General features: G+C 53.6%; 1 protein-coding gene across 2 annotated transcripts; it reads left to right on the top strand.

The window, feature by feature from the left end:
* The first annotated feature begins 42,851 nt into the window (after positions 1–42,851).
* bcl3 (BCL3 transcription coactivator) lies at positions 42,852–101,298 on the top strand. 2 transcript variants are annotated; one of them, XM_063055222.1, is made up of 9 exons: positions 42,855–43,664; positions 46,661–46,835; positions 59,512–59,620; positions 72,887–73,100; positions 75,202–75,290; positions 94,763–94,840; positions 95,469–95,636; positions 96,799–96,922; positions 99,713–101,298. In XM_063055222.1, the coding sequence occupies exons 1-9, from the start codon at positions 43,358–43,360 to the stop codon at positions 100,060–100,062; spliced, it is 1,614 nt and encodes a 537-aa protein (XP_062911292.1). In that variant the 5' UTR covers positions 42,855–43,357; the 3' UTR covers positions 100,063–101,298. The 2 variants fall into 2 exon arrangements, with proteins under 2 accessions (XP_062911293.1, XP_062911292.1); XM_063055223.1 differs by lacking the exon at positions 96,799–96,922 and having other exon boundaries at positions 42,852–43,664; positions 99,713–100,009.
* Positions 101,299–104,241: the final 2,943 nt, after the last annotated feature.

Raw genomic sequence — 104,241 nt, forward strand, 5'->3', positions numbered from 1 at the left:
GGGTAGGGGACTGTGAGGAGGGGTAGGAGGGGAGAGTGGAACATGTGTTGATTGGGGGCCGACAACAGATGAATCATGTGGGGGATGGGCAGGGCCACAATGTCAAATCTGTTAAAGAACAGGTTAAGTTCATTGGCCCTGTCACACTGCCTTCAGCTCCTCTGTTGCTAGTTTGCCGGAACCCAGTGATGGTCCTCATCCCTCTCCAGACCTCTCTCATGTTGTTCTGCCGGAGTTTCCACTCCAGCTTCCTCCTGTACCTGTCTTTAGCCTCCCTGATCCTGGCTTTCAGGTCCCTCTGTATTGCCCTCATCTCCTCCCTATTTCCATCTCTAAACGCCCTCTTTTTAGCGTTCAGGATGTCTTTAATGTCCTTTGTCACCCATGGCTTGTTTTTTGAATAACAAAGACAGTTCGGAACGTTGCAGTCCACACAGAAGTTGATGTAATCAGTGATGCACGCTGTGAGCCCATCAATATCCTCTCCATGTGGCTCACAGAACAAAGTCAGAGCGAGTGGAGTGGAGAAAAGGTAGAAAGGCTGATTCAGGACCCATCCACCTAATCCAAGAGCGAGGTTTGATCGATGAGTGCTAGGCCGTTGTGGAAAGATCAGGTACAGGCCGGAACGCAGTGGCGGTGTCCAGGCCCAGAGCATATTGATGCAACAAGGCCCAGGTCGGTTTAAACTCCGGGCCAGATGGATTGAAAAAGCAGGGTGGTGACCAAAGGCGAGGGTCGAGCTGGTTCTGTTCACTACTCCGCGATGTTTACTCAACTCTGAGGCTGAGGCTGTGAGGCCTGCTCTGGGTTTCGTGTCTGAGGACTCGCTTTAGTCCACATGCAAGATTTGTTGTTTTTTCTCTCTCTCTACACATTGGATGTGGCATGTGGCCAAGTGGTCAGGGCATTGGACTAGCGATCTGAAGGTCGTGGGTTCGAGCCTCTGCCGAGGCAGCGTATGTGTCCTTGAGCAAGGCACCTAACCACGCAATGCTCCAGTCTACCCAGCTGAGAATAGGTACCGGAAAAAATGTTGGGGGTTAACCTCGCGATAGACTGGCATCCTATCCAGGGGGGAGTCTCGTACTCTCAGTCGCTTCACGCCACGAAAACCGGCATAAGCACTGGCCTAAAGGGCCACATTGCTCATGACAGACTTTAATCTAGTCTGCACATTGGGTGTTTCTCGGCCTTTCTTTTGCAATAGGTTCTCTTGACCTTCTTGTTTTGTATCTGTCTGTAAGGAGATGTATCTCAAGGTTGTATCATATATGCATATTTTGATAATAAATGTACTTTGAACTTTGAGGAGAACACCACTGCCCGTAAGTTCCCCCTCTGCCATCCCCCTTAGAAATCTATTGGCGGTTTCTTTACCGACTCTGGTTGTGAACTCCAGGTCAAACGCCCCACCATCGAGGAGTCAGGGAGGGAGGAGGCGATATGTACTGATCTGGGCCAGGTCCCGGGAATGACTGAAACCAGGAAAAGGGAGTGTGGAAGGTTGTAGGGCTGAAGGGATTTCTCCTCTCTCACCTTTCCCACTCCATTAGTTTTCTGGGGTAAGTTGTGGGGAGGTGAACAGATGGCGTGATGGTGGTGGTGTCACTGCCTAATGGCTCCCCGTATGGGAGATGTGTGTGTCCTGTCCCCACTCTCCCTGCTGTGTTTACACGGATGTGTGTGGGTGTGTATGTGTGAATGAGTGAGTGTGAGTCCTTTTCAGCATGAAAGTGTGTGCGGACATGGTTGACAGTGAGTGGTAGCAGGCACGTGTGCAAGGACTGTGCGTACAAGCCAGTGTGAATTGAGAGTTACTGTGTGGTGGGTGTGTAGACATGAAATCAATGGTGAAACAGCCTGGTGCTTGGATGAGGAGGGGGAAGGGAATTACAGGGTGGGTGGCGTATGGATCTGGTGATCATATTTGAGACTCACCACAATTATACTGAGAGAAAGAAATGCTGACATTTCATAAAGTGGACGCTCAATGCACCAATGATTGTGACACCAGTCAGTTAACCCAAAGCAATTCCCGGCGACATTGCGACACTCAGACCACCATCTGGATAGAGGAAGGGAAGATCAGTTCCATTGGGAGTTTTGACAGAGCATAGCAGAACCTGGGAGCGGCTAACAGGTTGGGATCTAATCCAGGGGTTCGGAAGGGTTTGTATATAGATTAACAGATCCCAGGAGTGTGTGTTACAGCCTCAGAACTATTCCCGGTTTTTGGGGTTTATATACTATAAAATAGATCCCCGAGTATGGATGACAGGTTAAGGTCTATCCGGGGTGTCACGAGGATTTACAGATCTTGGGTGTGGTTTACAGGCTGGTATCTAATCCAGGGATTCTGGAGGTTTATATATACAGTAGAATAACTACTCCTAGAATACAGATTCCCAAATGTGGGTTACAGGCTGGAGACTAATTCATGGGTTCGGAGGGTTTATATATAGAATAATATTTTGCATGCAACAATCCTGAGGTGATAGGGGATTGCATAGAGGGAGAGAGAGTTTAAAAGAAGGGAGCTCAGGCAGTGGGCACTTTTTGCACACCACAGTTCATGATTCGATTGTACATAATTAAGGACTTGACAAGGATGAAGTTAGGTTTAAGTGGGGTGGCCATAGTGTGAGTGGGCCATTGTTGGAGGCTTTAGCTCATCAAGAATTCAGGGAGGAGAGGCAGAGGCTGTTGTAGTTATTTTCATTATTTATTCTTTTTTTTTTACGCACATTTAGAGCAATGCTATAGCCAAGCAGGAGAGTTGAATGCTCCTCTTGCAAGATGTGGGAAGGCAGGGAAACCTCCTGCGTCCCTGACAACTACACCTGCAAAAAGTGCATTCAGCTGCAGTACGAACTGGATCAACTCTGGATTATTCAGGAGGCTGAGGGGTTGATAGACGACATACAAGGAGGTAGTTACACCCAAGATGCAGGACACAGGTAACTTGGAGACTGTCAGGAGGGGGAAAGGGGAAAGTCGAAGAGTGCAAAGTACTCAGGTCGCCATTGCCCTCAATAAGAGGTATATCACTTTGGATACTGTTGGGGAGGGATGGCCGAACAGAGGAAAGTCACAATGGTGAGCTCTCTGGCACTGAGTCCAGCTCTGTGGTTCATAGGGAAGCGGAAGAAGAGGTAAGGTGTAGTGATAGGGTACTGTTGGCTGGGGGAACAGAAAGGAGGTTCTACAGGATTCCGCTCCGAGACATGGTCAGGGTCACCGGCCCTGTGGGAGAGACAGACAGTTGGTCTCATTGGAGGAGAGGAGGAGGGACAGGGGACGGAGTGTGTCACCTCCATCACCTGCTCTGTGAGACACAGTTAGTGGACCTCATTGGTGGGGATGGGGCCAAGGAAGAGGAGGGAGGGTGGGTGTTGTGGGAGGGGAGAGGGAGGAGAAGGGGGTCACTGCAATATTGGGAGGGTCGTGAGGGAAAGGAGTGAGGATGAGGGAAGGGAGAGAACAGAGGGAAGTGTACTTGGGTGGGGAGGGCAGTGGTGATGAGGAGGAAAATGTGGGGCAAAGGCAGAGGAGGAAAGGAGGAGCAGTCAGTTAGAACCTCCTTCCTCACTGGTCCAAGGGGAACTTTCAGTCATTGAGGTCTCATCAGCAGTGGGGAATATGGAGGAGGGTCAATGAGAGTGGTTTGAGAGGGGGAGAGGGGTCGGTGGAAGGTGCAGAGGAAGTGATGGTCAGATTGTTGGTGGTGACTCCCTGCCTATTGGGTAGTTCCACCTTGACTGAGCAGTTGTCATTGTCGGCCAGGGTGGTGGAGCTGATGGTGAGGGAGCCATTGGGCAGCAGACCCACTCTGTCGGTGTACCGAGCCCCAGCCTTGATGAAGAGCTGCCTGTTGATCAGGGTGAGGATGGTGCCGCCCGTGGGATCCTGCCATTCCACGATGAAAAGCTGGGAGGTGGTGGAGGGTGTGGTATTGCAGCTGACTCCCGTCTGCACCGGATTTTCCCCCATCGTCACCTCGACTGGAATCACCATCACACCAGGGAACTGTAGACACAAGAGCCTCCGCACTGTCTGGAATGCACTAACCCCTCAGTCTCCCACTGACCAACTGACCCACCATGCCGGCTACAGTCTCACCCAGATCATAGACAACTGGTGACAGGGATCCCAGCACCAACTCCTGCGGCACACCACCGTTCAAAGGCCTCCAGTACAAAATACAACACTCTCCCTGACCCCCATTCCCATACGGCCTTCATAACCAGAGTGGAGAGAGGGGTGGGGGTGGCATAGGGTGGGTGATAGAGAGGGTGATGAGCTGGGGAGGTCATTGCAGGGAAGGGGGTGATAAGATGGGGAGGGGAGGGGAAAGAGGTGAAGAGAGAGATGGACGGTCAGTGACCATGGTGGGGATGATGCAGTGCTCTTGCAGAGGAGGAGGTTTTGAGTTGGGGAGGGTGAGCAGTTGAGTTGGGGAGAAGGAGGGCAGGGGAGGGTAGGGAAAAGGGGTGAGGTGTTGTAGTTGAGGACTCACCATAGACCAAGAGGGTGATGGCAGGGTGTTGGTGGTGACTTCCTGCCCACGGTGGTCCCACCTGGGCCAAGTATTTGGCCTCATAGGACACGGTGGTGGAGCCGATGTTGAGGGAGCCATTGGGGAATAGACTCACCCTGTTCCTGCCTTTATGAAGAGTTGCTCATCGATCAGGGTGAGGGTGGTGCTGCCTGTGGGATCTTACCACTCTACCACATTCAGCCCATAGCTGGTGAAGATGGAGAGTGTGGTCCCAGACAACACCCAACTGCACACTTCTCTGTCCATTCCAGTGCTGGTCCAGATGTGGTATGAATCTCTGCCTCCTCCACCCTCTCAGACAGTGAATTCTAGATCCTGAGCAATTGTATTCATTCAGGTCCCTCAGAACAACTGCCCCTTTACTCTGAGCCCTCTCCATCCAGACTAAAACCTTCCTGAATAAATGTAGGCACACTGTAATAGATGGACAATGGTGCCCATTCAGATCATCTACTAACCTCTGGTTTTTCCCAGAACATCTAGCCACAAACATCTAGATGGACAAACATATTTCTCTGGGATGTGCAAGTGAGGTCCCTCGGAACCAGTCCCAGTCCCTGAGTCCTCTGCAACAGAGGAGTATAAGCATCCCAACCCTTGGAGAGGAGAGACCCCTCCTCATCTCCTTCCACAGTAGGTGATCCCTCATTCTGAAGTCGACCCCAGCCCAAGATGTGGACCCGCACCCCCCTTATCATTTTTAAAATTTTTTTATTGATATATAATCTTCTACAGCTATAAAATACAAAAGTTCAACAAACTAGTATATATATAATTAATAAAGCTGAAAAAAAGCTTATATATGCTAATGAAAAAACAAAATTTTATATAAGAAAAAGAAGGAAAAAAGAGAACCCCAACTAAAAAAAAAACCCACTAACTACAAAAGAAAAAACAAACCATTAGGAACCAACTCCCAGAGGAATATGTCTTACAACCATCTATATATATAAAAGAAGGAAAAACAACAACCGCCAAATCACATTTATATAACATAAAATTGGAAGGAAACCAGGACCCGCACCTCCCCACGCCAACTTACTGATCAAGGTCAACAGCACACCAAGTTGTGCCAAGCAATTTGTTCCATGGTCAATCCCAACCCTTCCGCTTTGCTTAGGGACCTCTGTAGAAAAAGTCAAAATCAAGATTATTGTCATCTGCACAAATCCCAGGAGCAATGAGAAACTGACCAGCAGCAGCACAGGCCCACAACATTCACAACAAAATATACATTCGACATCAATTGTACACCATTTGTACAAGAAGGAACATAATTAAACAAACATTGCAAAGTCTAGTTTATTACAAAATGATCAAAGCAGTCACAGTGTTGTTATGGTGAGGCAGTGGGGTTGTGCCATTTGGTTCGAGAACAGAATGGTTGAAAGGTCCTTTGAGACCTCCTGTCCAGTGGGAACTATCAGAGGTTGGCATGGCTTGGATCAAGGCAATTTTTGATGATGGATGTAGCCTTCTTGAGGCAGTGACTCCTATGATGGTGGGAAAGTTTGTTAGTGTTCGACGAATAAACAAATCTCCTCAATCACCTAAGAAACTCAAGACCAAATGTGCAAACCCGCTCCGGTAAGCAGACTCATTGCCAACTCTGATGTGTACAACAATGAGGGGATGCCTGTGAATTTCAAGATGGCTTTGGATCTGAGCTTAGCCACGTAGTCAGGTATGTATAAAGTGTAGAGCAGGGTCCTCAGCATACGGACCTGCGATAGCTCAGGAAAAGAGGAATTTGTCCCATTGTATCTACCCTGGCCAGCAGGGGCCCCTCCTGATAATCCCAGCACTTGGCCCATAACCATTACCTTTCACGCACACCTACACTCTCAACATAGTGACCATCCAATTTCCCAGTTTAATTTCAATTCCCCATCCCATTCCCATCCCAACCTGTCTGTCCTCGACCTTCCCCCTACTGCCAGGCTGAGGCACAACCCACACTGGAGGAACACCACCTCATGTTCCCTCCTGGGTGGCCTACAGAGCAATGGGGTGAGTATCGAGTTCCCCATTGTAGGTAAACCTTCCCCTGGTGGGACACATCCCTCTCACAATCACCTTTTCTTTTGATCCTCCCCCATCCTCCCAACTTTTCCTCTCTCCCCCTCTTTGATCCACCCTTCTAGCACATATATAGGTTACCCTCAGTCCCCTCCCCTCTCCTCTCAGGTTCCTGTTCCTTCTATCTTTTACCTGTTATGGTGCACCCCAGAATTAATCAGATTCCAACACTGATAGCACTTCTCGCCTCCAGCAGCTATCTCCTCCCTTCACACTCCCCACTCCATCTTCAATACATCCAACTGTCAGTTTTAGAACTCGCTCTCCGTCTCCCTCCATCTATATCATCGAAGAGACTCTTACATGGGCACATAGCTCATGGATGAATGGAGAGTTATGTGGACTGGAAGGGTTAGATTGATCTTAGAGAAGATTAAAAGGTTGGCACAATATCGTACTGGACCTGTACTGTGAGAGATGATCAATGTTCTACATTCTCCATCTAACTCTGTCCCCCACTTCCATCCCTTTCCTAATGGGGAAAATTAGCCAAATACTCTTCATCCCCTCATCATCACCTCTGACAACTTTCTTCTCACTCCATCCGCACTGCTACACTGACATTTCCTTCCCCACTCTCTGCCCTGATGCAGGATCTTGCCTTGAAATACTGATAATCACTTCTGCACCACACACCATACACTACACCACTCCTCTTGCCTCCCTCCATCTTCTGTGAAACACAAGACATCAGGGTCATCTCGGTAATTATACCTCAGCCCCTCCCAAAGGGTTATATGAATATACAGTGCCTGTGGCTTATTGGCTGATGTAGCGCAAAACAATTCAATCAGAAATGCTTCATTAGCCCTGCCCTAACAGGTCAACAAACTTTCAAATATCCAACACTCTTAGCTGTTGGAACTGAAAATAGTTGGACTGGAGTCACATAGAGACCAAACTGTAAGGATGGACTGAAATCACAAATAGACACAGACTGGGTAAGGGCAGATGAGTTACTTGCAGACCCAATACTGGGGAAGGACAGACTGGAGTCATATATAAAACTCAGACTAGGTAAGGACAGATTGGAGTCACATGCAGACCCAGGGTAATTAAAGACAGATGTACACACATATAGGCTCAGACAGGGGAAGAAAAATCTGGGGTCACATACAGACCCAGAATGAGTAAATACATAATGGAGTCTCTATAGACCCAGACTGGATAAGGACAGATTGGAGTCACATTTAGACCAGATAGGGTAAGGATGGTTTGGATCCAGACTTGGTAAGGACAGATTGGAGTCACAGACAGACTCAGACTGGGTAAGGATGGATTGGAGTCAAATGTAGACCAGATAGGGTAAGAATGGTTTGGAGTCACATATAGACCCAGACTTGGAAAGGACAGACTGGAGTCACAGATAGATTCATACTAGGTAAGGACGGATTGGAATTACATATAGACGAGGACTGGGTAAGAATGGACTGGAGACACATATGGGCCCAGATTGGGTAAGGACAGACTGAAGCCACACTTAGACCATGGTTTCATGAGGAAACCTTCCTCCTGTGTTGTTGGACTGAACGCAGACTGGGAGATTGTTTCATATACACCAACAATGTGTCCACGGTGATAATCCCCATCTCCCAGTTACATTTCAATTATCCATCCCATTCCCTCCCCAACCTGTCTGTCCCCGATAATCTCCACCAACAGGCAGAGGCACAACCCAGAGTGGAGGAACACCATCTCATGTTCCCACTGGGAGATCTATAGACGAATGGGGTAAGCACTGATTTCTCCAGTCTTAGTAACCCTCCTCCCAGAAAGAACTGTCCTTGCCACGATGACCTCTTCTTCAGATCCTCCTTCTGTCCACAACTTTCCCCACTCCCTCTCCTTGTCCCACCTCCCTACCACACACACAGCTCACCCACAGCCTCGCAAACCCTCCCCTGTTCAGTTACTGTTCCTTCAAGCCCTCACCCCTCTCCTCCTGGTTCCCATTATCACCCGTGATCCTTATCAAATTACGGCACTGATATCCCTTTGTGTTTCCACTTCAGTAGGTTTCAGTAGGTACATTTAACGTCAGGGAAATGTATACAACATGCAGACCAAAATTCTTTTTCTTTCTACGCGTCCGTGAAAAACAGAGGAGTGCCCCAAAGAATGAATAACAGTTAAATGTTAGAACTCCAAAGTCCCTCCAACTCCCCCCTCCCATGTATAAGCAGCAGCAAAGCAACAAACCCCCTCCCCCACCAGCAAAAGCATCAGCACCCCCACGAGTACTCAGACGTGCAGCAAAGCATCAATAAAGACACAAACATGTAGTACCCAAAAGACTACTCGTTCACCCAGTAATTCGACATACCACAGGCTCTCTCCCTCTCCCTAATAAGGGAATAAAAGGTGGCCCCATTTCACAGTGAGAGAGGAGATATAACAAAACAACTTGCTGATTCATGGTGTTAAAAGACTGCTGCATTGGTTTTTCCGAGCTCTGTGCCCAAAGAACTTGGGTCTCTGGGCACACAGCCAGCTCGTTGCTTTCGATCTTCTGTGTACTCCCATGATGCATCAGGCAGCGGCACCCGCATTAAATCCGCCCGCTTCCAGAGTCATGAAAATCCGGCACCCTGATGGCACACTGGTCTTCCACGCCATGTCCTTGGCATATTCAGACCCTCAGCATTCCTGTTTATCTCCCTCCAGCAGCCATCTCCACCCCACACACTCACCCCTCCATCCTCACTACCTCTGGTTCTCAGTTTGTAATATAGAACATTGAGGGATTGAGAAATACAGCATAGTATAGGCCATTCAGCCCACAATGTTATGCCCATATTTTAACTGGGTAAGGGCATACCGAGGCCACATAGAAACCCAGGCAGGAATCACATATAGACCCATACAGGGTAAGGACAGTCTGGGGTCATATATCGACCTAGACTGGATAAGTACAATCTGGAATCGCATATAGACCCATACAGGGCAAGGACGGTCTGAAATTACATTATAGACCCAGACTGGGTAGGGATGGAATGGAGTTACATACAGACCCAGACTCAGTAAGGACAGATGGGAGTCAAATATAGACCATGGTAACACAAGGAAACCTTCCTGCGAGGTGGTAGGACTGAGCACAGGTTGGGAAACCATTTCACACACACCTGTTCTGTCTATAGTGACCATCCCCGCTTCCTAATTGCATTTCAATTCCCTGTCCCATTCCCTACCCAACCTGTCTATCCCCGACTTCCTCCACTTCCAGGCAGAGGCACAAACCACACTGGAGGAGCACCACCTAATGTTCCCACTGGTTGGTCTATAGACCAACAGGTGAGTTCTCCAATTTCAGTAGCCCTCCTCCCAATGGGAGCTACCCCTCCCACAATCACCACTTCTTCCGATCCTCCTCCAGTCCCAAACTTCCCCCAACTTCCACTCCCTACCACACACACACACACACACACACACACACAGCCTCCCAAACCCTCCCCTGTCTGGTTACTGTTCCTTCATCCCCTCACCCCTCTCCTCCTGGTTCTTATTATCACCCGTGGTCAGATTCCAGCACTGACATCCCTTAGTGTTTCCACTTCACACCCTCAGAATTCCCACTTATCTCCCTCCAGCAGCCATCTCCACCCCACACGTTGCCCCCCCCCACCCCTGTCTTCAATACCTCTGACTCTCGTTTTTTCATAGGCATCCGTTAGTCTCATGAGACCATGGATTTGTGCCTTGGAAGGTTTCCAGGGCGCAGGCCTGGGCAAGGTTGTATGCAAGACCAGCAGTTGCCCATGCTGCAAGTCTCCCCTCTCCACGACACTGATATTGTCCAAGGGAAGGGTTTTAGGATCCATACAGCTTGGCACCGGTGTCATCGCAGAGCTATGCATGGTTTTTCTCTCTGTAATATAGAACACTGAGCAATACAGCATAGTACAGACCATTCGGCCTGCAATGTTGTGCCTACATTTTAATCTACTCCAAGATCAACCCTGCTTTTCCCTCTCGCAGTGCTCTGCAACTTCTGATAATCAATTTGCCTTTCCAGAAGTCATGTAGTTGTCCCGAATGTATCCACCTCTACCAGACCCATGGCAGTATGTTCTATGTACTTATCACTCTCTGTCTGAAAACACTTTCTCTAACATCCCCTATACTTCCCTCCAGTGACCATAAAAGCATATCTTCTTGTATTGGCCATTGTTGACTTGGGAAATAGGTTCCGTCTGTCCACTTTATCAATGACTATCATATTATACATCTCTATCAAGCCACATCTCAAGCTTTGTCATCGAAAGGGAAAAGATCCAGCCCACATAACCTTTCGTCATAGGCCATGCTCCCTGATCCAGGAAACATCCTGGTAAATATCCCCTGCACCCTTTCTAAATCTTCTACATCCTTCCTGTAATGAGGTAACCGAAACTGAACACAATACTTTGTTTCATCTAACAAAATTTTTATACAGCCACAACAATACCACACTCTTGAACTCAATGCACCAACTAATGAAGGCCAACACGCCTTCTTATTCACCTTGTCAACTTACTCAGTAACTTTAAGAGATCAGAATCAGAATCAGGTTATTATCATCAGCATGTAACAAGAAATTTGTTAACTTAGCAGCAGCAGTCAATGCAATACATAATCTGGAAGAAAAATTAAAATAAATAAAATAAAAATAATAATAATAAATAAACAAGTAAATCAACCACAATATATGTACATAGAATAGATTCAAAAAAAACGTGCAAAAAACAGAAACACTGTATATGCTTTTTAAAAAAACCTCAGGATCCCTCTGCTCCTCCATACTACAGATAATCTTTTCATTAACATCGTACTCTGCCCTCAAGGTCAACCTTCCAAAGTTTATCACCGCACTTTTCCGGATTCAATTCCACCTCCCACTACGCAACCCACCTCTGCATTGTGTCAATACCTTATTTTAATTCATCAGAATTTATGAACCCACCCTTTCACTTCCTCATCCAAATTATTTATATTTTAAAAAATCACAAACAGCAGGGTTCCTAGAACAGATCCCTGCAGAACACCGCTGATCACCAAGCTCAAGGCAGAATATGTTCCATTTATAACCTCTCCCTGCCTTCATTGGGTAAGCCATTTCCAAAACTATGAAGCCATGGTTCCCTGGATCCTACATCCCCTGACCTTCTGAATGAGCCTACCATGGACAACCATGTCAAACACCTTACTATAATTCATGTACACAGAACTTCTCTGCCACCCTCCGTCTCCTTACAAAACATCCATACCTGCCTCAGTCACCTCCCTCCCCTCCTTTGCATTCCCCATTCTCATGTCACTTACAGGCTTGTGCTGGGTAAGGACAGACTGAGGTCACCTAGACATCCAGACTGGAGTCACATATAGACCCTGCTAACATGAGGAAACCTTCCTGTTGGGTGATAGGACTGAGCATGGATTGGGAGACCATTTCACACACACCAGCACTCTGAACATGGTGACCTTCTCTTGTTCCAATTACATTTCAATTCCCCATCCCGTTCCCTCCCCAACCTATCTGTCCCCAACCCTCTCCACTGCCAGGCCAAGGCACAACTCACACTGGAGGAACACCACCTCATGTCCCCCCTGGGAGGTCTATAGATTAACAGGGTGAGCACTGATTTCTCCAATTTCAGTAACTCTCCTCCCAGAAGGAACTGTCCCTGCTACAATCAGCTTGTCTTCAGATCCTTCTCTAGACCCCAACTTTCCTGACTCCCACTCCTTTTCCCACCTCCCTACCACACACACAGCTCACTCACTGCCTCCCAAAACTTCCCCTGTTTGGTTCCTGTTGCTTCAACCCCTAAACTTTCTCCTCCTGGTTCCTGTTGTCGCTCATGGTCCTTACCAGATTCCGGCACTGACATCCCTTTGTGTTCCCACTTCACACCATCAATATTCCAGCTTCTCTCCCTCCCACAGCCATCTCCACCACACACACTCCCCCCTCCATCCTCAATACCTCTGGCTCTTGGTTTTACTGTTTGTAATGTAGAACACTAAGCAGTACAGCACAGTACAGACCATTTGGCCCACAATGTTAAGTCTACATTTTAACTGGGTAAAGGCAAACTGAAGTCACACGGAAACCCAGACTGTGTCAGAACGGACTGAAGTCACATATCGACCTAGACTGGGTAAGGATGGTTTGGAATCACATCTCAACACAGACTGGGTAAGGATGGACTTGGGTCACATCTGGACCCAGACTGGGTAAGGATGGTCTGGGGTCACATATAGACCCAGACTATGTAAGGACAGACTTGGTTCTCATATAGACATAGACTGCGTAAGGATGGAGTCACATCTAGACCCAGACAGGGTGAGGTTGGTCTGGGATCACATCTAGACCCAGACTGGGTAAGGTTGGTCTGAGATCACATATAGACCCAGACTGGGTAAGGACAGACTTGAGTCACATCTAGACTCAGAATGGGTAAGGACGGACTGGAGTAACATATAAAGTCAGATTGGGTGGATGGACTCTATCACAGATGCCAAAGTTCTATGGGTGGACTCTATACTTCCCCAAACTGACACTCCCTTTGTTACTGCATTCCATCCATACATCCCCACCAAGAAGTTGCTTCCTAAACACTGCTGTTGTGACCTTCCTCACTGAAGAGGGCATTACTCCTCCTCCCTTACCCGTATCTCTGTCATACCTGTGTCATCTGTAACTGGAACACTGAGCCACCAGTCCAGTCTTTCTCTCAACCACATTTCTGATATGGCAATGTGTCCCAGGCATGAGAGATAACCCACGTGTGCACTCATTCCCCTTATCACCTGTTTCGCCGTGTGCACCGGAATGCGTCCCAGGCGAGAGAGACAACCCACATATGCCTTCGCGCCCCCCCCCACACACACCTGTTTCACCACATGCACTAGACTAACATCAAAGTAGCAGTCCTTCCTCTCTGTCTGCTGTCCTCTACCACCTGACTGTCCTGGCGACTGAATCTGAATGTGGTAATGCAGTATTTGTCCACACCTTCTCAGCTTCCTCACTATAACTCATGGACGCATCGTTACCCCAACAACCAGCTAACCCAGTTTAATCCCTCCCTGGTAACATGAGAAAACCATCCCTCTGAGCACATACTGTCCACAGTGACCATCCCCAACTCCCAGTTCCTTGTTCCATTTCCACCCTGACTTCCTCCACTGCCAGGCTGAGGCACAACTCTCATGCAATCCTCCTCCAGCCCCCATCACTACCCCTCCAGTTCCCACACATAGATCATCCACATCCACCCTCCCATGCCAGGTTTCTGTTCCTCCCTCCCCCCATGTTCCTGTTATTGCCCATGGTACTTATCAGATTCCAGCACTGATATCCCATTTATCTCCCTTTAGCAGTTGTCTCCACCATCCACCCCGACATCGTCAATACATCCACTTCCCAGTTTTACAAGCTCTCTCGCTCGGTCTCCCTCAGTAACCAAAAGCTTGGAAGCACGTACCACCAGGCTCATGGGCAGCCTCTATCCTACTGTTTGCAGACCCTTCAATGGACCTCCTGAATGCTAAAATGGACTCACAATCGACTTTGTGACACTCCCGTTTGTTACTTTCACGGTAACTTTGTTGTCTCGCCCTACTCTGCCCAAATACAGCGTGTATCGAGTATCCAGGGAAGCAATTCTGCAAAGCTCGGTGGAGAGCGAAGGACACGACAATTCGCAGAAGTCATGGTCATCCAATAGAACCAAGAAAGACCCCAGCTTGTGCCCTTGTACCGCTGGACCCTGACTTCAAAAGTCAAGAGAATGGAACTATAAGATAGAGGAGCAGAATTAGGCCATATGGCTCATCGGGTCTACTCGTCATTTCATTATGGCAGATCCATTTTCCTTCTCAGCCTAAATCTCCTGCCTTCTCCCAATACTCCTTCATGCCCCGACCAATCAAGAATCTACCGAACTCTGCCTTAAATATTCCCACTGACTGGGCCTCGATCTGATTCAAATTTGTTGTTGTCAAAGCCACCTTTATTACCACAAGCACATGTTCAAAATTCAAAGTACACTCAAAATACATTTATTATCAAACTATGTGTGCAGTGTACAACCTTTAGACTCATCGTCTTGCAGGAAGCCACAAAAAAAACAGAACTCATTTAAAGAAAAAACACTCAGACAACAAAGACCATCCAATGACGCGCGGGGGGGGGGGGGGGATCGTGCAAACAACAAAAAGTAAACAAGTAACACGGAGAACATTAAACGTCAAACCGCAGAGTCCGAGGTGAGTGAAGCCGGTCCAGTTATCGGCCACAGCTGCAGAGTCAGTTGACCGCTGAAGCGCCTCGACCAAACTACAGAATGAGTAGAAAAGAGTAAACAAGACATGGAATATGAATTGCAGTCTGCAGAGTCCCCGAAAGTGAACCAACAACAGCAGAGCGCGTTCGGCGCTTAGCGAATGAAGCCCGTCCAGTTGCCCGATGATAGCTTCTGGACCCTACAGCGTGGAAGCCAAGACTCCTGCACCTTTCTCCGCAGCAGCGAGAGGAAGATCTGTCAAATGCAGGCAGACGGCACTGAGCTCTTGTCCCTTTCCCGTTCTCCTCAACACTTTTAATATTGCTCTATGCTTTAATCAGCGCAGAATAATGGAGCCTGCCACGGGAGAACACAAAAGCGCCAGATCGTTTAGTTGGCTCAAAAATACATCCTCAAAATGGAAATTACAATCTGCAATCTATCACAGTTCAAAAGTACGTTTACAAAATGATCTGGTTTGTGAGCCGTCTGCAAGATGTCAACTCTGGTCGCTGGTGCCATCTTGCGGAAAGTGTGAACAATTGCAATGAACAACTTGCCCCAGCATCACAGACACAATCAGCATTCACAATTAAAGTACAAAAATACAACATGAATCATATACTACTTTTCAAGAAAAAAAAAGCACAAGAGCACAAAAGAAAAGTCCGTTTTAGTTTAAAAGTCATCAAAGTGGTCACAGTGTTGCTGTACCGAGGTAGCAATTAGGCCGTTTCAAAGATCAAATGGCTGAAGGGAAGTAGCTGTTCCCGAAGCTGGTAGTGTGGGACCGGATGGTGAGTGTTGCTCAGTGCCTCCTGCTGGTATGACCAAGAGTGGGGCGGGATAAGTATGAGAAAAATGTGCTTTCTGTAGCAGCAGCCCAGTACATTACAGAAGGGGACAGAGTTACAGACATCCCAGCCTGCAAAAACTCATTTCAAGGAGGTCTCAACCAAATAGCAGTCTGTGTCAGTGAATTTGTTAATTTTGCGAGACATCAGATTCACAAGTGTTTTGTGAGACAGCTGACTTCTGAATTCTGTCTTAATGGAATGGTACCGGAGGATTGGAGGGAGGCGAATGCTGACCCTTGTTCAAAAAAGGTAGTAGGGATAGTCCGGGTAATTACAGACCAGTGAGCCTTACATCTGTGGTGGTAAAGCTGTTGGAAAAGATTCTTAGAGACAGCTTCTCTGGGCATTTAGAGAATCATGCTCTGATCAGGGACAGTCAGCATGGCTTTGTGAAGGGCAGATCATGTCTAACAAGCCTGATAGAGTTCTTTGAGGAGGTGACCAGGCATATAGATGAGGGTAGTGCAGTGGATGTGATCTATATGGGTTTTGGTAAGGCATTTGACAAGGTTCCACATGGTAGGCTTATTCAGAAAGTCAAAAGGCATGGGATTCAGGGAAGTTTGGCCAGGTGGGTTCAGAATTGGTTTGCCTGCAGAAGGCAGAGGGTCATGGTGGAGGGAGTACATTCAGATTGGAGGATTGTGACTAGTGGTGTCCCACGAGGATGTGTTCTGGGACCTCTACTTTTTGTGATTTTTATTAACGACCTGGATGTGGGGGTAGAAGGGTGGGTTGGCAAGTTTGCAGATGACACAAAGGTCGGTGGTGTTGTCGATAGTGTAGAGGATTGTCAAAGAGAGACATTGATAGGATGCAGAAGTGGGCTGAGAAGTGGCAGATGGAGTTCAACCCGGAGAAGTGTGAGGTGGTACACTTTGGCAGGACAAACTCCAAGGCAGAGTACAAAGTAAATGGCAGGATACTTGGTAGTGTGGAGGAGCAGAGGGATCTGGGGGTACATGTCCACAGATTCCTGAAAGTTGCCTCACGGTGGATAGGGTAGTTAAGAAAGCTTATGGAGTGTTAGCTTTCATAAGTCGAGGGATAGAGTTTAAGAGTCGCGATGTAATGATACAGCTCTATAAAACTCTGGTTAGGCCACACTTGGAGTACTATGTCCAGTTCTGGTCACCTCACTATAGGAAGGATGTGGAAGCATTGGAAAGGGTACAGAGGAGATTTACCAGGATGCTGCCTGGTTTAGAGAGTATGCATTATGATCAGAGATTAAGGGAGCTAGGGCTTTACTCTTTGGAGAGAAGGAGGACGAGAGCAGACATGATAGAGGTGTACAAGATACTAAGAGGAATAGATAAAAACAAACAACAGGAATTCTGCAGATGCTGGAAATTCAAGCAACACACATCAAAGTTGCTGGTGAACGCAGCAGGCCAGGCAGCATCTGTAGGAAGAGGTGCAGTCGACGTTTCAGGCCGAGACCCTTCATCAGGACGAAGAGGAATAGATAGAGTGGATAGCCAGCGCCTCTTCCCCAGGGCACCACTGCTCAATACAAGAGGACATGGCTTTAAGGTAAGAGGTGGGAAGTTCAAGGGGGATATTAGAGGAAGGTTTTTTTTACTCAGAGAGTGGTTGGTGCGTGGAATGCACTGCCTGAGTCAGTGGTGGAGGCAGATACACTAGTGAAGTTTAAGAGACTACTAGACAGGTATATGGAGGAATTTAAGGTGGGGTCTTATATGGGAGGCAGGGTTTGAGGGTCGGCACAACATTGTGGGCCGAAGGGCCTGTACTGTGCTGTACTATTCTATGTTCTATGTTAATGTGCCATGTTCACAATAACTGCTGTCTTGGTTGATGAGCAGGCATAGTTTTTTGCTATTTCTGAATCAGGAAACATTTTCCTGAATAGCTTACCTGTGTGCTTACACACCTGGAATGGCAGGTTATGCTCAACGATGAAAGATGTAAAGTACACCTCAGCTCCAGTGACCTTCTCTGTCAGACTTTGGTTTTCAGCTGAAAAGAACTGTGAAATACTTGAGCAGCCTTCCCTGCGCTCAGTCTCCCTAATATGTTGTGGCCCCTAAAGGAAATAAAAGCATAAGGTGTATCCTTATTACAGGTGTGTGTTGTTTAACATCCATTCAGACAACAACCAATCGCGTATACATCCGTAGTCACACACACACACACACTGCCTGCAATAGTCGGGATCAGAACTTACTTTTTTACATCGAAATGGGGGAATATAAATGAGTGATTTAGAAGTTCTGTATCTTCAAGTTCAAGTTTATTGTCATCTGGCTGATTGTCCACAAACGAAACAACCTCTGTCCGGACCATGGTGTAGTCACAATACGTATATCACACACACTACATAAAACAATATATTACTTTATTATTTAATAAAGTGCAATTCAAAATGCATATAAAGTGCGCAGCACAGGTAAACAGTTCGCTGTCCTAATGACGAGACCTCGGTGGGGGCCGGGTACTTACTAAAATCATTTTTTCTTCTGAAAACGGCTGTGCTTAAACCCAGCCCATCGCGGGCTTCAATGTACCTGTAAGTGGAAGTGTTTCAGGAAAAAAAAACCCGAAGATTTGCTTGCTGCGAGCGCGTTTTTAAAGATGTGTCAGCGGACGATCTTGGAATTTCACTCCAATTTAAAACCCGCTCTAATCCCCTTCAAGACGCCAACGCGCCCCGCCCTTATCGGACAGCCTCGCGTAGTCAGGTTGTCACCGCCAGCCTTGGGAATTCCTTCGCCAGGCTTTTGTACTTCATCACCGACAGTTGCCCGGATAATTTCAGCGTCATTACAGACGGCAGTAACTGAACTGATGGAATATGGAAGAGAGAGAGAGAGAGAGGTCATCTGTAAAGCCCACCCACAGAGAAAACTGATAGGTCTACTTAGCACAAAGAGAGATCAAGCAGGATTCATTCATTTTCTTTCTTTCTTTTTTTTCCCTTTCCCTCTCCCTCTCCCTCTCTAAAAAATCGATTTCCAGGATATTGTATATAATTTGCGGGCATCAGGGAGCTGCTATCAATATGCGGGAGACTCCCGGAACTCCCAGGAGAGGTGGGACGTCTGGAGTTAACATCAACTAATATTAGAAAAAATTATACATAGCTTACACAGGTACAAATAGAATATACATAATACTGTTGCAGCACAGTCCAGGCCCTTCAGCCCACCAGTGCGAACTTTCCTGTCAAGTTATTTGAATCTTAATATATAGATTTGGGATTTTCCACTGTCTTGTCCCATGGGGATATTTTGAGGCTCCTGCCAGTTTGTGTGTTGGGCACCCGCGGTACCCTCAATACTCCTGATGGACCCTGCCTGTTCCCAGACTTCTGCACATCAGTATGACTTTTTATCACTTATCAAATCTTTGCATACTGAGGGTGCCCTCAGCGTCTCCTCCCCCCCCCCATGGGAAATGTTGGTCCTCAACTACCTGAGATTCATTCTGAAAGGACAACATTTGTAGCTACAGACTGACCTTTGGGAAGCTGCTCCCACTGTACTGTTACACCGTCCCCTCCAGTCAAATAGAGGTCGGCAACAGAAGAATTGATTCGCTCCGTGTGGATGGAGGAGGGCAGTAGGGGAATTTGGAAGCTTCTGAATGGGGGGTGGGGTCACTCTAGGGGGGAGGGAAACCAATTAGTTACCGTGTGAGTAGTCAGTGAGAGGGTTAAACATTATCCCTGGAGATAGTCATTTTGGGGAATGTCTGTGAAAGGGTTATATCCATGCTCTAGATACGGTCAGTGTGCAAAGTATCAATGAACGTGTTAATTTATGGGTATAGTTTGTCAGTGAAGGGGTTATGCTCCTCCTGGTACGGTCATTAGGTGGTGTCAGTAAATGTGTTATTATCTCTCCTGTGTACAAGACAGTGAGGAGTGTCAGTGAAAGTTAGTGTGTGGCATGTTATGGAAAGGGTTAAACCCCTTGTTAAGGTACTAACTGTGGAGAATGTCAGTGAAAGGGTTAAACACCTCCCCTGGGTACAGTTCATCAGGAGTGTGTCATTGGAAGGGTTAAATGCCTCCATGGTGCATTCAATGTGCTGCGGTGACAGTAAAAGCATTAAAAGCCTCCCTTGGGAGCCTCACAATATGGGAAGTATCAACTAAGTAGTTAACAGGCTAGTACAAAGTGTGGGGACAGCCAGTGAAAGGTTTAAACCATACCCCGAATGCAGTAAATGTGTACAGTGTCACTGAAAGGGTTAAGACCTCATGTTATAGTCAATGTGATGAGTGTCAGTGCAAAAATTAAACCCCACCCTGGGTAGAGTCATTGTAAGAGAGGGATGTTACTGAACGGGCTAACCCCCTCGTCTAGGTACAGGCACTGAGGGGAGAATCAGGTTAACAATAAAACATGTCATCTGGCAATAATCACTGTGGGGAGTGCTTATTAAAGGGTTAAACTAGTTCCCTGGGTACAGTCACTGAGGGGTGTGTCAGTGAAACGGTTGATCACCTTGCCTGGGTATGGACACTGTTGGGTATGTTACAGAGAGTGTTATATCCCTCAATTCAAGATCAAGTTCAAGACTAGTTGTCATTCAACCATACACATGGAGAGCCAAGTGAACCATCTTTCTTCTGGTCCAACGTGCAAAACACAGAATGTACAGTCACACACAGCACAAATTGTCACAGAAGCATATACATTCACACACAGCACAAATAGTTACAAAAGTACATACAGTCACAGACAGCACAAATAGTTACAATAGTACATACAGTCACAAAATTACATCAGCACAAGTCCCTGAGTGTCATGGCCTGAAGACTGATGGTGCATGGGATGTTATCCTGGAGCCATGTTTCTGCAAGAACAAGCCCACAACAGTTCCTCATCTTGTACTGGGTCAGCTGCAGATGAAGGCAATCCAACTTGTTGTCGAGGGAGTAAACACTAGAGAGCAGCACTGAAGCTAGAGCCAACCCCCAACCCATCATGGATTCCAGCATGCCCACCATGCATCTGATCTCTTCCACAGTGCCTCCAGTTCCTCCTCCCCTGCATGACTGTAACAGACAATAAGGGACAATGTTCATGTGACCATGGAGGACGTACAGCTCCCTTGTTGTCAGTCTCACCAACTCATTCAGCTGTGGGCAGTGTTCATGTCATTGGACTCAGGCATGGTTCTGGACAACTGGAAAATTGTAAATGCCACTCCACTCCTTCAGAAAGGAGCATAATAGAGATTATAGACCATCTAGCCTGGCCTCAGTTGTTGGAAGGATGTTGGAGTCAATTGTTAAGGATGAGGTTATAGAGTACTTGGTGAAACAGGACAAGACAGGACAAAGTCAGAATTGTTTCCTTGAGGAAAATACTGCCTGACATACCTGTTGGAATTCCATGAGGAGATTGCAAGTAGGATAGATAAAGGGGATGCAGTGGATGTTGTATATTTGGATTTTCAGAAGGGCTTGGACAAGGTGCCACACGTGAGGCTGCTTACCAAGTTAAGAGCCCATGGAATTACAGGAAAGTTACTGGCATGGTTAGAGCATTGGCTGATCAGTAGGAGGCAGTAAGTGGCAATAAAAGGATCCTTTTCTGGTTGGCTGCCAGTTACTAGTAGTGTTCCACAGGGGTCAGTGTTGGGACCACTTCTGCTTATGTAGTATATCAATGAGTTAGATGATGGAATAGATGGCTCTGTTACCAAGTTTGTAGATGATACGAATATTGGTGGAGGGGCAGGAAGTGTTGAGGAAACAGGAAGGCAGCAGAAGGAGTTAGGCATATTAGAAGAATGGGCAAGGAAGTGGCAAATGAAATACAATGTTGGAAGTTGCATGGTCATGCACTTTGGTAGTAGAAGTAAATGTGCAGACTTTCTTCTAAACAGGGAGAAAATCAAAAAGTTCTGAGATGCAAAGGGACTCAGGAGACCTTGTGCAGAACACCCTAATGGTTAACTTGCAGGTTGAGTCGCTGATGAGGAAGGCAAATACAATGTTATCATTCATTTCTAAAGGTCCAGAGTATAAGATCAGAGATGTGATGCTGAAGCTTTATAAGGGACTGGTGAGGCCTCACCTTGAGTATTGTGAACAGTTTTGGGCTCCTCATCCAAGAAAAGATGTGCTGGCATTGCAGAGGGCTTCAGAGGAGGTTCACAAGGATGATTTGGGGAATGAAAGGGTTAATATTTGATGGGTCTGGACCTGTACTCACTGGAATTTAGAAGGATGAGGGCAGATCTCATTGAAACCTTTTGAATGTTCAAAGGCCTGGACAGAGTAGATGTGGAAAGGATTTTTCCCATGGTGGAGGAGTCTAGGACAAGAGGGCAGATCCTCAGGCTAGAGGGGCATCCACTTAAAACAGAAATGCAGAGAAATTTCTTTCGCCAGAGGGTGGTGAATTTGTGGAATTTGTTACCACGGGCAGCTGTGAAGACCAGGTCGTTTGGTGTATTTAAGGCAGAGATTGATAGGTTCTTGATTGGACACAGCATCAAAGGTTATGGGGAGAAGGCTGGGGAGTGGGGCTGAGGAGGGGGGAAAAGGATCAGCCATGAATGAATGATGGAGCAGACTCGATGGGCCAAATGGACTAATTCTCCTCCTATCTCTTGTGGTCATGTCTTATGAGAGGGTTAAACTCCTCCACTGGGTACTATGGGTGTGCAAATGTCAGTGAAATCGTTCAAAGCTTCGGTGCAGTCAAAGATTTAAAATCATCCCCTGGGTGCAGTCGGCATGAAGAGTCAGTGAAAGGGTTAAATCTCTCAACTGGGAAGTATGTGGGTTTGTCAGTGAGAGTGTTAAACCCTTTCCTATGATACTCCGTGGAGTTTATGAAAGGGTTAAGCCCACTGGGTGGAGTAATTTCCACAAAAGAGTTAAAACTGTTCTCTGTGCAGAATGTTAGTGAAAGGTTTTCAGAGAAAGGTTTAAACCTCTGGCCTGGGTACAGTTAGTGAAAGGGTTAAACACCTAGACACAGCATTGTAATACAAAGGGTGCAATCCCCTCCTGTGTACTGTCAGCTTGTGTATCAGTGAAAGGGTTAACCCATCCCCCGGGTATAGTCAGTGTCAGGTGTCAGTGTACCCCACATATTTTGGGTGTCAATTAAAGAGTTAAAACCCTGTGCTGGGTATAATCATTGTGGAGAGATTGTGAAAGGTTTAATCCACTCCCCTAAGTGCAGTTACCATGGAGAGTGTCAGTGAAAAGGTTAAACCCTGCCTCTTGGTACAGGTGCTGAATATCCGTGAAGGAGTTAAACCCCTGGTAGTGCAGGTACTGTGCAGAGTGTCAGCAAAAAGCTTAAACCACCCCCCTGAGTACAGAAAGCATATGCAATGTCAGTGAATGGGTTAAAACCCTCACTCGAGTACCCATGTGGTATCAGTGAAAAGTTTAAATCTTTTCCAAGTTCCCAGTCACTGTGGGGAGCATCAGGGAATGGGATAACCCTTGCCTGAGTATGTTGTCTTGAATGTCAGTGAAAGGGTTAAATCCGTTCACTGTGTGCACATTCTGTGGGGACTGTCAGGGAAAGGGTTAAATCTGTCATCTGGTACAGTCAGAGACGGGGTTAAGCCCCTCAGGGTGATCTCTTTGGACCTCCCATGACTGGGACTATGCGGTGGGATCGGGGATGTGAGCCCGTGCCCGGCTCTGGGAATCTGCAGCCTCTCTCTCCGGGCCCCTGTCTTCTCCCAACACCCCACCACCAGCTGCTAATCCCTTTGCCAGACTTCTGTGGAAACAGCTAGGTGTGACAACATGCCAGCCTTGGTCCACGGGCAAATTTCACAGCTCCGATCCTATGATCCCTGAGGAACGGTTCTGGCTGTCAGGATCCAGTCCTGAGGGTGTGTGGGGTGTTGGAATGAGTGGGAGTTGTTCCCTCAGCCCAGTGATTCCAGAACGAAGAATCACTCCCTCCCAGTAACTCACTTGGAAAAGGGTCCAACTGTGAGAAAGGTTTTCTGTGTATAACACTCCCGTCAGTAGGAGTCGCCTACGGCTTTCTGTAGTCAACAGCGGGACATCCCCACAGGAGGAAATGCCTCAGATTCAGAATCAGGTTTATTATCACTGACTTACTCTCTGTCATGAAACTTGCTGTTTTGTGACAGTGCTGGACATGAAATTACGATGAAGTACAAAATAAATAGTGCAATGAACAAAAATCGTGGCTGATAGTGTTCATTGATTGATGGACCATTCAGAAATCTGACTGCAGAGGGGAAGAAACTGTTCCTAAAACATTGAATGTGGGTCTTCATGTATCTTGCCCCTGATGGTAGTAACGAGAAGAGGACATGTCCTGGATGGTAAGGGCGATGGATGCTGCCTTTTCGAGACACTCCATCTTGGAGATGTCCTCGACATCGGGGACTGTTAAACGGTGAGGAAGCAGGCTGTGTCCACAACCAACAGGAATTCTGCAGATGCTGGAAATTCAAGCAACACACATAAAAGTTGCTGGTGAATGCAGCAGGCCAGGCAGCAGCTCTAGGAAGAGGTGCAGTCGACGTTTCAGGCCGAGACCTTTCGTCAGGACTAACTGAAGGAAGAGTGAGTAAGCGTGTCCACAACCCATTGCTTCCTCTTTTGTGACCTTGTGTGTTGGAACCTCCATACCAGATGTGATGCAGCCAGTCAGAATGGTTAAAATCAGGAAGGCAACCTTCGTGAGCATTGACCCCCACCATCTGCTATTCTCAATTCCACCATCAGGAAGGAGATACAGGAGCCTGAAGACCCACAGCTCAGGGTTCAACAATCGCTTCTTCCCCACTGCCATCACGTTGATGAGCCCAACTGAAGCAGCCTTATACTAGTTCAGACGATACTTCTTTTTCCGTTTCTCAATCTTGCACTGGTCGTAGAGCACTACAGCGCAGAAACAGGCCCTTTGTCCCGTTTAGTCTGTGCCTACCTGATGGACTATCTGGTGCCATGTACCATGTCCTTCCAAGCCCCTCTCATTCACGTACTTCTCTCCAGTGTTCCAATTTAACCCACTTCTTCTGACAGCTTGTTCCACACTCTCACCATCCTCTGAGAGTAGATGTTCCCCTTGAGATTCCCCTTAAATAGTTCACCCTTTAACCCTTAACCTATGACCTGTAGTTCATCTCACCCAAGGTGTATTTACTCTATCTATACCCCTCATAATTTGTGTACCTCTATCAAATCTCCCTTCATTCTCCTGTGTTCCAGGAATAAAGTCCTAACTTATTCAACCTATCCTTACAACTCAGGTCTTCAAGTTGCGGCAACACCCTGTACTTGCAAATTTTCCCTGCACTTTCTCAAGTTTATTGACATCTTTCTTCCAAGTAGGTGACAAGTACTGCATACAATACTCCAACTTAGGCCTCACCAATCTTTTAGACATGTTCAACACAACCTCCGATCTCCTGTGTTCAATCCTCAGATTTATGAAGGATAATATGCCAAAAATTTTCTTTACAATCCTATTTACCTGAGATGCCACTTTCAATGAATTATGGATCTGTATTCCCCAGACACTCTGAGATAGTGACTGACCATCCTCCATCAAGAGGTCTACCGTGGAGTCATTCACTGACCATCCTTCATCAGGGAGTTCATCATAGGGCTGCTCACTGGACGTCCAATGTGTGGCTGCTCACTAACCAAGGTCCATTTGGTGGTCCACTGTGGGACTATTCACTGACTGCCCTTTACCAGGAAATCCACTTTGGAACTGTTCACTGACCATCCTCCATCAAGAGGTCCATCATGTGTCCTTTAGGATCAGTCCTATCCAGGGCTGCTCAACCAGTGACACATCCCATGTCAGTGTGTGGGAGGGCTTGAACCACAGTAAACCACAGGTTACAAACAAGAGAAAACCTGCAGAAGCTGGAAATCTGAGAAACACACACACAATACTGGAGGAACTCAGCAGGCCACATCTGCTCTCAGGATGAGGCTTTTCATTCTAGAACAAAGGAGATATCCTCCTTTTTCAAAGAAAGAGGCTTTCTTTCCTCCACCAACAATGCTGCTGTCAACCATATCTCTTCCATTTCACGCATGTCTGCTCTTACCCCATCCTCATGCCACGCCACCAGGGATAGGGTTCCTCTTGTTCTCACCTAGCACCCCAGCAGCCTCCGCGTCCAGCACATAATTCTTGAAAACTTCCACCACATCCAACTGGATCCCACCACCAAACGTATCTTTTCCTCCTCCCCACACCCACCTCCCACTTTCTGCTTTCCGCAGTGATCACTCCCTATGCAACTTCCTTGTCCATTTATGTCCCCCCCCCCACCCCCACTGATCTCCCTCCTGGCACTTAACCTTGCAAGCAGAAAAATGCTACATCTGCCCCTGCACTTCCTCCCTCACTGCCATTCAGGGCCCCAAACATTTCTTCCAGGTGACACGACACTTCACCTGTGAGTCTGTTGGGGTCATACACTGTGCTCGGTGCTCCCAGTGTGGCTTTTTGTATATCGGCAAGACCTGACATAGAATGGGAGACCGCTTCACCGAGCATCTACGCTCCATCCACCAGAACAAGCAGGATCTCCCATTGGCCACCCATTTTAATTCCACTTCCCATTCCTATTCCAAGCTGTCCATCCACGAGCTCCTCCACTGTTGGGATAAGGCCACACTTAGGTTGGAGGAACAACACTTCATATTCCGTTTGGGTAGCCTCCAACCTGATGGTAGGAACATCAATTTCTCAATCTTAATGCCTCCAATCCCCTTCCCCTTCACCATTTCCCATCCCCTTTTCCCTCTCTCATGTTATCTCCTTGCCTGCCTATCGCCTCCCTCTGGTGCTGCTCCACCCCCTCATTTTATTCTTCCTTTCATGGCCTTCTCTCTTTCACCACTCAACTTCCTAGCTCTTTGTTTCATCCCTCCCCCTCCAAGTTTCACCTAACGCCTGCTGTGACTCACTCCCCTCTCCCATCTTTCAAATCTACTCCTCAGCTTTCTTGCTCGAGGTTCTTGGCCCAAAATGTCGATTCTACTTTTCTCCATAGATGCTGCCTGGCCTGCTGAGTTCCTCCAACATTTTGTGTCTCAAACATAGATTGATCAATGAGCAGCAACCCTCCCAACCACACAGTGATAGGAAGTGTCCATCCCCCACATGAGGGAGTTGACCTCCACCCCTGGACATCCCATTGTGTTCCCACCTTCCACACCCTGGAACTCACCATATAACCTTATAACCATATAACAATTACAGCACAGAAACAGGCCATCTCGGCCCTACTAGTCCATGCCGAACTCTTACCCTATCCTATTCCCACCAACCTGCACTCAGCCCATAACCCTCCATTCCTTTCCTGTCCATATATCTATCCAATTTAACTTTAAACGACAACATCGAACCTGCCTCAACCACTTCTGCTGGAAGCTCATTCCACACAGCTACCACTCTCTGAGTAAAGAAGTTCCCCCTCATGTTACCCCTAAACTTTTGCCCTTTAACTCTCAACCCATGCCCTCTTGTTTGAATCTTCCCCACTCTCAATGGAAAAAGTCTAACCACGTCAACTCTATCAATCCCCCTCATAATTTTAAACACCTCTATCAAGTCTCCCCTCAACCTTCTACGCTCCAAAGAATAAAGACCTAACTTGTTCAACCTTTCTCTGTAACTTAGGAGATAAAACCCAGGCAACATTTTAGTAAACCTCCTCTGTACTCTCTCAATTTTATTGACATCCTTCGTATAATTCGGTGACCAGAACAGTACACAATGGGAATGGTGCCGGAGGATTGGCATATTGCTCATGTGGTTCCATTGTTTAAAAAGGGTTCTAAGAGTAAACCTGGCAATTATTGGCATGTGAGTTTGACGTCAGAGGTGGGTAAATTGATGGAAAGTATTCTTAAAGATGGTATATATAATTTTCTGGATAGACAGGGTCTGATTAGGAACAGTCAACATGGATTTGTGCGTGGAAGGTCATGTTTGACAAATCTTATTGAATTTTTTGATGAGGTTACTAAGAAAGTTGATGAGGGTAAAATGGTGGATATTGTCTATCTGGACTTCAGTAAGGACTTTGACAAGGTTCCACACAGAAGGTTAGTTAGGAAGGCTCAATCGTTAGGCATTAATATGGAAGTAGTAAAATGGATTCAGCAGTGGCTAGATGGGAGACGCGAGAGACCAGTGGTGGATAACTGTCTGTCCGATTGGAGGACGGTGTGTAGCGGTGTGCCTCAAGGATCTGTACTGGGTCCAATATTGTTTGTAACATTTTCACCCAGAGGGCAATAGGTATATAGGGGGTTCCCAAACTGAGGTCTACGAACCCCTTGGTTAATGGTGGGGGCCCCTGGCATAAAAAAAGGCTGAGAGCCTCTGGAAGCAGTCGAGGCAGGTACAATAACAATGCTTGGAAGACATTTGGAAAGGAATGTCTTCCTATGTAGGCTTCTCTGTCAGAATGGACCAGAAGGGCCGAAGGAACTCTCTGCCCGCAGCAGGATTCTGTGACTTTGTCTTGTTGTGATACACTGTGCGGTCAAACACTTCTCAAGACAGTTTGAAGGGATTTGGAAGCGAGGGGGAACAGCACGTCTAAGACCAGACTGGGGAGACGGTGCCCCCTCCCCCCCCCCCCACACCCTTAGAGAGCCGAATGCTGGATGTAAATAGGGTTCACACGCTTCTGCGTTGCCAGCGGTGCTCTCAGGGCGGTTTTGAAACCCAAGCTCTTGCTGTTATTTCTGTGTGCTTCCTCTCGGGCAGGGTGCTGTTAAACCAGAACCTTCCTCAGCAGGGGAAGCCCCGTCGGCAGCCGCCGAAAAGCCCCGGAGCTTCCTGGAGTGTTAGAAAGCCCCGGTCTCCTGCTGGGATGGGCTGGCAGCAGCCGTGACCTCGGGATCTCAGTTCCTCCTGCTTTCTGGTAACACACTGGGCAGGCAGCCAAGAACCGCCGACTGGTTAACCCTTACCCGGTCTGTCACTGCAAAGGCAGCCGGCAGCCGGCAGCCGGCAGCCGAGAGGGGGGAGGGGCACCAGGGAACAGGCGGTGCGGGATGGGGCGAGCGGCGGCAATTCTCTCCACGGGTGATCCGGAGGATTTCACAGATGTAGCGAGGAGGGAGTGCAGTGGGGAGAGAGGGATATTGAGGAAGGAGGAGTGAGAGAGCGGGAGGGGAGGTTTCAAAAAGGAGGAGGATTGAGGAGGGAGCGCTGTGGGAGGGAGGTTTGAAGAGGGATGGGATTGAGGAGGGAGTTCTATGGGAGGGAGGTTTGAAGAGGGTGTAGGATTGAAGAGGGAGTGCTATGCAAGGGAGGTTTGAAGAGGGATGGGATTGAGGAGGGAGTTCTGTGGGAGGGAGGTTTGAAGAGGGATGGGATTGAGGAGGGAGTTCTGTGGGAGGGAGGTTTAAAGAGGGTGTAGGATTGAAGAAGGAGTGCTATGGAAGGGAGGGTTGAAGAGAGATGGGATTGGTATAACAGAGCTGTAGGAGGGGTAGTTTGAAGAGGGAGGTGGCTTGAGGAGGAAGTGGTGTGGGAGAGGGAGTGAAGGGAGGGTTTGGAGCTGGATGCACTGTCGGGCGGGAGGGAATAGGGAGAGAGGTTGAGGGAGCACTCTGGGCAGGGGTTTGAAGAGGAACGGAGATTGAGGAGGGGGTCACTGTGGGAGGTGGGTGAAGAAGGGGAGTTGAGAAGGGAATGGTGTGGGAAGGGGAGTGAAGATAGAGGAGGGATCACTGTGGGAAGGGGGGCTGAAACCTGGAGTGAAATCCATATAAACTGTCCACTTCATGGCTAACCCTGCAGCTGGACATGGGAATAAGGAGGGAAGTGTCCTGAGCTTTTGCATGGCCCCTTGGGTGAGGGATCAGGTCCTAGGGAGTGTGGGGAAGAGATGGTCATACCCCTCAGAGCACAACATGTTGAGGGGCAGGTGGAGATCTTGGGGGGGTGAGTATGTGGCTTAAGCAAAACTGATCCAGACTCTTTGGGCACAACAAGATCCCACGGAGGACTACCACTTTACCCGGAGGCTGTCCCCGAAGAGGGAGGGCCCACTGACTCCCACGCTGGTCCTGAGGCCAATAGGCCTGTTCCTGATGTCTCTCCTCGGGATGATATGGGCTTCCTCCGGGTGCTCCAAGGACATACAGATGTGTTGGTGAGTTAATGCTCACATGGAGGTAATCGGTTACCGTGGCCTTGATGGGCCAGAAGGGCCTGTTACCCTTCAATAAACTGGACTGGACTAGAAATACTGGGGCTCTGTACAAGAAGGAACAGAGCTGACTGTACTTCCTGAGGAGGCTCTGGTTATTCAACATCTGCAGTACTGTGTTACAGATACTCCACGCTGTAGGGTGAGAGCAGCTGACACCAAGAAAATCATAAACTCATTAGGAAGGCTGGTTCTGTTCTGGGGGTGGATCTGGATTCCCTGATGGTTGTGTCTGAGAGAAGCATGGTGTAGAAGTTATGGAGCATTATAGACAATTCTTCTCAACCCCTCCATGACATACTGGACAAACAGAGAGGCATCTTTACTAGCAGCCTGATTCAACTGAGGTGCACCATGGAACACCACAGGAGATCCTTTCTCCCTGTGGCTATAAGACTCTGCAACTCCTCCTCCTTAAATAAATGGTTTCATTGCTCATCTGTATCTTGGACTATTACTTTTTAATTCACATTTTGTATTGTTTTTGTACCTTAACACCTACGTTTTGGACTTTGAAGTATATATTTCTGACTGAACAACCTTGCAACAGTAATTTCATTTGGGATAAATAAAGTTTTGTCTTATCTTATTTTACCTTACTCCAAAAGCAACCTGTGGGAAGACTTATACAGTGGCGCTGTGGGAGAGGGTTTGAAGAGGGACGATGATTGAGGAGGGAGCACTCTGATAGGGGGCATGAAGAGGGATGAGGGAATGCTGTAGAATGGAGGTTTGAAAAGAGAGAGGGGTCACGGAGGGAGCGCTGTGGGAGGGCTTTTTAAAGAGGGAGAGGGTAGTGGAGGGAGTGCTGTGGGAAGGGGGTTTCACTAGAGAGGGCAATTGAGGTGGGAGTGCTGTGGAAGGGGAGTGAAGTGAAGTGCTGTGGGAGGGGGAGTTTGAAGAGGGAGGGGAATCGAGGAGGGAATGCTGTGGGATGGGGAGTGAAGAGGGGGTCAAGGAGGGAGCACTTGAGTGGTGGGGGAGATTGAGGAGAGAGCACTGTGGAGGAGGGAGGGGTGAAAACTGGATTGACTTCCATATCACCACTGTCCTCACCTTGCAGCTGGACATGGGGATAAGGAGGGAAGTGTCCTGGGCTTTCACGTGGTCCTTCAGGTGAGGGACCAGATCCTGGAGAGTGCAGAGAAGAGATGGTCATGCCCCTCGGAGCACAGCATGTTGAGGGGCAGATGGAGATCATGGGGGGAGTATGCGGCCGAAGGAAAACTGTTGAGAGGGAGTTGCTCCAGACTCTTTAGGTACAGCAAGATCCCACGGAGGACTACCACTTTTCCCGGAGGCCGTCCCCGAAGAGGGAGGGCCCACTCACTCCCACTCTGGTCCTGAGGCCAATGGGCCTGTTCCTGATGTCTCTCCTCAGGATGATATGGGCTTCCTCCGGGTGCTCCAAGGACATGCAGATGTGTTGGTGGGTTAATGCTCACATGGGGGTAATTGGTTACCGTGGCCTTGATGGGCCTGTTACCTTGCTGTCTCTCTAAATTAAACAATTTAAACAATATTCCTACCCTAGGGTAAATACTACTGGCTGTCTACCCTATCTCTAATTCTCACAATCTTATAAACCTTGATCAGATCTCCCCTCAACCTCTGCTGTTCCAGAGAAAACAACCCCAATTTGTCCAACCTCTCATTATAGCACATACCCTTTCATCAAGGCAGCACCCTGCACCCTCCCCGAAGTCCCCCCCACCCTTCCTGTAATAGGGTGACCAGAACTCCACCGGGTACTCCAGAAGCAACCTGCAGAAAGGCTTATACAGTCATAGTGAATGGATAGGTTAAAGGCGCCAGGTTGTCAGTTTCTGCTCCTGTTCCCTTGTGTCCCTGTCCTACCTGGAACAATGTCAAATCACAGCCCCCTCCGCCCCCCTCCGTCCCCCTCCGCCCCCTCCGCCCCAGGATGCGGGAAGTGAAACGGAATTGACAGCCAAGCTGATCCTGCCTGCACTGGGAATTTCCAGAGCGTGGGTGGTGAGCTGGGATCACCAGGAACAATAGTCGTCCCACTGCCAGCTCCCAGCTCAGATATCAGGACGCTGGGAACAGACTGGGGAGCTGTTGGGACAGGTTGTCGTGCTGACAGGGCCTGACTGCATCTGGGTAGAGCAGGCAGAGGGAACTGACAACAGCGAGCTGGTGGGACACTGAATGGATGTGGAGAAAAGCATTCACACCCTCTCAGCATATTCCCACCACCGCAGGAGAGGGGCTGTCCAATGTTTCGGCAAGAGCGAGAGATGCAGTGGACCTGTAGACCACAGAATCAGCTTCAGTATCACTGCCAAGTGCCATGAAATTGGTTGTTTTGCTGCAGCAATACATTATAAAAACTATAATAAATCAACATTTGTGTATACTTAAATTAAATAAGCAGTGAAAAAAGAAAGCAGCATACAGAGGTATTGTACATGGGTTCATTGTCCATTCAGAAATCTGATGGCAGACTGGAAGAAGTTGTTGAGTGTGTGTCTTCAGACTCCTCTACCAGCTCCTCAATGGTAGCAATGAGAAGAGGGCATGTCTTTAATGATGAATACTGCCTTTTTGAAGCCTCGCCTTTGAAGGTGTCTTTGATGCTGGGGAGGCTAGTGCCTATGATGAAATCGGCTGAGTTTACAACTTTCTGTAGCTTTTTCTTGTCCAGTACAAAGGCCCCTCTGTACCAGATGTTGACGCAACTAGTTAGACTGCATCAACACGGTACATCTGTCAAAACTTGCGAGTGTCTTTGGTGACGCACCAAACCTCCTCAAATTCCTTATGAGGTATAGCTGCTGTTGTGCCTTCATTGAACCTGCATCAAAATGTTGGGCCAAGGATAGATCCTCAGAGACGTTGACACCCAGGAACTTGAAACTAGTCACTCTTTCCAATGCTGACCGCTTGATGAAGACTAGTTCCCTCAATTTCCCCTTCCTGAAGTCCACAATCAATTCCTTGGTCTTACTGAGTTGAGTGCAAGATTGTTGCTGTGACCTCACTCAACCAGCTGATCTATCTCACTCCTGTACATCTCCTCGTCATCATCTGAGATTCTGCCAACAATAGTTGTGTCATTGGCAAATTTCTAGATGGCGTTTGAGCTGTGCCGAGCCACACAGTCATGGGTGTAGAGAGAGTAGAGCAGTGGGCTCAGCACACACCCCTGAGATGCACAGGCATTGAGAGGGGATGTTACTTCTGAGTCATAAAGGCTGTTGCCTCCCGATCAGGAAATCATGGATCCAGTTGCAGAGGGAAGTACAGAGACACAGGTTTTGGAGCTTGTTGATTAGAACTGAGGGTATGATGGTGTTGTCCCTCAGTGAAGAGGACAAAATGAGACAGATTAGGACAAGGCCACTTGAGTCCTTCCCACTGCTCTCCCACTCAACTGGATCTCAGCTGATCGGCTCCCTCAGCCCCACTTCCTTGCACCAATTTCACTTCCCTCAGTATCCATAAATGACCTAAACATTGAACAGCCTCTGAGATTCCACACACTCCAGGTGAAGAGATCTCCCCCAGTCCCTGTCTCTGCACATTCTGAGACTGGGACTCCTGGTCCTAGACTCGCCAGGGAGGGGGAGCACTCTCCACACACCCCACACTGCCCATCAAGGTAAGTGAAATCCCCATTAAATTCTCCCAAACTCCAGAGAATTCTGGCCCAGCCTGCTTAACTCCTCCCACCTGCGACAATATCAGGAAGCAACCTGGTGAACCTTCTCCACTCTCTGCCTGGTTGGTCCGTCCTTCCTCAGGTATGGACACTGGACCAGGTCACAGGATTCCAGTGACAGTCCCAGAAGAGCAGGGGTAATTTCAGAAAGTCTCTCAGTCCAGGACACAGCCACTATTGGAACACAGGGTGACGCACCTCCGGAACCACTCCCTGATCCTTCCCAGTGACTCGCAGTGACACCTGAGCACAGGAATTTGGACGTCAGTGGAGAGATCACACTGAGAGTTTAGTTCAATGGGTTCAATAGTTCAAATTAGTACCAGAGAAATGTGTGAATTGAATTGACTTTATTTCTTACATCCAGCAATATATGCAATACACTTCCTGAAATTCTTGTTCCACGCAAACAAAAGAGTGCCCAAAAGATGAGTTGGAATGTTAGAACCCCAAAGGTTCCCCCAATCACCCCCCCATGCACAAGCAGCTGCAAAGCAATGACTCCCCCACATCCACCCATCTCCGCAAAAAAGCATCAGCACCTTCCACCCACCAAGCCAGCAACAGCAAGGCCCCCAGTGAAGACCACGATCCACAGGACAACAAAAACTAATCATTCACCCATCAATTCGACATACCACAGTCTCTCCCTAATAAGGGGGACAAGAGGTGAACTCTTTCACAGCCAGAGGGGAGACATAACAAAACAACTTGCTGATTTACGGTGTTAAAAGTCTGTCGTGCTGCTTTTTTTCGAGTTCTCTGCCCTAGGAATCAGCAACAATCTATCCCCCACCTATGAGAAAGAGAGAAAGGGAGGGAGGGAGAGAAAGGAAGACAGAGAGGGGAGGAAGAGGGAGAGAGAGAGGCTGAGAGAGGAAGAGAGAGAGGGATATAGAGGGGGAGAGAGAGTGAGGGAGAGGGAGAGGAACAGAGAGAGGAAGGCGGGGGAGAGGGAGGGAAGAGGGAAGGGGAGAGAGGAAGATGGGGAAAGTGGGGGCCAGGGAGGGCGAAAGAGAGCGCGAGTAAGGGGAAGAGAGGGGGAGAGCGCGGAAAGGGGAAGAAAGGGAGTGAGATTGAGAGAGGGGTGAGAAAGGGAGAGAGCAAGGAAGAGGGAGAGAGAGAGGGAGAGGGGGCAGGGGAGAGGGAGGGAGAGAGGAGGTCAGAGAGAGAGGGAGAGCAGAGGAAAGGGGGAGAGTGGTGGAGAGAGAGTGAGAGGAAAAGAGAGTGAGGGAGAGAGGGAGGGTAGAGAGGGAGAGAGGGGGATGAGAAAAGGAGAGCAAGGGAGAGGAAGAGAGAGGGAGAGAGAGGGAGAGGGAGGGAGAGAGGGAGACAAGAAGAGTGATGGAGGAAGCGAGAGAGGAGGACAGAGAGAGGGAGGGCTAGATGGGGAAAGCGGAGAGGGAGACAGAGAGGGAGAGGAGGGGGATGGAGAGAGAGGGAGGGAGAGGGAGAGGGTGTGTGAGAGAGAGGAAGACAGAGAGATAGAGAGGGAGGGAGAAAGGGGAGAGGGAGGGGGGAGTAAGAAATAGAGGAGGAGAGAGGGGAGGGAGGGGGAGAGGGGAAGAAAGAGAGGGAGGGAGAGGGGGAGGAAGGGGTGAGAGGGAGGAAAGAGAGGGATGGGGAGAGAGGGAGGGAGAGAGAGAGATGGAGGGCGAGGGTGGGAGAGAGAGTGGGAGACAGGGTGGCAGGGGTTGGGTAGAGAGGGGAAGTGGAGTGAGGGAAGAGGAGGGGAGGGGAGAGGGAGTATCAGAGGCAGGGAGAGAGGGGGAGAGGGAGAGGGAGAGGGAGAGAGGAAAGGGGAGACAGAGTGAGAGAATGGAAAGAGGGAGAGTGGCGGGGAGTTAGGGGGAGTGGGAGGGAGGGAGGGGGAGAAGTTGGGAGAGAGGCGATATGAAGGGAGAGAGAGGAGGGAGAGGGAAAAGGGGTTCAGGAGGGAGAGAGGGAGGGAGGGTGGGGGAGTGGTTGAGGTAGAGGGAAGGGGGAATAGGAGTGGGGGAGGGGAAGTGGAGTTAGAGACTGAGGGAGGGAGAGGTGGAGAGAGAGACAGAGAGAGAGAGAGGGGGAGGATGTGGGAGGCAGGAAGAAAAAGAGAGAAAGAGTGGGGGAAGAGAGAGAGGGAGGCAGGGGAGAGAGGGGGTAGGGACTGGGACAGGAAGGGTGTGAGAGAGAGTGAGGCAAAGTGAGGAGAGGGAGGAGAGAGAGGGGTAGAGGGGGAGAGAGAAGGAGGGAGGATGGCGCAGGGGTGAGGTTAGAGAGAAGGGGAAGGTGGTTAAGGACTGGGAGGGAGATGGAGGAGTGGGGTGAGGGGGAGAGACAGGGAGAGAAGGAGGGAGAGGAAGGGAAAGGGGAGATAGAGTGAAGGTGAGAGGGGTATGGGTAAAAGGGGAAGGGGAGTGGGTGGGGAGGGGGAGAGGAAGAGGGAGATGGCGCAGGAAATATGGAGGGGGAAGAGAGGGAGGGGAGAGGGAAGGATAGGGGAGAGGGAGAGAGTGGGAGGGAGAGGGGAGGGAGAGGGAGATAAGGAGGGTGAGAGTGTGGGACAGAGCAAGAGAGGAAGAAAGAGAGAGGAGGGAGAGAGAGGGAGAAAGAAAAGAGGAGGGAGAGAGAGGGAGAAAGAAGAGAGGGAGGGAGAGAGGAGGAGAGGGAGGGGTGGGGAGCAGGAGAGGGAGGGAGAGGGAAAGGAAAAGACAGAGCTAGAGAGAGAGGAAGATAGAGAGAGAGGGAGAGGGAGGGGTTGAGATGAAGAGAGGGGGGAGAGAGAAGGGGAGGGAGATGCAGGGGTGGAGCAAGAGCAGGTGAGGAAAGGGGGGAGAGATGGTGGTGGAGTGGTAGGGTTAGCAGGAAGGGGAAGGGGAGTGGGGGAGGGACAGGGGAAGAAGGGGAGGGGAGACAGAGAGAGGGAGGGAGAGGGGGCGAGAGGGAGGGAGATGGAGGGAGAGTGGGAAGAGGGAATGGGAAAGAGAGAGTGACTGCATGAGGGAGAGAGCAAGAGAGGGAGGGAGAGGGAGGAGGAGAGAGAGGTAGAGGGGAAGGGAATGAGGGAGGGTGGGAAAGGGAGGGTAAAGGGAGGGAGAGTGAGAGGGGAGGGTGGTGGGGAGTATGGGTAGAGGGAAGGAGTAGGGAACTGATGAAGGGGAGGGGTTGGGGAGGGGGAGAGAGAGAGTGTGGGAGGGAGAGAGAGAGGGAAGAGAGAGAGGGAGAAAGGAATGGAGGGAGAGGGAGTGGAAGAGGATGTGGGAGAGGGGTAGAGAGAGAGGGAGAGAGAGGGAAAGGAAAAGAGAGCGCGAGAGATAAAAAAGTAAGGAGGTTGGGAGACAGGGGGAGAAGGTGGGGAAAGTGAGGGCGAAGGGGGTAGAGAGGAAGAGAGAGGGGGGAGAGAGAGAGAAGGGGAGGCAGAGTGGGGGAGAGGGGTGGAGAGAGGAAGAGAGAGAGGGATGTAGAAAGAAAGGGAAGGAGGGTGGTGGAGTGGTAGGGGTAGAGGGAAGGGGAGTGGGAGACTGAGAGGGAGGGAGGGGGGAGAGAGGGAGGGAGTGTGAGAGGAAGAGGAAGTGCATGAAGGAGGGAGAGGGAGAAGTGAGAGAAGGGGGGTGAGAGAGGCATAGAGGGAGGGAGCTAGGGAGGGAGGGTGGGAGAGGGCAGGTAAAGGGAGGGAGAGAGGGGTAGAGAAGGGTGGTGGGGAGAAGGGGTAGAGAGGAGTAGAGAAGTGGGAGGGGTTGGGGAAGGGGAGAGGGAGATGGAGGGAGGGAGAGAGGGGGAAGAGAGGGAGAGAGTGAGTGAGAGAGAAGAAGAGAGAGGGAGTGAGAGGGGAGAGGGAGAAGAAGGGCGTGAGGGAGGGAGAGGGAGGAGGAAAGGAAGTGGGAGAGGGAGGGAGAGAGAGAAGGAAGGAGTGGGAGGGGAAAGGTAGAGAGAGGGAGAAGGACGGAGGGAGGGAGTGTGGTAGGGGTAGAGGGGAGAGAAAGAGAGAGAGAGAGTGTCACCAGGTATAGAGCGTCTGACCGCTGATCCTCTCTCCCCGATACTCCGTGCTCGACTGTGCCTCTTCAGTTGGTGACACCAGTGTAGAATCAGTCTGTCCACTGGGTCACAAAACCTCAGAACCCTAGAGGCATGCTCATCTTCTGGGCCGCGTCCTTGGGATATCGAAAAGCGGCCCCTGGGGCGGGTCCCACCACTGCAAAGAACCAAAATCTGAGTGTAACCCCTGTCAGGAACCTTATCCACGCTGAAAAGAGAAAGGGGAGATTCAAAGATAGAAATTAAGCTGTTTTTGTAACTCCGCCTTGCCTGCGGCTTGTGTTCAGTCTAGGCACCCAGCTACAGAGGGTATGATTAAGCTGGAGAAGGGGCAGAAAATGTTCATGAGGATGTTACTGGGACTGGAGAGCTTGAGTTATAAGGAGCCATTGGACACCCGGACTGTTTTCCTTGAAGTGAAAGAGACTGAGGGGTGACCTTAAAAAGGTTATAAACCAGGACTCTGGTCATACCCCAGTTGGAGTACTGTGCTCAGTTCTGGTGGCCTCACTACAGGGAGGATGTGGAAACCATAGCAAGGGTGCAGAGGAGATTTACAAGGATGTTGCCTGGATTGGGGAGCATGCCTTATGAAAACAGGTTGAGTGAACTCAGCCTTTTCTCCTTGGAGCGATGGAGGATGAGAGGTGACGTGATAGAGGTGTATAAGATGATGAGAGGCATTGATTGTGTGGATAGTCAGAGGCTTTTTCCCAGGGTTGAAATGGCTGCCACAAGAGGGCACAGGTTTAAGGTGCTGGGGAGTAGGTACAGAGATGTCAGAGGTAAGTTTTTTACGCAGAGAATAGTGAGTGCGTGGAATGTGCTGCCGGCAACAGTGGTGGAGGCAGATATGATAGGGTCTTTTAAGAGACTTTTGGATAGGAACATGGAGCTTAGCAAAATAGAGGGCTATAGGTAAGCCTAGTAATTTCTAAGGAAGGGACATGTTCGGCACAACTTGTGGGCTGAAGGGCCTGTATTGTGATGTAGGTTTTCTATGTTTGTATGAGTCTAAAACAGGAGCTCACAGGTTTAAGTGAGCAAGGAAAGATTTAAAAGAGACCTGAGAGGCAAATTTTTCACACAGAAGGTGATGGCTTTGTGGGACGAGATGTCAGAAGAAGTGGTAGACCAGTGTCCACTGCAACGCTTTAAGGACATTCAGGCAGGTACATGGATAGAAATGGTTCAGAGGCACCTGTTTATAAAGTTGCCCCTCATGCCCTTACTAAATCTCTCCCATTACTTTTTACCCTTTGTCCTCTAGTTCTTGATTTCTCAGCACCGGGAAAATGTTCAAAGTTCTAAGTAAATTTATTATCAGAGTACCATACACTAGCTTGCAGAGATTTACAGGAAAAAGAAATACAATAAAATGTTTTGAAAAACTATACCAAACCACATGAAGACTAAGAAACCATGTACAGAATAGGGCAAACTGTGCATTCGCCTTGTCTGTGTCCCTCATGATGTTATGTGCATCTATAAGTATATAGAACCATGAGGCACGTAGACGGTGATTCTTGTTTTACTTCAGGGAGTAAAGTCCGAGCCAGTCCAACCTCTCCCTACAACCCAGCCCCTCGAGTCTCGGCAGCATTCTCATAAACCTCTTCTGTTCTCTTTCTGCTATAATGACACCTTTCTCATTTAAGGGTTACCAAAGTTGAAGACAATTGATGTGGCCTCACTGAGATAATCCCCTGTCCCCATACGGAAGAGGGCGGGTCACGAGGAGGATATACTGGTGGGCTTGCTTCTGGACCTGGTCAAGATGGCCATTCACGGATCCAGGTGGCGGAAAGTTGAAGGCCCCTCTTCCGAGGATATATTCGTGCCCGGCTGTCCTTGGAGAGAGAACATTGGGTCGCAATGGGTACAGGAGGGGATTTCTGGGAGTGGAGAGCCTCCCAGGGAATTGACTGTTTTATAGATGGTGGTGATCATATTTTAATTTGAATTATTCACTGTCTTGTAAATGCTGAATGTTTGCACTTTGTGTATTTGTTGTGTAAGTAAACTTTTATAGCTCTGTTTAAAAAATCTCCTGTCTGTGTGTGTGTGTGTGTGTGTGTATAAGGGACCCAGCTGCCATGCACCTTATTGAACACAGAACCATCACCTTTGATGGTTCTCAGCAGTCATACCTCATATCCCATCTCCCTTTCTTTCATTAACACTGGGCTGTGTTGAACTGTGAAAATTTCACAGGCTGCTGATGTTTCTTTGGAAATTGTTGATCCTTTTGCCTAACACTGTTGGTAATCTCTCCAGATAAGCAGGGTTGGTCTGACCTCCCACCATTAGCTTAATGGCACATACATAAAAAACCCTGTACTGATTCTTTTTAAGTATTTGCATTTAATGGTGTAACTGCTGTGTCTTTCAGTGGTAGCTTCTCAGTCTGTCAGAGGAACCTCAAAGCTTCACAAGTTTCCATTCCAGGTTTATTGTCATACACATGCATGTCCATGTTTGCACAGTGCAATGAAAAACTTACTTGTAGCAGCATCACACATCAAAGTTGCTGGTGAACGCAGCAGGCCAGGCAGCATCTATAGGAAGAGGCGTCCTGACGAAGGGTCTCGGCCTGAAACGTCGACTGCGCCTCTTCCTATAGATGCTGCCTGGCCTGCTGCGTTCACCAGCAACTTTGATGTGTGTTGCTTGAATTTCCAGCACCTGCAGAATTCCTGTTGTTTGTAGCAGCATCATCTATTTAGCATTTACAGGAAAGAAAACAATAATTGTGCACAGCTTTTACAGGGAAGAGCACAGAGTAAAAGATCAAGATGTATTCTACTGCAAAATAGTCACTGTTTTGCTGTTCTGAGGTAGTGACTGGGGTTGTGCCGGATGGTTCAGGAACTGAATGGTTGAAGGGAAGCTGCTGTTCCTGAACCTGGTGATGTGGGAATTCAGGCTTCTGTACCTCCTGCCTGATGGGAGCTGTGAGAAGGTGGCACGGCCCGGATGGTGGGAATCTTTGATCAATAAGAATCAGGTTAGGTATCACTGATAGCCGCTTACACTACGTAACCGCTTTGTTGAGCGCCTTCCTCCGTCTGCAACAGGGAGGATTCCCTAGTGGTTAACCATCTTAATCCCTATCCCTATTCCCATTCTGACATGTTGGTACCTGGCCTCCTCTACGTCCATGATAAGGGCACTCAGGTTGGAGGAGCAACGCCTCATATCCCGTCTGATGGCAGGAACATCAATATCTCTGACTTTTACCCTGCCCTTCTCTCCTTTTTCCATTTCCCATTCTGGCTCCCTTCAAACCCCTTCTCTTCCCCTCACCTCCCTCCAGTTCCCCTCCTCCTTCCCTTTCTCCTATGATCCACGTTGCTCTCCTATCAGATTCCTTCTTCTTCAGCCCGTTACCTTTTCCACCTAACATCTCTCAGCTTCTTACTTCACCTCACCCACCTTCCTGTCACCTGCCAGCTTCTCATTGCTACCATGAGGGAGGAAGTACAGGAGCCTGAAGACACACACTCAGCTTCTTCCTCTCTACCATCAGATTTCAGATCAGACAATGAATCCATGAACACTACCTCACTGTTTCTACTTGTTTCTTTAGCAGCTAGCAGTAATTTTATGTCCCGCACTGTACTGCTGCCACAAAACGACAAACGTCATGACATCAGTGGCAGTAAACCTGATTCTGATTCATGCCCCTCAGTCTCCACTGCTGTGGGAAAACAGGCCCAGTCGGGCTCAGTTTCCCCGTAACAGAAGGCCACATTTTGGAAATGTCCTCTGCAACCACATCCTTCCTATAGTGAGGTGACCAGGAGTCCGGCTGCAGGGCGACCATTGTGCTGTAACTTTGAAATGGAGGGTGGGGGTGGGGGTGCAGCAGTGAGAGCGAAAGGGTGATTGAAAGAGAGAGAGAAAAAATTAGGTAAGAGTGGAAGAGAGAAAGAAGAGAAGGAGAGGTAGACAGACGGTAGAGCCGAAGACAGGGGTTAATTCCCGGTGCAGACAGAGATGATGGGGTTGGAACAGAATCATTCCCGAAGCAGACTGATTGTTGTGTCGTCTGGCCAGTAGGGGGCGAGAGTCACCATCTGCAGGAGCTACATTAACCCCGTGTATACCGGCTCACTACCGCACTGACGTTCCGCACTCATTTCTCACCACCCCATCGCCTATCCCGTCTCTCTGCTTAACCCTCTCTACCCTGCGTTATTTTCTTTCCCCATCTTCCACTCTCCGTTTCCTCACTTCCCCTCTTCTCCCTTTCCCACTGTCACCCACTCCCCAACTACCTCTCTCCTCCCTTTCCCACATTCCGCTTCTCTCCCCAACCCTTCTTCTCCATCTCCCACTATCCCCCTCTCTCCCCACTTCCCCTCTCCCCTCTCTACCCCTCCGCACTCTCCGTTGGCTACGTTCTGTCAGTGGGGGAGGACAGAGGAAGCGATGCTGCACAGCCTGAAATGACACCCCCCACCTCAAAAACAACACGCCACACAAGATGCGTGCATCACCCTGGGGTAACCCCCTCTCTGGTGAACAGGTGGCCCTCTGCTTCTTAACAGTGAAAGCGGGGAAGGGTTTCACTGGATCAGTTTAATTGCGAGCATGGAGCTTTGAGATTGCCTAGAACACAGAGAGGGGCCGAACGGTTATTCCTCCCTCCCTCCCACCTACCCTCATGTCTCCCTTTCTCCGTGTCTCCCTTTCTCCATCCCACCCTCCCTTCCTCACTCCCCTCCCTCACCTCTTCTCTCTCTCTCTCACTTCCTCCTTCATTCTCACTCCCTCGCCTCGCTCCCTCTCCCCCCTCCAGCACCTCTTCCCTCCCTCCCTCCCTCCCTCCCTTTAACCCTTCTCCCTTCCTCCCTCCCTTTATCCCTTCTCCCTTCCCACCCTTTTTCCAAACCCCTCATACCCGTCCCTTCCCACCACTCTCCCTCCTTCTCCTTCGCCTCCATCCCCATCTCCTCCCTCTCCTACTTCCCTTCCCCCTCCTCCCTCTCTGCTCCCCTTCACTCCCCCTCCTCCGCTCCCCGCCTGCTTCCATTCCTTTCCCTCCCTTCCCTTCCTTTACCCCTCCCTTTCCTCTCCGCTCCCTCCTGTCTTCTCTCCTCTCCCCTTCCTCACCCCCGACTCCACCTCCCTCCCCGAAGTTTCGGACGAGATCCGCCCGACTCAGCTCTTGCAGCCAATGATTAGTCGGATCTTGCGGGGAAGTCCCGATCTGCCGACCCGGCCTCTCCCGCTCACAGCGGCTTCCGATTCACACTCCGCCCCTCTGTGTGTGTGTGTGTGTGTGTGTGTGTGTGTGTGTGTGTATGTATGTGTGTGTGTAAGAGAGAGAGAACGAAAGAGAGATAGAGAGAAATAGTGATAGAGATAGAGTGCATATATGCGATAGAGGAGTGTGTATGTGTAGCGACAGTTGAGTGTGTGTACGTGCGACAAGAGTGTGCCCCGAACTCTCTCGTACGTGTGAGTGTGAGAACCGGTCCCACAGCGAGTGTGCAACTCTCTCGTCTCAGCTCCAGTGAGGGATCGCTCCTGTGCTGCTGCAGAGACAGGGAGGGAGCGAGAACCGAGTCCGACCCTCCCATCGCTCCTGTCCCACCACAGCTGACCACAGCTGGGGGAGCCTCCCCGCCCCGGAGCCAGTGATGTTGGTCGTGCGTTGAGGGATCGCTCCCTCCCGGGGACGGGACCCCTCCCCATGAAGCTGGAAGAGCCGGGGATGGAGGAGCGGACCCACACCGCCCCTCTGGACCTCAGGACGCAGCGGGGGGTCTGGGGGTGCGGACCCCCTCCCGAGGGGAGACCCCCTCCAGCCAAGAAGGAGCGCTCCAGTCTCTCCCTGCCCCCCCGCAAGAGGCCCTACCCGCGGGAGGGGGGTCGCTCGGAGATTCTCCCAGGGGGATCGTGCAGAGGGGAGGAGGTGTCCAGCTGCCCCCTCCCTACATCCCCCTACCTGGAGCGCCTGTACCTGCCCTTCGGACTGACACACCCGCCCTACATTCCAGGTGAGTCCTCGCCTGAAAACCCCCAACCATGGGGTGAGGAAGAGGAAGGGGTGTGGATCGAGATGGAGTAGGGTTTGTGGGGAGTGTAACAAGACGGTGGGTACAGTGCATGAGGAATGAAGTCCATGGCAAATGGGGGAGAAGGTGGTGCAGGATATGTGGAGAGAGGCTTTGGGGAGTGGGACAAAGGGCAAGGGTCAGTGGGGAAATGGGAAGGGGGTGGAGATTCCATGGGGAATGGGGAAAGCAGGGAGCCGAGCGAGCGTGGGAGAGTACAACGTAGGGGTGCGTTGGGAACGGGGCGTCCAGATTCCACACCACCCAAATAGTTAGATGTGAGCTCCCAACAGCTGGAGGGTAAGGGGAGTGGAGGGGGTGGGCGATTCACTGTGTATCTGTGTGGGTCAATTTCTGTGTATGAATATCTGTGTGTCCATGTGCATCTGTTTTGTGTGTTATTGTGTTCTTACTGACACACACAGACAGACACACACACACACACAAACACCCCACCACACACACAGAGTCACACAAACACCCCACATACATGCAGACACATAAACACGCACCACACACACAAACACTCAGCCCCACACACCCACACTCACATAAACACCCCACCACACATGCACAAACATACAAATGCCCCCCACACACTCACACAAACACCCCACACACACTCACACAAACATATTCCCACACACGTGCACACACATACAAACACAGCACACACACTCAAACAGCCTCCCACACAGATCCGCACAAACACCCACGCACACTCACACAAGCATACCCCCACACACACACGCACACAAATACCCACCACACACACAAAATCTCATACTCACAGACACATACACCATATTTACATGCACACCACCGTAAAATCTCACACGTGCACGCGCGCGCACACACACACGTAGACATGAATGCACACACACACAATCTCACACGCTAAGTTTCACCGTTACACAAACATATACACACGCATACACATACTTAGAATCTCACACACACTTGCTCTCACAGATGTGAGGGAGAGAGCTGGAGCAAACGTGAGGGTGAGGAGTGACCCAAGGAGAGAGTGGCAAGGAGAGGGTGAAGAGTGACCCAGCGGGAGGGTGATTTGACAAGCCTGCCTCAACAAGGATAGCAAAAGGTCATCAGGTTGGACAGGGCATCTTGTTGAGGGACAGACTGGATTCCACTGGGTCGCACTGCATGCCCTATGTATGCCAAAGGAAGCAGGAACACCATCCACAAACCTGTAGAGTGTTGGGAGTGGGTCAGAGGGGGAGGAATGAGGGCAAATGGGGGTTTGACTCCTGGGGAAACTCGACCCCAGAGCAGCAGCATTACTGCGGGAATGTGGGAATCACAACCATGATCTGAACCACAAACCCCTCAGGCATCTGCCTGGGAATTCTGTCAGAGGTGGGTGTCCAACACCAGAAACAGAGGGATGTCAGTGTAATGTCAAAAACATTTCCCTCCCTCCTGACCGCCGTCCTACAATGCGGCGCTCCCTCCTGACCGTCCCTCTCTCGGTGCAGCCTCCCTCCTCAAGGCCCCTCCCATGGTGCTGTGCTCCCTCCTCACCACCCCTCCCACTGAATCGCCACTCCTCCCAAAGGTTGCTTGTGTGTGCTGAAGGGGGATTTTCCACCACTGAATGATACCCACCACCTGTGACCAGGAGTGGCTGGAGGTGAACCATCCCCACAGGGGCTCACAAATTCCCCTAATGTTCCCTGCCTGCAGATACTGTCTGGCCCATGGAGACCAGCATCGACCTCATCACACAGGGCTCTTAGACCAGAAAATCACTCTCAGCAACTCCTGCACAGCCTGCTTCAGAGCGAAGCTCCCTCTACTCCGTCCTGTCACACACTCCCAGGCTCAGGTACAGAGTGAGACTCCACCTGCACCATCCCATCACAGACTCCCGGGCTCAGACTGAAGGTCTCTCCAGTCACACGCTCCAGGTTCAGACACTGAGTAAAGCTCCCTCCACATGGTCCTCACTAGATTGGTTCCAGAGGACTGGAATATTGCGAATGTCTCTCTACTCTTTAAGAAGTGAGAGACTGGAATATAAGAGCAAAGAAGTCAGATTGGTGCTTTATAAAGCATTGGTCACACCACACTTGGTGTACTGTGAGCAGTTTTGGGCCCCTTATCTAAAAAAAGATGCGCCGTTATTGGAGAAAGCCCAGAGGAGGTTCACGAGAATGATTCTAGGAAGGAAAGGGTTAACATACAAGGATCTGCACCTGTACCCACTGGAATTTAGAAGAATGAGACCTATCTGATATTGAATGGCCTAGGAGGTAGAGAGGGGATGTTTCCTATAGTGGGAGAGTCTTGGGTCAGAGGGCACAGCTTCAAAATAAAGGGACATCCATTTAGAATGGGGATAAGTAGGAATTTCTTTAGCCACAGGGTATTGATTCTGTGGAATTCACTGCTCTGGATGAATGTTGAGGACATTAAGTATATTTCAAGCAGAGGTTCATTGGTTCTTGGTTAGTCAGAGCATCAAACGCTACCAGGAGAAGACAGGAGAATGGGGTTGACTGGGATAGAGCAGAGCAGACTCGAAAGGCCAAGTGGCCTATTTCTGCTCATGTATCTTGTGGTTTTATGGTAACACACTCCCAGGGTCTACACAGAGAGAAGCTCACTCCACACCCTTCCATCACACATTCGTGGGGTCAGATACAGGGTGAAACTCCCAACACTCCATCCCATCACTCACTCCCAGCAATCTTCACTGGAACAGGAGATTGCACAGTTAGAACTGAACGGACAGGATTATGCTGTGGATTGGTATCATATAGTGCCTTTATTGGAGCTGACGTGCATGAGGTGGGTGCTGTGTCAGTACACAGGAGGATCCTCGTTTCAGTAGGTGTGAGGGTGAGGGTTTACAACAGGGTGTGACTGATCTCTCTCTCTCTCTCCTATCATTCTCTTCCCCCTCACCCTCGACCCAGCTGCCTACTACCCCGCACAGTTACCCATCTGCCCCCTACCCACACACCCACCCCTCACCGTCAGTGGCCTGGCTGGTCTCCACCCTCCCACCTGTTCCCTCCTCCTCCACCCGCAGGGCGACCCCCTGGCTTCGGACATCGCCGTGGCAACACGCCAGGACGAGGACGGTGATACGTAAGTCAGTGTGAGCGCCGTTGGTGGGGGGAGGTAGCAGAGGGAGAGAGTGGTGTGAGGGGAGTGAGGTAAAGAGGAGAGAGGAGGGAGGGTGAGGGGAATGAGGTGGAGAGGGAGTGAGGGGTGAGGGGAGGGTGAATGAGAGGTAGGGAGGGAGGGGAGGGAAGAGGAGTGGAGATGGGAAGGTTGTGTTTTGAGAAGTAAGCTCATGTGTCTAGGGGGAGAGTTTGGGGGTGGGAAGAGGATGGAGGTAGAACTATCTGCCTCAATCACTCCCCACCCCTGTGTACCTAACCCAAACAGGGTCTGTGTAGTTTGCCTGTACTAGTGGGGAGGGACCAAGAGGGTGGTGTGACAGAGGACCGAGGGGAGGGGTATGAGGGATGCATTCTGCCCTGCTATTCCCCACAGCTCAGGGGGTGTGTAGTTTGTCAGAAGTCAGTGGAAGACAGTGAGGGTGCTGGTAGGGGGAGATGGGGTGGGTAATGTAGAGGTAAGTACACCCTCCCCATTTGCCTACTGTTTAGGGGGTGTCATTTGCCTGCTTTCTTGCTCAAACCCTGTCCCCTGCCCTGCTCTGCCCCTCGTTTGAGGGGAAGCACCGTCTCCTTCCTGTCCCACACCGCAGCGACACACAGCCCTACCACACCGGGCCCTCTCAGCATCCCTGACATCAAACCTTTTGCAGATTAACCATTTCCTGACTGTCTGTGGTCTGCTCTTACCCGAAATGGTGAGGTTTCGTTCACCCTGTGAGAGCTCACTCCACAACGTCGCTTCCTGCCACTCTCTCTCTTTCTCCTCCACCCTTCTCTCTGTTTATCTCCTCTTTTTCTCATCTTTCTCTCCTACCTACACTACTCTCTCTCAACTAAAATCACCGCTCTATGTCCCCCCTCTGTGTTCCCTATCTGTTTGCCCCCCTCTGCGAGCCCCATTTCCTCCCTCTTTCTCCCACTTTTATCCCCCCCAGGCCCCCGTCTGTGCCCCCTGTCACCCCCCCTTTATGTCCCCCTCTGTGCCCCCCTGTGTTTCCCACCTCTGTCCCCTGTCTGCCCCCATTTGAGTCCCCCATCAATGTCACCCCCCAGTGTTCCCTCCTCTTTGTTCTCCCCCTCTATGTCCCCACTCTCCCCCCTTTGTGTTCCCCTCCCCATGTCCCCACTCTGTCTCCCCCCCCCCGCAACAATCTGCTAGAGGAATTCAGTGGCTCAAGCAGCACTGGGGATGGTGGGGGGGCGGGGGAAGAATCTGGAATTGCCAATATTTTGGATTTGTTGTGTTTGATGTTGAGGGATAATGCAGAGAGACACCCAGACACCAGCCTTGCAGGATATTCAACCAAGCTTTATTGGCATACCTGCTTGTACAGCATGTGAACTCCTCCAATGTGGGAGCAGTTAACTGAATGGCATAGGGATAACACTATTAGCTAATACAACAATTCCCCTTCTTGGAAAAAAAAAGGAAAAATTGGGTAGCTACTTCTTGTTCATAGAACTGTATTGAAATTATAGTGACTGAAATTGAGCGATTCAGTTCACATTACCCAAAAACGCAAAAAGGAATTGCCAACATTATAACTGTGGGTACTGTGGACTGCTTGTCTGAAGTCTGAAGTCGTAGTCTTTAGCAAAGGCTTTGAATTCTGAGCAGCTGAAGGGTGGACCGTTATCTGTCACCAGTGTCTCAAGTATTCTATGATGAGTGAACGCAGTTTTCAGGTGCTGTGTAACTGCTGCTGAGAATGTAGAGGACAGCTTGGACATCTCAGTATTCTGTGAGCAGTAATCCACAGTGAGAAGACATTTGTCTTTTTCAGCTCGAAAATGGCTTTGTTTTCTCTGCCAAATGTGGAAAGAATTTTCCCAGCTGGCTTACTATCACAAGGAAACTGTGGATCTGTGATACATTCGTAGGTTGTTCCACATGGACACACCTCACAGTAGAGGGCTGTCCTTTTAGAATGGACATGAGGAAGGATTTCTTTAGCCAGAGGGTGTTGAATCTGTGGAATTCTTTACCACAGGCCGCTAGCGGTGAAAGCCAAGTCTTTATGTATATTTAAGGCAGAGGTTGATAGAGTTGTCCAACTTCCGGTAATTCCCTCCCCCTCCCTTCCCCTATCCCTATTTCACTCTGCCCCCTCCCCCAGCTGCTTATCACCTCCCTCATGGTTCCGCCTCCTTCTACTACCCATTGTGTTTTCCCCTATTCCTTCTTCACCTTTCCTGCCTATCCCCTCCCTGCTTCCACTCCCCCACCCCTTGATCTTTCCCCTTACTGGTTTTTCACCTGGAACCTACCAGCCTTCTCCTTCCCACCCTCCACTCAACCTTCTTTATAGGGCCTCTGCCCCCTCCCTCTACAGTCCTGACAAAGGATTCCGGCCTGAAACATTGACTGATCGTTTCCACGGATGCTGCCCAACCTGCTGAGTTCTTCCAGCGTGTTGTGAGTGTTGCTTTGACCCCAGTATCTGAAGAGTATTTTGTGTTGTTGATAGATTCTTGATTGGTCAGGGATGCAGGAGATTGAGGCTGAGAGGAAAATTGGATCAGCCATGATGAAATGACGGAGCAGACTCGATGGACAAAATGGCCTAATTCTGCTTCCATATCTTACGTTCTGAACTCCTGTCAGTTTGTCTGAATCTAGTTGCACTCTGAGGACAGTTGGTGGCCTAAGAGCTTCACTTCCAGCTTTGCAAATTCTCATTTCATTTTGTTCAGGGTGATCTCAGTCAGTTTCATTTTCTCAAAGGCCGCTTCCACTCTTTTGTCATGGTCCTCACTTGAGCCTCTGAAGATGAGTAGATTGTCCAGACCCTCCTAAATTTGGTCATACTCATCGGAAAGAGTTCAAGGGCTGGTGAGATGCCAAAAGGGAGTTTCTTGAAGGCATAGCATCCATATGGTGTGATAATGGTTGTGGGCTTCTGTGACTCAGGGGCTAAATGGATCTGCCAGAACCCTGAGTTTGTATCTAGTTTGGTGAAGAACTTTGCTCCATCCAGCGTACCAAATATGTGCTTAACAGAGGGCAGAATAACCTTCTCCTGCATCACCACATTATTCAGTTTTGTCAGATCAACACAGATCCTAACCATGCCATTTGCTTGGGAACAGGAAAAATGCCCGCACACCAGTCAGTAAGTTCATTCACTCTAGTTATGATGTCAAGCACCTCCATTCTCTGTAGTTCAGCTTTGACTTTGTTCATGAATTGGATCGGTTTATGCCTCACTGTGGTCACAGAGTAGGCCTCAGTTGCATAATGTATTCTTCTTTCAGTACCCTCAGGCCTGTGAAAAACTCCGGGTACTTCTTCTGCCACTGAGCATTGTTCAGCAAATCTAACCTTGTAATGAGGTTCAGCTTCTCGACGGCATGTTGTCCCATTAGTGGTGAGAAGATAGATATCCTCTTTTAACCGGTTCTCATTTTTACAGATGGAAGTATTGAATATACCTTTCACATTGAGTTTATTTTTCCCTGGCCTCATGGGCATTTTCTTTGTTGGGTTTCATCAGTTTTGTGAACAGATATTTGGGATGGCTGTGACATCTGCCCCAGTGTCCATTTTGAACACCACTGCTCATTTTGCAACTGAACTATAGTTGTCTATATAGTTGCCTTGTCTATTTGAATCTGGATCCCCAAGGAAAGCTCTCTCTTTGTCTGAATCTTCTTTGGTCTCCTGAAGATCTGTTTTTGAGTGACATTTGCTTTTATGATCGCCAACTCAATTGCATTGCTGGCATTTTACTTCTTTTGCTGGACAGAGCTCTTTGACATGGAATGGGGACTTGTTGCATCTCCTGCAGTTGGACATTTTACCTGCTCTTTGTTTTGCTTGACTGTTCTGTTTGAACTGAGGTCTATTGTACCTCTTTTTCTCATCTTTCTGATTGCACCTTGTTTCCCCTGATCTACCAGCTTTGGCTTTCTTGTGAACTATTCTTTGATTTTGATTTTGTTCTACACCTTTTCCTGAGCACGTCGGACCTAATCCACCCATAATGCCATCTGTTTTGTCACCCGTGCAGTATATCAGTGTGTTTACTTGATGCTCTTCTGAAGCCTGAGTGAGATTGCTTGCAACCCTAAATCTCTCAAAGTGTCTGAGTCATCCCTCAAAGTATCTGAGTCATCCCTCAAAGTCCCCTGGTTTAGAGAAATCAGCTGTCTCAGGGGGCTTTATTAGGTGAGTAGCTGCAGGTACTGCTGTCATTTACTCCATTTTCCTGTTTGTCTGTCTATTCATTATTTTATTTTTTTGGACTACAAAAGATTTCTTTTCTCCCCCTGAGAGACTTGACTAATTTCTCTGACTTCTCTGCTATATCTGTGCCTTTGTGCACTTCCCAGACGGGGAAGTTTCATCTTTTCATCTTTTGGATGTAGCTCAAAGGCATTGCCCAACAACCCTGGCTATTTCTTAGATCAGCCTTAACAAAATAAGTCTCTGCCTATTTTTCACAGATGAACAAGAACAGTCTTACTGTAGATTATTTCTTGTTGGGGATCTTACTTGGTCTGTAGCCCCAATTCATCAACGATCAACCACTTCTGACACCATGTTGTATTTGATACTGAGGCATAGTGCAGAGCACACCAGGAGACCAGTATGCAGGATACGCTACTGAACTTTACTGACAATTCTGGTTCTACAGTGTGAACTCCTCCCATATGGGAGTGGCTAACTGATTGGCATTGGAATAACAGTGCTGACTACCACAACAAATTCCCGCTGCAGAACAATTGATTCTCCATACTCTCCTTCCCTTTCTCCCGTGGTCCACTGTCTTTTCCTATCAGTATTCTCCTTCTTCAGCCCTTCACCTTTTCCACTTGTCACCTCCCAGTTTCTTAATTTATCCCCTTTCACCCGCTCACCAATCTTCCACCTCACCTGTTCACACCGATCACATGCTAAGTTGTACTCTGCCCCTTCACCTCAAATTCTTATTCTGGCTTCTGCCCCCTTCCTTTCCAGTCCTGATAAAGGCTCTCGACAAGAAGCATAAACTGCTTCTCCTCCTCCATAGATGCTGCCTGACTTGCTTTCTCCAGCATTTTGTGTGTGTTGCTCTGTATTTCCAGCATCTGCAGGATCTCTTGTCTCTCTCGCTCTCTCTCTCTCTCTCTCTATCACACTTTCTCGCTGAGACACCCTCAGTATCTCACCGCGCACTCACCTGTCCCCGCCTTCCCCCAACTCCCGGCAATTCTGTCCCCTCTATGCATCTTTCTCTGTCTCCCCTTTCCCTCTCTCCTCTTCTTTCCCTTTTCATTCTCTCTGTTCTTCACTGCTCAATCCCACTCTACACTAATGTTCCCCATAAGCCCTTACCCCCACCTTCCACATTCACACTGATTCTCCCCACATTCTACGACCACTGAGGAGTCATTTCACTGAGGCCAATTAATCCACCCTCCCCACATGTTTTTGAGATGTCGGGTGGAGAAAGAACTGAAGCCCATGGGCAAAACTCACAGGGAGATCATGCAAACTCCACACAGAGAGTGCCGGAGGTGATCATATCCTATTCTCTGGGGCTGTGAGCCTGCTACACTACCCACTATGCACTAGGGCACCTCAGGTTTTTAAATGTATCATTAATGTCACTCTGGTGAACTCTCCCCTCTCTCTACCCCATCATATCCACTTCCCATTTAACTCCACCGATCTCTCGTCTCTCCTCCTCATTTCCCTCCCCCCTTCTCAGCTCATTCCCAAATCTCCCCTGTCTCCATCCTATCTCACCCCTCTTATCTCACTCCCCATCCTTCCTCCCTCTTCCCATCTCACTTCTACAATCACCTTCTGTCCACCCATCTCACTCTCCAATCTCTCCTGTCTCCAACCCATCTCATTCCCCCAGTCTCCCAACTCTCAACTCCATCTCACTCTCCCAATCTCCCCTCTTTAGAACCCCATTTCACCCCTTTCCATCTCACTTGCCCAATCTCTTCTCGCTCCACTGCATTTCTCCGCTTCCTATCTCACTTCCACAATCTCCCCTCTCTCCACCCCATCTCTCTCCCCATCACTCCCCCTTCCCATCCCTCCCCCTCCAATCTATTTGCTTCCCCATTCTCCCTCAGTCCCCATGCACCTGCCTCTCCTCCTCCCACCTGTACGTCTCCCTGTCTGATCCTTGCCCTACGCCCCCCACCCCCACGCCACCATTGCTGGGCATGTGCAGCCTGTCCCGGAGGGTAGATGTATCAGAGCGTGGTGAGTCAGTATCTCTACTGTTCTGTACAGCCAACATGCTGGTGCACAGCCAGGGTTGGAAGGAGGAGAGGATGGCCCCAGCCAAGCAGAATTGAACCATACAGTACCAGGAGGGGCTCGTCAGTCCATCGGGTCTGTACCAGCCATTGCACCTACCTCTCCCAGCTCTGTGTTCCTCTTGGCCCTGCTGCGCCTGATACCTGTCCTCTATAATATCACTGCACCACCTCATTAGGCATCTCCTTCCATGCACACAACACCTTTTCCTCAGCTCCCCTTTTAACCTTTCCCTCAAATCTCTGCCTTCTGGTTCTTGATTCCCCTGCCTGGGGACAAGATTGTGACCTCCCACCTTATCTCTGCCCCTCAGGGTTATATAAATTTCTATAAGGTCACGCCTCTGCCTCCTTCACTCCAGGGAAAAACAGTCCCAATCTGTCCAGCCTCTCCTTATAACTCAAGCCTTCCAGTCCTGGTAATAGCCTCGTGATTTTTTTTCTGAACCCTTTCCAACTTAACGACAGTCTTCCAGGTATCTTTGAAATGTGCCTGCTCCACCTCTTGGAGTATTGCATTCAATTCTGGTCTGCTCATTATAGGAAGGGTGTGGAATCTTTAGAGAGGGCGCAGAGGAGATTCACCAGGATGCTGCCTAGATTAGAGAACATGTCTTATGAGAAAATGTTGAGCAAGTCAGGGCTTTTCTCTTTGGAGTGGAGTCGGATCAGAGGTGGTGCGGGGTGACGTGTACAAGATGATAAGAGGCTAGGCAGAGTGGATAGCCAGGGACTTTTTCCCTCGAGAAGCAGTGGCTGATAACAGAAGGTACCATTTTAAAGTGATTGGAGGAAAGTTTAGTGGGAGATGTGCGAGGTAAGTTTTTACACAGAGAGTGGTTTGTGTGTGGAACATTCTGCCAGGGTTAGTGGTGGAAGAAGATACTTTGGGAATATTGGGACTCGGCACATGGATGAAAAAAATGGAGAGCCATGTGGGAAGGATTAGATTGATCTTAGAGTAACATAAAAAGCTGGCACAACATTGTGGCCTGAAGGGCTTATATTTTGCTGTAATATTTGCTGGTCTACTGCAATTTGACTGATAGCTGGCTCTAGGTTATCATCTCTGTCTGCGTGGAAAAATTTGCCCCATAGGCTCCTATTAAATCTCCCCCTTCTCACCTTAAAGCCGTGCCCTCTGGTTCTTAGTTCGCTGACCCTGGGGACAAAACTGTGACCACCCACCTTATCAACACCCCTCATGGCTTTGTAAACCTTTATAAGGGCACCTATTTGTCTCCTTCACTCAGGGAAAAGAGTCCCAGCCTGTCCAGTCTCTCCTTATAACTCAAGCCCTCCAGTTGGAGGAGAGAGTACCGGCCCAGCCCCCGTCGTCACTGGAGTGTACTGCGGATCCTGACCCAAAATGACCCCAGCCCTGACCCAACTTGACCCCAGCCCTGACCCAACTTGACCCCAACCCTGACCCTAACCCTTGATCGAGCCCCGATCCCACCTTCATACTAACCCTAACCTCTGACCCCAGCAGTCAGTGAGCAAATTACTTCCTTGCCTTCCCCTTTGTCCCAACGTTAAAGCATTGACCCTTGATCTCTGCACCAGTCGGATCAGTGATATTTCCTACAGTCCCATCCAGAGCAGCCTGGGTGCTCAGACCCCAGCAACTCCCTCCTCACCTCCACACCCTGGCTCCGGTACCTTCCCAGGATGTAAGCACAGAACTGGAAACCATCCTGTAGCCATGACAGTGGTCAGCCATGCCACTGGTCAAGCATTCTTATTGCCCAGCAGATGTGCTGAATGTCTAGCTGTGACCCACTCAAACTTCCCAGCAGGGTCATCACACCCCCTGTTACAGAGTACAGAGAAAGGTCCTTCAGGGCATTTGTGTCCATGCTCAACAAGATGCATATTCCAGCTAATGCCATTCCCCACCACTTGACCCACAGCTCACCAGATTTTACCATGCAGCTATCCACATACTCCATGAATCAGGTGACATGGTAGCATAGCGATTTGCACAGTACTTTTACAGCCCCACCGATCACCGATCAGAGTTCAATTCCAGCTGAGCATGTAAGGAGTTGGCACGTTCTATTCTCACCGCTGTCTTTGAGGCGTTTGTACATTCTATCCTCAATGCTGTTCATAAAGTGTTGCTACGTTCTCCCCCATTCGCTGTCTGTGAGGAATTTGTATTAGGAACCCAAACTGCTGTCTGTAATGAGTCTGTAAATTCTCCCCAAGTTGCTGTCTGTAAGGAGTTTGTATGTTCTCCCCCAACCTCCGTGTATAAGGATTTTCCAGCCCTAATCGTTGTCTGTGAGGAAATTGTATGTTCTCCCATAAATGCTGTCCTTAAGGAAATTGTATTTAGTCCCCTTAAGCACTTTTGTGAGGAGATTGTTTATTCTCCCCCAACCACTGTCTGGAGAGAGTTTTTACATTCTCCCCTAACCGTTGTCTGTAAGAATTCTGTCCGATCTCCCCTAACCCCTGTCCATAAGGTTCCTCTGTGTTCACCCCTAACCGCTGTCTGTCAGGAGTTTGTATGTTCACCCCTAACGGCAGTCCTTAAGGAGTCTGTAAATTCTCCCATAACCAAAGTCCTTAAGGAGTTTTTGTGGTCAGCCCTAACCACAGTCCTTAAGGTGTTTATACATTCTCCCCTAATCTCTCTACGTAAGGAATTTCTAAGTTCTCCCCCTGACCACAGAGTTTCCTTCAGGTGCTCTCGTTTCTTTCCACGCTCCCAGGGCATGCGAGTTCGGGTTACTGAGTTGTGGGCATGCCGTGTGGGTCCCAGAAGCCTGGCAACACTCGTGGGCTGCCCCCAGCACATCCTCAGACTTTTTTGGATCGTTTACACAAATGACAAATTTTACCTTATTTTTCAAATTTTTGACATCTACATGTGACAAACAAAGTTAATCTTTATCATTATTGAACATACCTGTCTGAACCACTGCCTCTGATAGCTGGCTCTATACATGCACCACCCACTGTGTAAGACATGACTCTTCAGCTGGTAATGGTATCTTTTACCTGTAAACTTAAACCATGCTTCTAGTTTTCAGTTGAACCATCCCTGGATGAAAGAGAGCTCACCCTACGTGTTTCCCTCACGGGCTTACATAGCTCAATGAGATCATCCCTCAGCCTCTGACTCTTCAAGGAATACAGAGTCAACATGTCTAACGTTTCCCTGTAGCCCCATCCCCCGAGTTCTGGCAGCATCTTTGTAGTCCTTCTCCACTCCCTAGCCAATTCAACCTCATCCCTCCTACAACAGGGTGACCAAATCCAAACACGATCACCTCACCAATGTCTCATCTAACTGACCGTGTCCTCCCAAGTCCAATACTCAGTGCCCTGACAATGGAAGACCTGCAAGCCATGAGCCTTTTTCACCTCCCTGTCCACCTGAAACTCCACATGTATCTGTATTTGACGGTCCCGTCGTTCTACAGCACTCCCCGGTGCCCCACTGTTCAACTAAAGACCTGCCTTGATTTGTGCGTCCAATGTGGAACACCTCTCACTTATCAGAATTAATTTTCATTTCCCAGTCAGCCCAACTACTCTGCCAACCGAGATCCCACAGCTATTCTCAATCCTCCTCATCGCCACCTATTAACACCACCTGTGCACGTGTTGGCTGCAGGCTCATTAAATATTCCTCGTGCTGTGCATTCTCATCCAAGTCGGTTATATCAAAGACAGACAACACTGGGCCCAAGCCGATCCCTGAGGAAGACCACCAGTCACAGACATCCAATCCAGAAATGACTTTCCACCAGGAGCCTCTACATCTGACCATAGCCGTGGGCTCAGCTCACTAACGCTCTTGTTGCTGAAGGTTGGGCAGAGATTGGCCAAGCACAGGTCCCGTGTGGTCTCCCAGCAGAACTGCCTTCTAACTTGCCAGCCTCACTCATTGCACATACGCACTCAGGTGCGGGGGATCCTATTCCCACCACCCACCCCGGTACGTGAGCGGACCCGTGTCAACACGCTGTTAGATGGGAACTGGAGTGACAGTTATAGGTATCAGTGTATATTAGGAAGCAGCTTGAGGGGGGAGAGAGAGCTCAGGCAGTCGAAGGGGATTCCAGAGTTCACACATAACACAGATCAGGGCACAGCCTTCTGATGACACATCACTACTTCCCGAATATTGCTCAGCCCAGGCAGTGTTCCTGGAATCCCTCAGTCCCGGGAGTGTGTGGTGGGATGGTCCAGAGAGAGCTTCACTCTGTGTCTGGCTCTGGAAGTGTGTGATGCGATGGTATGGATGGAGTTTCAGTTCGTGCCTGCCCCCAGGAGTGTGGAGGGAGAGGGGGCTGTAACCATGGTCAGACTGGGGTGTAGTGGTGGTCACAGGGTTACACAGCAGATGAACAGCCTCTTTGACAACCTCATCTGTGCTGACTCACATTCCCATTGAAAATAGTCCCATCTGCTTTAGGTTTGTTCGTAACACTCTAAATCCTTCCCATCTATGTACCTGTTCTAGTGTCTTTTAATTATGTTTCCATTAGTGTGAGAATCTGGGACCAGCTAGAAGGACGTCCCTTTCAAACAATGATTTCTTTAGCTAGACCGAATTTCTTTAGCTAGTAGGAATATCTTTAGCTATTAGTGTATCTTTTGAATTCATTCCCACAGACGGCTGTGGAGGTTAAGTCATTGGGTATCCTTACAGCGGAGGTTGATTGGTTCTTGATTAGTCAGTGTGTCTAAGGTCAGGAAAGGTTGAGAAGAAAAATAAATCAGTCATGATTGAATGGCAGAGCGGACTCGATGGGTCATTCTGCTCTCATGTCTTATAGTCTTATGTGTTCATGTACCTGCCTCAATTACTTCTGCCTGCTCATCCCGTATATTGACCATCATCTGGGTGAAGATCCTCAGTAAATCTCTCCTCTCACATTAAACCTTTGCCCTGTAGTTGATGATTCTCCAGCGCTGGGGATAAAGATTCCGTATATTCACCCTAGCTAACCACCTTCTGTCAATAACTCAGTCCTTCCCGATAATGTCCTACTAGACTTGTACGTCTCCATCAGCACGTAGTTCTCTAATCCTGCCAACCCACGTAGAGTACAAAAAGGGGTAACAGTCTTTAAACATTCAGGCTTCACGCCGCTATGCCATTCCACATCTCCTCAACTGTTATTGGAATTGGTTTATTTTTGTCAAATGTACCGAGATATGGTGAAACGCTTGTCTTGCTTACTGCTCATACAGGTCAGATCATTACACAGTGCATTAAGGCAGAACAAGGTAAAACAATAACAATGCAGAATAAAGTGTAACAGCTACAGAGAAAGTGCAGTGCAGGTAAACTGTAAAGTGCAAGACCATAACGAGGTAGATTGTGAGGCCAAGAGTCCAACTTATCGTACATGAGATCTGTTTGAGTAATTGATAATAATGAGATAGCTATCCTTGAGCCAAGTGGTACGTGCTTTTGTATCTTCTGTCCGATTTGGAGAGAGTGTCCAGGGTGTGTATTGCCTTTTCTGATGTTAGCTGCTTTACCAGGTCGAGGGAGCGTAGACAGAGTCTTTGGAGGGGAGGCTGACTCCCATGAGCTGCTGATGTTCCACATTAGGACCTCATCCCAATCTATCTCTGTGTCCCTCATGTCCAGGACAGGAGTATGGATAGGAAGATGGTTATCAGGAATAATTGAGTGATATTGTGGGGGAGTGGGTGGGGGAAAGGATCAGTAGGAGTGAATATGGGAGGGTGTAAGGAGGAGCTGGGTGAGGGGACGTGACAGGGAGGACTCGGACATAGATCCTATCAATGTCCCATTGTAAACTACGACAACCCTTCACACTATCCACAACACCAACAACGTTCATGCCATTTGCAAATTTACCAACTCACCCTTCACTTTCATGTAAGAATCATTTATAATACCCTTCTAATACCCCTGCATCACAAAGAGCAGCCACATTTCCCTCAATCCCATGCTCCTGACTTTCTCAATGAGCCTACCCTGGTGTACTTTACTGAAATCCACAGACACCACATTCACTGCTCTACTTTCAGCAATGTGCTTTGTCACATTCTCAATGAATTCAGCCAGGCCCATGAGGAATGACCTGTACCTCACTGTCCCTCATCAGAGGATGCTTCTCCAGTAGAGAGGGGTTGGGGTGATGGAGGAGTAAGGAAGGTCGATGGGGAGGGCAGTGAGTGGGGGCAGAAGTGACGGTCAATGGTGATGGGGGGGTAGTGAGTGGAGGGAAGCAGTCATGAGGGTTGATAGTGATGGGGAGGGGCAGTGATGGAGGGTGAGGTGAGGAATGACAGGGAGAGCAGCAGAGAGTGGGCGTGGGTACACAGTTGTTCCAATATTGAGTGACACACCCCCCCCCCCCGGCTCTCCCCATCCACAGACCCCTCCACATTGCGGTGGCCCAGGGGGACGTTCACATGGTGCAGAGGCTCGTCCACCTCCTTCTCCTCGGCAAGAAGAGCTTGGACATCTACAACAACCTCCGGCAGGTAAGAAACAGGGGTGGAGGGAAGGTAACTGGAAGGGTAAGAGGGTGGGGATAAACCAGGAAACAGGTGTATAGGGGCCTGAACAGAGGGATATCACAGAGACCCGTGAGTTTTGCAGGGGCTGGACAGGGTTACAGAGAAGGAGAGGGGTGTAGGAGCCAGAGGAGGTTACAGTCGAGGAGGGGTGTAGGAGCCAGAGGGGTTTAGAGAGATGGGGAGAGGTGTATGGGCTAGAGGGGGTTTACAGAATTGGGGAAGGGTGTAGGGGCTAGAGGGGGTTTACAAAGATGGGGAGGGGTGTAGGGGCTAGAGGGGTTTATAGAGATGGGGAGGGGTGTAGGGGGTCGGAGGAGTTTACAGAGATGGAGAGGGGTGTAGGGGGTCGGAGGGGTTTACAGAGATGGGGAGGGGTGTAGGAGGCCGGAGGGGTTTACAGAGATGGGGAGGGGTGTAGAGGGCCGGAGGGGTTTACAGAGATGGGGAGGGGTGTTGGGGTTGGAGGGGTTTACAGAGATGGGGAGGGGTGTAGAGGGCCAGAGGGGTTTAAAGAGATGGGGAGGGGTGTAGAGGGCCGGAGGGGTTTACAGAGATGGGGAGGGGTGTAGAGGGCCGGAGGGGTTTACAGAGATGGGGAGAGGTGTAGAGGGCCGGAGGGGTTTACAGAGATGGAAGAGGGGTGATGGGGCCGGAGGGGTTTACAGAGATGGGGAGGGGTGTAGAGGGCCAGAGGGGTTTAAAGAGATGGGGAGGGGTGTAGAGGGCCGGAGGGGTTTACAGAGATGGGGAGGGGTGTAGGGGGCCAGAGGGGTTTACAGAGATGGGGAGAGGTGTAGGGGGACAGAGGGGTTTACAGAGATGGGGAGGGGTGTAGAGGGCCAGAGGGGTTTACAGAGGTGGGGAGAGATGTAGAGGGCCGGAGGGGTTTACAGAGTTGGGGGAGGGGTGATGGGGCTGGAGGGGTTTACAGAGATGGGGAGGGGTGTAGAGGGCTGGAGGGGTTTACAGAGATGGGGAGGGGAGTAGGGGGCCAGAGGGGTTAACAGAGATGGGGAGGGGTGTCGAGGGCTGGAGGGGTTTACAAAGATGGGGAGGGGTGTGGGGGCCCGGAGGGGTTTACAGAGATGGGGAGGGGTGTAGAGGGCCGGAGGGGTTTACAGAGATGGGGAGGGGTGTAGAGGGCTGGAGGGGTTTACAGAGATGGGGAGGGGTGTAGGGGGTCGGAGGGGTTTACAGCGATGGGGAGGGGTGTAGAGGGCCGGAGGGGTTTACAGAGATGGGGAGGGGTGTAGAGGGCCGGAGAGGTTTACAGAGATGGAGGAGGGGTGATGGGGCCGGAGGGGTTTACAGAGATGGGGAGGGGTGTAGAGGGCTGGAGGGGTTTACAGAGATGGGGAGGGGAGTAGGGGGCCAGAGGGGTTAACAGAGATGGGGAGGGGTGTCGAGGGCTGGAGGGGTTTACAAAGATGGGGAGGGGTGTGGGGGCCCGGAGGGGTTTACAGAGATGGGGAGGGGTGTAGAGGGCCGGAGGGGTTTACAGAGATGGGGAGGGGTGTAGAGGGCTGGAGGGGTTTACAGAGATGGGGAGGGGTGTAGGGGGTCGGAGGGGTTTACAGCGATGGGGAGGGGTGTAGAGGGCCGGAGGGGTTTACAGAGATGGGGAGGGGTGTAGAGGGCCGGAGAGGTTTACAGAGATGGAGGAGGGGTGATGGGGCCGGAGGGGTTTACAGAGATGGGGAGGGGTGTAGAGGGCCAGAGGGGTTTAAAGAGATGGGGAGGGGTGTAGAGGGCCGGAGGGGTTTACAGAGATGGGGAGGGGTGTAGGGGGCCAGAGGGGTTTACAGAGATGGGGAGAGGTGTAGGGGGACAGAGGGGTTTACAGAGATGGGGAGGGGTGTAGAGGGCCAGAGGGGTTTACAGAGGTGGGGAGAGATGTAGAGGGCCGGAGGGGTTTACAGAGTTGGGGGAGGGGTGATGGGGCTGGAGGGGTTTACAGAGATGGGGAGGGGTGTAGAGGGCTGGAGGGGTTTACAGAGATGGGGAGGGGAGTAGGGGGCCAGAGGGGTTAACAGAGATGGGGAGGGGTGTCGAGGGCTGGAGGGGTTTACAAAGATGGGGAGGGGTGTGGGGGCCCGGAGGGGTTTACAGAGATGGGGAGGGGTGTAGAGGGCCGGAGGGGTTTACAGAGATGGGGAGGGGTGTAGAGGGCTGGAGGGGTTTACAGAGATGGGGAGGGGTGTAGGGGGTCGGAGGGGTTTACAGCGATGGGGAGGGGTGTAGAGGGCCGGAGGGGTTTACAGAGATGGGGAGGGGTGTAGAGGGCCGGAGAGGTTTACAGAGATGGAGGAGGGGTGATGGGGCCGGAGGGGTTTACAGAGATGGGGAGGGGTGTAGAGGGCTGGAGGGGTTTACAGAGATGGGGAGGGGAGTAGGGGGCCAGAGGGGTTAACAGAGATGGGGAGGGGTGTCGAGGGCTGGAGGGGTTTACAAAGATGGGGAGGGGTGTGGGGGCCCGGAGGGGTTTACAGAGATGGGGAGGGGTGTAGAGGGCCGGAGGGGTTTACAGAGATGGGGAGGGGTGTAGAGGGCTGGAGGGGTTTACAGAGATGGGGAGGGGTGTAGGGGGTCGGAGGGGTTTACAGCGATGGGGAGGGGTGTAGAGGGCCGGAGGGGTTTACAGAGGTGGGGAGGGGTGTAGAGGGCCGGAGAGGTTTACAGAGATGGAGGAGGGGTGATGGGGCCGGAGGGGTTTACAGAGATGGAAGAGGGGTGATGGGGCCGGAGGGGTTTACAGAGATGGGGAGGGGTGTAGAGGGCCAGAGGGGTTTAAAGAGATGGGGAGGGGTGTAGAGGGCCGGAGGGGTTTACAGAGATGGGGAGGGGTGTAGGGGGCCAGAGGGGTTTACAGAGATGGGGAGAGGTGTAGGGGGACAGAGGGGTTTACAGAGATGGGGAGGGGTGTAGAGGGCCAGAGGGGTTTACAGAGGTGGGGAGAGATGTAGAGGGCCGGAGGGGTTTACAGAGTTGGGGGAGGGGTGATGGGGCTGGAGGGGTTTACAGAGATGGGGAGGGGTGTAGAGGGCTGGAGGGGTTTACAGAGATGGGGAGGGGAGTAGGGGGCCAGAGGGGTTAACAGAGATGGGGAGGGGTGTCGAGGGCTGGAGGGGTTTACAAAGATGGGGAGGGGTGTGGGGGCCCGGAGGGGTTTACAGAGATGGGGAGGGGTGTAGAGGGCCGGAGGGGTTTACAGAGATGGGGAGGGGTGTAGAGGGCTGGAGGGGTTTACAGAGATGGGGAGGGGTGTAGGGGGTCGGAGGGGTTTACAGCGATGGGGAGGGGTGTAGAGGGCCGGAGGGGTTTACAGAGATGGGGAGGGGTGTAGAGGGCCGGAGAGGTTTACAGAGATGGAGGAGGGGTGATGGGGCCGGAGGGGTTTACAGAGATGGGGAGGGGTGTAGAGGGCTGGAGGGGTTTACAGAGATGGGGAGGGGAGTAGGGGGCCAGAGGGGTTAACAGAGATGGGGAGGGGTGTCGAGGGCTGGAGGGGTTTACAAAGATGGGGAGGGGTGTGGGGGCCCGGAGGGGTTTACAGAGATGGGGAGGGGTGTAGAGGGCCGGAGGGGTTTACAGAGATGGGGAGGGGTGTAGAGGGCTGGAGGGGTTTACAGAGATGGGGAGGGGTGTAGGGGGTCGGAGGGGTTTACAGCGATGGGGAGGGGTGTAGAGGGCCGGAGGGGTTTACAGAGATGGGGAGGGGTGTAGAGGGCCGGAGAGGTTTACAGAGATGGAGGAGGGGTGATGGGGCCGGAGGGGTTTACAGAGATGGGGAGGGGTGTAGAGGGCCAGAGGGGTTTAAAGAGATGGGGAGGGGTGTAGAGGGCCGGAGAGGTTTACAGAGATGGAGGAGGGGTGATGGGGCCGGAGGGGTTTACAGAGATGGAAGAGGGGTGATGGGGCCGGAGGGGTTTACAGAGATGGGGAGGGGTGTAGAGGGCCAGAGGGGTTTAAAGAGATGGGGAGGGGTGTAGAGGGCCGGAGGGGTTTACAGAGATGGGGAGGGGTGTAGGGGGCCAGAGGGGTTTACAGAGATGGGGAGAGGTGTAGGGGGACAGAGGGGTTTACAGAGATGGGGAGGGGTGTAGAGGGCCAGAGGGGTTTACAGAGGTGGGGAGAGATGTAGAGGGCCGGAGGGGTTTACAGAGTTGGGGGAGGGGTGATGGGGCTGGAGGGGTTTACAGAGATGGGGAGGGGTGTAGAGGGCTGGAGGGGTTTACAGAGATGGGGAGGGGAGTAGGGGGCCAGAGGGGTTAACAGAGATGGGGAGGGGTGTCGAGGGCTGGAGGGGTTTACAAAGATGGGGAGGGGTGTGGGGGCCCGGAGGGGTTTACAGAGATGGGGAGGGGTGTAGAGGGCCGGAGGGGTTTACAGAGATGGGGAGGGGTGTAGAGGGCTGGAGGGGTTTACAGAGATGGGGAGGGGTGTAGGGGGTCGGAGGGGTTTACAGCGATGGGGAGGGGTGTAGAGGGCCGGAGGGGTTTACAGAGATGGGGAGGGGTGTAGAGGGCCGGAGAGGTTTACAGAGATGGAGGAGGGGTGATGGGGCCGGAGGGGTTTACAGAGATGGGGAGGGGTGTAGAGGGCTGGAGGGGTTTACAGAGATGGGGAGGGGAGTAGGGGGCCAGAGGGGTTAACAGAGATGGGGAGGGGTGTCGAGGGCTGGAGGGGTTTACAAAGATGGGGAGGGGTGTGGGGGCCCGGAGGGGTTTACAGAGATGGGGAGGGGTGTAGAGGGCCGGAGGGGTTTACAGAGATGGGGAGGGGTGTAGAGGGCTGGAGGGGTTTACAGAGATGGGGAGGGGTGTAGGGGGTCGGAGGGGTTTACAGCGATGGGGAGGGGTGTAGAGGGCCGGAGGGGTTTACAGAGATGGGGAGGGGTGTAGAGGGCCGGAGAGGTTTACAGAGATGGAGGAGGGGTGATGGGGCCGGAGGGGTTTACAGAGATGGGGAGGGGTGTAGAGGGCCAGAGGGGTTTAAAGAGATGGGGAGGGGTGTAGAGGGCCGGAGGGGTTTACAGAGATGGGGAGGGGTGTAGGGGGCCAGAGGGGTTTACAGAGATGGGGAGAGGTGTAGGGGGACAGAGGGGTTTACAGAGATGGGGAGGGGTGTAGAGGGCCAGAGGGGTTTACAGAGGTGGGGAGAGATGTAGAGGGCCGGAGGGGTTTACAGAGTTGGGGGAGGGGTGATGGGGCTGGAGGGGTTTACAGAGATGGGGAGGGGTGTAGAGGGCTGGAGGGGTTTACAGAGATGGGGAGGGGAGTAGGGGGCCAGAGGGGTTAACAGAGATGGGGAGGGGTGTCGAGGGCTGGAGGGGTTTACAAAGATGGGGAGGGGTGTGGGGGCCCGGAGGGGTTTACAGAGATGGGGAGGGGTGTAGAGGGCCGGAGGGGTTTACAGAGATGGGGAGGGGTGTAGAGGGCTGGAGGGGTTTACAGAGATGGGGAGGGGTGTAGGGGGTCGGAGGGGTTTACAGCGATGGGGAGGGGTGTAGAGGGCCGGAGGGGTTTACAGAGATGGGGAGGGGTGTAGAGGGCCGGAGAGGTTTACAGAGATGGAGGAGGGGTGATGGGGCCGGAGGGGTTTACAGAGATGGGGAGGGGTGTAGAGGGCTGGAGGGGTTTACAGAGATGGGGAGGGGAGTAGGGGGCCAGAGGGGTTAACAGAGATGGGGAGGGGTGTCGAGGGCTGGAGGGGTTTACAAAGATGGGGAGGGGTGTGGGGGCCCGGAGGGGTTTACAGAGATGGGGAGGGGTGTAGAGGGCCGGAGGGGTTTACAGAGATGGGGAGGGGTGTAGAGGGCTGGAGGGGTTTACAGAGATGGGGAGGGGTGTAGGGGGTCGGAGGGGTTTACAGCGATGGGGAGGGGTGTAGAGGGCCGGAGGGGTTTACAGAGGTGGGGAGGGGTGTAGAGGGCCGGAGAGGTTTACAGAGATGGAGGAGGGGTGATGGGGCCGGAGGGGTTTACAGAGATGGGGAGGGGTGTAGAGGGCTGGAGGGGTTTACAGAGATGGGGAGGGGTGTAGGGGGTCGGAGGGGTTTACAGAGATGGAGAGGGGTGTAGGGGGTCGGAGGGGTTTACAGAGATGGGGAGGGGTGTAGAGGGCCGGAGGGGTTTACAGAGATGAGGAGCGGTGTAGAGGGCCGGAGGGGTTTACAGAGATGGGGAGGGGTGTTGGGGTTGGAGGGGTTTACAGAGATGGGGAGGGGTGTTGGGGTTGGAGGGGTTTACAGAGACGGGGAGGGGTGTAGAGGGCCAGAGGGGTTTAAAGAGATGAGGAGGGGTGTAGAGGGCCGGAGGGGTTTACAGAGATGGGGAGGGGTGTAGAGGGCCGGAGGGGTTTACAGAGATGGGGAGGGGTGTAGGGGGCCAGAGGGGTTTACAGAGATGGGGAGAGGTGTAGGGGGCCAGAGGGGTTTACAGAGATGGGGAGGGGTGTAGAGGGCCGGAGGGGTTTACAGAGATGAGGAGCGGTGTAGAGGGCCGGAGGGGTTTACAGAGATGGGGAGGGGTGTTGGGGTTGGAGGGGTTTACAGAGAAGGGGAGGGGTGTTGGGGTTGGAGGGGTTTACAGAGACGGGGAGGGGTGTAGAGGGCCAGAGGGGTTTAAAGAGATGAGGAGGGGTGTAGAGGGCCGGAGGGGTTTACAGAGATGGGGAGGGGTGTAGAGGGCCGGAGGGGTTTACAGAGATGGGGAGGGGTGTAGGGGGCCAGAGGGGTTTACAGAGATGGGGAGAGGTGTAGGGGGCCAGAGGGGTTTACAGAGATGGGGAGGGGTGTAGAGGGCCGGAGGGGTTTACAGAGATGGGGAGGGGTGTCGAGGGCTGGAGGGGTTTACAGAGATGGGGAGGGGTGTAGGGGGCCGGAGGGGTTTACAGAGATGGGGAGGGGTGTAGAGGGCCAGAGGGGTTTACAGAGATGGGGAGGGATGTAGGGGGTCGGAGGGGTTTACAGAGATGGGGAGGGGTGTAGGGGGCCAGAGGGGTTTACAGCAATGGGGAGGGGTGTAGAGGGCCGGAGGGGTTTACAGAGATGGGGAGGGGTTTACAGAGATGGGGAGGGGTGTAGAGGGCCAGATGGGTTTACAGAGATGGGGATGGGTGTAGAGGGCCGGAGGGGTTTACAGAGTTGGGGGAGGGGTGATGGGGCTGGAGGGGTTTACAGAGATGCAGAGAGGAGTAGAGGGCTGGAGGGGTTTACAGAGATGGGGAGGGGTGTAGGGGGCCAGAGGGGTTAACAGAGATGGGGAGGGGTGTCGAGGGCTGGAGGGGTTTACAGAGATGGGGAGGGGTGTAGGGGGCCGGAGGGGTTTACAGAGATGGGGAGGGGTGTAGAGGACCAGAGGGGTTTACAGAGATGGGGAGGGGTGTAGGGGGTCGGAGGGGTTTACAGAGATGGGGAGGGGTGTAGGGGGCCAGAGGGGTTTACAGCAATGGGGAGGGGTGTAGAGGGCCGGAGGGGTTTACAGAGATGGGGAGGGGTGTAGAGGGCCAGAGGGGTTTACAGAGATGGGGAGGGGTGTAGGGGGCTGGAGGGGTTTACAGAGATGGGAAGGGGTGTAGGGGGCTGGAGGGGTTTACAGAGATGGGGAGGGGTGAAGGGGGCTTGAGGGGTTTACAGATATGGGGAGGGGTGTAGGGGGCCAGAGGGGTTTACAGAGATTGGGAGGGGTGTAGAGGGCCATAGGGGTTTACAGAGACAGGTGTGATTTGGGGGCCGGTGACAGTCACTGAGATAGGTATAACAGAGAACAGAAAAGATTCTGCAGGTGCTGGAAATCCAAAGTAACTGCTGCGGAGTGAAATGCTGGAGGAACTCAGCAGGTGTGGGAGCATCTATGCAGGGGAATGAATGGTCCTGGTGAACAATCTGGGTCAGACACTCTGGCCCTTTATTGCCCTCCATAGATTCTGCCTGACCTGCTGAGTGCCTCCAGTGTGCGTGTGTTACTCGAGCTAACACAGACGTTGATTGAGCTGTTGTTTTGCAATGAGCCCTCAGTGTGTGACTGTAAGTTGCAGTGACTGCTATCATGTAATTGCCTAATTTCCCAGAAGAGCAGTGTATACAAGCACATCAATGTCAGATCTGCTTTCCTCGAACACTCTCAGACCCACAGTTCACCGTCAACTCGTGAAACCACAGAGAATAAATACAAAGTGATTCACAAACTGCACAAAACGATTTGCCAACAGCCAGTGTTTTGGAACCCCTTTCCCAGTTGAGATATCGAGGCAGAGTGAGAAATTCCACCACACGATGAGTGGACAGTGAGAGCAGTGCACTGTCCAGACACCCAAGACAACACCACAGCTGGGCTTCAATGCCATCCAACCCTGGCACAGGTCTCCCTCCCTTCTCCCCCTGCCCTCTCCCCTCCCCCTCTGCTCTCCTCTTCCCCTCTCCCCCTCCACTCTCCCCTTCCACTCTCCTCCTCCTCCTGCCCTCTCCCCCTCTGCTCTCCTCTTCCCCTCTCCCCTTCCACTCTCCCCCTCCACTCTCCCCTTCCATGCTCCCCTTCCTCTCTCCCCTCCACTCTCCCCCTCCACTCTCTCCTTCCACTCCCCCCTCCTCTCTCCCCTCCACTCTCCCTTTCCTCTCTCCCTTTCCACTCTCCTCCTCCACTCTCCCCCTCCCCTTTCCTGTCCCCCACCCCCTCTGCTCCCTCCCCCTCCCTCCCACTCTCCCTCTCCCCCACCCCTTCCCCTCTCCTCTCCCCCCACCTCTCTCCCTCCCCACTCGGCCACCCCTCCTATTGACAAAATGCTCCCTCCTCCTGCTCGCTCCTTCCTGCATGCCTCCAGGACTGTGCACACCACCCTCCTCTCAAATCCCAGCGCGGCTTCTCTCCACCCAGTGCCTAACGGGTGGAGCGCCTTGGGTGGTGGGGGTCTCGGGGTGAGGGACACACCTCCCCTGAAGCCAGTAACCGACGGCACCAGAGTGCAGCCACACTTCCTGCAAGCAGATTCCACCGGCAAACTTCCAGGGAATTGGGGAATTCCCCTCTGGAGTTGAACCAGCCAGACCAGATCCTTCAAACACAGCAACCTAATCAGCCTGACCTGGAGCCAGCTCAGACACAGAGACTCTCTGCGCACCGTTCAGACACACACCCAGGATCAGACACAGACAGAGACTTTGTACTGTTCAAACACACACTCCCGGGGTCAGACACGGTGAAGCTCCCTCCACACTCTCCAATCACACACTCTCGGGGTCAGACACAGTGAAGCTCCCTCCACACTCTCCAATCACACACTCCCGGGGTCAGACACGGTGAAGCTCCCTCCGCACTCTCCAATCACACACTCCCGGGGTCAGACACAGTGAAGCTCCCTCCACACTCTCCAATCACACACTCCCGGGGTCAGACACAGTGAAGCTCCCTCCACACTCTCCAATCACACACTCCCGGGGTCAGACACAGTGGTGTGTAGGGAAGGGCTGGACAGTGTTACAGGTTGAGGGAGGAGTGTAGGATTCGGGGTGGCTTACAGAGTGGGAGGAGAGAAGAATGCACTAGTGCATGAAAGCATTGTTCCTGTGTTAGGGCAGGGATGGGTTAACTGAATTGTTTACTACTAGTGCTGGTGCGTGTGTTCTTTTACAAGAAGTCATGTGTGTGTGCGCCGCCTTGCTCGCTTGGAGAGGCACCCGTTGTGCTGGCCCAAACTGTGGCAACGGGACTTTCCCGCAACCCTAATCAGACACACACACACCGCCCGCCACTTCCTTTTCTCTCGCTCTCTCTCTCTCTCTCACACACACACACACAGATACACATACACACAAACCACAGACACAGACAAACACGCACACATACATACAGACACACACACAGACACACACAAAGCACAGACACAAACACACACACAGACACACACAAGACTGGGTCTCACTGCTGTTCCCGAGGTGTTACCTCAGATGGTGGGGTTATGGGTGTCAATAATAGCACAATAAGTGGGGTTTGGAGGAATGGGAGGTTAGTGATCCACCCCATGGGTCCTAGTTCCTGCTCAAAGCATGGTCCATTCCCAGGAAAAGTCTGACCCCAACCACAGTCTCATCCCAACCCCAGTCTGTTCCCAACCACAGTCTGATCCCAGGTACAGTCTGGTCCTGGGCACAGTCTGATTCCAACCACAGTCTGATCCCGGGCACAGTCTAATCCTGGGCACAGTCTGATCCCAACCACAGTCCAATCCCAGGCACAGTCTGATCCAGGGCACAGTCTGATCACAATCACTGTCTTATCCTCTGTACAGTCTCATCACGGTCACAGTCTGATCCCAACCACACTCTGATCCAGCAAACCAGCATTCTGTCATCATTGCCACTCTGATCAAGCAAGTCAGGAACTGGTGGGAGGGAAGAGCATGAATCAGTGTGTGAGGGGGAGAGAGTGAGTGTGGGAAAACAGGGATGGAGGTTGTAAAGGAGGGAGGATGTGTGAGCATGGAGGGAGGAAAGTTGGGAGAGAGGCAGGTCAGTGATACCTTGTAGATGTACCATCCCAGTGAGAATACAGACACAGTGGGGTTGACTTCAAGAGGCTGTACTAGACAAACAGAAGATCCTGCACTCTCCCTTGTTCTCCACCCTCTCCCTCTCTCTCCCCTCCCCTCTCTCTTTCCCATCTCCTTTTGTCCCCACTCTCCCCTCCCTCTCTCTTCTCCCTCTCCCTCTCTCTCCCCCTCCCTCTTTCTTTCCCCCTCTCTCCTCTTCTCACTCTCTCTTCCCTGTCTCCCTCTTCCCTCTCTGTTCCCTCCGCCCTGTTACTTCCCCCCCCTTCCAGTGAAATGTACTGTGTAGCGGGGGACTGAGTCCAGTCAGTGTGACCTCTCCCTCACCCACTCCGTGGCCATGCCGGGACAAGCTGGGGAATTGGTATGGGATCCGCTCCCTCACCCACTCCGTGGCCATGCCGGGACAAGCTGGGGAATTGGTATGGGATCCGCTCCCTCACCCACTCCGTGGCCATGCCGGGACAAGCTGGGGAATTGGTATGGGATCCGCTCCCTCACCCACTCCGTGGCCATGCCAGGACAAGCTGGGGAATTGGTATGGGATCCTCTTCCTCACCCCCTCCACAGCTGCGCTGGGGTAATCCCGGGAACGGGTGTTGAATTCTTTCCCTGATCCCATTCCTGGCTGTGCTGGGTTAATCCTGGGAATGGGTGTGGGATTGATTCTCGAAATGGCCAAGGTGATGCCCGGTTGTAAGGCCCCTTCCTGGGAAGAGCCAGTATTTCAATGTCTGCGGAGGGGGTGTGAAGGGAGGAAAGAGGGAGGGAGACAGATGGAGGGGAGAGGTGGAGACTGGGTCTAGGGAGGGACAGGGGGAGATGGATGGGAATTGGGAGGGAGAAAGTGAGGCAGAGAGGGGCGGGAGAGAGAGGGAGAAGAAGAGAGAAGGGGGGAAGAGGAAGGGAGGGGGTGAGTGATGGATGAAGAGAGAGAGAGGGATGTAGGGGAGAAGGATAAAGAAGGAAGGGAGAGGGAGGGAGGAGTGAAAGAGGAAGGTAGAGAGTTGGGTTGAAAGAAATTGGGAGGAAGAGAGAGGGAGGGTGAGGGAGAGTGGAAGGGAAGCATTGAGTGAGAAAGTTGTGGAGGAGAGAGGGAGACTGAAGGAGTGTTTGAGGGAGAGAGGGTGTAGGAGAGAAAGGGAGGAAGAGTGGGAAAGGAAAGCAAGATGGAGGGGGAGAAGAGCAGAGGAGGGGGGAGACTGAGGGAGAAAATGGGAAAGGAGGGAGGTAGGGGTAGAGAGGGTGGAGGGAAAAAATGGAAGGTGAGTGAGAAGAGTTGTTGGAGAAGATGGTGTGAGGAGGGGTGAGAGGGTGTGGGGATGAGAGGAAGTGAAGCAGTGAGAAGAGAGGTGAGAGAGAGGAGGGTGAAGGTGAGGGAGGGAGAGATAAAGAGAGAGAGGGAACGGAGTGCTTTTCCTGGAGTGAAGGGGCTGTGGGGTGACCTTACAGAGGTTTATAATTCCTTGAGGGGCAGAGATAAGAAATACACTTACCTTATCCCCAGGGTTGGGGAGTCTGAAGCCAGAGGCCTGAGGTTTAAATTGGGGTTGTGGAGAGATTTAAAGGGAACCCCTCATTCAACCAGCAGCTGGTCCGTATATGGAACGAAAGACCAGAGAAAGTGGTCGAGGCAGGTGCATTCAAAAGGCACTTGGACAGGTCAGTGGATAAGAAGCGTTTAGAGGGATATGGGCAGACGATTCCATCAAAATGGCTGGGATGACTGTCATTGTTGTGTGAATTGTGAAACGCTTGACATGAACCCCTCACACACACATGCACAGACACAAAGACAGACACACACACACACATAGACAGACACACACAGGCATTGTGACCCTCTGGGGCAAGATGGAGGTCAGTAGCTCTGTCTGTGACCCTCTCTGTCCCATTGTGTCCTGTCCCCACCCTTCACAATCCTTTCCCTCCCATCTCTTCCCTACCCTCCCTCTGCCCCTCCCCCTCCCCCTCCCTCATCACTCCTCACTCCTTCTCTCCTCCCCATCTCGGCAGAGGAGGGGGAGGGGTGGGGTTCTCACTCACTGCCCTGTCTTCCCGTAACAGCTCAGTTGTCAGTGAGAGCGGTTCCCTCACCTGCGTCAGCCGAGCTGAGGTGCGGAGATAGGATGTGCTGTGGTTACCGCATCTGCGTCCTTGGCTTCCTGGGTCGGCTTCAGCTTTTCTCACAACTGTCAGCCGCTGTCGTACAGTCAAAGAGACAGCTAAAACTGCCTCAGCTGTAACCCTCACTGATCCGAGCACCCCTCATCTCTGTGACCCTTCAAGCCCCTACAACCCTCTGTGACCCCCCTGTGGTCCAAACCACACACCCCCCATCTCTGTGACCCCTCCAGTTCTTACACCCCCTCCCCAGCTTTGTAACCCCCGCTGGCCCCAATATTTCTCCCTGTCTGTGTGACACATTACTTTGGACCTTGATTTGGTGGGATGGGAGTGGGGAAAGGATGCAGGGGGATTTACCCCCTTCCTGAGGTTTACCCTTGCTCTGCATCAGCATGTGTGGTATCACAATGTCCTGTGTGTTCAATATGTCAATGATAGTTCTGACCTCTAACACACTCTCTCTACCTCACTCTCCCGTTGCCCTCCTCCTTCCCTTCCACCCCCTCATTCTCTTACCCTCCCCTCCCCCCTCCCCACGTCTCCTGCTCTCCCCCCCCCCCAGACGCCACTGCACCTGGCTGTGATTACTCGACACGCGGATCTGACCGCGGTGCTGGTGACGGGCGGTGCCTCTCCAGTGCTATTGGACCGTAATGGGCAGTCGGCCATCCACCTCGCCTGTGAGCATCGCTGCCTCAGCTGTCTGCGCAGCCTCCTGGGCCTGGCCCACGGCAAGGGCCGGGGGGCTGCTGACCTTGACATCCGCAACTATGAGGGTGAGTCCTCTTACCCATCGGTCCTTCCTCGGATTCCTTCCCCACGCCCTATAGCTCTGTGCCCTCTTGCTACATGCTCCGTGGGGAGATATTTCCAGCTACCTTACCCCATCCACACTCCTCATGAAGTTGTTTCAGGTGCCCCCTCTGAGCCAGGGAGAAGTGATTTCTCCCCCACCAACCCTCAACCTACATCCCTGGGAATTCCCTCTGCAGCCTCTCCTGTGCCACCTCTTGTCGTGTGGCGACACCAGGGCAGGAAGGAGCTGGGACTTGGGGAGGATGGGGCACAAGCGGAGGTCAGGATGCGGGTGGTCAAGAAGCGTGTTTGGGGGGGGTGGAATGGGCTACCGGTGTCAGGAGGGTCTGTAGGGTTTTGACCCAAATCTTTGAAGATTCAAAATCATTTAATGTCATTTCCTGTGCACGTGTAAAAGATAACGTGATAATTGTTACTCCACTTCAGACGCATCACAAAAAGAAAAATAAGGTAAAGAAAACAATAATTTAAAATACACCACAAATACAGTACTGTGCTGAAATGTCTTAGGCACATGCAAAAAAATTCTGTAAAATGAAGAAGCTTTCAAAAGTAATGAAATGTGATGTTTCTAAATATCAAAAAAACTATCAAGAGCAGTATCTCATTGGGTAGCCCCACATTCCAAAGCCCCATTATCTCTAGTCATAACCCAAATATTGCTGCTACAGAGAAACCATTACATTAGCAGTGAAACTTTACAGCGGGTTACACAGTGAAACACAAAATCAAATCAGTATTTAGTGTGACCACCCTTTGCCTTTAAAACTGCATCAATTCTCTTTGGTATACGGTCATGCAGTTTTATAAGAAAATCGGCTGGTAGGTTCCAAGCATCTTGGAGAACTTGCCACAGTTCTTCAGCAGACTCTGGCTCCCTCACTTGCATCTGTCTGACGTTGAGATCAGGATTCTGTGGAAGCTATACAATCTGATGGGGAAAGTAGCCGGTTTTGAGTCTGGTGGTTGAGAAGGGAATGGCTCCCCAGAATGCCAGAGGCCAAGGGGAGGTGTGGTAGAGGCCGGAAACATATGGCAGACATAGTGGACAGTGCAAGCGTCTTCCCGGAGGTAGAAATGTCAAACACCAGAGAACATGAGAGCGGTGCCTCAGAAAGGTGGCATCCACCATTAAGGACCTTCGTCTGCAGGACATGCCCTTTTTCCGTTGTTACTGTATAGATATATTTACTGTAATAGATTTACTTTTTTTTCTATATTATCATGTATTACATTCTACTGCTGCTGCTACATTAACAAATTTCATGACATAGGCCGGCGATAGTAAACCTGATGCTGATTCTGATGTGCTTTAAAGGTTAGCGGGGACAAGTTTAAAGGTGACATTCAGGGCAAGTTTTTTTATAGACAGAGATCACTGCCTGGAGTCAGTTACCAGGGTCAGGCGTGGAAGCAGGCAGTTTGCTGGAGTTTAACTCATGCAGTCTGCTGGGAGAATTTCAGCAAGTACTTTGGTCTCAGCCGGCAGCATCCACTGCTTATTCCTCTCCATTGCTGCTGCCTGACCTGCTGAGATCTGCCAGCATTTTGTGGATGTTATTCAATGCAGAATCTGTTGTGTTGGTGGAGTATGAAGGTGCAATTTAATGTCAGAGCAATGTATACAATATACATCCTGAAATGGCTTTTCTTTGCAAGGAAAGGCTTTTGGATAGAGGCAGGAATGTGAAGAGAATGGAGGGACACGGGTGTTTGGTGTAGATTGGCATCAAGATGGGCACAGGACGATGGGCCAAATGGCCTATCCCGTGTGTTCCATCAGCCGTTGAGTTCGTCCGGCAGATGAAGTGTTGTACTGGTGTCTCGTAAGGTTGTGCAGAGACCTGTCTGTAACTTGTACCCTGTAGCCCTCCTGCACGTCGGCCACTCCTGGAGCTGTGGATTTTGACCCCTGGGACCCACTCCACCCCCAGCTCTAGGTGTTCCCTGACCCTGGTGGAAGAATGCCACTCATCCCCGGCGGGGCTGCGGTTCAGACACACACTCCGACTCTGAGCAGAGTCTAATGACAGTAGTCACGTTGTCCTCTCCCTCGCCCAGGTTACACACCGCTTCACATTGCCGTCAACAACCAGGACAGCAACATTCTCACCTTCCTGCTGGACCAGGGGGCGGACATTGACGCCGTGGTGAGTGTGGAGTAGGGGTGAAGAGGGAAGAGGCTTCTGTCTAGGGGGACGGGAGGGGTGAGCAATGGGGCGGGAGGAGGGTGGTGAGCAAGGAATGAGGGGCAAGGACTGTCTGTGGGGAGTGAGAAGGGAGAAAGGGAGAAAGGCAGTAGGAGTCTGTCTTACCGGACTGAGGAGGGAGAATGGAGAGGGGAGAGGGATCTGTCTGTGGGGAGTGAGGACAGAGAGAGAGAGGGAGAGGGGGAGAGGGATCTGTCTGTGGGGAGTGAGGAGAGAGAATGGAGAGGGGGAAGGGGGTCTGTCTGTGGGAGTGAGGAGAGAGAATGGAGAGGGGGGAGGGGGTCTGTCTGTGGGAGTGAGGAGAGAGAATGGAGAGGGGGGAGGGGGTCTGTCTGTGGGAGTGAGGAGAGAGAATGCAGAGGGGAGAGGGGGCCTGTGTGTGGGGAGTGAGGACAGAGAGGGGGGAGAGGGGGAGAGGGGGTCTGTCTGTGGGGAGTGAGGACAGAGAGGGGGAGAGGGGGAGAGGGGGTCTGTCTGTGGGGAGTGAGGACAGAGAGGGGGAGAGGGGGTCTGTCTGTGGGGAGTGAGGACAGAGAGGGGGAGAGGGGGTCTGTCTGTGGGGAGTGAGGACAGAGAGGGGGAGAGGGGGAGAGGGGGACTGTCTGTGGGGAGTGAGGACAGAGAGGGGGAGAGGGGGAGAGGGGGTCTGTCTGTGGGGAGTGAGGACAGAGAGGGGGAGAGGGGGAGAGGGGGTCTGTCTGTGGGAGTGAGGAGAGAGAATGGAGAGGGGAGAGGGGGCCTGTGTGTGGGGAGTGAGGACAGAGAGGGGGAGAGGGGGTCTGTCTGTGGGGAGTGAGGAGAGAGAATGGAGAGGGGAGAGGGGGTCTGTCTGTGGGGAGTGAGGACAGAGAGGGGGAGAGGGGGTCTGTCTGTGGGGAGTGAGGACAGAGAGGGGGAGAGGGAGAGAGGGGGTCTGTCTGTGGGAGTGAGGAGAGAGAATTGAGAGGGGAGAGGGGGCCTGTGTGTGGGGAGTGAGGACAGAGAGGGGGAGAGGGGGAGAGGGGGTCTGTCTGTGGGGAGTGAGGACAGAGAGGGGGAGAGGGGGCCTGTCTGTGGGGAGTGAGGACAGAGAGGGGGAGAGGGGGAGAGGGGGTCTGTCTGTGGGGAGTGAGGACAGAGAGGGGTAGAGGTGGAGAGGGGGTCTGTCTGTGGGGAGTGAGGACAGAGAGGGGGAGAGGGGGAGAGGGGGTCTGTCTGTGGGGAGTGAGGACAGAGAGGGGGAGAGGGGGTCTGTCTGTGGGGAGTGAGGACAGAGAGGGGGAGAGGGGGAGAGGGGGTCTGTCTGTGGGAGTGAGGAGAGAGAATGGAGAGGGGAGAGGCGGCCTGTGTGTGGGGAGTGAGGACAGAGAGGGGGAGAGGGGGAGAGGGGGTCTGTCTGTGGGGAATGAGGACAGAGAGGGGGAGAGGGGGTCGGTCTGTGGGGAGTGAGGACAGAGAGGAGGAGAGGGGGAGAGGGGGTCTGTCTGTGGGGAGTGAGGACAGAGGGGGGAGAGGAGGAGAGGGGGTCTGTCTGTGGGGAGTGAGGACAGAGAGGGGGAGAGGGCGTCTGTCTGTGGGGAGTGAGGACAGGGAGGGGGAGAGGGGGAGAGGGAGTCTGTCTGTGGGGAGAGAGGACAGAGAGGGGGAGAGGGGGAGAGGGGGTCTGTCTGTGGGGAGTGAGGAGGGAGGATGGAGAGGGCAGAGGGGGTCTGTCTGTGGGGAGTGAGGACAGAGAAGGGGAGAGGGGGAGATTGGGTCTGTCTGTGGGGAGCGAGGACAGAGAGGGGGAGAGGGGGAGAGGGGGCCTGTCTGTAGGGAGTGAGGACAGAGAGGGGAGGGGGAGAGGGGGTCTGTCTGTGGGGAGTGAGGACAGAGAAGGGAGGGGGAGAGGAGTGGTCTGTCTGTGGGGAGTGAGGACAGAGAGAGGGGAGGGGGAGTGGGGGCCTGTGTGTGGGGAGTGAGGAAAGAGAGGGGGAGAGGGGGTCTGTCTGTGGGGAGTGAGGACAGAGAGCGGGAGAGGGGCAGAGGGGGTCTGTCTGTGGGGAGTGAGGACAGAGAGGGGAGGGGGAGAGGGGGTCTGTCTGTGGGGAGTGAGGACAGAGAAGGGAGGGGGAGAGGAGTGGTCTGTCTGTGGGGAGTGAGGACAGAGAGGGGAGGGGGAGAGGGGGTCTGTCTGTGGGGAGTGAGGACAGAGAAGGGAGGGGGAGAGGAGTGGTCTGTCTGTGGGGAGTGAGGACGGAGAGAGGGGAGGGGGAGAGGGGGCCTGTGTGTGGGGAGTGAGGACAGAGAGGGGGAGAGGGGGTCTGTGTGTGGGGAGTGAGGACAGAGAGGGGGAGAGGGGGAGAGGGAGTCTGTCTGTGGGGAGTGAGGACAGAGAGGGGGAGAGGGGGAGAGGGGGCCTGTGTGTGGGGAGTGAGGAAAGAGAGGGGGAGAGGGGGTGTGTCTGTGGGGAGTGAGGACAGAGAGGGGGAGAGGGGGAGAGGGTGTCTGTCTGTGGGGAGTGAGGACAGACAGGGGGACAGGGAGAGAGGGGGTCTGTCTGTGGGGAGTGAGAACAGAGAGGGGGAGAGGGGGTCTCTGTGTGGGGAGTGAGGACAGAGAGGGGGAGAGGGGGTCTGTCTGTGGGGAGTGAGGACAGAGAGGGGGAGAGGGGGAGAGGGGGCCTGTGTGTGGGGAGTGAGGACAGAGAGGGGGAGAGGGGGTCTGTCTGTGGGGAGTGAGGACAGAGAAGGGGAGAGGGGGAGAGGGGGAGAGGGGGTCTGTCTGTGGGGAGTGAGGACAGAGAGGGGAGGGGAAGAGGGGGTCTGTCTGTGGGGAGTGAGGACAGAGAGGGGAGGGGGAGAGGAGTGGTCTGTCTGTGGGGAGTGAGGACAGAGAGAGGGGAGGGGGAGAGGGGGCCTGTGTGTGGGGAGTGAGGACAGAGAAGGGGAGAGCGGGTCTGTCTGTGGGGAGTGAGGACAGAGAGGGGGAGAGGGGGTCTGTGTGTGGGGAGTGAGGACAGAGAGGGGGAGAGGGGGAGAGTGGGTCTGTCTGTGGGGAGTGAGGACAGAGAGGGGGAGAGGGGGAGAGGGGGCCTGTGTGTGGGGAGTGAGGACAGAGAGGGGGAGAGGGGGTCTGTCTGTGGGGAGAGAGGACAGAGAGGGGAGGGGGAGAGGAGGTCTGTCTGTGGGGAGTGAGGACAGAGAGCGGGAGTGGGGGAGAGGGGGTCTGTCTGTGGGGAGTGAGGACAGAGAGGGGGAGAGGGGGAGAGTGGGCCTGTGTGTGGGGAGTGAGGACGGAGAGGGGGAGAGGGGGTCTGTCTGTGGGGAGTGAGGACAGAGAGGGGGAGAGGGGGTCTGTCTGTGGGGAGTGAGGACAGAGAGGGGGAGAGGGGGTCTGTCTGTGGGGAGTGAGGACAGAGAGGGGGAGAGGGGGAGAGGGGGTCTGTCTGTGGGGAGTGAGGACAGAGAGGGGGAGAGGGGGTCTGTCTGTGGGGAGTGAAGACAGAGAGGGGGAGAGGGGGATAGGGGGTCTGTCTGTGGGGAGTGAGGACAGAGAGGGGGAGAGGGGGTCTGTCTGTGGGGAGTGAGGACAGAGAGGGGGAGAGTGGGTCTGTCTGTGGGGAGTGAGGACAGAGAGGGGGAGAGGGGGAGAGGAGGTCTGTCTGTGGGGAGTGAGGACAGAGAGGGGGAGAGGAGGAGAGGGGGTCTGTCTGTGGGGAGTGAGGACAGAGAGGGGGAGAGGGGGAGAGGGGGTCTGTCTGTTGGGAGTGAGGAGGGAGGATGGAGAGGGGAGAGGGGGTCTGTCTGTGGGGAGTGAGGAGGGAGGATGGAGTGGGGAGAGGGGGTCTGTCTGTGGGGAGTGAGGAGAGAGAAGGGGAGAGGGGGAGAGGGGGTCTGTCTGTGGGGAGTGAGGACAGAGAGGGAGAGAGGGGGAGAGGGGGTCTGTCTGTGGGGAGTGAGGACAGAGAGAGGGGAGGGGGAGAGGGGGCCTGTGTGTGGGGAGTGAGGACAGAGAGGGGGAGAGGGGGAGAGGGGGTCTGTCTGTGGGGAGTGAGGACAGAGAGGGGAGGGGGAGAGTGGGTCTGTCTGTGGGGAGTGAGGACAGAGAGGGGAGGGGGAGAGGGGGTCTGTCTGTGGGGAGTGAGGACAGAGAAGGGAGGGGGATAGGAGTGGTCTGTCTGTGGGGAGTGAGGACAGAGAGAGGGGAGGGGGAGAGGGGGCCTGTGTGTGGGGAGTGAGGACAGAGAGGGGGAGAGGGAGAGAGGGGGTCTGTCTGTGGGGAGTGAGGACAGAGACGGGGAGAGGGGGAGAGGGGTCTGTGTGTGGGGAGTGAGGACAGAGGGGCGACAGGGGGAGAGTGGGTCTGTGTGTGGGGAGTGAGGACAGAGAGGGGGAGAGAGGGAGAGGGGGTCTGTCTGTGGGGAGTGAGGACAGAGAGGGGGAGAGGGGGACAGTGGGTCTCTCTGTGGGGAGTGAGGACAGAGAGGGGGAGAGGGGGTCTGTCTGTGGGGAGTGAGGACAGAGAGGGGGAGAGGGGGAGACGGGGTCTGTCCGAGGGGAGTGAGGACAGAGAGGGGGAGAGGGGGAGATGGGGTGAGGGGGAGTGAGGACAGAGAGGGGGAGAGGGGGCCTGTGTGTGGGTAGTGAGGACAGAGAGGGGGAGAGGGGGAGAGGGTGTCTGTCTGTGGGGAGTGAGGACAGAGAGGGGGAGAGGGGGAGGGGGGTCTGTCTGTGGGGAGTGAGGACAGAAAGGGGGAGAGGGGGCCTGTGTGTGGGTAGTGAGGACAGAGAGGGGGAGAGGGGAAGAGGGTGTCTGTCTGTGGGGAGTGAGGACAGAGAGGGGGAGAGGGGGAGTGAGGACAGAGAGGGGGAGAGGGGGCCTGTGTGTGGGTAGTGAGGACAGAGAGGGGGAGAGGGGGAGAGGGTGTCTGTCTGTGGGGAGTGAGGACAGAGAGGGGGAGAGGGGGAGGGGGGTCTGTCTGTGGGGAGTGAGGACAGAGAGGGGGAGAGGGGGAGAGGGTGTCTGTGTGTGGGGAGTGAGGACAGAGACGGGGAGAGGGGGAGAGGGGGTCTGTCTTTGGGGAGTGAGGACAGAGAGGGGGAGAGGGGGAGAGGGGGCCTGTGTGTGGGGAGTGAGGACAGAGAGGGGGAGAGGGGGAGAGGGGGTCTGTCTGTGGGGAGTGAGGACAGAGAGGGGGAGAGGGGGTCTGTCTGTGTGGAGAGAGGACAGAGAGGGGGAGAGGGGGAGAGGGGGTCTGTCTTTGGGGAGTGAGGACAGAGAGGGGGAGAGGGGGAGAGGGGGCCTGTGTGTGGGGAGTGAGGACAGAGAGGGGGAGAGGGGGAGAGGGGGTCTGTCTGTGGGGAGTGAGGACAGAGAGGGGGAGAGGGGGTCTGTCTGTGTGGAGAGAGGACAGAGAGGGGGAGAGGGGGAGTGGGGGTCTGTCTGTGGGGAGTGAGGACAGAGAGGGGGAGAGAGGGAGAGGGGGTCTGTCTGTGGGGAGTGAGGACAGAGAGGGGAGGGGGAGAGGAGGTCTGTCTGTGGGGAGTGAGGACAGAGAGGGGGAGAGGGGGAGAGTGGGTCTGTGTGTGGGGAGTGAGGACAGAGAGGGGGAGAGGGGGAGAGGGGGCCTGTGTGTGGGGAGTGAGGACAGAGAGGGGGAGAGGGTGAGAGGGGGTCTGTCTGTGGGGAGTGAGGACAGAGAGGGGGAGAGGGGGAGAGGGGGTCTGTCTGTGGGGAGTGAGGACAGAGAGGGTGAGAAGGGGTCTGTCTGTTTGGAGAGAGGACAGACGGGGAGGGGGAGAGGAGGTCTGTCTGTGGGGAGTGAGGACAGAGAGGGGGAGAGGGGGAGAGGGGGTCTGTCTGTGGGGAGTGAGGACAGAGAGGGGGAGAGGGGGAGACGGGGTCTGTCCGAGGGGAGTGAGGACAGAGAGGGGGAGAGGGGGAGATGGGGAGAGGGGGAGTGAGGACAGAGAGGGGGAGAGGGGGCCTGTGTGTGGGTAGTGAGGACAGAGAGGGGGAGAGGGGGAGAGGGTGTCTGTCTGTGGGGAGTGAGGACAGAGAGGGGGAGAGGGGGAGGGGGGTCTGTCTGTGGGGAGTGAGGACAGAAAGGGGGAGAGGGGGCCTGTGTGTGGGTAGTGAGGACAGAGAGGGGGAGAGGGGGAGAGGGTGTCTGTCTGTGGGGAGTGAGGACAGAGAGGGGGAGAGGGGGAGTGAGGACAGAGAGGGGGAGAGGGGGAGAGGGTGTCTGTCTGTGGGGAGTGAGGACAGAGAGGGGGAGAGGGGGAGGGGGGTCTGTCTGTGGGGAGTGAGGACAGAGAGGGGGAGAGGGGGAGAGGGTGTCTGTGTGTGGGGAGTGAGGACAGAGACGGGGAGAGGGGGAGAGGGGGTCTGTCTTTGGGGAGTGAGGACAGAGAGGGGGAGAGGGGGAGAGGGGGCCTGTGTGTGGGGAGTGAGGACAGAGAGGGGGAGAGGGGGAGAGGGGGTCTGTCTGTGGGGAGTGAGGACAGAGAGGGGGAGAGGGGGTCTGTCTGTGTGGAGAGAGGACAGAGAGGGGGAGAGGGGGAGAGGGGGTCTGTCTGTGGGGAGTGAGGACAGAGAGGGGGAGAGAGGGAGAGGGGGTCTGTCTGTGGGGAGTGAGGACAGAGAGGGGAGGGGGAGAGGAGGTCTGTCTGTGCGGAGTGAGGACAGAGATGGGAGAGGGGGAGAGTGGGTCTGTGTGTGGGGAGTGAGGACAGAGAGGGGTAGAGGGGGAGAGGGGGCCTGTGTGTGGGGAGTGAGGACAGAGAGGGGGAGAGGGTGAGAGGGGGACTGTCTGTGGGGAGTGAGGACAGAGAGGGGGAGAGGGGGAGAGGGGGTCTGTCTGTGGGGAGTGAGGACAGAGAGGGTGAGAAGGGGTCTGTCTGTTTGGAGAGAGGACAGAGGGGGAGGGGGAGAGGAGGTCTGTCTGTGGGGAGTGAGGACAGAGAGGGGGAGAGGGGGAGAGGGGGTCTGTCTGTGGGGAGTGAGGACAGCGAGGGGGAGAGGGGGAGAGGTGGCCTGTGTGTGGGGAGTGAGGACAGAGAGGGGGAGAGGGGAAGAGGGGGTCTGTCTGTGGGGAGTGAGGACAGAGAGGTGGAGAGGGGGTCTGTGGGGAGTGAGGACAGAAAGGGGGAGAGGGGGAGAGGGGGTCTGTCTGTGGGGAGTGAGGACAGAGAGTGGAGGGGGAGAGGAGGTCTGTCTGTGGGGAGTGAGGACAGAGAGGGGGTCTGTCTGTGGGGAGTGAGGACAGAGAGGGGAGGGGGAGAGGAGGTCTGTCTGTGGGGAGTGAGGACAGAGAGGGGGAGAGGGGGAGAGGGGGTCTGTCTGTGGGGAGTGAGGACAGAGAGGGGAGGGGGAGAGGAGGTCTGTCTGTGGGGAGTGAGGACAGAGAGGGGGAGAGGGGGAGAGGGGGCCTGTGTGTGGGGAGTGAGGACAGAGAGGGGGAGGGGGGAGAGGGGGTCTGTCTGTGGGGAGTGAGGACAGAGAGGGGGAGAGGGGGAGAGGGGGTCTGTCTGTGGGGAGTGAGGACAGAAAGGGGGAGAGGGGGTCTGTCTGTGGGGAGTGAGGACAGAGAGGGGAGGGGGAGAGGAGGTCTGTCTGTGGGGAGTGAGGACAGAGAGGGGGAGAGGGGGAGAGGGGGTCTGTCTGTGGGGAGTGAGGACAGAGAGGGGGAGAGGGAGAGACGGGGTCTGTCTGTGGGAGTGAGGAGAGAGAATGGAGAGGGGAGAGGGGGCCTGTGTGTGGGGAGTGAGGACAGAGAGGGGGAGAGGGGGAGAGGGGAAGAGGGGGTCTGTCTGTGGGGAGTGAGGACAGAGAGGGGGAGAGGGGGCCTGTCTGTGGGGAGTGAGGACAGAGAGGGGGAGAGGGGGAGAGGGGGTCTGTCTGTGGGGAGTGAGGACAGAGAGGGGGAGAGGGGGAGAGGGGGTCTGTCTGTGGGGAGTGAGGACAGAGAGGGGGAGAGGGGGCCTGTGTGTGGGGAGTGAGGACAGAGAGGGGGAGAGGGGGAGAGGGGGTCTGTCTGTGGGGAGTGAGGACAGAGAGGGGGAGAGGGGGAGAGGGGGTCTGTCTGTAGGAGTGAGGAGAGAGAATGGAGAGGGGAGAGGCGGCCTGTGTGTGGGGAGTGAGGACAGAGAGGGGGAGACGGGGAGAGGGGGTCTGTCTGTGGGGAGAGAGGACAGAGAGGGGGAGAGGGGGAGAGTGGGTCTCTCTGTGGGGAGTGAGGACAGAGAGGGGGAGAGGGGGTCTGTCTGTGGGGAGTGAGGACAGAGCGGGGGAGAGGGGGAGACGGGGTCTGTCTGGGGGGAGTGAGGACAGAGAGGGGGAGAGGGGGAGATGGGGAGAGGGGGAGTGAGGACAGAGAGGGGGAGAGGGGGCCTGTGTGTGGGTAGTGAGGACAGAGAGGGGGAGAGGGGGAGAGGGTGTCTGTCTGTGGGGAGTGAGGACAGAGAGGGGGAGAGGGCGAGAGGGGGTCTGTCTGTGGGGAGTGAGGACAGAAAGGGGGAGAGGGGGTCTGTCTGTGGGGAGTGAGGACAGAGAGGGGGAGAGGGTGTCTGTGTGTGGGGAGTGAGGACAGAGACGGGGAGAGGGGGAGAGGGGGTCTGTCTGTGGGGAGTGAGGACAGAGAGGGGGAGAGGGGGAGAGGGGGCCTGTGTGTGGGGAGTGAGGACAGAGAGGGGGAGAGGGGGAGAGGGGGTCTGTCTGTGGGGAGTGAGGACAGAGAGGGTGAGAAGGGGTCTGTCTGTTTGGAGAGAGGACAGAGGGGGAGGGGGAGAGGAGGTCTGTCTGTGGGGAGTGAGGACAGAGAGGGGGAGAGGGGGAGAGGGGGTCTGTCTGTGGGGAGTGAGGACAGAGAGGGGGAGAGGGGGAGAGGTGGCCTGTGTGTGGGGAGTGAGGACAGAGAGGGGGAGAGGGGAATAGGGGGTCTGTCTGTGGGGAGTGAGGACAGATAGGGGGAGAGGGGGTCTGTGGGGAGTGAGGACAGAAAGGGGGAGAGGGGGAGAGGGGGTCTGTCTGTGGGGAGTGAGGACAGAGAGTGGAGGGGGAGAGCAGGTCTGTCTGTGGGGAGTGAGGACAGAGAGGGGGTCTGTCTGTGGGGAGTGAGGACAGAGAGGGGAGGGGGAGAGGAGGTCTGTCTGTGGGGAGTGAGGACAGAGAGGGGGAGAGGGGGAGAGGGGGTCTGTGTGTGGGGAGTGAGGACAGAGGGGGGAGAGGGGGAGAGGGGGTCTGTCTGTGGGGAGTGAGGACAGAGAGGGGAGGGGGAGAGGAGGTCTGTCTGTGGGGAGTGAGGACAGAGAGGGGGAGAGGGGGAGAGGGGGCCTGTGTGTGGGGAGTGAGGACAGAGAGGGGGAGGGGGGAGAGGGGGTCTGTCTGTGGGGAGTGAGGACAGAGAGGGGGAGAGGGGGAGAGGGGGTCTATCTGTGGGGAGTGAGGACAGAAAGGGGGAGAGGGGGTCTGTCTGTGGGGAGTGAGGACAGAGAGGGGAGGGGGAGAGGAGGTCTGTCTGTGGGGAGTGAGGACAGAGAGGGGGAGAGGGGGAGAGGGGGTCTGTCTGTGGGGAGTGAGGACAGAGAGGGGGAGAGGGAGAGACGGGGTCTGTCTGTGGGAGTGAGGAGAGAGAATGGAGAGGGGAGAGGGGGCCTGTGTGTGGGGAGTGAGGACAGAGAGGGGGAGAGGGGGAGAGGGGTAGAGGGGGTCTGTCTGTGGGGAGTGAGGACAGAGAGGGGGAGAGGGGGCCTGTCTGTGGGGAGTGAGGACAGAGAGGGGGAGAGGGGGAGAGGGGGTCTGTCTGTGGGGAGTGAGGACAGAGAGGGGGAGAGGGGGAGAGGGGGTCTGTCTGTGGGGAGTGAGGACAGAGAGGGGGAGAGGGGGTCTGTCTGTGGGGAGTGAGGACAGAGAGGGGGAGAGGGGGAGAGGGTGTCTGTGTGTGGGGAGTGAGGACAGAGACGGGGAGAGGGGGAGAGGGGGTCTGTCTGTGGGGAGTGAGGACAGAGAGGGGGAGAGGGGGAGAGGGGGCCTGTGTGTGGGGAGTGAGGACAGAGAGGGGGAGAGGGGGAGAGGGGGTCTGTCTGTGGGGAGTGAGGACAGAGAGGGGGAGAGGGGGTCTGTCTGTGTGGAGAGAGGACAGAGAGGGGGAGTGGGGGAGAGGGGGTCTGTCTGTGGGGAGTGAGGACAGAGAGGGGGAGAGAGGGAGAGGGGGTCTGTCTGTGGGGAGTGAGGACAGAGAGGGGGAGGGGGAGAGGAGGTCTGTCTGTGGGGAGTGAGGACAGAGAGGGGGAGAGGGGGAGAGTGGGTCTGTGTGTGGGGAGTGAGGACAGAGATGGGAGAGGGGGAGAGGGGGCCTGTGTGTGGGGAGTGAGGACAGAGAGGGGGAGAGGGTGAGAGGGGGTCTGTCTGTGGGGAGTGAGGACAGAGAGGGGGAGAGGGGGAGAGGGGGTCTGTCTGTGGGGAGTGAGGACAGATTGGGTGAGAGGGGGTCTGTCTGTTTGGAGAGAGGACAGAGGGGGAGGGGGAGAGGAGGTCTGTCTGTGGGGAGTGAGGACAGAGAGGGGGAGAGGGGGAGAGGGGGTCTGTCTGTGGGGAGTGAGGACAGAGAGGGGGAGAGGGGGCCTGTGTGTGGGGAGTGAGGACAGAGAGGGGGAGAGGGGAAGAGGGGGTCTGTCTGTGGGGAGTGAGGACAGAGAGGGGGAGAGGGGGTCTGTGGGGAGTGAGGACAGAAAGGGGGAGAGGGGGAGAGGGGGTCTGTCTGTGGGGAGTGAGGACAGAGAGTGGAGGGCGAGAGGAGGTCTGTCTGTGGGGAGTGAGGACAGAGAGGGGGTCTGTCTGTGGGGAGTGAGGACAGAGAGGGGAGGGGGAGAGGAGGTCTGTCTGTGGGGAGTGAGGACAGAGAGGGGGAGAGGGGGAGAGGGGGTCTGTGTGTGGGGAGTGAGGACAGAGGGGGGAGAGGGGGAGAGGGGGTCTGTCTGTGGGGAGTGAGGACAGAGAAGGGAGAGGGAGAGGAGGTCTGTCTGTGGGGAGTGAGGACAGAGAGGGGGAGAGGGGGAGAGGGGGCCTGTGTGTGGGGAGTGAGGACAGAGAGGGGGGAGAGGGGGTCTGTCTGTGGGGAGTGAGGACAGAGAGGGGGAGAGGGGGAGAGGGGGTCTGTCTGTGGGGAGTGAGGACAGAAAGGGGGAGAGGGGGTCTGTCTGTGGGGAGTGAGGACAGAGAGGGGAGGGGGAGAGGAGGTCTGTCTGTGGGGAGTGAGGACAGAGAGGGGGAGAGGGGGAGAGGAGGTCTGTCTGTGGGGAGTGAGGACAGAGAGGGGGAGAGGGAGAGACGGGGTCTGTCTGTGGGAGTGAGGAGAGAGAATGGAGAGGGGAGAGGGGGCCTGTGTGTGGGGAGTGAGGACAGAGAGGGGGAGAGGGGGAGAGGGGGTCTGTCTGTGGGGAGTGAGGACAGAGAGGGGGAGAGGGGGCCTGTCTGTGGGGAGTGAGGACAGAGATGGGGAGAGGGGGAGTGGGGGTCTGTCTGTGGGGAGTGAGGACAGAGAGGGGGAGAGGGGGAGAGGGGGTCTGTCTGTGGGTGTGAGGACAGAGAGGGGGAGAGGGGGAGAGGGGGTCTGTCTGTGGGGAGTGAGGACAGAGAGGGGGAGAGGGGGAGAGGGGGTCTGTCTGTGGGGAGTGAGGACAGAGAGGGCGAGAGGGGGAGAGGGGGTCTGTCTGTGGGGAGTGAGGACAGAGAGGGGGAGAGGGGGAGAGGGGGTCTGTCTGTGGGAGTGAGGAGAGAGAATGGAGAGGGGAGAGGCGGCCTGTGTGTGGGGAGTGAGGACAGAGAGGGGGAGACGGGGAGAGGGGTTCTGTCTGTGGTTAGTGAGGAGAGAGAATGGAGAGGGGAGATGGGGTCTGTCTGTGGGGAGTGAGGACCGAGAGGGGGAGAGGGGGACTGTCTGTGGGGAGTGAGGACAGAGAGGGGGAGAGGGGGAGAGCGGTCTGTCTGTGGGGAGTGAGGACAGAGAGGGGGAGAGGGGGAGGGGGGTCTGTGTGTGGGGGTGAGGACAGAGAGGGGGAGAGGGGGAGAGTGGGTCTGTCTGTGGGGAGTGAGGACAGAGAGGGGGAGAGGGGGAGAGGGGGACTGTGTGTGGGGAGTGAGGACAGAGAGGGGGAGAGGGGGTCTGTCTGTGGGGAGAGAGGACAGAGAGGGGAGGGGGAGAGGAGGTCTGTCTGTGGGGAGTGAGAACAGAGAGCGGGAGTGGGGGAGAGGGGGTCTGTCTGTGGGGAGTGAGGACAGAGAGGGGGAGAGGGGGAGAGTGGGCTTGTGTGTGGGGAGTGAGGACGGAGAGGGGGAGAGGGGGAGAGGGGGTCTGTCTGTGGGGAGTGAGGACAGAGAGGGGGAGAGGGGGTCTGTCTGTGGGGAGTGAGGACAGAGAGGGGGAGAGGGGGTCTGTGTGTGGGGAGTGAGGACAGAGAGGGGGAGAGGGGGTCTGTCTGTGGGGAGTGAGGACAGAGAGGGGGAGAGGGGGCCTGTGTGTGGGGAGTGAGGACAGAGAGGGGGAGAGGGGGTCTGTCTGTGGGGAGTGAGGACAGAGAGGGGGAGAGGGGGAGAGGGTGTCTGTCTGTGGGGAGTGAGGACAGAGAGGGGGAGAGGGGGAGAGGGGGTCTGTCTGTGGGGAGTGAGGACAGAGAGGGGAGGGGAAGAGGGGGTCTGTCTGTGGGGAGTGAGGACAGAGAGGGGAGGGGGAGAGGAGTGGTCTGTCTGTGGGGAGTGAGGACAGAGAGAGGGGAGGGGGAGAGGGGGCCTGTGTGTGGGGAGTGAGGACAGAGAGTGGGAGAGGGGGAGAGCGGGTCTGTCTGTGGGGAGTGAGGACAGAGAGGGGGAGAGGGGGAGGGGGGTCTGTGTGTGGGGAGTGAGGACAGAGAGGGGGAGAGGGGGAGAGTGGGTCTGTCTGTGGGGAGTGAGGACAGAGAGGGGGAGAGGGGGCCTGTGTGTGGGGAGTGAGGACAGAGAGGGGGAGAGGGGGTCTGTCTGTGGGGAGAGAGGACAGAGAGGGGAGGGGGAGAGGAGGTCTGTCTGTGGGGAGGGAGGACAGAGAGCGGGAGTGGGGGAGAGGGGGTCTGTCTGTGGGGAGTGAGGACAGAGAGGGGGAGAGGGGGAGAGTGGGCCTGTGTGTGGGGAGTGAGGACGGAGAGGGGGAGAGGGGGAGAGGGGGTCTGTCTGTGGGGAGTGAGGACAGAGAGGGGGAGAGGGGGTCTGTCTGTGGGGAGTGAGGACAGAGAGGGGGAGAGGGGGAGAGCGGGTCTGTCTGTGGGGAGTGAGGACAGAGAGGGGGAGAGGGGGAGGGGGGTCTGTGTGTGGGGAGTGAGGACAGAGAGGGGGAGAGGGGGAGAGTGGGTCTGTCTGTGGGGAGTGAGGACAGAGAGGGGGAGAGGGGGAGAGGGGGCCTGTGTGTGGGGAGTGAGGACAGAGAGGGGCAGAGGGGGTCTGTCTGTGGGGAGAGAGGACAGAGAGGGGAGGGGGAGAGGAGGTCTGTCTGTGGGGAGTGAGGACAGAGAGCGGGAGTGGGGGAGAGGGGGTCTGTCTGTGGGGAGTGAGGACAGAGAGGGGGAGAGGGGGAGAGTGGGCCTGTGTGTGGGGAGTGAGGACGGAGAGGGGGAGAGGGGGAGAGGGGGTCTGTCTGTGGGGAGTGAGGACAGAGAGGGGGAGAGGGGGTCTGTCTGTGGGGAGTGAGGACAGAGAGGGGGAGAGGGGGTCTGTCTGTTGGGAGTGAGGACAGAGAGGGGGAGAGGGGGAGAGGGGGTCTGTCTGTGGGGAGTGAGGACAGAGAGGGGGAGAGGGGGTCTGTCTGTGGGGAGTGAAGACAGAGAGGGGGAGAGGGGGATAGGGGGTCTGTCTGTGGGGAGTGAGGACAGAGAGGGGGAGAGGGGGTCTGTCTGTGGGGAGTGAGGACAGAGAGGGGGAGAGTGGGTCTGTCTGTGGGGAGTGAGGACAGAGAGGGGGAGAGGGGGAGAGGAGGTCTGTCTGTGGGGAGTGAGGACAGAGAGGGGGAGAGGAGGAGAGGGGATCTGTCTGTGGGGAGTGAGGACAGAGAGGGGGAGAGGGGGAGAGGGGGTCTGTCTGTGGGGAGTGAGGACAGAGAGGGGGAGAGGGGGTCTGTCTGTTGGGAGTGAGGAGGGAGGATGGAGAGGGGAGAGGGGGTCTGTCTGTGGGGAGTGAGGAGGGAGGATGGAGTGGGGAGAGGGGGTCTGTCTGTGGGGAGTGAGGAGAGAGAAGGGGAGAGGGGGAGAGGGGGTCTGTCTGTGGGGAGTGAGGACAGAGAGGGAGAGAGGGGGAGAGGGGGTCTGTCTGTGGGGAGTGAGGACAGAGAGAGGGGAGGGGGAGTGGGGGCCTGTGTGTGTGGAGTGAGGACAGAGGGGGGAGAGGGGGAGAGGGGGTCTGTCTGTGGGGAGTGAGGAGGGAGAGGGGAGGGGGAGAGTGGGTCTGTCTGTGGGGAGTGAGGACAGAGAGGGGAGGGGGAGAGGGGGTCTGTCTGTGGGGAGTGAGGACAGAGAAGGGAGGGGGATAGGAGTGGTCTGTCTGTGGGGAGTGAGGACAGAGAGAGGGGAGGGGGAGAGGGGGCCTGTGTGTGGGGAGTGAGGACAGAGAGGGGGAGAGGGAGAGAGGGGGTCTGTCTGTGGGGAGTGAGGACAGAGACGGGGAGAGGGTGAGAGGGGTCTGTGTGTGGGGAGTGAGGACAGAGGGGGGAGAGGGGGTCTGTCTGTGGGGAGTGAGGACAGAGAGGGGGACAGGGGGAGAGTGGGTCTGTGTGTGGGGAGTGAGGACAGAGAGGGGGAGAGGGGGAGAGGGGGTCTGTCTGTGTGGAGTGAGGACAGAGAGGGGGAGAGGGGGAGAGTGGGTCTCTCTGTGGGGAGTGAGGACAGAGACGGGGAGAGGGGGTCTGTCTGTGGGGAGTGAGGACAGAGAGGGGGAGAGGGGGAGAGGGGGTCTGTCTGTGGGGAGTGAGGACAGAGAGGGGGAGAGGGGGAGAGTGGGTCTGTCTGTGGGGAGTGAGGACAGAGAGGGGGAGAGGGGGCCTGTGTGTGGGTAGTGAGGACAGAGAGGGGGAGAGGGGGAGAGGGTGTCTGTCTGTGGGGAGTGAGGACGGAGAGGGGGAGAGGGGGAGAGGGGGTCTGTCTGTGGGGAGTGAGGACAGAAAGGGGGAGAGGGGGTCTGTCTGTGGGGAGTGAGGACAGAGAGGGGGAGAGGGGGAGAGGGTGTCTGTGTGTGGGGAGTGAGGACAGAGACGGGGAGAGGGGGAGAGGGGGTCTGTCTGTGGGGAGTGAGGACAGAGAGGGGGAGAGGGGGCCTGTGTGTGGGGAGTGAGGACAGAGAGGGGGAGAGGGGGAGAGGGGGTCTGTCTGTGGGGAGTGAGGACAGAGAGGGGGAGAGGGGGTCTGTCTGTGTGGAGAGAGGACAGAGAGGGGGAGAGGGGGAGAGGGGGTCTGTCTGTGGGGAGTGAGGACAGAGAGGGGGAGAGAGGGAGAGGGGGTCTGTCTGTGGGGAGTGAGGACAGAGAGGGGAGGGGGAGAGGAGGTCTGTCTGTGGGGAGTGAGGACAGAGAGGGGGAGAGGGGGAGAGTGGGTCTGTGTGTGGGGAGTGAGGACAGAGAGGGGGAGAGGGGGAGAGGGGGCCTGTGTGTGGGGAGTGAGGACAGAGAGGGGGAGAGGGTGAGAGGGGGTCTGTCTGTGGGGAGTGAGGACAGAGAGGGGGAGAGGGGGAGAGGGGGTCTGTCTGTGGGGAGTGAGGACAGAGAGGGTGAGAGGGGGTCTGTCTGTTTGGAGAGAGGACAGAGGGGGAGGGGGAGAGGAGGTCTGTCTGTGGGGAGTGAGGACAGAGAGGGGGAGAGGGGGAGAGGGGGTCTGTCTGTGGGGAGTGAGGACAGAGAGGGGGAGAGGGGGAGAGGGGGCCTGTGTGTGGGGAGTGAGGACAGAGAGGGGGAGAGGGGAAGAGGGGGTCTGTCTGTGGGGAGTGAGGACAGAGAGGGGGAGAGGGGGAGAGGGGGTCTGTGGGGAGTGAGGACAGAAAGGGGGAGAGGGGGAGAGGGGTTCTGTCTGTGGGGAGTGAGGACAGAGAGTGGAGGGGGAGAGGAGGTCTGTCTGTGGGGAGTGAGGACAGAGAGGGGGTCTGTCTGTGGGGAGTGAGGACAGAGAGGGGAGGGGGAGAGGAGGTCTGTCTGTGGGGAGTGAGGACAGAGAGGGGGAGAGGGGGAGAGGGGGTCTGTGTGTGGGGAGTGAGGACAGAGGGGGGAGAGGGGGAGAGGGGTTCTGTCTGTGGGGAGTGAGGACAGAGAGGGGAGGGGGAGAGGAGGTCTGTCTGTGGGGAGTGAGGACAGAGAGGGGGAGAGGGGGAGAGGGTGCCTGTGTGTGGGGAGTGAGGACAGAGAGGGGGAGGGGGGTCTGTTGTGGGGAGAGGGTGTCTGTCTGTGGGGAGTGAGGACAGAGAGGGGGAGAGGGGGAGGGGGGTCTGTCTGTGGGGAGTGAGGACAGAAAGGGGGAGAGGGGGTCTGTCTGTGGGGAGTTAGGACAGAGAGTGGAGGGGGAGAGGGGGTCTGTCTGTGGGGAGTGAGGACAGAGAGGGGAGGGGGAGAGGAGTGGTCTGTCTGTGGGGAGTGAGGACAGAGAGAGGGGAGGGGGAGAGGGTGCCTGTCTGTGGGGAGTGAGGACAGAGAGGGGGAGAGGGGGAGAGGGGGTCTGTCTGTGGGGAGTGAGGACAGAGAGGGGGAGAGAGGGGTCTGTCTGTGGGGAGTGGGGACAGAGAGGGGGAGAGGGTGTCTGTCTGTGGGGAGTGAGGACAGAGAGGGGGAGAGGGGGTCTGTCTGTGGGGAGTGAGGACAGAGAGGGGGAGAGGAGTGAGGACAGAGCGGGGGAGAGGGGGTCTGTCTGTGGGGAGTGAGGACAGAGAGGGGGAGAGGAGGAGAGGGGGTCTGTCTGTGGGGAGTGAGGACAGAGAGGGGGAGAGGGGGTCTGTCTGTGGGGAGTGAGGACAGAGAGGGGGAGGGGGTCTGTCTGTGGGAAGGAGGAGAGAGGGGGTCTGTCTGTGGGAGTGAGGAGAGAGAATGGAGAGGGGAGAGGGGGCCTGTGTGTGGGGAGTGAGGACAGAGAGGGGGAGAGGGGGAGAGGGGGTCTGTCTGTGGGGAGTGAGGACAGAGAGGGGGTGAGGGGGAGAGGGGGTCTGTCTGTGGGGAGTGAGGACAGAGAGGGGGAGAGCGGGCCTGTCTGTGGGGTGTGAGGACAGAGAGGGGGAGAGTGGGCCTGTGTGTGGGGGGTGAGGACAGAGAGGGGGAGAGGGGGAGAGGGGGTCTGTCTGTGGGGAGTGAGGACAGAGGGGGGAGAGGGGGAGAGGGGGTCTGTCTGTGGGGAGTGAGGACAGAGAGGGTAGGGGGAGAGGGGGTCTGTCTGTGGGGAGTGAGGACAGAGAGGGGAGGGGGAGAGGGGGTCTGTCTGTGGGGAGTGAGGACAGAGAAGGGAGGGGGAGAGGAGTGGTCTGTCTGTGGGGAGTGAGGACAGAGAGAGGGGAGGGGGAGAGGGGGCCTGTGTGTGGGGAGTGAGGACGGAGAGGGGGAGAGGGGGTCTGTCTGTGGGGAGTGAGGACAGAGAGGGGGAGAGGGGGAGAGGGTGTCTGTGTGTGGGGAGTGAGGACAGAGACGGGGAGAGGGGGAGAGGGGGTCTGTCTGTGGGGAGTGAGGACAGAGAGGGGGAGAGGGGGTGAGGGGGCCTGTGTGTGGGGAGTGAGGACAGAGACGGGGAGAGGGGGAGAGGGGGTCTGTCTGTGGGGAGTGAGGACAGAGAGGGGGAGAGGGGGCCTGTGTGTGGGGGGTGAGGACAGAGAGGGGGAGAGGGGGAGAGGGGGTCTGTCTGTGGGGAGTGAGGACAGAGGGGGGAGAGGGGGAGAGGGGGTCTGTCTGTGGGGAGTGAGGACAGAGAGGGTAGGGGGAGAGGGTGTCTGTCTGTGGGGAGTGAGGACAGAGAGGGGAGGGGGAGAGGGGGTCTGTCTGTGGGGAGTGAGGACAGAGAAGGGAGGGGGAGAGGAGTGGTCTGTCTGTGGGGAGTGAGGACAGAGAGAGGGGAGGGGGAGAGGGGGCCTGTGTGTGGGGAGTGAGGACGGAGAGGGGGAGAGGGGGTCTCTCTGTGGGGAGTGAGGACAGAGATGGGGAGAGGGGGAGAGGGTGTCTGTGTGTGGGGAGTGAGGACAGAGACGGGGAGAGGAAGAGAGGGGGTCTGTCTGTGGGGAGTGAGGACAGAGAGGGGGAGAGGGGGAGAGGGGGCCTGTGTGTGGGGAGTGAGGACAGAGAGGGGGAGAGGGGGAGAGGGGGTCTGTCTGTGGGGAGTGAGGACAGAGAGGGGGAGAGGGGGTCTGTCTGTGTGGAGAGAGGACAGAGAGGGGGAGAGGGGGAGAGGGGGTCTGTCTGTGGGGAGTGAGGACAGAGAGGGGGAGAGAGGGAGAGGGGGTCTGTCTGTGGGGAGTGAGGACAGAGAGGGGAGGGGGAGAGGAGGTCTGTCTGTGGGGAGTGAGGACAGAGAGGGGGAGAGGGGGAGAGTGGGTCTGTGTGTGGGGAGTGAGGACAGAGAGGGGGAGAGGGGGAGAGGGGGCCTGTGTGTGGGGAGTGAGGACAGAGAGGGGGAGAGGGTGAGAGGGGGTCTGTCTGTGGGGAGTGAGGACAGAGAGGGGGAGAGGGGGAGAGGGGGTCTGTCTGTGGGGAGTGAGGACAGAGAGGGTGAGAGGGGGTCTGTCTGTTTGGAGAGAGGACAGAGGGGGAGGGGGAGAGGAGGTCTGTCTGTGGGGAGTGAGGACAGAGAGGGGGAGAGGGGGAGAGGGGGTCTGTCTGTGGGGAGTGAGGACAGAGAGGGGGAGAGGGGGAGAGGGGGCCTGTGTGTGGGGAGTGAGGACAGAGAGGGGGAGAGGGGAAGAGGGGGTCTGTCTGTGGGGAGTGAGGACAGAGAGGGGGAGTGGGGGAGAGGGGGTCTGTGGGGACTGAGGACAGAAAGGGGGAGAGGGGGAGAGGGGGTCTGTCTGTGGGGAGTGAGGACAGAGAATGGAGGGGGAGAGGAGGTCTGTCTGTGGGGAGTGAGGACAGAGAGGGGGTCTGTCTGTGGGGAGTGAGGACAGAGAGGGGAGGGGGAGAGGAGGTCTGTCTGTGGGGAGTGAGGACAGAGAGGGGGAGAGGGGGAGAGGGGGTCTGTGTGTGGGGAGTGAGGACAGAGGGGGGAGAGGGGGAGAGGGGGTCTGTCTGTGGGGAGTGAGGACAGAGAGGGGAGGGGGAGAGGAGTGGTCTGGGCTCTGCACCACTCCACTCATCTCCGGGACAGTAAGAGTGGCTGGGACCTGCTGATCTGGAAAGGAATGTCTGGATTCGGAAGACCAGGGTTTATGAGTGAGCACGATTCGACCGAGATCTCCCTGGTCAGTGCCATTCTGCTCATTTTTAGGACATTAAGAGCGGCCGGACTGCACTGATTCATGCCGTGGAGAACAATTGCCGGGACCTGGTGCAACTGTTGTTAGAGGTGAGAGGAATGATTACCTGATTGCCCATCAATGACTGACTGATCCTGGCTGGATACCGGGCACCAGCACCCTGCACCCCCCCTTACTCTTGCACACAGAGCTCCCTCTTCACAACCCTGTCCTCCCTCCCTCACTCCTCACCATTCCACCCCTTGTCCCACACTGCCTCTCCTTCTGCCCTCTGTCTTCAACCCTTCATTCTTCACCGCCCACTTTTTGACCCCCCCCCCCTCTGCACCCTACCTCACCTCGGCGCTCAGCCCACCTTTGTCTCCCCTCCCTCTTCAGCCCCTCCCTCACCTACTCCAAACTCCTTCTCGCCCTCTTCAGTCCCTCCCTCATTTCTACTCCCTCTTCAGTCAATCCCTCCGTCCTCTGCCCGTCTCTGCCCCTCCTGCAGTTCTTTACGTGGTCAGCTGTGGAATAACATCTTCTCCCTCCTCTCAATGCCCCTCCACTCACCTCCCCTACCCGTCAACCCTCCCGCATTTACCTCCTCTCCCTTCCTCTTCTCTCATTCCTTCCCCTGCCTCTGCATTCTTCCCGTACCCATCCACTTTTTCACCTGCCCTTAACACCCATGCCCCCGCCTTCCCTCCCTCCTCGCTCCCCCGCCAACTGCCACAGCACGGAGCGAGCGTGAACCTGCAGACGTACTCGGGGAACACAGCTCTGCACTCTGCCAGTGGTCGGGGACTGATGGACATCGTCAAACTGCTGCTGAAGAACGGGGCCGACACCAGCATTAAGAACTGTCACAACGACACCTCGCTCACAGTGGCCAAGAACAAGAAGGTGTGGACACCTGTGTAGCCCAGAAACACCCGGCCCACACACACACATACATGCAGCTACATGCACGCATGCATGCCCGTACAGACATGCAGACAGGCACGCCCTCACAGACATACATGAACACGCAGACCCATGCATGCATGCAGACACACACACACACACACACACACACACACACACCATTCGGAGCTGGTGAAGGTGTGTTTGCTTGGGGTCATGGGTGATATTTGGGAGTAGGAGTCATGTCAATGGTCGAGGTGAGTTAGAATTCAGGTCTGGGGTCAGTGAGGTGGTGCTGGTTTGTTGGGCTTGGGTCAGGGGTCAATAGGCAATAGACAATAGGTTCAGGAGTAGGCCATTCAGCCCTTCGAGCCAGCGCCACCATTCACTGTGATCATAGCTGATCATCCACAATCAGTACCCTTTTCCTGCCTTCTCCCCATATCCCTTCACTCCACTATCTTTAAGAGCTCTATCTAACTCTTTTTTGAAAGAATCCAGAGAATTGGCCTCCACTGCCTTCTGAGGCAGAGCATTCCACAGATCCACAACTCTCTGTGTGAAAAAGTTTTTCCTCAACTCTGTTCTAAATTGTCTACCCCTTATTCTTAAACTGTGGCCTCTGGTTCTGGACTCCCCCAACATCGTGAACATATTTCCTGCCTCTAGCATGTCCAATCCCTTAATAATCTTATATGTTTCAATCAGATCCCCTCTCATTCTTCTAAATTCCAGTGCATACAACCCCAGTTGCTCCAATCTTTCAACATATGACAGGTCCTCCATCCCGGGAATTAACCTCGTGAGCCTACACTGCACTACCTCAATAGCAAGAATGTCCTTCCTCGAATGACCCTTCCAGGGTCAGTGTGGTGGGTGTTAGTTGGTTGGGTTAGGTCAGGAGAGTGTGGTGGAGGCTGGTTTGTTGGGCTTGGGTCAGGGGTCAGTGTGGTGGAGGCTGGTTTGTTGGGCGTAGGTCAGGGGTCAGTGTGATGTTGGCAGAGGTCCTAGCTGGGGCTTGGGTTTCAGAGGGAGGGAGGTCAGAGATTGGGCACCAGAACAACCACCTTAAGGTCAGGGATGGTGAAGTTGGGCATGCGTTCTGGGGTCAGCCTTAGACGACACAACCTCCACCTTACTGTGCCTTCTGACTTCTCCCTAGGTAGTCGATGTACTGAGGGGGAAGGCAAGCCGCCTCCCCTCGCAGCCGGGGTCCATCCCGATGGGGACCAGCGAATCAAGTGCACCCTCCTCACCAAATAAATCCCCTCTTGAGGGGGCAACAGGTCAGTGAGGAAAGAGGGAGCAGGAGGAGAGGATGGGATTGGGAGGGAGAAGGAGACGGGGAGGAGGCTTTGTGGCCAAGCTTACAGATGATACAAAGGTAGGTAAAGCTGAGGAAGCAAAGAGCCTGCAGAAGAGATTAGACAGATTTGGGGAATGAGTGGCAGATGGAGTACAGTGTAGGGAAGTATATGTCATGCACCTTGGTAGAAGGAATAAAGGCATAGACCAAATTCTATACAGGGAGGAAGTTCAAAAATCAAAGGGTGTGAAGAGCCTTGGTAGTCCATGTGCAAGATTTTCTAAAGGTTCACTTGCAGGTTGAGTCAGCAGTAAGAAAGGCAAATGCAATATTAGCATTCATTTCTAGAGGACCAGAATAGATGTAAAGCTGAGGCTTTTTAAGGCATTGGTTAAACCTAACTTGGAGTAAGTTTTGGGACCCTCATCTTAGAAAAAATGTGCTGGCATTGGAGAGGGCCCAGAGCAGGCTCATGAGAATGATCCCAGGAGTGAAAGAGTTAATGTATGAGGAGTGTCTGATGGCTCTGGGCCTGTACTCACTGGAATTTAGAATACAGGGGTGTGGATCTCATTGAAACCTATCGAATGTTGAAAGGTCTCAGTAGAGTGGATGTGGAGAGCATGTTTCCTGTAGTGGGGGAGTCTAGGACCAGAGGTCACAGTGTGAGAATTGAGAGACATCCATTCAGAACAGAATGAGGAGGGATTTCTTTAGCGGAGGGTGGTGAATCTGTGGAATTCACTGCCACCAATGGCTGTGGAGGCCAAGTCATTGAGTATATTTAAAATGGAGGTTGATAGGCTCTTGGTTAGTCAGGACATCAAAGGTTGCAGGGGGGAGGCAAGAAAATGGGGTTGAGAGAGAAAACTAATCAGCCATGATGAATTGGCAGAGCAGACTAAATTGGTGGATGGACTAATTCTGGTGTTCTGTCATAGTCCGAAGCCACTGGAACAGAGTTGGAGTGGGGTAGGGAAGGGGGGAGGGTGTAGGAGATGTATGAGGAGAGAGAGGGGAAGGAGACGTTGGAGGGAGGGGATGGGGAAGGAGGAATGAGAATGGAAAAGATGGGAAGAGTCTCAGAAAGAGGAGAATGAGAAGGATTGTAGGCTGGAGGTAGGAGGAGGGAGTTGAGGTAGAGAGGGGGTGGGAGGAAGGGGTTGAGGGATGGAGAGTAGGTGAGAGGAGAGGGCTGTGGGTGATGGAGGGGTTTGAGGGTGAGGCAGAGGTTGCAGAAGGAGGGGGTTGAGTTTGAGGGAGGGAGAGGAGATGAGAGGTGGGGTTTGAGGGTGAGGTGAGGTTGTTTGAGGAGAGGGTTGAGTTTGAAGGAGGGAGAGGAATTGGAAGGAGGGGTTGTGTTAGAAGGAGGGAGAGGAGGTGGGAGGAGGGGTTTGGGGTGAGGTAAGATTGTGAAAGGAAGGAGTTGAGTTTGAGGGAGGGAGAAGAGGTGGGAGGAGGGGTTTGAGGGTGAGGTGAGATTGTGGGTGTTGAGCATAATTGAAGGAGTTTGAGGGGACACAGGGTTGTGTGGGGAGCAAACAGAATTTATCTGCAGGTCCATTGCCCCATGAAAGTGGCCACACTTGTAGACAGGGTGGCAGGAAGTTGTGCTGCTCCTTGCCTTTCTCCGCTGGGGCTTTGAGTATAAAGCTCAGAAAGTCACATTGCTGCTGTATAACACTTTGGACAGGCTGCGTGGAGTCTTGTGTGCAGGTCTAGTTGCCCCTTTACACCAAGGGTGTGGGGGCAGGAGGGGCTCAGCAGGAACTGCCTGGATGAGCTATAAGGAGAGGCTGAGGAGACTTGGGTTGTTTCCTCTGGAGCACTGGAGGCAGAGGTGAGATCCAGTAGAGGTTTATACAGAACAGCTCTGTGCAGAAAAGTGTTAGGCATATGTATATATAGCTAGGGTGTTTCGTACATTTGCACAGTACTGTATTTGTCAACGTGCAGTGAAGAGTGAGTCTGCAAATGAGGCAGGAGCAAAGGATGTTGGGAATGGTGGGTGTGGAGCCCTGTCGGAGGGGTGTTGGACAGGTCGTAGAGAAGGAGTGCCAGGCGCAGGAGGTGACGTGTGTGTAGATTCACCTAGCCAAGGACATTTAATTTCAAACAATTGGTTTATTGATCATTGCAGAATGTCTCTCTGTTGCTTCCTGCTCCCTCCCTTCTCCCTTCCCCTTTTCCCAACCATGATTCCCTTCCCACTCTCAGTCCACAATAGTGACCCATATCAGAATCTGCTTTATCATCACTCACACGGGTCACGAAATTGTTTTTGTTTTATTTTGTGTGGCTGCAGAACTCTGCAATATATAAAATTACTGTCGTACTGGGCAAAAGTCGTCTAGCCTAAGACTTCTGCTCCGTACTGTATGAGGCAGAGAGAGAATAGGTGAACAATATCTTTTACGCCTAGGTGGAAGTATCCGACACCAGAAAGCCTGCACTTAACGTGAGAGGGGGTAGGTTGAAAGGAGATTATTTTTCACGGAGAGCAGTGGGTGGCTGGAATTGGCAGCCAGGGTTGGTGAAGACAGATGTGACATGCATTAAAGAGGCTGTCAGATAGGTTTATGGATGTTCAGGGAATGGCAGGATATGGACAGACTACATACAGAAGCGATTGGTTTAGATTGACATCATGTTTAGCACAGACATGATGGACCAAATGCCCTGTTCCTATACTGTACTGTTCTGTTCTGTGTTTTATGTTCTCTATTCAGTCTTACATGTACTATAATCTGTGTTCTCTGTTCTCCCACAGGTTCCAGCCCGGCCTCTCCCTGTAGGCCCCCTCCCCCCTCAGGATCATCCCCCATTGCTCTCGGCCTGCCTGGGAGTACGAGCCCCAGGGCTGGGGAAGGTGGGCCTGGCAACCTCTGGACACTGCCAGTGGTGGATGGACTCTCCCCTTCCACTACACTCTTGACTGGGGTCTACCTGCCCAGCCAGGCCTGGGGCTTCGCCAGGGCTGGGGCCTGTGAGGGCCTTTGCTCCGCCCATCCACAGGAGGGTGCTTGGGGTGACGAGCCTGGGAGAGCCCACGTCGGTGTGGTTTGGTCACCGCACCATTCAGAGGCAGGAGGGAGCTGCACAGGGAGGAGGGGTTGCTGATGGCAGCCTGACCAGGCCCAGGAAGCGGGCAGGGGGAAGGGAGGGGGGAATGTTTTACAGTCCAATGTCACCTCACTCGTTAGGCCGAGGAAGAAGCTCCTTCAGACAGGGGCCCCATGCTCCCACAGGACAAACAGCGATAGGAAGAGGCAATGGCTTTGAGTGTTGCCCTCCACCTCGTCCCCGTCACACTCCCCTTCCTGGCCAGGGACGACCTCACTCACTGACTCCATAAGTCGGGCCTCGAGGTGCAACAGGAAACAGGCCTTTGGTACAATGGGTAAATGCTAGCTGTTCACACCCCTCCTGTTCAGTTCTTTCCCTCCCACCCCTGACCCGGATGCTGAACCCTCGTCCACACACTGGGGATGTGGAGTGGGTTGGGGGGGGAGGATTCCTGGTGGCTGATTCCCTAACGCTGCACTTCTGTGGGGAGAATGCAAGGAAAATCCTGGTGGTCACAGGGAGAATGTGGAAGCTCCACACAGACAGAAGAAGCACTAAACAGCCAAGTCGCAGCTGCCAGGCCCGGGTCTTCTGTCAGCGTGAGGTGAACATCGTGTCCTCGGAACGGCTGCAGATCAAGAATTGGAGGGAATGCAGTGGGTCTGCCCCCATCTCTACCCCGTGACACGGGGAGCGTGTGGAACCGGAGGGGATGGTGGTCCCGAGAAATTGTGACATCGGGGCAGCGGAATGGACCTATCTGTACACCAGGAGGGACTGGAGTGGATGACGGTCCCAGGAACATGTGTTTCTGACCCTGCCTCGACACCCTGATAGACCTCAGTCCAGGGCCTGAGAGAGGTGCCTGGTGACAAAGTCGTTATTTTCATCTCCCACAACCGTGCACGCTGGCAGACGTTTGGAGAGTGGTTCACATCATTGCATTATGGATAATGTCCAGAAAATAGAATATGGATACTGTACTTAAGAGGAAAGTGTCCGAAACTGTAAATAATGTTGTAGCAGAAAATATTAAAGATTAATATTATCATGCACATGGTGTGTGAAAGGGATCCCATTTTTAACCTTTATACTGCTCTGAAAAGGTGCTGAGTGTGTGTGTCTAATGTGTGTGCGGGTTTGTGTCTGTCTGTCTAATGGGACCTGTGACTGTCGTATATGTGTGTGTGTGTCTAATGTGACCTATGACTGTTGTGTGTGTGTGTGTGTGTGTGTATGTATGTGCCTGTCTGTCTGTCTAATGGGACCTGTGACTGCCATGTGTGTGTGTGTGTGTGTGTCTGTCTGTCTATCTGTCTAATGGGACCTGTGACTGTCATGTGTGTGTGTGTTGTAATGAGGACCCGTGACTGTCGTGTGTGTGCATTGTAATGGGGACCTGTGACTGTCATGTGTGTGCATTGTAATGGGGACCTGTGACTGTCATGTGTGTGCATTGTAATGGGGACCTGTGACTGTCGTGTGTGTGTGTGTGTTGTAATGGGGATCTGTGACTGTCATGTGTGTGTGTGTTGTAATGGGGACCTGTGACTGTCGTGTATGTGTGTGTGTGTGTGTGTGTGTTTGTGTGTTTGTAATGAGGACCTGTGACTGTCGTGTGTGTATGTGTGTGTGTGTGTGTGTGTGTGTGTGTGTCTAATGGGGACCTGTGACTGTTGTGTGTGTATGTGTGTGTGTGTGTCTAATGCGACCTGCGACTCTTGTGTGTGTGTGTTGTAATGGGGACCTGAGACTGTCGTGTGTGTGTGTGTGTGTGTGTGTGTGTGTTGTAATGGGGACCTGTGACTGTCATGTGTGTATTGTGTTGTAATGGGGACCCGTGACTGTTGTGTGTGTGTTGTAATGGGGACCTGTGACTGTCGTGTGTGTGTGTGTGTGTGTGTTGTAATGGGGACCTGTGACTGTTGTGTGTGTGTGTGTGTTGTCATGGGGACCTGTGACTGTCGTGTGTGTGTGTGTGTTGTAATGGGACCTGTGACTGTCGTGTGTGTGTGTGTGTGTGTGTGTGTGTGTGTGTGTGTGTTGTAATGGGGACCTGTAACTGTCATGTGTGTGTGTTGTAATGGGGACCTATGACTGTTGTGTGTGTGTGTGTTGTAATGCTGACCTGTGACTGTCGTGTGTGTGTGTGTTGTAATGGGGACCTGTGTCTGTCGTGTGTGTGTGTGTTGTAATAGGGACCTGTGACTGTCGTGTGTGTGTGTGTGTGTTGTAATGGGTCCTGTGACTGTCATGTGTGTGTGTGTTGTAATGGGGACCTGTGACTGTCGTGTATGTGTGTGTGTGTTTGTGTGTTTGTAATGGGGACCTGTGACTGTCGTGTGTGTATGTGTGTGTGTGTGTGTGTGTCTAATGAGGACCTGTGACTGTCGTGTGTGTATGTGTGTGTGTGTGTCTAATGGGACCTGTGACTCTTGTGTGTGTGTGTTGTAATGGGGACCTGAGACTGTCGTGTGTGTGTGTGTGTGTGTGTGTGTGTGTGTGTGTGTTGTAATGGGGACCTGTGACTGTTGTGTGTGTGTGTGTGTGTGTGTGTGTGTTGTCATGGGGACCTGTGACTGTCGTGTGTGTGTGTGTTGTAATGGGGACCTGTGACTGTCGTGTGTGTGTGTGTGTGTTGTAATGGTGAGCTGTGTCTGTCTTGTGTGTGTGTGTGTGTTGTAATGGTGACCTGTGACTGTCGTGTGTGTGTGTTGTAATGGGGACCTGTAACTGTCATGTGTGTGTGTGTTGTAATGGGGACCTATGTCTGTCGTGTGTGTGTGAGTTGTAATGGTGACCTGTGACTGTCGTGTGTGTGTGTTGTAATCGGGACCTGTGTCTGTCGTGTGTGTGTGTGTGTGTGTGTGCGTGCTGTAATGGTGACCTGTGACTGTCGTGTGTGTGTGAGTTGTAATGGTGACCTGTGACTGTCGTGTGTTTGTAATGGGGACCTGTGACTGTCGTGTGTGTATGTGTGTGTGTGTGTTGTAATGGGGACCTGTGACTGTCGTGTGTGTGTGTGTTGTAATGGGGACCTGTGACTGTCGTGTGTGTGTGTGTGTGTTGTAATGGTGAGCTGTGTCTCTCTTGTGTGTGTGTGTGTGTGTGTTGTAATGGCGACCTGTGACTGTCGTGTGTGTGTGTTGTAATGGGGACCTATGACTGTCGTGTGTGTGTGTGTGTTGTAATGCTGACCTGTGACTGTCGTGTGTGTGTGTGTTGTAATGGGGACCTGTGACTGTCGTGTGTGTGTGTGTGTGTGTGTGTGTGTTGTAATGGGGACCTGTGACTGTCATGTGTGTATGTGTGTGTGTGTGTCTAATGGGGACCTGTGACTGTCGTGTGTGTATGTGTGTGTGTGTGTGTCTGATGGGACCTGTGACTCTTGTGTGTGTGTGTTGTAATGGGGACCTGAGACTGTCGTGTGTGTGTGTGTGTTGTAATGGGGACCTGTGACTGTCATGTGTGTATTGTGTTGTAATGGGGACCCGTGACTGTTGTGTGTGTGTGTTGTAATGGGGACCTGTGACTGTCGTGTGTGTGTGTGTGTGTGTTGTCATGGGGACCTGTGACTGTCGTGTATGTGTGTGTTGTAATGGGGACCTGTGACTGTCGTGTGTGTGTGTGTGTGTGTGTTGTCATGGGGACCTGTGACTGTCGTGTATGTGTGTGTTGTAATGGGGACCTGTGACTGTCGTGTATGTGTGTGTGTGTGTTTGAGTGTTTGTAATGGGGACCTGTGACTGTCGTGTGTGTGTCTAATGGGACCTGTGACTCTTGTGTGTGTGTGTTGTAATGGGGACCTGTGACTGTCATGTGTGTATTGTGTTGTAATGGGGTCCCGTGACTGTTGTGTGTGTGTTGTAATGGGGACTTGTGACTGTCATGTGTGTGTCTGTGTGTGTGTGTGTGTGTGTGTGTTGTGATGGGGATCTGTGACTGTCGTGTGTGTGTGTGTGTGTGTGTTGTAATGGGGACCTGTGACTGTTGTGTGTGTGTGTGTGTGTTGTCATGGGGACCTGTGACTGTCGTGTGTGTGAGTGTTGTAATGGGGACCTGTGACTGTCGTGTGTGTGTGTGTGTGTGTGTTGTAATGGTGACCTGTGACTGTCGTGTGTGTGTTGTAATGGGAACCTGTAACTGTCATGTGTGTATGTGTTGTAATGGGGACCTGTGACTGTCGTGTGTGTGTGAGTTGTAATGGAGACCTGTGACTGTCGTGTGTTTGTG

Source organism: Mobula hypostoma, chromosome 8 (genome assembly GCF_963921235.1).
Source record: "Mobula hypostoma chromosome 8, sMobHyp1.1, whole genome shotgun sequence".
In the NCBI taxonomy this organism is placed as follows: domain Eukaryota; kingdom Metazoa; phylum Chordata; class Chondrichthyes; order Myliobatiformes; family Myliobatidae; genus Mobula; species Mobula hypostoma.

Excerpts from the sequence above, each read along its gene's own strand:
- bcl3 (XM_063055222.1), top strand. The coding sequence starts at position 43,358 with ATGAAGCTGGAAGAGCCGGGGATGGAGGAGCGGACCCACACCGCCCCT. Across the intron at positions 43,665-46,660 it reads ACACCCGCCCTACATTCCAG|CTGCCTACTACCCCGCACAG; the intron begins GTGAGTCCTCGC and ends CCCTCGACCCAG. Across the intron at positions 94,841-95,468 it reads TGGTGCAACTGTTGTTAGAG|CACGGAGCGAGCGTGAACCT; the intron begins GTGAGAGGAATG and ends CAACTGCCACAG.